The sequence below is a fragment of the Peromyscus maniculatus genome, chromosome 12 (genome assembly GCF_049852395.1).
Source record: "Peromyscus maniculatus bairdii isolate BWxNUB_F1_BW_parent chromosome 12, HU_Pman_BW_mat_3.1, whole genome shotgun sequence".
Taxonomy (NCBI): Eukaryota; Metazoa; Chordata; class Mammalia; order Rodentia; family Cricetidae; genus Peromyscus; species Peromyscus maniculatus.
The window spans coordinates 57,762,345-57,906,523 of NC_134863.1; the positions used below are offsets into that span (position 1 = coordinate 57,762,345).

At 36.5% G+C, this 144,179-nt stretch overlaps 1 protein-coding gene and 1 long non-coding RNA gene across 8 annotated transcripts; one reads left to right on the plus strand and one right to left on the minus strand.

Moving 5' to 3' along the window:
• Positions 1-47,420: 47,420 nt before the first annotated feature.
• On the minus strand, positions 47,421-69,126 carry LOC121821753 (uncharacterized). 3 transcript variants are annotated; one of them, XR_013043810.1, is made up of 4 exons: positions 68,930-69,126; positions 68,058-68,121; positions 66,910-67,174; positions 47,421-47,702 (listed from the first exon to the last, which is right to left on the minus strand). It is a non-coding gene; the product is annotated as an uncharacterized LOC121821753 (long non-coding RNA). The 3 variants fall into 3 exon arrangements; XR_006062604.2 differs by lacking the exon at positions 47,421-47,702 and having other exon boundaries at positions 66,717-67,174; XR_013043811.1 differs by lacking the exons at positions 47,421-47,702; positions 68,058-68,121 and having other exon boundaries at positions 66,717-67,174.
• Positions 57,064-106,405, plus strand: LOC143268146 (uncharacterized). 5 transcript variants are annotated; one of them, XR_013043807.1, is made up of 4 exons: positions 57,064-57,444; positions 59,840-60,050; positions 71,193-71,301; positions 82,017-83,092. XR_013043807.1 is itself a non-coding variant. In XM_076549095.1 (4 exons), the coding sequence occupies exons 1-4, from the start codon at positions 57,402-57,404 to the stop codon at positions 105,949-105,951; spliced, it is 342 nt and encodes a 113-aa protein (XP_076405210.1). In that variant the 5' UTR covers positions 57,064-57,401; the 3' UTR covers positions 105,952-106,405. The 5 variants fall into 5 exon arrangements, 2 of the variants coding, with proteins under 2 accessions (XP_076405210.1, XP_076405209.1); XM_076549095.1 differs by lacking the exon at positions 82,017-83,092 and adding an exon at positions 105,939-106,405 and having other exon boundaries at positions 59,874-60,050; XM_076549094.1 differs by having other exon boundaries at positions 59,874-60,050.
• Positions 106,406-144,179: the final 37,774 nt, after the last annotated feature.

Here is a 144,179-nt window from a genome sequence, read left to right on the forward strand (position 1 = left end):
CCACCACCACCACCACCACCACCATACTCTTGCTATGGCTCTAATAGCTCTGACCCCCGGGCAACTTTATTTATTAACATACAATAAAAATCATATTTCAGTACAATTAGAATACCACCACAATATATAACTATGTACATTCATACATGCATGCATATATACACATATACACACTTAGATACATAGTAAACATTGTGTCTTTGGTTTTGTGTAGACTAATATTTTTTGATTACTTTTGTTTCTACAACTAGTAATTTTTAATTAATTAATTATTATTTTTTTAATTCAGAGCTGAGGACCGAACCCAGGGCCTTGCACTTGCTAAGCTAAACCCCCAACCCCTAATTAATTTATTTTACACTCCCTTCCTTCTCTTTACATTTCCCCTCCCTCTTCTCCTCCCAGCTTTTCTCTTCCCCTACCCCCACCTTCTGTTCCACCACCCAATCCATTCCACCTCAGTTTCTGTTCAGGAAGAACAGGTCTCCCAAAAGTATCAACAAAACATGGCATATCAAGTTGCAGTAAGACTAAGCACCTCCCCATGTATTAAGGCTGGGCAAGGCAACTAACTCAGCATAAGGAGTATGGTCCCAAAATCCAGTGAAAGAGTCAGAAACAGTCCATGGCAGTCTCATAAAAAGACCAAGCTTCTCAACTGCAACATATATGTATCGTGCCTTGGTCAGTGCCATGCAGGCTCCCTGGTTGTGGATTCAGTTTCTGTGAACCCCTGAGCTCAAGCTAGTCCATTCTCCGGTTTTTCTCGTGGTGTCCATGACCTATCTGGCTCCTACAATCCTTTCTCTTTTTCTGCAGGATTCTCTTAGCTGGCTGACTGTTTAGCTGTGGGTCTGCATCTGTTTCTATCAGTTGCTGGGTGAAGCCTCTCTGATGACAATTGGGCTAGGCACCAATATTGCTCTATTGTGTAAATGTACCATATTTTCTTTATCCATTCCTCAGTTGAGGGACATCTAGGTTGCTTCTAGGTTGTGGATATTACAAATAAAGCTGCTATAAACATATTTGAGCAAGTGACCTTGTAGTATGATTGAGCATCCTTTGGTTATATGCCCAAGTGTAAAGCTGGGTCTTGTGGTAGATTCCCAGTTTTCTGAGAAACTGCCAAATTGATTTCCAAAGTGGTTGCACAAGTTTGCACTCCTACCAGCAATGGAGGAGTTTCTCACTTGCTCTATATCCTCTGCACATACTCTGTCACTTCTGTTTTTGATCTTAGCCATCATGACAGGTGTAAGATGGAGTCTCAGAGTCATTTTGATTTGAATTTTTTTGATGGATAAGGATGTTGAATGTTTCTTTATGTCTTCCTTGATGATTTGGGATTTCTCTGTTGAGAATTCTGTCTAAACATAGAATTCTGTGCTCCTTTTTTCAAATTGGATTATGTGGTATTTTGATGTCTAGTTTCTTGAGTTGTTTATATATTTTGAAAATTACATATATCAAATTTTGACAGCTTTACATCAAAGTGCTTAATTTTTAACTATGTATGATATATATATATATATATGCATATATGTGTGCATAAACATGGATATATAGACATTAAACTATATGTGTATGTAGAGTTTTCCTGCCTTGCCCACAGTCAGGACAAATCTTTGTCACCCGCCAGTCCCACAGCCGCTCAGACCCAACCAAGTAAACACAGAGACTTATATTGCTTACAAACTGTATGGCCCTGGAAGGCTTCTTGCTGACTGTTCTTATAGCTTAAATTAATCCATTTCCACAAATCTGTACCCTGCCACATGGCTCGTGGCTTACTGGCATCTTTTCATGCTGCTTGTCAGGGTGGCGGCTGGCAGTCACTCCTTCTGCCTTCCTGTTCTTTCTTTTCTCCTCTATGTTAGTCCCGCCTATACTTCCTGCCTAGCCACGGGCCAATCAGTGTTTTATTTATTGACCAATCAGAGCAATTTGACATACAGACCATCCCACAGCACAGCCAAGTGCAGACCATCTCAGACACCTGCACTCAGGCCCATGGTCCTAATCATCCTCTATGTGGACCTGCTGGGTAAAGCCATGAAGAACCCGAGAACAGGCTCCCACAGGACATACAGAACGTCCCATAGCATATATGTATATATTCTTATATGTATATATAACTATGTACATACATACATGCATATATAAATATATATGCTTTTAGAGACTTACTATGTATTGTCCCTCAGTTTTTGTGTAGATTAATTTTTTTAGATTATTTTTGTTTTTACCACTGATGATTTAATCTTGTTTTCTGTATAGTCACATTATGTAAAATTAAGACTCTCTAGCCTCTTCATCCTTCGCCTATTTTCTTCTTCACACTACTGGAAAATAAGGAATGATACATCACTGCTTTCAGATGTGAGGATGTAGCTCATTCTCTAAGGTATTTGCCTACCATACAAGAAGCGTGTGTTCAATCCCTAGCATCACATAGATGGATCATGATTGTATAGGACTGTATTCTCTTCCTTTAGGAGGCGGAGGCAGGAGATGGAGTCAAAGATTACATAATGAATTCATGGCAAATCTGGCATATATCAGATTTTGCCTGAAGTAATATGTTTCTGCTCTTATTTTGTGTTGAAAACTTTTATGTTCAATTCATGGAATACACACACACACACACACACACACACACACACACACACACACACACATATATATATATAATATTCTTTTCTTATACATTACTCTACTTTATTACCTTGAACTGAAATTTAGATACAGGAGAGAGGAAAAAGAATACAACAAAATGGGACCTGGGTTGTCTAGTGTACAAATTTATTTTTGTCAACAATTCTATGCAATCATGTTCAGAAAATAAAATGACTAAGCCTTTTTATTCAGCCTGTCAATCACAAGCCATGGTGCTTGGTACAGACGAGATAAAGAGATAGAAGACTAAATAAATTGCCTCAGTTTAAAAAAAATAAGTTTTCAATAATTTATTGAGTTGACTCAAAAAGTGACCTATATCAGTGTTTTAACAAAGAAAGATTTAAAAGGCAGGTAAAGCAGGATGGACTGAGGGAAAAAAACAAACAAACAAACAAAAGATATATCCCACTGGCGACAAGACTAAAAGTTAGATGTATTTGCAAGCAGTTCACACCATCTACTTAACTTTGAAAGTAATGTAAATAGAGAGAGCTGGTTATTTAATGATGAATTTAATAAGAAGTGCATTGTTTTCCAGCATCTTAGGGATTTAATTACTTAGGAGAGTGTGTTATAATTTAGAGAACTATTAACTCTCATTAAAATCTATTTTTAGTAGAATTATCATACACTTGGAAATGATAGATTACCATCTTGGGTAGTGTTATTTTAAGAAAGAGTTATGTACAATTGAAGCATCAGGAAGACTAACTTTCTGAGATTCAGGAGAAATGAGTCAATAACCTCATAGCTACCACATATTGATCATTCATTTGATTTAGGGAGAAAGAAGACAAATATGTAAGTGAAAGAGAGAAAAATGAGGAGTATGCTGGCCAATTTCTGACTTATCTGCAAAGTGAGCTGATACTGCTCATTCACTCAATTTATGAGAAATGATAGAACTGATTATACAATTAATGCTTCCTTTTAGTCTCTGTGCACCCCATTAATAGTCTCTTCTTTCTTCTACTTCAAATCCAGGTATTTGCCAGAATGTACTTTTTTGAGTTTTTAGGATGTTGTCATCTATCTTTGCCTAAATTGAAATGACATGTCTAAGAAAAAAGTTCTATTTTTAGCCTTAATATTTGCAAATTACTTGAGAGGTAACATGAGGGAAGAAATTAAGCATTCACCCACATATGTCACTGTAGATTTATAATTTTTACTTAGCATTGTATAATCGAAGCCTATCACTATATTTTGCTACATGGTCTTAAAAATAGCAAATTGATTGCTTTAAATGGATTTTTCTTTATCTTGGAGCTTTGGTGCAATGAATTATTTTAAGTAGTGTGAAGTTTTACTGGGATTGTAAATCATAATTTTATGTTATATATTAAGTATGTTTTAAGTTAAGTATATTTTAAAACTTTTTTTGACATTTCAAGACTGATGCACATCATTCTTAGGTTTCTGGTATCAATAAAGAAACATGCACACTGGTCTTGAAACAGTTTAGATATTAAACTTACTTTTAAATTCAGTTTAAATTAGTTTGACCTATCTATATTATAATCTCTTGAAATTCTTAAGTTTTAATGTGAATGTGTCATGAGTTTTGCTTCATGCAAACTTTTGTAGTAGTGAAAAGTTTTTAACTAAGAGTGAATATGCAGCTCTAACTTCTTTTTTTTTTTTTTTTTTTTTTTTTTTGGTTTTTTGAGACAGGGTTTCTCTGTGTAGCTTTGCGCCTTTCCTGGAGCTCACTTGGTAGCCCAGGCTGGCCTCGAACTCACAGAGATCCGCCTGGCTCTGCCTCCCGAGTGCTGGGATTAAAGGCGTGCGCCACCAACGCCCGGCCGCAGCTCTAACTTCTAAGTTCATTGACATAAGCATACAATTGCATACATTACATATTTATTCATGTATGTGATGATATTCTAGACAAGTTCGTCCCTGAGTTCTCAACATATACTGGTTTAGAGCTGCTGACAAGAGTAAAATCTCCCTTTCTCTGTGTGGATGAGACCTGATCGTTAGTGCTTCTAACACGCTCTGCTGGGATACAAACACTAATATTCCCCAAACCATGCTTTCACTCAAAAGGACTGAGAAGGAAGGGAAGGTATGTTTCATTTTTTTTTTTTTACATCATATGTCAAGGAAAACATTTCATCTGATAACACAATACATGGATGTCTTTTGCTAAGGCTTCCCTTCTGGACTTCCTTTCATTACATACCTCTGAAGAATTGGAACTGAATACATACATAAACATATCTACCTTCACTATGCTGCTAGTTGGTTGTCTTGATTTTGATCTTGGAAAGATAGGGTTAATCTGATGTTGGGCTTTGAACCAGGGTTGCAGTTGACTAGCACAGTGACAATTCCTGTCAGCAGTGGTCACAGGAGGCTTCAACTTAAACTAACTATATTTAAGCTAGTGTACGCATTGAAGAGTCGCAGTAATGACTTCAACCAAATTAGAAATAACATTTAGCATTGACTATCTCAACAGGCCTAAACTTGACAGGGAGTATGAGCAATTTGCCTTGACAACAGAAGCACAGTAACTTTATATTATTATAATAGTCATTCTAATATTACACAAACAAAATAATTTAAATATATGTGCTGAATATGGATTCATAATTTGTAGCAATTTTTCCTTCCATGCCTTATCATTTGATTTCCTAAGACTTTAATAAATGTACGGTGGATTTCTAGGTATAGATGGCAATAATATTCCTTCTGTGGTACAAAAATGGAGATTATGTTTCTAACACATTTCATTCACTTACAGTAATAGTTTTTCATTTGTGTGGCAGTCAAATTCATCAAGATATATTTGTTCTGTTTCAGCAGAAGTTTTCAACGTGTGCAGCACATGAAAAACTAGTCAGTTTGTACTCAGGAATCTTGTAACTCTCTTCAAGTAGGACTGGATTAAAGATATGTATGTACATTTAAGTACCGATAAGTAGAATTTGTGTTGTATAATAAATATTTTGTAAGTGAAATATACCCTCTTGATGTTATAATGAGAAATTATTCAGTGATTTGAGAACAAATGAGCTGTAATAACTAACCCTTTTAGAGATTGTATGACTGTAGCAAAGGATTGCAGAGCATAGATATCCAGATGAATAGAAGATGAAAACATGTTCCCTAGTTTATAGAGTCTATTTTTCCATGAGAAATAATAGCTTAATATGAAATGGGAACTTTATCAGGTATAAATATTGATGACACCCATTTTGATACTTCTCTTACACAAAGTCTTAACCCACAACATAAAGAGCTTGCACATATATTCGGTTCTTCTCCATATAAATTTCCAACCATGACTCTTCCATTCTTCTTGTTTATGAGGTATTCTTCACTGTAAGATGAGGTATCTTCATCATGACATGTGAACAGTAGAATTTCTGGCTTGATATCACTGCATATATGACACACAATGACTTGTTTTAATTCCTTGTAATAAAATTTTAGAAAAACCTAGCCTCTCCTTAGAGAGTTCAATAAAACAAAATATCAAAGAATTGGATGGATTTCAGTATGGTATTAAAATCATCTATGTGGTAATTCCAGGCTAGTCCCTAGGCATTAATGACTTAGATGGGGCTGAAGGAATAAAGTTTTATGATTAATTTCACATATACAATATATATAATATATTACATATAATGCATATGTATCATTGTATTATATATATATGCATAATACAAATTAGCATTTTATTAAAAGTCATTGGGCAGCCGGGCGGTGGTGGTGCATGCCTTTAATCCCAGCACTCGGGAGGCAGAGCCAGGTGGATCTCTGTGAGTTCGAGGCCAGCCTGGGCTACCAAGTGAGCTCCAGGAAAGGCGCAAAGCTACACAGAGAAACCCTGTCTCGAAAAAAACAAACAAACAAAAGACAAACAAACAAACAAACAAAAAGTCATTGGGCTACCTTATTACCTATATTAATGTTTTTTAATATAATCAATACGAAGTACTACATGGCTGTCTTTGAAGTCCAAATTATCATTGTGGGATTTCTTTAGCACAAAAACTTAAATACAGAGACAGGATGAAGGGTGAAGCACAATGATTTATTGTGCATTTATTTTCATAGTGATATCATTTCAGAATGATCAAACAAAAATTCATCCTGCTTTGATTCTTCTAGCTTTCAGTATCTTTTGTTTTTATAACCTTTATTGATTCTTTGTGGATTCTACATCATACATTCTGATCCCACTTATCTCCCTGTCCCCTGCATTCACCCTCTGTTGCTGCAACCCCAGGCCCCCAAATAAAACCAAAAGCAAATTTGAAAGAAAAACCAAAAAGCAAACAAAACAATGAAACCTGTGGTGAGGTGTGCGGCCATCTTTCCAATGTGCATGAGCCAGCTCTATCCCAAGGGGAAGTTCCCCCACCCCTCGTATCCAGCGAAAGGCAGGGACAGCCATTCCAGGGCCAGCAATGGACCAGGATGACTCAGTGCAGCATGATCCCAATGACTCCTGTGCTTACACAGGCCACACACATCACCACATATCTCAGTTGCAGCACAGACACAGACAGACATGGCCTCTGGCAGCAGCTCAGGGGCAGATGCTGTGGAATTTTGTTCTGTATGCTATGAATGTGTATTGCTCTGATTGGTTGATAAATAAAATGCTGATTGGCCAGTAGCCAGGCAGGAAGTATAGGCAGGATAAACAGACAAGGAGATTCTGGGAAGAGGAAGGCTAAGTCAGGAGTCACCAGACACAAAGGAGTCAAGATGACAAGACAGAACTGAGAAAAGTTACCAAGCCACATGGCTAAACAAAAATAAGAATTATGGGTTAATTTAAGTGTAAGAGCTAGTCAGTAATAAGCCTGAGCTAATTACTAAGCAGTTATAAATATTAAGTCTCTGTGTGATTATTTTATAAAAGGCTGTGAGACTGGGGGTGACAAATTTGTCCTGACCTCAGGCCAGGTGGGATACAGAAAATCTTCTGACTGTAGCCAGATATCACTAAGGCCCTCGTGGCACCACAGGCTACCCAGATCAGCACAGCCCCAATGGAAGCATGGCCCTCAGGCACCAACATGTTCTTAGGCTGGCCAGACTGTAGGCATTTGTATAGCCCTTGGTGGTAACAGTAGCCATGAACATCACCCAAGACCCTAACCACTGCAGAGACACAGAACCAAATATGGCCTTTGGCAGTGGTCCAGAGCCTAGAAGTCTCCATGGCCCCAGGTACCAGAACTAGCCACCCAGATCAGTATGACCCAGTCAGCAGCATGGTCCTTGCACACCAACATAGTCTCAGGTTGCTGACCAAATCCGTGTATCTTCAGAGGCCTCGGTGGTAAGAGGAGCCATGGACATCAACAAAGACCCTGACTGCTGTAGGGCTGTGAACCCAAACAGGGCCTTTTGCAGCAGCCCTGACATGGGGGACACCATGGCCTCTGGTGACAGTGCAGGCCACTCAGATTAACATGGCTCTGGCAGCATCATGACCCAGGACACCCTCATGGCCGGCCACAGGTTGCAGCCCAGATCCCTGGCATCTGTGTGGTCTTTGGTGGCAATATGGGCTACAAACATCACTACAGACTCCAGCTGTGGTAGATTCCTGGACCCGGACATGGTCCTAGGTAGAAGCCCAGGCCCAGATGTCACCATGGTCCTGATATGATTTGCTAGAAGGACATAGAGAATACTCACTCTGTCACACATTACCATAAATTAGTATTTCTGTTTACTGTTTTCTTTATTCAAAGTAAGAGTAACAGGAATAGAACAGGGCAGTACAAGACTTTCAGGTGTACTAATGTGGGACAGTTACAAATTTGTCTCTAATTTGTTGCATCTCATTTATTATTCCTTTTCCTTACAACTGGATTAAAGATTTAGTAAAAATAAAAGCATAAATAATTAAAATTAATTTGTAAATGTTCTCAATTTCTTGCATGGCATTCTAATATTTAAATGAAATAAATACTACAGTTTTATTATGTGGTAGGTATTATAATATGTTCTGTTCATTTTAGTCTCAAAAACTTGCCAGTTTTTCCCTTTCTGGAGTTTGCAATTTAGTAGATATCACGAAAGTGTATGTAATAGATATTATTTCAGTCATATGTCACTTCCTGACAGGGAAGCATTCTGAGAAACGCACCATTAGTTAATTTTATCATTGTGGGAACATTATAGACTTTACTTATGGAAATCTTGATGATACAGTAGATTACACACATAGCCTATATAGCATATACCATCACGTATGTGGTCTGTCTTTGACCAAAATGTTGACATGTGTTGCATAACACGTGAAAAGGGCAGTAGATATGAATGTGATTTCATAGCTAATCAAATAAGAATTCTCATAAATTATACTTGTCTATTTATCTGTGAGTTTGGAGGAAGGTGTACACATACAAAAGAGCACACGCTGATACTAGAAACTTGGAGACAGGAGAAACTAGAAGAGTGTGTTCTCTCCGCCACATGAGTAAATTCAAAACCTTAGGGCTCAGTGTCAAGTACATTGAGCTACGAAGTCATCTTACTGGCCCAAGGAAGATGTCTTCTTCATGATCAAGAGCTGTAGAATGCATAGGCTTTGTTAGTTGTAATTTGGGAAAGAGAAACAATATTTAAGCAGTAAATGTAAATATTTTGTGATAAGGGTCAATATGCTTGAAAGAGACAAGTAGGAAGCAAGAGGCTGGATACCGGAATGAGCAAAGGAGAAAGAAATGTCAGATCTGGAGTTGCGGCCCCAAGTCTCCCTTTAGAGGCACTACATCTCAGCTTCTTCCATCTTCCTTGAAGCCTACTGATATTAGTTCATTATTAGTTGTCCTTTCCTAGGAATCACTGCTCCAGCATGGTATCCAGGCTTTCCATTATGCTCTGCCCCTCTTTTCTGGTATAGCTACCTTCCCAAGTGCAACACAGCCAGAGCCGTGTGTCCTTGGCAATCCATATATTTCCAAGACCTTAGAATATGCCAAGTGCTACCTCTTGATCTACCAATGAGACGAAGAACGGTGCTAGACATCGTCTCCTGTTGTTTTCCAGGGTGTGGACCCCTTTTCCATCTCCCTGTTCTGCCACACTAACCAAGCCTTCGAGGCCAGGTTTGCATCAGCCTGTACTACTTCTGGGAGTTCTCCCAGCCCACAGGTCCTGCCTTGAAACACAGAGGGCAGAGCACGTGTTGATTCTCCGGCACCCCGTGAATCAAATAAATGAGTTTAAATGGCAAAATAGATTGTATTAAGGTATATTATTCTTTTTTTTTTTTTTTTTTTTTTTTTTTTTTGGTTTTTTTTCGAGACAGGGTTTCTCTGTGTAGCTTTGCGCCTTTCCTGGAACTCACTTGGTAGCCCAGGCTGGCCTCGAACTCACAGAGATCCACCTGGCTCTGCCTCCCGAGTGCTGGGATTAAAGGCGTGCGCCACCACCGCCCGGCTAAGGTATATTATTCTTATACTTAATCTGTGGAGAATTTTTATTGTTGAAGTGTAAATTTTAAATGACAATTTTATGACTATGACTTTACCCTTAATATTTTTAATGTGTTTTTATCACATTAATGTATATTTCTATGTTGAGCCATCCTTAGATTCCAAGAATAAATTTCAGTGGAAAATGCCATTATGTTTACTTGTTATATATTTTGTAGGATTGTGTGTGTGTGTGTGTGTGTGTGTGTGTGTGTGTGTGTGTGTGTGTGTGTGTTTTATACACTTAAGTATCTATACTTGGAAACATTTGTTCTCTTCTATATCTGTGTGTATGGAAGCCAGAAACATATTATGTTGGGATGTCTTGCTCAATCATTCTTCCCTTTAATTTTTATTTTTGTCCCTCCCACCCTCCCTCTGTCCTTCTGTCCCTCCCTCCCTCAGTCTCTCTGTCCCTCCATCCCTCCATCCCTCTCTCCTTCCTTCCTTCCTTCCTTCCTTCCTTCCTTCTTCCCTTCCTCTTTCTTTCTCTCTCTCTCTCTTTCTCTCCCTCCCTCCCTCCCTCCCTCCCTCCCTCCCTCCCTCCCTCCCTCCCTCCCTCTCTCTCTCTCTCTCTCTCTCTCTCTCTCTCTCTTTCTTTCTTTCTTTCTTTCTTTCTTTCTTTCTTTCTTTCTTTCTTTCTTTCTTTCTTTCTTTCTTTCTTTCTTTCTTTCTCTTTCTGCCTTTCTCTGATCCCAGTATTAAATACGCAATGCCCAGACTTCACAGCGGTACAGGAGAGTTGAACTCAGGCAGTCATGGATGTGCAGCAAACACTTTATCCTCTGATCTCTAGTCTCTTTATTTACATATATCAGGATCACTAGCCCATGCATGATCTTTTCCTCACAGTATTCTTATTAACTTTACAATGAGGATAATGCTGGTTTCCTCTACTGATAATGCTGTTCACTCTACTTCATTGTTTTCACTAAAGTTTTAACAGGATTGATATTAATTATTTAAATGTTCGGTAGAATTCATCACTAACAAAACTATCAGATTCTGGGTTTTTATCATTCATTAGTGTTTTATTACTAATTCATATTCCTTAATTACTATTCATCTTTTCAATTTCTCTATTTCTTCATTACTCAATTCTTGGCTGGTTGCGTTTTTTCTAGAAATTTAATGATTAGTCCTTCTTAGATATCCAATTTGTTGGCATGTGAATATTAAATATATCCTTCTAAATTTGTTTATATTTCTGGGCTAATAGCTGTAATGTTTCATTTTACTGCTGATTACATTTATTTATATAATCACTATTATTATTAATCTTATTAGAGTTTTTGAAATTTTGTCCTTTCAACAGCATAATTTCAGTTTCATTGTTCTCTTCTATTGCTTTCCTAATATTACTCAACTCTATCCTATTTTTATCATTTTTCTTGCTTCCTCATAACTCCAAGGGCAGCTTTTCATTATTTGCTAGTTTCTTGAAATACACATTCAAGTTGAGTGTTTTCTTATTAATCTAGTTACTTATTGTTAAGACATTCCCAGTTAAAACCACTCACTATATGTATCTTTTGTGATTTTGTAATCTTCCCATTTCTGTGTACCTCATTTGTATTTATTTCTTTTTAAATTTCTCCATTGGTCTATTGATGGCTTTTTTTCTACATAGTTGTAGTTTTTAACTTTCCTCTTCTCTTTGATTACCATTTTCATACTATTGTCCTCTGCATAAATTATTTTTATAAATTTGGAAAGATTTGTTTCGCAGCCCAGCATATGGCATACCCTTCAGCATGTTTTTTACATACTAGTGAATAATGTACACTTTAATATTGATATGGAAATGTGAGCATTTGTATTTTATGACTGTTTGCTCAAAAGTGCAGTTTTAGTGAAGTCTTTCCTGAAGTATTTCCTGTTTGTTTGAGCTATCCAGTTCTGAAAAAAAAGGCATTAAAATCCCTGAAGGTTTTGTAGTTGTCCACTTGTTTCTTCCTGTGTGTTAATATTCACTGTATGTATCTGCGACTTCTAATACTGTTTGCACGTAAGTTTCTGGTGTCATATATTTAAAACTGTTACCTCTTCTCCGTGAATTGGACCTTTTAAAATTATATGATGACCTTTCTGTTTTATCACCAATTTCCATTTTTAATCCTTATCTTAGTTAGAGTTTCTATGGCTGTGAAGAGATATCATGGCCATAGAAACTCTCTTAAAAAAAAAAACAAAAAACGTTTTACTGAATCTTTGGGGGTTTCACATCATGCACCCCAATTCTGTTCCTTTCTGGATCCCTCCATATCTCCCCTCATCCCTGTTGCATCCCCCTACTAAAGAAAGCAAAACCAAGTAAGCAAAGAAAAGCAAGAACAAAAACAACAACAAAAAAACCCAATAAACTATAACAGAACAAAAATATCAGAAACAGAAAAATCCCTGCTTCTCCTTCCTGACTCTCCATCACCTCTTCATCCATCCTGATTGCATTGTAGGCTTCGCTGAGTTTTATAGTCTACCCCTTTGTCCCACAAGATTGACTGGCAACTGTTCATTGCAATGAGTCGTTGGTCTGCTTCAAGACCTCTGGTTTTTGGTAAACCATCCTCACTGGATCCTCACCAGATGTCTTCTGGGGTATCCTGTGTCTTGGAGGTCTGGCAGATATCATTCTGCTGAAGCAGTCCCTTCACTAGTTCCAACAGGACCAAGATGGAGTAGATGCTAGGGTGGGTCAACCCAAGACCCAGTTGTGATCCTGGGTGTTAGCCAGGTAGGTCAGATTGAGCCATTGAGGCTACCAGCCTGGAGTGTGGTTGTGGAGTCAGCTCCTCTACCTGCATGCCCTTAGGGTAAATTCATCCTTGCCTTCTCTCCCAAGTAGAGGGTTCAGGTCTCTTTCTGTAGTGGCCCCCAAGAGGCTAGGCCAGCTTTCTCAGGTTAGTGAAGGGCTGTATAGCCTCAGTATAGCCCTCTGATTTCATCTTCCCGGATTCCTAAGGCCTCCTGAGGTGACACTGCCTCCAGACACCAACACAGACTTCAACTGCCACTCGAACCCAATGCCACCATTAGTGGCAATTCAGGACCCTGGCCTCAGGTCAAACCTCTATCCATGGTAGGACCATGGACCTCAACATTGTCTTAAGTATGGGGATGTCACCATTGCCCTCAGTGGCAGCATGGCCCAGCGGCACTAACTTAGTCCACCTTTGATGGTAACAGGAGCAGAGACCCTAGCTACAGTGGGGCCATAGACCCTGACAAGGCCCTCAGCTGTAGCTGAGGCCTAGATGTCACCGGACCATAGCAAATCTTATAAAGGAACATATTATATTGGAGTGGTTTGCAGTTTTAGAGGTTTTAATCCATTATCATCATGATGGGATGTGGTGGCATGCAGGCAGACATGGTGCTGGAGAAGAAGCTGAGAGATCTACATCTTGATCCACAGGCAACAGGAAGTGAGCTGTGTACCACACTAAGCAAGCAAAAGAGTCTTAAAGCCCACCCCCACAGTGACAAATTTCTCCCAACAAGACCACACCTACTCCAATAAAGCCACACTTCCTAATAGTTCCACTTCCTTTGGGAGTTATTTTCTTTCAAGCCTCCACAACCTTGTTTTATCAAGATCAATTTAATAACTTTTGCTCTAGTTTGGTTTACATTTTGAAGACCTCTCCTCCTCCTCCTCCTCCTCCTCCTCCTCCTCCTCCTCCTCCTCCTCCTCCTCCTTCTCCTTCTCCCTCACCTTCTCCTTTTCCTCTTCCTTCTTCTTTTCCCTCTCCCTCGACTTCTCCTTCTTCTCCTCCTTCAATTGCAGTTTATGTTTGACTCAAAAGCTAAAGCCACCCTCTTGTAGAGAGCAATTACTTCTTCCCTACTCAACTCTAGCATTTATTTTCATTAATGAACTTAATCCTTTAACAGTTTTAATACATTTTAAATTAGGAAAGAACTAAAAACTGCCCCCCTTTTCTTTCTTTCAAATCCCCTAGGTACTCTTCCTCAGAACCATTATATGGCCCTCACTCTTGTTTTATTATTATTATTGTTAAATGCATATATGTGCATGTATATATGAGCACAAAATATATAAATCCTGAATCCAGAAGATTGTATTTATGTATTTGTTTTTAGTGTTTATGTGGTTACATGTACACCACAGATCCTGTATGTATGTGTCAGTGAACATCATGGAAAAGTGGCAGAAAGTGTGTAAGAGAGAGAACACCATGACATCTGCTGTGAAATGGTTTCTTCTTAAATTGGCTGCATAGGCAGAACATTGTCAAAATTTACAGGTAAGCTAACATGGAAGATGGAAACATTTTGGGGTCCCACTACCAGAAAAAAAAGCTAAAAGCAACTATTGACTTCTGGGAGAAGAAGAATTAGCCTCTCCCAGGGATGAGAATGCTATTGACTACCCAATAAGCAGTTTTCAATCATGAAGACATGCAATGAATTCTTTTAAAGCCATGATAACCCTAAACAATTTTCAAAACTGTAGAAACCTACAGCTGTTGAAACTTCTAAAATCTATCTACACAGACACAGACACACACACACACACACACACACACACACACACACGAGTTACAATGGAGTTACCCTATAACAATAATGCCTCCACTAGACATAGTATCTAACAAATAAAAAAAGCACTATCTCATAAACAAATGCAGTACTTCTTTTGGAGTTGTAATCAAAGAACTCAAACATCATAGACCATTGGCAATGCTCTTGTCTACTATGTAGAACTCAATCCATGATCCTATTGTTAACACCACATACTTGAGCCATAGAATATTGAGAAATCAAGCTAGTGTTGGCATGCTTACCTTTAGTGACTGTCTTTTATTGACCTATGGAAATTTTAATGAATAAAACTAGAGGAGGAAACCATAATCAAGTTTACTCATATATGAATACCGACTGGCCATACATGGTCCCATTATTAGACCAAGAAATATTGGTCAAAGAGATTATAGACCTTAGGAGAAAACATACTACTATTATTCTGGTAAGTAGATATAGCATTAAGTAATTCCTAATGACATAGCATTATAGCCATAGATTAACACATCTCTTGACCTTAATCAGGGAAAAGTTATATTTGCTGTAAATGACTAACACAGAGACCTACAACTGACCAAGAAACAGAGAAGACACTTCAGAATGTACAACTTAAATGGAGCACATGTGGCTCATATTCCTCTTCAAAGGCCCAAGCATCATGGTGGAACAGAAGATGGAATATGAGTAGGAGCCAGAGGCTGAGGTTGACAACAAGAAAATAGTGTCTTCTGGTCACAGCAGGGCAACTGCACATATGAACTCCTAGTGGTTGAAAAATATGCTCCCAAATCCAAGCAAGATCCAATCTCTGCATGGAGAGGAGAATTAGGCTCAAAATTCCACCAATAGCCAAGGAGCTATTGTTAAATGAAAGCTGCTGGGAAAGAAAGCATTGGTTCTCTGTGAGTGTAGCCTTGATAAATCAACCACATTCTAAAAAAAAGACCACACAACCGACTAGAGCTTTTGCGTAGCACAAATTGGCCATGATGAGGGGGAAAAAAAGGACACGATATGTGTTGGAAAGGATAGGGTGTTGAATCTGAGAAGAGTTGGGGGAAAAACAATGAATATGATCCAAACAAGTAGGAAATTCTCAAAGAACTAATAAAAATAAGATCAATTTCCTAATGGCATTTACTTCAATAACTCTTAATTATTATTTTAATAATTGTCTACCTTGCTGTGTCATTTATTTTTCTCTTGCCATCTTCTCTTAAAATTAAATAATATCCCCAAGACACATAAATTCTAAAGTTCCGCCAAAACTGATACCTTCATTGACTGTGGTATTGATAAAAATCCCTGCATAAATTTTGAGTTTGCCATTGAGGATTGACAGAATCAGATTTATTATTTAATATCAGCAAGCAAGAAAGGTGATTTTGTAGTCAAGAGCATTACCTGCCTTTGGAGAAGAAACAGGTTTCGTTACTAGTACCACCATAGTGGCTTATGATCATCTGTATCTCCAGTTCTAGGAGATCCAATGCTCTCTTTTGACTTTAATTGGCACCATTTAGAGGCAATAGGAATGCATGTGGTACACATACATAATGCTTACAGGAAAATATTTCTACACATAAAATTAAATATAGTATAGATACATAACATGCATATAAGTTCATTTCTCAGTCTCCTGTATACATATGAGATGTTACAACTTATTTCTACATAGAGAAATTCTGATGGAAATTACTGACGTCACATTCATGTAATGAAGATATTCTCCAACACCATATCTGACATGTTCTTCCTTCTCATACTGCTAAAAATAAAGGGGTATACTATCAGGAACCATGTGAAACGTGAATCCAAATGGATGACTGTGATGAGATTTTCTTCTGATTCATAGTAAATGAATTGGATCAGCAACAAGTACTGCAAGCGAAATGAAATTGTCAGTGTCTATTTTCTGGCCTCAGATTACAGAATACTATTTTGGAACCATGCTAATTTGCATCTTTTCACTGTCATATATAACATATAAATCAACAGTGCAACAATGGCAGTTAAGGACTAGATATGATACACAGCTTAACTTAGTTTGCAAATGTTTTGATCATAGATAGAGATCAAGGGGTGACAAGTTATAAAATCAGTCAAATGTCATTTTGTATCTTAGATTCTGAGTATACAATGTAACTCTCACCTCATTTTTACCTGAAGGGAACTTAGGGGGGAATAATCAAGAAAACTTATTTATGTGTGTTTTTGCATGCATGTATTTGTTTGTGTGTGTGTGTGTGTGTGTGTGTGTGTGTGTGTGTGTGTGTGTGTATGTGTGTGTGTGTTTATATTGGTAGCTATATCTTAGCTCCTTCTTTCCATCCCTGACTTATAATTGTAAATTTGGGGATACAGTTTATGTTTTTGCCAAATGTTATTCAGAATCTCTATTGTTTCATATTTTAATGTCCTCATCCTATAAACTACATATTTTATAAGACAATGAGTAAACCTGAAAGGAAAATGATTTCATTCTAATTTTCTAGCAACCATAAATAAAATCATCCTTGTGTTGAATTGGTTAATTACCCTGCTTCCATAACTAAAATGTCAAAGTCCTACTGTTTCTTATATTAACCCACCTTCTTTGGAATTTCTTGATTCTATTAAAATTGAATATGTAAAGTGACTTATTTAGGACACCTCATATTTTAAATATGTTTTTTGCTATAGTTCAATTATGCTACTGGTTACCTATCCATTCACTTATTTGTTTGTAAAGGAAAATTTGCTTTTAGATTTTATGAAGTAAAGAAAAATTAATCGGTATCTGTATGAACACATTGCAAATTAAAATTTCATTAATTAATTAATTAAATTAATATTTAATTTATTTTAATAATCATTTAAAAACATATTCAGAATGCACCTTAGAGAAATAACCCATCTACTTGGCTGGGGAGGTGGCTCGGTTAGTAGTGCATTTGCCCTGCAAGAATCAGCAACTGTTAAAGATGCCTGGATTGCAAGGGACATATGATGAAATGACACATGCTTATGATATTAGTGATAACAAGATATACCTCAATGGGACACAAACTAAAGATCCCTAGAAGTTCTTGAGCCAGACAGCCTAGCCTGTATGGTGAAGCTTTAGGTGAATTGAAATACTTGTTTAAAACAAAGGTGGAAGACAACTGAGAATTTGACACACTGTCCTCTGACCCCCACACACGTACTGTACCCAGTTATGCCCACTACCACAGAAACACACACACACACACACAAACCCCATATATTAATGGCTTAATTAAAACCACACTATGCCAGGTGGTGGTGTCACATGCCTTTAATCCCAGCCCTTGGGAAGCAGAGCCAGGTGAATCTCTGTGAGTTTAAGGCCAGCCTGCTTTAAGAGAAAGATCTAAGACAGGCACCAAGAGTACACAGAGAATCCCTGTCTTGAAAAACAAAAACAAAAACGCAACAACAACAACAAAACCCACTAAAACAAGCCAGTTTCACAGATTTTTAAAAATGAGTCAGGTTTTATTGACTGTGTGGCAGAGGGAATAAGAGTAATTCTTGGAAGTGAGGTAAAAGAAAAGAATAACCAATGTCTAATGGTTTTCCAGTTTATTATTATACATTCCTGGTTATTATATTTTTTAAATGTTTTGGATTTATTTTTATTCATTTACTACATTATTCTATAAATAGACAATTGTCTCAAGCCAACAGCAAAAACAATCAAATACAATGCATTTCAAAATGTTTTTTTTTTTTTATAACATATACTTGCGAATGAAGATTTAGTTTTTTTCAGTTTCCTCTGACCTTGTCTTGGTGTTGAGAGGCTGTCAGATTCCAACTTTTTGCCCTCATCTTGGAAACTGTTATACATACAGTAACTCAATTATAGCATTAAATAAACATTAAGTATAAAAATCCCTTTAGTAATGTTCCTTTTACATATGTGGGTGCCCTTGTATTTAGGGCATAAATGTTCAGAATTGAAAACTAGGTGGATCTTTCCTGTGATGAGTATGTAATATCCTTTTCTATCTCTTTCGGTTGATTTTAGTTTGAAGTCTATTTTGTTAGATATTAGGATAGCTACCCCAGTTTGCTTCTTAAGTCCGTTTGAATGGAAAGTCTTTTCCCAGCCTTTTACTCTGAGGTAGTGTCTGTTTTTGAAGTTGAGGTGCGTTTCTTGTATGCAGCAGAAGGATGGGTCCTGATTTCGTATCCATTCTGATAGCCTGTGTCTTTTTATAGGTGCATTAAGTCCATTGATATTAAGAGATATTAATGACCAATGATTGTTAATTCCTGTTATCTTTTGGTGATAGTGTATGTGTTTTCTCTTCTTTGGGATTTACTGCTGTGGGGTTATCTATTGCCTGTGTTTTCATGGGTGTATCTGACTTCCTTAGGTTGGAATTTTCCTTCTAGTGCTTTCTGTAGGGCTGGATTTGTGGATAGGTATTGTTTAAATCTAGTTTTGTCTTGGAATGTCTTGTTTACTCCATCTATGATGACTGAAACTTTTGCTGGGTATATTAGTCGAGGCTAGCATCCATGGGCTCTTAGTGTCTGTACCCTACCTGTCATCACAGAGCTTTTCTCCAATGACTGATGAAAGCAGATGGAGAGCTCCACAGCCAAACACCAGGCAGAGCTCCAGGAGTCCAGTTAAAGAGAGAGAAGAGGGATTCTGTGAGCACATGCATCAGGATCATGATGGAAAACCTGCAGAGATGACCAACCAAACTAGTGGGAACTCATGAAAGTTGGATCAATAGCTGTGGAGCCTGCATGTGACTGGACTAGGCCCTCTGCATGACAAGACAATTGTGTAGCTTGATCTGTTTAGAGGACCCCTGGCAGGAGAATCAGAATCCATCCCTGGTGCATGAGGGGGTTTTTTGGAGCCCACTACCTATGATGGGACACCTTGTGCAGCCTTGAGGCAGGGAGAAGGGCTTAGACTTGCTTCTACTGGATGTGTCTCCCCATAGGAGGCCTTGCCTTCTTGTGGATGGAAGTTGGGAGGTGGGTTGGGAGGGGAAGATTGGGGGATTTGGAGAAGGGAAGAGGGGGATTGATTGGTGTGTGAAATGAATGAAAAAAATTTCTTAATAAAAAAAGAATAAAAAGTCCAAATACATTTTTGAGAACTGTAAATGACATATTAACGAAATATATATCATATGCTATTATATATGGAGAGATATGTTTTATTCTTCAGGAAAGAATAACCAGATAAACCAAGACAAAATTACTAATAAAACCACAGAATTATTTGTATGAAATGAATTCATTAAGAAATCTAATGAAACAGTTCACTTCATATCTAGTTTCTTCATTATCTTCTTCCTCTATTAGCCTTAATAGACTATTCTCCTATTACAGATTCAGTGTTAATAAAGACTGAATGGTCATGAGTTTTGATGAGTCCTTCCTAGCAGGGAGAAGTACATTTTCCTCAGTAGGACTTAACAGTCTGCCATTGAACACAATGGGAGCTCCATGAATAGTTTATGGTAATTCAGGAGGCCACATGTCCAAATCCACAGTCATTGATACCTTTTGGCACAGATATCAAAGAGTGGCAATATTGGCAGCTTTTGGTACCAAATGGATGCTGGTTATTGCTAGTTTTAATTAAAGGTTGGAGTATCTTGGCACAGAGCACATAGAGCAGACTAATGAACTCTTGAGGAAGGATTTAGAAAATTCTATTCTCTAGTGCTATCTTTACCTTTTCATTAAGTAGTAAATGAATATAGTAATATATTCATATATTATGAAATATAATAAAATGTTAAAATGAAATCTGACGATAAAATGTTCATGCTGAAATATGTTTCTGTATATTAACTCCACAAAATTTTCTTTGTCCTATAGCCCAGTGACCTTTGTTATTTGTAAATGTATTAATGCCATGGAGTTGTGGTAAGAATAAGCACACAAATCTTTCAGAAATACAGTACTATGCAAATGGATGACATTATGCTGTTGGTTATTACAGTTAGTATCATTTTCCATGTTTGCTTAAGGTGAAGTAAAACTATTTTCACTGCAAGCATTAAAGTTAGTTTTGTATTGATAGTTCTCTGTCTCTGAGACATTTGTTTAAGGACTGTGTCCTTTGTGGTTTTCAGAGGCAACAGAGAGAAATTGCAGGCATCCATTCCCCACTGTCATGACACATGAGGCTAGTGATTCAGGATTAATTGAGAAACAACCTAGGCTTTAGAATTTCCATCTATCATTGTGTTGTTCAAAAACTGGCACCACTTACCAGTACCACATACAAATGAAAATGGTTAGGAATAACCCCAGTGGAGATTTAAAACAAAAAAAAGTAGAACATATATCAAGGTGGTGCTTTAATCAGTATTGTATTTGGACAAGGAAAATTACCAATACTTTGATTTAAACTGGCAAGGAAAATTCAACTTGTGAATCATCTTTATTCTGATACAATGTACTACCACCTACCAGGAACACAGTGCTCCTTAATCAATCCTTTAGAGAAACAATTTAAGACTCCTTGGGAAGGGTTTTTCTCTCCATGGAATGTCTATGGGTACCATACACTCATGTTTACATAGTCCTCTTGAAGAGTGAAGTTCAACTACACACAAGGAAAGAAGAGGAGTCACAGGAATCCAGGAGGTTGAAGGTATTGCAACACACCTTACTTACTGGCATACAGTCTGCTAGGCAGGGAGACACCAACAATTGGCACCGTAATTCACATTGGTATCTATAGGTGCCACAGAAAGCCCATGGGCCTTGCAAATGTAGTCACATATCTGCCCAACAGACAGGCTGGTGAAGGTGAAGCTAAGACACATTCCTTCTGGAGTCTGAAGCGTAAGCCACAGAGAAACACTGCTTATTGATTTGGTCCTATGACTTGCTTTTATAGCTTCCTTATTTAATCCAGGCCCACTTGCCTATGGATGTTCTGCCTGCAGTGGGCTAAGCCTTCCTACATGGATTAGTACTCACTAATGTAGCCTTATATACACCCTCATAGGTCAGTCTGATGGAGGCAATTCCACAGTTGAGTTTCCCCCTTTCCAGATGTGTCAAGTTGAAAATCAAGTTAGCCATTATACAGTGATATGTGGTATACACCATGAGGTCATGCCAAGACCAAGTGGAGTCAGTCACTTAGCTCAGAAGATAAATGCTGTTGTTTTAGAGTGTATCCCATGCCCGAATTAGTGGTTTTAGTGTTTAGTATCTGGAAATGTCATTTCTTTCTGTTTTGATGATGGAAGGAACAGTCTTAGATTATGCCAGGAAACAGCATTTGATACAGGAATCTATGCAAGCCGACATTTCACATTACTTGCCTTTACAGTGATTTACTCCAAATACATTATTGTTCAGTAACCAAGAACAGGAGAAATTAATGCTGAGTCTGGAACTAAGAGTGTGTTTTGTACATTCTGGAGAGGAAGGCTCTGCAGAGAAGGAAATCTTAAAACAGGTTTTCTCTGTAGGAGAGACAGCCACTGCAAGGTACTGTATATCCCAGACACGTACATGCCGAGCAAAGGTGGTGTGAAAATCAGCAGTTATGTGAGGGGCCTAAATGTTGCTTCCACAGCCCAAACTGCTAGATTCTCCCTTCATCCCTGATTTGAACCAGTAGGTAGGTCTTCCCTGAGCATCATTTTTCTCTTTTAAAATTTCATTGTGCTTTCAGTAAATTCAGTGGGGATGGGAACTGACAGGAAGCAAAAAGACATAGTGAGGAAAGAAGCTGTGTGCTGGTTTAATTGTATGCCTCAAAAGTCATATTCCAATATTAGCACAGTTCAGCCACAGTCCATCCTGAGTTGCAGATGAAATCTATAAGGATAAACAGTTTAAACTAAGTTTTATGTGCTGCTTGTAGAAAGCAGACAGATCACTGCATCCATCAAATCCCTGTGTACATCAATAAAGGCTGGTGTGGTTTTAAAGGAGCCAAAACTGCTCCTGCTCTGCTGCCATTAGTATTCTCAGCTGCTTCACAGTCCAAGGCCAGCAGCAGGAGATCACTTAGGCGTCCATCACCCATAGTGGTTCTTACAGAATATAATCCCTGACTCGCTTTAACACAAAGAAATGTCTTTCATTCTCAAGTACAGAAACTGAAAAAGAGAGCACAATGAAGTTATTGACAGCGTGGCTGATAAACTTGATAATTTTGGAAGAGGGCTCAGGCTGCTGTTGTTCAATTAGAATCCTTTAAAGTTATGATATTTTGACTGCTGTCTCTTTTTGAGTTCAGGCATTTTGTAACTGAACAGAACGTCCAATAATGGCAAAAGGCAGAAAAAGATTTCAAAATGTATGTATACAAATGGACTAGAGTCCTGTATTTAGGAGGGACAGTTTTACTACCTTAAGTGGATTTAAGAAATTTGAGACCTTATTCAATACAACATGTAAACAATAACTTTACCTATGTGACAACAGATGTGTTTCCTATTATATTTTGCAGAGAATCAAATACAATTAAATTATAATTAGACAGTAGTTTAAATAAATTGCAAAAGGTTCAAATTGCAGCATTTAGAATCACTGGCTTAATTCCTCAATGATTTTAAACATCAACCCTTGGACAGATCTCCTCATTCATTCACGTCATTATGTGAATTGATTACATAATTTTCTATGACAAATATATCATGATGATAAAGTGGCATCTCGTGTAAAAATTCAAAATATAAAGAATGTTTATCTTAACCACATTTATTTTCAGAAAAAAATATTAATGCTGATTAACTGAATTTCAAACCTGAAAATGTTGCTCTTTAAAATTATTCTAAGTCTAAAATTTGTTTTTAAAGCTAGTCATAGTTATCATGCTTGTAAAATTTAGCATGTCAAGGCTGAGGAAATGATTCATTTACTAGAGTGCCTGCCTCTCTTAGTCAGGGTTTGTTATTGCTGCTATGTGACCCCATGACCACAGTCTCTTTTATATATTCTATTTATTAAAAATTTTAATTGAAGTGGGCTCGCTTACAGTTTCACAGGTTCAGTCCATTATGATCATGAAAGGGAGCATGGCAGAGTGCAAACAGATGTGGTGTTGGAGCTGAGATAGCTACATCTTTTAGGAAACGGGAAGTCAACTGTGGGGGCGGCCAGCTTCCACATTTATTTACCCCAGGGACTCTTGAGGAATGAAGATAAGAGATTTAGATAGAAATCTAGAGGAGAGAAACAGAAACACAGGATAGCCTCAGGAGGGCCTGGGTCAAAACCCACCAGCCCCTTCTGTCTCTTCTGAGGGGCTTTTAAAGGAAGGCCAAGGGGTGGAACAAAAGACACCCCCCCCCAAGCACAGCCAAGTGCAAACCATCCCAAACATTTGGTAACCATGCTCATGTTCAAGCATCCCTTAATGCAGCTCTGCTGTGTAAAGCAAGCTCAGATCTCACTAGGAAATCTCTGTGGACTCCCATAGGTCCCACCTCTTAATTTTTCAAAGAGCCCCTCAGGTCCCATCAGATAGACTGAGGTCTATCGTAGGTCGTTCTCCATGATTATTTCTTCCATTATCCATCATAGAGATATGCTTTCCATCAAGCATACTCTGTCTTAGGCTGGAAGCTGTCAAGAATAAAGTTGCCAATCTTTGACTCTCAGCCTCCAGCAGGAGGGAGTACTGAGCTTAAATCAGCTATGATCCAGGTCCCTATTGAGCTTACACCCATCCACAGCAATCTCCATAGGTGCCACACCTCCCAGTACAGGAGTAGAGAATAATAGAGATGGCATATCTTTTTTAGAATGGGTCTTAAGATGCCTATAACAGCCTTAGCTGTGCCAAGCCCTTTTTTAAATCAATAAACTCTTGATGCAAACTGCATCAGATAAGTTACATCAAATTTAAAGATTCCCTTGGCTTTTTATCAAACTCTGATTCATTAACATCAATGCAATTCTAGTATAAACATTACATATTTCCAGCTACCATGACTATATGTATATACACTCCTTTTTTTTTTCTTTTGGTTTTTCAAGACAGGGATTCTCTCTAGTTTTGGTGCCTGTACTGCTGGATCTCACTCTGTAGACCAGGCTGGCCTCAAACTCATAGAGATCCTCCTGACTCTGCCTCCCAAGTGCTGTAATTAAGGCACACTCCACCACTGCCCAGCTGTTTTTATACTTTATACAACCCTACATCACTATACATATTTAAACTTACATTATATAGGACTACTTTATAAAATTTAACATCTAGAAGATATCTCTGAACTATCATCACTATACATATTTACATTTTATAAACTTACATTAAAAATTTAGACTTACATTCAAAATTTCACAAACTCACATACAACATATACATATTTAGAAAGAATCTCTTAACAGAACTAACTTACACTAGCAAGAATCTAGAAGATATTTCTTAACATTTAAAAGAGATTTCTTAATTTATATCTAGAAGAGATTTCTTAACTGAACTACTACATTATCTTCCAACCAGATGAAGAGCAATTTTCTTTGTACTTCATTTAGAAAGTAGAAATGGTGCTGCTGCTAAACAGTACTTTACGTGTTCCAGATCTTTTATAAAAACTCTATTAAGAGCTATCTCAGTATACAGCAAGCCCAAAAAGGAAGAAAAGAGGACGAGGAGCAAAACCTCCTAAGGAACATTCTGTTTTTGAGTTGCTCAGCTGGCAATTCCACAGTAGTCAATTTCCCATCAGGAGAAGATAATTGTTTAAGGTGGAGTGGGGTTTCAGACCTGCAGCTTTCAGCAGGGTCCCCTGTGTACCAAAAACATTGCTGAAACTTCATCCCAACTTTCTCAGTGGTCAGGAGGCCTCCTTATCCCCCTACTATCCCCAGACTGCAAGATGGAACCTCCGTATCACGAACATTGGTTCAGCTGCTTTTTCACTCTTGTTCTTCTGGAGGAGCTTCATCTGGACCAATATTCCTCTTTTCTAAACCCAGGCAACCCGCAAGTTTTTGAGGATATAAATTTCCCTCTTCTTAATTTTTTTAAAGCTGTATTTGCCATGAGTTCTTTTAATAATGCTGATGTTTCTGATAGATTTTTATTAGACTGATATTTCTGTCAGGGTCATTTGTTCACCAAAACTGCTGCTGTTCAAAAGAGTCAAGAGCATAGATGTTTCATGAAATACATTCTTCATTAGCTTACTCTGAAGAAGAACATTTTTTATGATTTAGTATTTTTACTTCATTCATTAACTTCTCAACCCCTGATGTTACTTTTATTAGTAGCTGTGATATACTCTGACCATGAGTTATTTAGCTCTGTCTGTAGCTGTAGCTACCTTTAGTACTAGGTACATTTTTCCTATTCTCACAAACATCACATACATCCACTAAGCAAACGTTCTATTTTAGCATTGATTTCTTATAGGGGACTTTCAAATGAAGCGACTCTATGTGGTATGACAGACAGCTAGATGTTCTGAAGTTTGGTCCCCATCTACAAAGCAACTTTCCAGTGTACGGACCACTTCCCCTTGGTTTCTTAAAAGTTTTCAAAGTGACTTGTTAACAAACGGTACCTGCACTTTATCTCCTTAGAGGCAAGTTGTTCATCTGTTCATAGTTCTCAGGAAGTAAGATTAAGCTTTCTAGCATTGCTTTGAAAAGAAACTTCACTTTCAGCTGAAAAACAGGTTTTGTTTTGTTTTTTTTTGGGGGGGGCAGTATCACCATTTTGATATGGAAAACTACATTTCCTGTAGTGCATTTCTCTATATTGGCCAGTTGTTACAAATGATCTTATGGATTAGTTTCCTGTAATTCCTTTCAGGGGCCAGGAACAAACTTCAGTTCCCTTTACAGGGTTTGTTTTTACACTTTTGCTTTTTGCAACTGGAGATGTAAGTCAAGGTTTTTTCCTTTTTTTTTTTTTTTTTTTTACCATGGGAGATTGAGAGATTTCTGTTCTCCATGAGTTGGCATTGATAGGTGGTTTTGTTTTTTGTTTTTCCTTCACCTGACACTTTTCCCAGAGCAGGGTCAAGCCTGCCTGCTCTTGCATTCAAAATTCCTCACACTTGCTCTTCTGCTACTGGGTCAGTGAAAGAAAGTGAAACTAAAGTTCTTTCAGAGATTTTTCTCCCAGATCGTTCTTGGTTTTGTCATGGTTTATCTCCTCCCCCAGATACAATGCCCCTGAAGGCTGTAGCCAAGCCTAGAGAGCCAAGGCTCCTTGCTTCCTCTGAAGCAGCAGCCCCTCCCATCATGGAGGAATCTGCCTAGCTGGGCTCTCTCTGCAGCTCTCCACCTGCACTTTGCTGAGCTCTATGGCTAGGTTCTACCTGCAGGGGAATTTATGGCTGCTGTTTTTCTAATATTAGCTTGAAAGAGACAGGGCTATCAGAGAGGATTTGTTTAGTTCCAAGAGGTCTTTTTGTTTTTTTCTTAGAAGGAACCACAGGTGATTTTCCCATACATATCCTGGTGAATCTAATTTTGCTCTTACAGAAAGAGAAAATCTCTGCGAAGCAAAGATCTCAAAAGCTTTTTAGGTTTTTAGAGAGAGATTAAGTTTTTCTCAAGAAAGTGTTCAGTTTTGGGAAAAGAAAGACCTGAGTTTCCCCCATATTTCTGTTCTCTAATTTTTGGCTTCAATAGCCAAGAGGAAACTAATTCTGATGGTATGGTGTTCCCATACAGTGGCAGCATCTGCCAAGTGAACAGTTTTATTTCACCTATGTTCACCTCAGGGAAAATTCTTTTCCTTGACACTTGGGACTTAAACTGTTCACAAGCCAAAAAGCTTTTTCTACCCATTTTTCTCCTTTTTAAGAGATTTTTTCCAGTTTGCATTCCTAGCCCCATAGTTAGAAAAGTAAGGACATGGTTCCTCCATCTTGTTGCTTATCTTATTCTAAGTTTTCTTTTCACTGTATTCCAACATCCTACTGTAATTTTTTTTCTATACTATATTACTACACTCTACCTTCCTTAATTTTCATAGATAGCTGCCTTAATTTCAGTAATCGGACATGCCCTAACTTCCCACAGGGCCTTCTAACCCCCCTTTTGCCAAGTGCCTGGTTCCTATTTCTGGCCCCATTTGTGGGGTGCCTGCCTCCACTTTTTCCTCCCAGGGTACTCTTAATCATGAAGAAATGAGGACTATGTAGATAGAAATAAAAGGGAGAGAGAAAGTTAGGAACATAGGATAGCTTAAGGAGGGCCTGGGTCAAAACCCAACCATCTGTTCTGTCTCTTTTAAAGGGCTTTGAAAGGAATGTCAAGGGGTGGAACAAAAGACCTCCCCACAGCACCTTCAAGTGCAGACCATCTCAAACACTTAGTAACTATGCACATGGTCAAGCCATCCCCTAGTGCAGCTCTGCTGTGTAAAGCAAGCTCAGATCTCCCTAGGAAATCTCTGTGGGTTCCCACAGTCTACTGACTGTCATACTAAGAGAAGCTTGAGAAAAAGAAACCTCAAAGCATGTCCGTACAGTGACATACTTCCTCCAACAAGGCCACACATCCTAATAATGCTAATCCCTCTGGGGGCTATTTTCTTTCAAACCACCACACTGCCCTATAGGCAGGAGTACCTGGCCTGGGATCCCTGGCCCCCACTTGAAACCAGCTGTATGAGTTTATCCTACAGCTTACAGGAGACATACAGAACCCAGGTAGTCACTCGATAGGTGAGTCAATGACCACTATAACTATCTTAAAATCAGGTAGAGATTGATGGAGAACCACACCTGAAGTCAACCTCCAGCCTCCATGCAAACAGAAACATATATGTGCACGCACACCCACACATATACCTACATATGTAGACCACACACAAAGAAATAAAAAACGAAAAATAAATAAGGGATTTTTTTTAACCTTTTCATATATCTTCTGCCTTTTCGGATAGGAAACAATAAGACTTATGCACGTTAAAGAAGTATCATTTGATGTTCTAGTACACGTAGTCATAGTATAGTATTTAACTTGGGGTAAATACAATGATCACTTTAAGAATCCATGGTTTCCAGCAGCCTCTAGGCCAAGAAATCACCGGTGGTCTCCACCCAGACTGTGCCTGCTTTGGGAGACCAGGTCACTTGACTGTAGCCCTGCCTGTCTATCCTGGCCCCACATTCCAATAACTGTTGCTGGGTTGTCGTCTGCTAGGCCCGGGCCATTTGGCTGAAGCATTTGTAGAACCCCCTGGTCGAGACTTTCTTTCGAGTCTGTGTTTAGCCATTTATATCTACTTTACCTTTCAGGTCCAAATGAGAATCTTGGACCATGGGATACCGGGGTGGGGGGTGGCAGTGGGGTGGAAAGGTGAAGAACCCTTTTGTTGTGGAAAGGCCTGGTTTTATGGCTCACTGTGGAGCCCAGGATGTACTTACCAGAACCACTGATCAGCCCGCAATCAAGTTGTTCTCAATCCTCTGTCACCCACTATTGCCCGTGTGCCTCGCCTGTCCACTGTTCCCGCTGCCTGGGATGGCCACCCTGTTCTGAGACTTGGCCATTCTTCTCCTGACCCCAATGCTCTTGGGCCACTCGCATTTGCTTGGCTCTGGGACATAATAGACGGGATTCCTGCCGAAATCCCCTGACCCTCATGTCAGCATGTCAGCTCAGATGCAGTGACAGCCACCCACATCCCCTCAAGTGCCCTCTGCCCTAGCCCGTCCTGGTACTGACTTTGCAGCTGAATCGCAAGGTGCCTTTCCAGGACCCCTCCTCACTGGACCCGAGTGTCACAGCAGCTCAGGCTGGGACTCTGGTTTCCAGAGGGTCTGGGCTGTTGGGGCTGATTTAATTTAACTAGGTTTAGTTCGGTGTTGCTCTGGGAGAAAGAGGGAGACAGACTGAAGTACGAGGCTGGGTTGATGGGAAAGTTCAATTTTGGTCTTCAAATTTATGGGGTTTTCTTTGCTATTGTGACACTTGTTATGACCTCTATGCTAAAAATGCCAAAAAATGACGTATGTGTTGCTTTTTTCTTGCCCTAGTACCCCACAGCACCTCTGGCTTCGCGAGGTGTGTTGGTCTCGGCCAGTGCGGTGTCCTGGAGGGAACAAATCTGAGTTCGTACTGAGTCCCATCATGTGTCCTACTATCATTAGTTCTGGGATAAGGCTTCCGCAGTGGCAATGCTTCCCCAAAACTAACCTGCTTTGTCCAGGTCACCCCAGACACCACCCTTCTCTTCCACTGGATGCCCGAGTCTTGCCTGGTCTCTCTCTCTCTGGAGAGTACCTCTCCGTGTCTGCACTTTCTGTTTTGGAGTTCCTGGAGTGGTGTGATGCCAAGAGAGTTGAGGATGCAGTAGCTCTGAGCTGTGCTGGCCTCATCTTCCAGGTAGCCCCCTGGTTAGAGCCCTGGCGGGGGGGGGGCGCAGAAGTGTGAGCAGAAAGGACCTTCTGGGGAGAGATCCTTGAGCCCCAGCCACAATCCCTTCCTTTAGGCTAAAATGTCTGCCTGAGGTTTCCTAAAGGAAAACACCTTTAGAAAAGAGGAAATGTGGAGGCCCTGGGTGGGAACTGCTCTGGCCACCTGTGGGCTCCTGAAGTCTGGTCTTCAACGAGAGGGTAGCATGAAGGGCACAAAGGAGGATGATGTGATTCAGTTGAAGGTGCCTGGTTTAGTACTGTCAATTTCAATTGTCATATATGTATTTCCCCCTTGAAGCAAACACTTTAAATAATTGACATAATTGCATAATTGTTTATTGCAAACAGAAAAAGAATCCATGGTTTCTTTATGGGGAAAACATTTTATAAATCTCTAGCCCTTATAAAGGTTTGTACATGACTGACTGGAGAGAGGACTTCATGGTTAACAGGTCTTACTGGTCTTGTCTAGGTTCCCAGCACCTATATCAGAGGGCCCACAATCACCCCTAACTCCAGTTCCAGGACGTTTGACACCATCTTCTGGTCTTTGCGGGATGCTGAACACACCACCAGATATGAAACCACACACATGTACATATAAATAAATTTTAAAGTAAATCATTAAAAAGGATACATCGTGTGTAATTTTTATCTAACTTACTTTGCTACACAGGGGAACATACAATGCCTTCCTTCTGTTTAACTATAATGTAGTTTAATATAATGACCTGCTTTGTTTTGGGAATGTCCCAGTCTCTAAAAGCCAGGTTTATAGACTTAGCATCCAGGAGATATTACTGTCATGAAATATTTGTCTTTTAAATTCATTGTATAATATTTACATACACTTGTACAGTATTGCTTCTCTTTAGTTATTAAAATGAGTGACAATAATAGTCACTATAAATTAATTATAATCAATATAATGTGTCTGGCTGATATTTCTTAAATAAATTGTTCTGAAGCAGTGACATTGTTAGTTATTAAGATTGTTAAAGAAACTGATTCATAATGTGTTAGGTCTCATACATTTTCACCATGCTAAGATAAATTTCCGTCTTCAGATGAACAGGAAGTAGACATAAAATCACACCATAAGATGATCTTTGCATAAACATCTGAAGTCTTTGCCTAACTCCTCACATAATAGTGTGTGTGGACAGTTAACTTTGTCTTGCTCCAGTTTTCCAGTAGGTGGGGAAATAAAATGCAATGTTTTTCAAACTAGCAAACTGTCACATAAAGTTTCCTCTGTGCTATCTTTACCATTTTAAATATGAATTTTGCTCCCTATGTGACTTTGGCCAGTGATTTTAGGACTTGGTAATAGAAGTAGGAAGACTGAAATGTTCAAAGATAGCCAAGGTTACATGATGAGATGAAGGCCACCTTTGGCTGTGCAGTATGACTTTGTCTCTAGAACATAATCATATTAAGAATTTTAAATTAATTTGTAATCCTATATTATATGTCTTCCTATAAACTAGACAGTTACTCTTCCATCTGTCACAGGAAACTCACTGAATTATATGAATCCATATCATTTCAAGAGGTGTCATCAAGTCCACATAAGATAAAAAAGATCACCTTAGCAGATACAGTGCAACATAAAACAAATGTGTTTCTTGTGCATTGCCTTAAAATGTTTTTAGTTTAAAGTATTGTCATTACAAAACAGTAAAAATAGAGTTAATGCCTCATTAAAAAGATGGCTTCAGCATGCGAGGTACACATGCTTTGTCAAGCTACCTACCTTATGAGGAACATCAAGAACTTCTGAGCATTTTCTCATGTCATTGAAGTTGGTTGGAGAAAAAAAACAAACAAACAACAACAACAACAAAACAGTACTTTACTTGAAAATTCCCCAAATTGCTCTTCTGATCCTAGCTAAATAATTTCATATTCCATAAAATTAAGTACTGCAAATACATATGGTAAAATTAAATGTAATGAGTTTCTTTTGATAAGTTATCAATGTATTATAAAATCATGGTCTTATGATTCCTGAGTTACATCTCCCAGAAGAAAATGACACTAGAATATCTTTCAAACACATATAAACTATTCTCTTTAAACACTTTATTTATGTTTTACGTGTGTGTGTGTGTGTGTGTGTGTGTGTGTGTGTGTGTGTATTTGACTGTACCACATGGGTGTCAGCCCTGCCAAAAGGCCCTTGGATCCCCTGAAACTGGAGTTACAGGCAGATATTAGTTTCCTGATGTAGGTGCTAGGAACCAAAACCCAGGTCCTCTGCAAAAGCAGCAAGTGCTCTTACTCAGTGAGCCATATCTCCATCGCATAGAATCATTGTCATTGTCCCTAGAATTCTTGTCCAGGCACTTAATTCCCAAAGGGAACAAACTCTCATTTACCAAATATTCATGTTTTCTCCTTGATGTAAAAACTTAGGGATTATATGTGAACTCAAGTGTAGTGGATATCAATCAGGTTACTAAGGCCTGGTGAAATTGGTCAGCAAGTAAAATCATTTACTTCAAAGCCTGAAACCCAGTTTTATTGTCTGGGTCCCACCTGGTTGAAAGACAGAACTGACTCCTACAACTTCCACAGGTGTAGTGTTATATTCATTTATGTACAAGTGTGTGTGTACAAATGCATGTGAGGACACAGACACCATAAATGAATGTAAAGATCCATTGAAAAATATTAAAAAGATATAACAGAGTGGAACAAGTGGAGGGTAGATATGGTTTAAATTGTAATATAAAATACCAGTGTAATAGACTAAGTGAAGTAATCTATGAGTCGGAACAAAGTGAATGGGTATCATGGAATGGCAGGGAAGGGGGGTTTATTTCAGGGAAGCATATGATAGGAATTATTTTTTAAAAGAGATAAGAAAAATAATGGGCACTGTGTTACTAAGAAAAATAAATTCCTAGTCATTTCTACAGTCTTCACATACTTAGTTCCATAAAAATTATTCAACCCTGGACATGGACTTACCTAAAACTAATTGTAAATAGGATGTCTTTTCCTCCCACTGATTTTATTTAAATGCTTATACTAGTCCTTGTCAAAGCACCTAGGTCCTAAAGTGATAGCTACTATATAAATTTTTAAACAGGAAATAAATATTAATCCCTGTGATGCATTTTATAGAACCATCAACTTCGTATTTCAAAACATGTGGCAAACACTTCTGACAAAGCCCCTCTAATTAATATCTGTGCCAGGGATGATCAGAGTAAACGTTTATTGAGGGCCTTCAGTGTGAAACATTTCATAGACATTGATTTGATCTAATAAAGCAGCTGAGGCAATAAACATATGAAAATATGTAACTTACCCAGGGGGAGCTTATCTGGCACTCAGTCTGTTTTATATTGTCATGGATCATGTCCAAGGACCTCAGAGTTCAAAAGGGAGAAACTGATGTGAATAACTAAAAGTGGATTGTAAAGAAGAACTGAATCTACATGAATATTCAGGAAGGGACATTAAAATGTTAAAAGATACATGGAAACAAACTTGAAGTAAACACTAAATATTTGTCAAAATCTTCCTAGAGGGCATTCAAGATCCCAAAAGAATAGATGTGTTTCTGTTCACTTCCTTTCTAAATCTTGCCAAATTTTTTTACTCCCAGTGAAGCATGTATCCTAGCCTTCATCTCCAGATCACTCTTAATACACACATCTGACAAGTTAAATACCAGAATTTTTCTTTTTCTCCTCTGGAAATTGAACTGAAACTCTACCCTATTCCCATCATTGAGGATTTGGCACAGAAGAGAATATATGACTACCATTCTCTGCTCAAAAGGCACTCCAAGAATTGCAAATCAAATGAAGAGTGGCATTGATTACTATTCCATTCTGAACTGGTATAGAGCTTTTGGACAGGAATTACTATTTTTCAAACATTTAGCCATACTTTACATTTTATTTTGGACCTTCGCCCAGCTCTTCAAATCTTGAATATAAAAGTCTGGCAGGAATGTCATATAAGTAATCCTCAACTCTCCACAGAGTCGTATGTCAAAATTTCTGATGAAAGTCAGTTTTTCATAAAGAAAACATCATTTCCTCGTGGAAATTATCCTGTGCATATTGCCTCATTTCTGAGGATAGTATATGAAAATTCCTTAACTTACAATGTGTCTAAAATAAAGTTGCCTTTTAAAAACTTACTCAAAATTTCAATTTGCATGACAGTTCTCAATTCTATTCTGCTTAAAACATGGACTTATGAAAAGTATTTTCCTTTCCTCCCCCATTAATTTGTTGCATACACCCAAGAATAAGAGAACCCTTGACAATTGTGAAATATGAAGTATATTACTCACCAAAAATTTAAGGAGAAATTATGGGGCCTATACAAAAAGTTCAATGTTAAGTTGCAACAGTTATTTTTAAATCATGCTTAAAAGCTATGCATTTTTTTTTACCTGAAGACAGAGTCCCCATATTCAGTTTGAGGTCTGTTGTATGCCTAGAATACTGTGAAGATGACCTGTTTACTCATATGCTTTTTTCCTTAGAAATGCATAGGCTTTCATTTCTTACATCATTTAGGTATGCTGGATTTTAGTCTGATGTAAAATAAGTATTTACTGATCCCCTATTAGAGTAATCATTGGAAAAATATGAAAAAATTAAAAAAAAATTCAGGAATACCACAATATAATTCCTATCTTAAAAGAAAACAGTGATGTATCATTAATAACTAGACATGTCAAAGAAAATATCTTCCAATAAGAACCATGAATTTTATAGAGCAAAAATGATTGCAATTCTCTGAAAGGATCCTAGTCTCCTGGAGAAAGTGAGATCTGAACATTAGGTTACAGCAAAGGAAGATTTGGATGCAAAAAGGATAGTGTAGTTGATATCATATAAACAGGTAATTTTGACCAAAGCTAAGAATAGCAGGAGACAGATAACTGGAGTTACCATGGTGTAAGAGGGACATGAAGCTGGGCAGAAACAAATGCTGAATGTATCAGCACTCAGTATACACAGAGAAAATAGTGGGGAGTGACGATATAATCTCAGGCCCTGGCCTTGTCATGTATTTCTTCCATCAAACTCTACCTCTTAAAGATTCCAGAAGCTTCCCAATAGCAGTGTTAGCTTGGGGCCAAGCTTTTAAACAAACCACCATATGGAGAACATTTTATGTTCAAACACAAACAATATCACAATCAGAATATGAGTTTGATATTCTCTACCAGTCATTTGCATTTCTCAAATTTATTTTATAATTATTTACAAGTTTATGTATGCATCTAAGTTTTCAACAGCTTTATTATTATTTATGATTTGTATTTGTCAACCACAGCGAAGATAAGGACAGAGTCAACACATTTTTAAGCATCCATGATCTTATAATATTCCCCAACCCCCTTGCTAATCTGTTGTGATGACTGACATTTAAGAAAAGAAATACATTCTTCCAAATTTTATGTAAATGGAAACATACCGTAAATGTCTTTTGAAAATGACACTTCACACATAGCATAATTCTCTGGAGACTGATTCAACTCATTACACATATGATGGCATTTTTTTTTCCTGAGTAGTATTCAATAATATGGAGGATCTATGCGGGTCAGCTATTCTTAAGAATGTCTCAGCTGAGTCCTCATTTTCACTATGGTGATTAAAGTTCTACAGCCATGTGGTGGTATTAATATGCTGCTCCAGGATAAAGGATGCTGAAGCCAGGGGAATCACAGGCTACAGGCCAGGCCAGGGGGATATTGTATAAAAAAATGAAAAGACAGAAGGAAAGAAAAAGAAAGAAAGGAAGGAAGGAAGGAAGGAAGGAAGGAAGAGAAAGGAGGGAGGGTAGATGGAAGGGAGGAAGGAAGGAAAGAAAGAAGAAAGGAAGAAAGTGTTCAAAGTAACTGAACATTTTAGTACAGACTAAATGCACATTTTTTCCCCTGAGGGAATATTGCTCAAGGGTATACTTGCTGGGTCTTACTGAAAATTTCATAATTATTTTATAGGAAATAATACACTGTTTATTAGAGCTGCTTTGTTATTTTACAGCCTAATTAGTCATATATGAATGACCTGTTGATCCCTGATGGCATTTGATGTTAATATTGATTTTTTTTACATTTTTCTTATTGTGTGTGTGTGTGTGTGTGTGTGTGTGTGTGTGTGTGTGTGTTAATCTGTACATGCCCACACACTTGCGATACCAAGTATGACAAGAGTATAGGTGTCAAGGTGACATGTGAGAGTCTGTCCCCTACTGCCACCATGTAGTTTCTGGGGGTCAAACTCAAGGTGGCAGACTTGGCAGCAAGCACCTTTACCTATTGATATATCTCAACTTCTCTGTTGTCAATATTTTTAAGTAGAAGTACCTACCCATTTTTACAACTTTAGGAAGTCTATTTTGATAAATCCTTTTCCTTAAGCAAATCAGTGACAGAGGAAAAAAATTAAAAGAAACCCAGCTAGAGAATATCCTTATTGCCTGTGGGATCTGTCTGAGTTCTCAGTCCTGTGAGATACCTATTTACCTTGTAGTCACTGATTCCAGTCCCCTTAATTCTGAGTAATTAGTTTTCCTCTTTTTATTTGTAATTGCATGGTATTTCGGCCTTGTATTTTCTACTCTGGCAGCCAAGCCAAGTGTTTAACACATAATATCATTTAATAAACCATTTAGGTACGTTAAAATCAACTGATAAAATAGACTAATATACTTTTTTAATCAGATTTTTATTGTCTGAGAACCAAAATCACTGATGTAAATGGCTTCAACTTAATAACCTCTCTGGCGACTCCACTAACTTGAATATATTAATTTTTGTAACAGTGCTAACCTTGACTCCCACCTTCCCCCTGTACTTTCATTCTTGCCTACAAAGACACACGCGTACAGGTTTTCATGTTGTATTCGCATACATTCCCTATGAACAAAATGGTTTCAAAGTTACATCTAATATCTTCCAGGGAAGCAATAAGTTTGTAGTCAAAATCTTCTTAGTGAATAGAAATGTCAAGAAATTTCTGTTAAAACTAATAAGCATATTGCTAAACAGAACATATATACAAAAATACATATATCAAATTATATACATAAACAACAATTTTTAAAGTTCCTTCATATTTTTCTTTTCTCAATGAATTCTTATGCATTAGAATTCAACAATGCAAGAGATAAGTTAGAATTAAGCCAATACAAAAGAAAAGCACTCATGTAGTTATTGACACAAAATAGTAAATTTGTCTGAAGCATAATTTATTTTTTTCCATTTTGCATACCAACCGCAGTTCCTCCACTACTCGCCCTCTACCTTCCCCCCACTGTAGCCCCACCCGGATTCACTCCTCATGATAGACCCCAGACTCAGGGCACTATCCTCTCTGGTGGGCCCCCCAGAAAGCCGGGCTCCAGACCAGTTGATGCAATCACATGAGGCTTTATTTTAATCGTTTGCACAAACGGACCCCCCTACACAATTCAGTGAGAGGAGCCCCGAACAATAATTGCAGGCATCTTTTGAAGGCAAAAACCATAATATTAGCATAGCATTCGGGGCAATATATAATTGGCTAGTTTAAAAATCAGTACCGGGGAGGGGCATATAGCTATGGGGACTTTCCATGGGGGCTGCCTTTCTTCCTAGAATAGCCACAGGATATTCTGCTAGACCCAAATAATGTCACAAGATCATTCTGCTGATGCCATAAAAAATATCACAGGAATATTTCTGCTGAGGCTAACGGTTTGGGGGGGTCTGAGACTGGTGCTTGTTCCTCATTTCTAATGTTCTGCGGAGGCTGAGGGGTTGGGGGTCTGGGACTGAGACTCGTTCCTCTTTTCTAGTGTTTAACTCTTTCACTCAGAGAAGGTAAGGCCTCCCATGGGGAGTCAACAAAATCTGGCATATCAAGTTGAGGCAAGACCAAGCCCCTTCCCCCTGTCAAGGTTGAGCAAGGTATCCTTTAGGGAATGAACTCCAAAACGTCAGTTCATGCACCAGGGATAAGTCCTGATCCCACTTCCAGGGGCCCCACATACTGCCTAAGCCACATAACTGTCACCCCCATTCAGAGAGACTACTTTGGTCCCATGCAGGTTCCCCAGCTGTCAATCCAGAGTCAGTGTGCTCCAACTAGCTCTGGTCAGTTTTCTCTGTGGGTTTCCCCATCATGATCTTGATCCCTTTGCTCATAGAATTTCTCCTCTCTCTCTTCAACTGGACTCCAGGAGCTCCAACCAGTACTTAGCTGTGGATGTCTGTATCTGCTTCCATCAGCTACTGGATGAAGGTTCTATGGTGACTACCAGGGTAGTCATTATCCTGAGTGAGGTAACTCAGACACCAATAGACAACCATGGTATGTACTCACTTGTAAGTGGATATTAGATGCAAAGCAATTTATAACCAGGCTACATGTAGTCCATGACCCCAGAGAAGCTAGGTAATAAGGGGTACCCTAAGAGAGACTGGCATGGATCCCTCTAGGAAAGGGAAATAGATAAGATCTCCTGAGTAAATTGGGAGCATGAGGGTGGGGAGGAGGAGGAAATAAGGGGAGGTGGCAAGAGAACATGAGGGAAGAAATGGTCCAGTTGGGGGAGTGCTGTGGAACGGTCTGTATGTCAAATTGCTCTGATTGGTCAATAAATAAAACACTGGTTGGCCAGTGGCCAGGCAGGAAGTAGGCGGGACAAGGAGAGAGGAGAATTCTGGGAAGTGGAAGGCTGACACGGAGAGACACTGCAGCCGCCGCCATGACCAGCAGCATGTGAAGATGCCAGTAAGCCACCAGCCACGTGGCAAGGTATAGATTTATGGAAATGGATTAATTTAAGCTATAAGAACAGTTAGCAAGAAGCCTGCCACGGCCATACAGTTTGTAAGCAATATAAGTCTCTGTGTTTACTTGGTTGGGCCTGAGCGGCTGTGGGACTGGCAGGTGACAAAGATTTGTCCTGACTGTGAGCAAGGCAGGAAAACTCCAGCTACAAATGGCGCCCAACGAGAGGGCAAGAGTTTCCACCTAAAACCTAAAAAAAGATTCTAAAACAGAGCTAAAAACAGCTTCCTAATTGTCTCTCTCAAATGAGCAGCAGCTGCCGGTTTGAGTTACTGGCGGGTTCCTGACGTGTGTGCTTGACCTGCAGTATGGCGGGAATGAGGCCTCTGCAAGTGGCACATTAAGCTGCGTGGTGGATTTAGCCTTTGCTAGTACAAAACAAAAAGAGGTTTCTGGGCTACACGCTGCTTGGATAAAAGCACAGACCCACGATGGCTCCCAGAGCTGGCGGAAAACGTACCACCGCCATGTTGGGAAGCTGAAGTGGGAGGAGCCAGCAACCACAGCGCCGTTTCAGGCTTAAAAGGCTGCAGTTTAAAGCAATAGGCTCAAGGTAATATAAAACATAAGCCACATAAGATGGCTACCACACAGAGAATCTGGATTATGTTCTCTTTGATATTTGTAACTGAAGAGAAACATTTGATTGCAAAAGCTGTTGAGTTATGCCAAAATGTATATTTTAAAGGTACCTTAACTTCAAAATTTGGATGTAAGGATATGTTGCTTTGGAAAGGAGGCTCTGCTTTTGTTTCTACAGAAAGCCAGAGGCTATGGATTTGTTCCAGATTAAGATACATCAGGTTTGACCAGCCAAGACCCCCTGAAAGGTCTCTGATGACACAATGGCCCAGATGATTCAACATCCAGAATTGTTTCAAGGCAACTGGCTCAGACGATACAGCCTCACGGACTACTCCATGATCCTAAAATTTTCTTTGTGTCCCCATAAGATACAGCGCCCCCCTCCAGCAGGAAGTAGTAAGAGAAGCTACGCCCAAATTCCCAAATATACCAAGGTGACTTTGGAGATGTGTAAAAGTTAAAACCTTCCTTTTAAAAAAAAGAAAGGGGAAGTGCTGTGGAACGGTCTGTATGTCAAATTGCTCTGATTGGTCAATAAATAAAACACTGGTTGGCCAGTGGCCAGGCAGGAAGTAGGCGGGACAAGGAGAGAGGAGAATTCTGGGAAGTGGAAGGCTGACACGGAGAGACACTGCAGCCGCCACCATGACCAGCAGCATGTGAAGATGCCAGTAAGCCACCAGCCACGTGGCAAGGTATAGATTTATGGAAATGGATTAATTTAAGCTATAAGAACAGTTAGCAAGAAGCCTGCCACGGCCATACAGTTTGTAAGCAATATAAGTCTCTGTGTTTACTTGGTTGGGCCTGAGCGGCTGTGGGACTGGCAGGTGACAAAGATTTGTCCTGACTGTGAGCAAGGCAGGAAAACTCCAGCTACAGGGGAGGGACAGAGAGGAAGAGTAGAAAAGGAGATATCTTGAAACAGGGAGCCATTATGGGGTTACAAAGAAAACTGTTGCTAGGGAAATTCCCGGGAACCCATAAGGATGAACCCAACTAAGACTCTAAAGCAATAGTGGAGAGGATCCCTGAACTGGCCTTTCCCTGCAGTCTGAAGCAAAATTTAATATACCAGTTCAAATCGAATATTCAATATTTAATATTTTATAATATTCAGCTTGACTAGTTTCAAGTACATTTTATATTAATATGATTAATGGTAGATCTATGAGTTCCAAAGGATCATTTTGATACCAGAGGACTTAGGAAGGGTATCACTGAGAAGATGGTTGACCAATACTTGTGGTTAATGGATCTCCAGAAAGGCCAGGTCTGGATCAACATTTTATAATGTGGGCATTGGAACCAGTGTTTCTGATACCATTTATTCACAGGGTCCAAGAAATTAATTATAAATCAGGGAACAAGTATTCTTCCTTTAATAGGATGTGGATAAATGATATTAGCATGTACTACCAGATTTTATGAACTCCTAAAACAAATAGCATCAGCCAGATATCAAAATATTTCTTCTTGGAAAAGTGGAAATATTTTCACCTCTTGAAATTTTATTTGTTTTTATATCTGAGCTTACAATTTAATTACAACACTTCCCGTCCCTTCCTCCCCCCCAACTCTCTTTTATACCCTTTCCCAAACTCCTTCAACAGGGCCTCTTTCTTTACTATGTATTATTATTTGCATATATGCAAGTATGTGTATATATATTTCTAAAAATAACCCTTGCAGTTCATGTAAGACAACCTCCCCATGGGAAGGAAAATGATCCTGTTCTCGGGTTTCTTAAGTTGCCTATAGTTCTTTATGTGTGGTTCAGGACTCATGAGCTTTTTCTTTTTCTTTTTTTTCTCCTGCCCAGTTTGTCATGTACTGTGGTATCATCCTTGTTCAGCTCATGTTTGGGCAGTCATGTTGGTCTGACTTTATGTGTGCAGCTTCTAATATTATCCAGTCTGAATGGAAAAAAAAAAACTATGAAACCCTCCTGCACCTAAGGCTCAGGTACCATTGTGGAGGAAGGAATGGAAATATTTTAAGGGCTAGAGGATCAGAGAGTTTGCTGTGAGATTGTGTCTCCTAGTAATGTTAGGAGGTGCACTCAAAATCTCACCAACATAGTCTCACCTTTAAAGCCTTACTCCTAGTATTGTACTCACACCAGAGAGGCTGTATGTTTCCTTCCATTTCCTCCCTCCAATCACACCCATGCAACCTCTTGTTCTCTCTCAAATCCATGGCCTCTTTTCCTTTCATTGTTATTACACCTAATATTCTGAAGTACATAAATATAATGTTCTCAGTCTGTATAATGTTACCTACATATATAGGACCTCAGGGCTGACTACTTGGTAATGGACAACCAATCAGGATGCTGTTCCCTTTTGGGAAGACCATTTCTCTCACTCTTCCATTCCCTATTTGCCTGTAGTTCTTTGTCTAGGGTTGAGATCCAGTGAGCTTTCCCCTTTCCAGGTTAGTGTCTCCATTGCATGTTTTAACATGGATATACATGCAGAGTGGATGTTCAGATATGTTATTTTATTCATTCATTCTAATAATCCTTCCATAGGAATAGTTTTTAAATGCTTGTAGTACAAAGGGCACACAATTTTAGTGACCTCATTCATTATGCCATACCTTGAGATGGGAATTTCTTTCTTTTTCTATTTATATTATTGAGCAGAATAATAGTCCATTAAAATATTCATTTTCCTCAAAGGTAGAAATCTTCAAGTGTTAGTGCTTATATTCCAAGAATATATAAGAAAAATCATAAGGAACAAAAAATGTCAGCCACCAATGTATTAATGATTTTAAATTTATATTGATATGATAGTTACAATGCAGAAAACAGGAAACGGGGCCTTCAGTTTGGCAGCTCTTCATGCTTATGGACTTCATGTTTAGAGAATGGAATGCAGACCCAGGTTCCTCATTTGTCTCTGTAAAGTCATGGAATGCAAGTCTAGACATTCAAGCCTTTGAGCGATTCCTAAGACAATGTGTGTCCCTCCTGGCTGGCAGTTAACTGCAGCTGGTAGATAGATTGCTAAAGCACCAAGTAATTATCCAAAGCTTGATCAAGAGGCAAAATCTACTTCAAGTTTTGGGTTCTGGCTTCAGTGAGATCTGAGGACGGTAATAGGTTTCATTCTCAGGTTTTAGGGCACTGTGAGCACAAGGACTATATAAGGCTAAATTCTTAGTGCCAATTGAAGATAAATCACATAAATATATACACAAGTATATGTATGGCTATAACATGTACACATGCAAGGAATTTCGAACCTGATAGGAAAGTGATTGTCGTGGGAGAAATTAAGAAAAATATGCCAATTTTACATTAGGTTTTAGAAATATATAGTTTTTATTTTATTTATTTTGATGAAATAAAATCTGTAGTCAAGACTATTTGCTATACACTATTCCACTATGGAGGAAATAGTAATTTTTAAAACTCTCCTCTATTCAGTATTGTTGCTTCTATGACTATACTTAAGGAAGAAAATGGCATAATGATGCTGGGCATCAATTTATAGCACTATAATTGAGATTGGGCTAAAATCACAGCAATTTTTGAATCAGTACTTTAAAAAATCAGTAGGCTTTCCTTTTGGAAGCAATCTATATATTCTATTCCTCAAGTATTTCTTTTCTTGGCCTTATACAACAAGGCATAGCAATTATTTCTCAAGGTTTTATTCTTATTCAATGATTCACTGGAGAGAAATACTCTATTTTGATGGGCTTCATCAACTTTTTCCCTTTATCTCTTTCCCTCTCTCTTTTTTAATGTGACTTCAACGGAACAAGGAATGAGCCTATTTTAAACTTGATAGGCTGGCTAGTACTTTCTCCTCATACAAAGAGGCATTCTTGACAAGATGTATACAATTTATGCCTACATTTGCAGTCAATCTATAAGATTAAGTTTAGGTAGAAAATGAAAAGGGGATTGTTATTTATTCTAAGAATTAGAGGTTTCATTGATGTACAACAATCAATGTCTTCACTGGCATGCCAGGGTTAAAATTATTTAAAGGCTTGAAACCTGGTTATTTAAAAGCAGTTTTGTTGCCCATTTAATTCACTGTGACAGTTGAAAGAAACTGGCTTTGAAAAAACAGTTATCTGACTGTAATTTGTGTATGTTTATTCTCTTCAGTAAATTATACTGTTGAGTGATTAAATCAAAGAAGTGAGATATTTCTATCTTTTCAAAATTGTTATCCATAGTGATTTCTCTAGGATATTCCAGGAGATAATGTTTTGTTGGACAGTTTTCTGGAATGGATGACTAAATAGAAAAAAAAAATAACAGTAGAAATTCTAAGAAAAGATAACAGAATTCAATGAATATAGATGTAAAATCATTAAATTAAGAAATTTTAGCTAAAGTTGTTTATTAAATTTTTGTGCTGAGAATATATTTTAATGCCATATATGTTTTTTAAAATATTATTGATGTTTCATATAATTTACACTCTTTGCATAAGGATGAACTGTTATGGGTATGTCATTAAATATTCTGTGTGGTCAAATAAACTCATTGTAAATGAAATTTCATGAAAAAGGGTTAGGATTATTTTTTCTAATAATTAATGATTTTTCAGATTAATGATAATTTCATTGCACAGGTCAAGTAATTTTAGGTGAGATATACTGAGAAAACATGGACCCAGTCATTCAAAAACATTAGATAGTGTTTTCTTAATGAACAGAAGAGTATTATGATCTGTTTAATGAAATCACCTGTTCTGATCATGAAAACAATGACTAAAAGAAGAAAATGAAAGGTAGATGCACACACAGAGGAAATGAAAATCCCTGGATCCCACCATTTCCCAAGTTATGTCATTGGAAGACAAATCCTCCTGGTGGTCATATATCATAAAGAATTTGTAACATGGATAACAGGCTCTTAAGCTATAGAAAAAGAACTATTTACATTTTCCTTTTAGAATACATTTTACTGCATCGCTAGCTTTTCTTTTTTAATAATCTCTTAGCTTCACTCTTTTGTATGACATGCAAGCGTGGGTCAATACGGAGGGCAGCAGTGAGTACCACTGAAGAAGTGTAGTCTAAAGAAGACTTTCATGAAATCAATATCATACTTGAGCTTTGGCTCTTTTACTACTAGAACTGATCCTAGGTGCTCAGAGCTCATAGCAATTCAAACACACATTTTTAAATTTTAATTAACAGTGAAATTGTGTTTGCTCCATGATGGTCATCCTATGGTTTAGTGCATGGAACTCATCTTTAAAATAAATAAATAAATGCGGATCTTTACATTTCCCAAATGGAAGTAAGTATTGAATACAACCTAAAAAGTTTTCACATATAAAACTTTACTAATAGATTTCATTATTGTACTTGAAACTTAAAAATTTCTGGAATAATGTAGAAAAATATTTATCACAATGAATCTCAGTGAAACTTCAGTTATTTTTTTTTTTTTTTTTTTGTGGTTTTTTCGAGACAAGGTTTCTTTGTGTAGCTTTGCGCCTTTCCTGGAACTCACTTGGTAGCCCAGGCTGGCCTCGAACTCACAGAGATCCACCTGCCTCTGCCTCCCGAGTGCTGGGATTAAAGGCGTGCACCACCACGCCCGGCCGAAACTTCAGTTATTAGTAGGGAATCTCATATCTCATCACTTCTCATTAATAATAATAAGGCATTTAAGTTCTACTTATCCTGTTAATAAACTTTGTAATTCACTTCACAATTATATTTTACATACATATTATAGAGATTACAGATGAATTATCTATTTATCCATCAGAAAAAAATTTATTTAATCACAGCTCTTATTTGGAACTATTTAATATTTTATACAATTTCTTGTTCATCATCAATCTTATGCATATTTATAAAAGTTATAATGAGATATGTGCAATTTTAAGACATTGTTAAATTAAGTGAACATTGTTAAAATTGTTTCCCAAGTAACTGACCACATAAGATCCATTTAAAAACTTTTGAGCACTAGTGATTATTTGACACAAAACTGATCCATCAGTTCTCTTGAATGTTGACAGGTACAAATATTTTCACTAATTCTGAGTACATTATTCATTGGAAATATTCCTGAATCAAGCAAGTGTCAGAAGATTCAAGGTCTGATATTTAGTATTGCAAACAAATGACTTCCATATTCTCTGTTGAAATGCTAATGCTGTCTTTTATGAGTTAAAACATGCTATACTGGACCAATGAGTATGAGGGAGTTTTCTGGAGTATCTTCTGCCTGTATACACCAAGCTCCCATCTTCTCCCATTCATTCATCCAAGAATCTATATTTTTTTTTTTTTTTCGAGACAGGGTTTCTCTGTGTAGCTTTGCGCCTTTCCTGGAGCTCACTTGGTAGCCCAGGCTGGCCTCGAACTCACAGAGATCCGCCTGCCTCTGCCTCCCGAGTGCTGGGATTAAAGGCGTGCGCCACCAACGCCCGGCAAGAATCTATATTTTTAAAAGAGTCTGTTTTTTTTTCTCTACTTTTCTTAGTAAGTCATTCTGCTTAGTCATCTGGTAGACATTTTGATGGTCCATTCTGCTAATGTTTAAACATTTATTGAAACTTAGAACAAAACCATAAATACCTTTTGTCTCTTTTATAACACTGGGGAGGAGCCATAAATAATTGCCACACAGAAAAATGGTTTAGCTGGGTTCAATGTAAACATGAGTGTAGATGAATTTCTAAATAGTCTTATTAAATAAAAACATGGAGTCAAATATAGAGGTGAAAGCCTTAGAGAGATCAAGGAAATAGGAAAAGTCACCAGCCAACTTTATCTCATCACCTCTGCAGCTTCCAAATGTGAGTTACTTCCTGTCTACCCACGTCTATATCCCTTGCTGTTCTGCCATATGATTTGCTCTCTGTCCGGCTACATCACTTCCTCTTTCTACACAGCTCTGTCACTTTCTGTTTGTTTGGACAGACCTCCAGCCCTCCATAGTTAACTACTGTTGGAATTAAGGCATGTGCCACCACACCTGTCTCTGTTTCCAGTGTGGCCTTGAACAAACAGAGATCCTGCCTGCTAAGTGATAGGATTAAGGGCATGTGCTACCACTGCCTGACTTCTTTGTTTACTTAAAATGGCTGGCCTTTTCCCTCTGATCTCTAGGCAAGCTTTATTTATTAAAACGCAAATAAAGTATCACATTTCAGCACAAATAAAATATCACCACACATGAATTTGAGGTTTATTGGGGGAGAAGCTGAAGTTGCCACTACTCTCTTTCCAGTCACCTCACTTGTGGATTCATATATAAACTGAATGACTACAAAACACACAAAGAGATACTCACATACATATGCTTTTGGTGCACTGTTCTCAGTACCTAAGACACAGAATCAACATAGATCTCATTAAATTGATGAATGGATAAAAATAAAAGACAGACAATGGAATATCATCATTCAGCTGTGAAGAAGTAGTGTGCTGTTATCTGTAGCAAAACAGAGAGTTAGATCAGATGTCAAGCAAAATATAATGTTACAAAACATTATTATATTGTTAGAACTATTATTACATTCTTATTATGTGTGTACATTAATATTAATGTTCTCTTACTAGAGGATATTTTGAAAAAGTCAATTGGGTGTTTAATAGTAAGAACTAGAAGGTGAGAAGATTGGAGGATAAAGGGGGACAGTGTGAGTATGGAGAACACATAGCTAAACAGTTAAATAGAAGTGCTAAGCTTGTATGTTTCATGGCACAGTGAGGTGAATGAAGTTTATAACAACCTATTACAGGTATTATAAGTAATAACAAAAGGAGCTCAAATGCTCAAAGCACAAAACAATTATCAGGAGAGAGCTGCATTAATTAACCTGATTTAATCAATACACTCTGAGTATATGTATTAAAATGTATTAAAACATCACACTTTACTGCATACACATAGTTATTGTATATTAAGAAAAGATTTAAAAGGTTTAAGATGAAACTATTAGCTACAATGGTTTGTTCATTCCTAACCATGCAAGTGTACTGAATAATGATACTACATCCTTCAAATTTGTAGGATGAAGATTGTAACTTTTAAAGATGGCTCAGCCTGTAATGTGCTTGGCAGAACAAGCAGAAAGACAAGAGTAAGGAGTCCCAACATGCAAGTAGAAAGCAGGTACTTGCAGCAGCCCACCTGTAATCATACTGCACAAAAGACAGAACTGGAGTTGGAACTTCCAGAGAAGCTGGAAGACAGACTTGCTGAAATGTTGAGACTTAGGCTCAACATAGACCCTGTGTGGTAATTCCCCTGCAGGCAGGAAAAAGATGACCTATGAAGAGACAAGAATGAAACTCAGCTCAGCCCAATTTTATTGTAATGGGGACTGTATCAGGATTTCTAGCGTCTAGCCCAGATCATATAGCCATATTTAAGCACAGCACAATTATAGAAAAAAGTATTCAGATAACAATTAACCCAGTCTGAACTATGAAACAATTTAAGACATGCTTACGTTGAGATTCCTTGCAAACTACATCTGGCTTCTTTCACAAGAATCGGTACTATTGACTCAGTGATAGTGCACAAGATTTAGAGTTTTAGGGAGTTTGACTGAGACAAACATAATACCTGAGGGTGTCAGGATTGGTCTGACCCCATGATAACTTAGAAGTCACTTAAGCTACTGAAAAGCACAAGTGACATCACTCATAAGAGTGGGTTTTATGGCCTAAAAACAATGTTCAAAATTTAGGGGAAAAGGTCTTGTAAAAGTGAAAATATAAATTTGGGGAGATATGGTAGAACCTGTCTCATCAGACAGCCAATGATCACCAGGTTGTAAAACTACATCATTCCTAGCATTCCAGGAAGACCAGCTATGCACCTCATTCCACTGAAGAGGTAAGCTGTGTGTTTAACTTTCCTGACTTCTTCACTGCTTATCTGTGTGCATAAGGCCTTTTGCCTTCTACAACCCTGCATTACAACATATGGTGGAAGAAACTTAGAAATACATGGCTTGTTCAACTTGGAACTAAACGTTTGTATGCACACATGTGAATATATACCTGCAACATACAAAATACACATATGGGAACATACATTCACACAGTATGCATATATGTACATGAATATATATATACACATATATATATACAAATATTAACTTATATAATTAACTTGTACACATATATGTATATATACTTTCATAGAAGTTAATGTATCATATATAATATACACATATACACACACACACATATATATACATATATATAAACAAATAAATTGCTACACAAGGATGGTAGTGAGGTAGTGAGGAGGAGCAATTTACTCACTGGGCACACACACGTTCATTATATATAATCATTAATACTGGTCTTTAACTCTTAGAAATAGCTCATTTCAGGAAATCAATAACCAACTGACGTCTCAGAACTTTACAACCTATTGATTCTCTATATCCTTATTTTGAGAATGAATGAAGTAACTGAAAAACTCAATTGATTTGGTAGCTTTTCCATAGTTAAATTATTAGTTAATGATAGGTGTGCTGAGAATCACAGATGAGACCAATCTGGGCACTGGAAAGACCAGACTACGGGTCTATGGGAGTTCCTTCAAAGGTGTTGGGTGCAGCAAAACCAAGTGAATTCTATTATCACCTTCATGAATCTTACCGAAATCAGAACGGCTAATGTCCTGAAAAGTTTGACAAAGTGGAATAAATCACATTACTCAATCCCATTCCTCCATCCACCAGGAAAGAAAGCTTTCTTTCACTTAATGGCAAATGAGTGAAGTAGTAAAATAAGAAAGCTCTACATTCATAAAAATGGATGAAGTTTGGAAAAGATTATTTTGCACTTTTCTGAGTGTAAATTTCAATGGTGTGAAAAATAATAGCATCAATATTAATAATTAACTATAATAATTTCAAGAAAATACCATGTGCCAAATAGTTACTCTTCAAAGTGATGATGATTACATTGAGGCTAATGTTACTATCTTCTGATCTACTGCATGTAGTTTTAAGTTAAAAGAGAAATTGAGTAGTTAAGCCATCGAATATGTCTTCTCACACAGCTTAGAAATGGAAAAGTGAAAATAAAGCATTTTATCGAAATGGGAACAAATGAACTCATTAAAACTTAAAACTACTTTTCTATTTTATAATATTAAAGCAATCATTTATGCAACCTTTTGGGTATAATTAATACAGTATAAAACTCTATAGTGAGTTTACTTGGGGAACCTCTGAGTTTATAGCAAGAGGATCATATGAACATCTTCTCCATACATGCTAAGTACAAAGATCACTACAACTGTTGTGATTTTCAGGAAATTCTTTATATAATGATGATAAAGGTCTACAGTTTATACATATATTTCTAATAATTAATTTAAAATTATTTTACTACAGAGTATATTTTTCATAATTTGCATTGAATGAAATATTTAGATATCTACCCATAGAATCATTAATCTGAGATCTTTATCAAATGAGCTTATTTATTCTTAGTACTAACTTACATATCACAAAATATTCTCTACAGGTCACACACAATAGTGTAGTGCTGTAGACATTTAACAATTTAGTTGTATATGTCAGATAATATTTAATAAGCAATTAACATCAACTTTATTTCTTAAAAGGTGGATTTTAGCCCCATTTCTGATTTTATTTTTTATTTATTTTCAAAGAATCTTAACAGTGTTTGAATCTCATAACAAATAATAGATTTAAATGTTATAAGTAATAAACTTTAGCAATTTAAGAGAAAAAATATTCACACATAATAAGTTTCAATTTATAGCAATCAGAAATAAATATCATATAATAACTTTAAAAAACCAGACTTTTCTTTTTTCACTATATTTTATCCATACTCTGAGAGTATTGATTTTTACACATTGGAATATGTCCTATTTCTCTGTATCAACTTTAGTATCTACATAAATCAGTATTGTGTTCTACTCAATGCTTGAACCATGATGACATATGAGAAAGTTCATGTCTCTTGCCTTCATGTAAACTCTTAAAGTGTTTTCAATTTACCCATCAAATATTTTCCTAACACAATTTTTCTTTAATTTCTCATGCCTGCCAAATTAGGCATCTTGAAATTATATTCAACTTAATTTTGTTTCTCCCATGTGAAGCAACCATTTGTCCATTATGAGAGGATATTACAGAGGTAGAAAGAAAGTTTTATCAGTTCTCAACTTTTTCTAACTTGAAAGATATCAGAAAAAATTGTAGGCTGGCTTAGTTGACTAACCAGGCAATTCTTTCTTATTTTAGCCGTAGGGGGTGACTTTTTTATTATATAATGGCATGTGTCATCCTACTTCTACCGTTACTCAGAAATCTGCTCTTAGAAGATGATCAAGCTCAATGTAGTAATAGTACTGCATTATCATATTTCTGCTGTAAAAAATGTGCAATTTCTACAAAGGAACCTGTGGGGGCATACATGGGCTGCAGAGAGGGTGCCGAGAGGAAGTTAGACAAATAGAGCTTTAAGTTGTTTACTAAGAGTAGATACAAATGGTGCCAGAGGAAGTTAGTTTAAGCTGTTTTTATACAGAGAGTAGATACAAGGATGGTGCTGAGAGGAAGTTAGCTTGGGTTGCTTGTATGGAGATTAGAGACAAATGGTACCAAAGGAAGTTAGCTCAAGTTGTTTATGCTGAGATAAGATACTAAGATCAGGAGATGATGTCAGTGCACAAACAACTGGTAAATAAGAAAATGAGTATAGGGTGACCTTTAAAGTGATTGGTTGGTTCCTTCACCCTCCTAGGGTTCTGAGGATTTTGCTTAGAGGCCAACTGCCTAACGATAAAGGAATTCTTGCTTGACTTGACTTCCTGCTGTGTCTGATTGTCTCCAGGTAAGAGGGAGGCCAGCAGAGCACTTCCCTTTCCTTGGTTCCAGGCCACCTCTTCAGAGGTCTTACCCAACCAGGAACTTAGGTAGAATTAAATGAGACTTGCACTCTAAAACACTCAAAAGTAACTTTTGGTATCCCGACACTTAAAAAGTCCAGGATACATTTTTATAAGTAAAAGGGGGCTTTATGTCCACTGGATATGTTTCTACAACCCATATCTCTTGGGTTCAAGGAGACAGCCATGTGCTTAATGTGGATGCAGAACCTGAAGTGTGGTAAAGATCTTCATCCCCAAATAACTCAATATCTCCTGTCACATATTCATAGACAGAGATTTCAAAGATGTTAAAAGAGACTTTTTAGAATCAGTGCCCTCAGGGAAGACTGAAACTAAGGCTACTTATCAACTATACTTTTTTTTTATATATATATTTCCAAGTCTAGATGAACCTTAAAAATGGTGATTATTTTTTATCATAATCTCCCTTGCTTAGAAATGTAGAGGTAATAGCACCTTGTTAGCTTACCAGAGGAACAAAGACAAAATTTAACTAGAGGTCAAATTTTCATGAAGGAGAAAAAAAACCTTGCACAGTCTACACTAAGACTACATGTAGAACAGTAATGGTATAATAACTATGGTGCCTTAAAAGATGGTGAAAATCCTGACATCACGATATATTTCACTGTACTCAAGTTTAATAACTTAGTTTGAGTTTTTGTTACTAGTAAATAGAAAACCTGATTGTCTATATGCTTATACAGAAATCATGAGCAACTGGGAGAATGTCTTTTTGTATGCTGCGAAAAAATAATAAATAAAGCTGTTTGGCCAGAGGTGAGGCAGAATAGAGTTAGGTGGGGCATTCTAACTAGAGAGGAGGAAGTTGAAAGACAGACCAGAGAGGACACTGCCTGCTGCCACCAGGAGAAGCAAGATGTAAAGATACTACTAGTAAGCTACGAGCCATGTGGCAAAGTACAGATTTATAGAACTGGTTTGATTTAAGATGTAAGATCTAGCTAGTGAGAAGCCTGAGCCAATAGGCCATACAGTTTGGAATTAATATAAGCTTCTGAGTGATTATTTTATAAGTGGCTTCGGGGTCCGTGGGGCTGGGTAGGACTGGAGAAAACATCAGCCACAAGCAACATTTAGAAAAGATAACTTTTCTTCTGATTTCAGCCCCATTGCCATTTCTCCTGTCCATCACATTATTTCTGAGTTTTTGGTGACTCTTCACTGTACTATACAACCAGCCCCTAACTAGCCCCTGGAGAACATTCTGCCTAATACTCCTAATAATATTTTTATGCTATGGAGAACACTGTGAGGTGTTCTCTTCTGGGAAATGGTTTTTTTTTTTTGTTTTTTTTTTTGTTGGTTTTTTTTTGTCATCAATGTCTTTCAAAGGGTTATATGCTATGGGCAAAGTCACAATCCTATTAGGAGGTGGTAGAAGCTTTAAGAGGTGGGGCATAGTTTGAAGAAGTTAGGACATTAAGGACATGTCTCTTGCATGATATCTGAAACCTACTCTACTTCTTCATCTCTCTCCCTCTTCATTTTCTGGCCACTATGATAAAGCCCATTGATTCAACCAAGAAATTCCTCCTGTCATGTTATTCTGCATCCAAACCAAACCAAAACAATGGAATTTAAGGACTGTAAGTTAAAAAATCATGAGATCTAGTAAATATTTCCTTTCTGGAAAGGATTTATCTTAGTGACAGAATACTGAATAGAGGAAAAGTTTGAAAAAATAAACCTTTAAATTCATAGTCTAGGAAAACACATTGTTAAATTTATGAAGTTGTCCCTAGAGCTTAGTAATAGGTTTTCATTCTACTATAAAATATTTGTCTTGCATAGCTTCATGATAATAAATAGTTCTCAAATTCAGTTTAAGTGCCATTCACCAAGAGGAAACAATTCCTGTACTTGGAAACTTAGCCAACTACTCAGGGATAGTGAATTCACAGATATTAGAGAAGCATCTACAATCACAAATTGACTATTGGCTTCTTCCTTTCCAATTTGTATCCCCTTGATTTCCTTTAGTTTTTTAATTGCTCTAGCTTGCTGTGGGATGTTCTGTATGTTAAATGTGGTGCTCTGATTGGTTAATAAAACACTGATTGGCCAGTAGCCAGGCAGGAAGTATAGGTGGGACAAGGAGAGAGGAGAATTCTGGGAAGTGGAAGGCTGAGTCAGGAGATGCTGCCAGCAGCCACCATGAGTACCAACACGTAAGATACTGGTAAGCCACGAGCCATGTGACAAGGTATAGATTTATAGGAATGGGTTATTTTAAGATAGAAGAACTAGATAACAAGGAGCCTGCCATGGCCATACAGTCTGTAAGCAATATAAGTCTTTATGGGCTTATTCGTTTGGGTCTGAGCAGCTGCAGGACTGGCAGGTGAGAGAGATTTGTCCTGACTGTGGGCCAGGCAGGACTGGAGAAAACTTCAGCTACACTAGTTAGAACTTCAAGTACTTAACTGAATAGGTATGGAGAGAGCAGACACCCTTGTCTTGTTCCTGATTTTAGTGGAGTCGTTTCTCTCCATTTAATTTGATGTTGGCATTTGGATTGCTGTATGTTGTTTTATATTAAGTTTAGGTTTGTCCCTTGTATCCATGATGTCTCCAAGAATTTTATCATGAAGGGCTTTTGGCTCTTGTCAAAGGCTTTTCAGCATCCAATGAGATGATCTTTATTTATTTATGTCCCTTTTGTCTACATGTTGAACCATCCTTGCCACTCTGGGATGAAGTCTACTTGATCATGGTGGATGATATCTTTGATGTGTTCTTGAATACAGTTTGCCAGTATTTTATTGAGTATTTTTGCATCAATATTCATGAGTGAAGAATTTAAAGTATCATTATTCACTGATGATATGATAGTATTTATAAGCAGACTCCAAAAATTCTACCAGGGATCTCCTACAGCTGACAAACACTTTTAGTCAACTGGCTATATACAAGATTAACTAAAAAGAAGTCAGTATTCCCTCTTCTCCTTTACAAATGATAAACAGGCTGAGAAAGAAATCAGAGGATCAATACCCTTTACAGTAGCCTTAAATAATATAAAATATCTTGGTGTAACTCTAAACAATCAAGTGAAAGACCTGTATGATAAGAATTTCTAGTCTTTGAAAAAAAATGGAGAAGATATAAGAAAAAAAATGGATAGATCACCCATGCTCATAGAGACTGGTAGGATTAACACAGTGAAAATAGCCATTTTATCAAAAGCAATCTACAGATTCAATGCAATCCCCATTAAAGACCCAACACCTTGCCCAGCCTTAAGATATGGAGAAGTGCTTAGTCTTACTGCAACTTAATATGCCATGTTTTGTTGATATCCATGGGACTCCTTCCCTTTCCTGAACAGAAACAAGGAGGAGTAGATGGGGGAGTGGGAACAGAGGAGGTTTTGGGGGGAAGGGACTAGGAAAGAAAGAAGGGTAACCGTGGCTGGGATGTAAAATAAACAAACAAATAAAATATATTTTGGGCATATTGTATTACTTTTTTTTTAAATTTATGAGCAATATATGTAATTTTTAAAAATATTTTAGGCATATTATTTCCTTGTTTTGCTTTTGTATTTGAATTTGATTGCCAGTGCTCTACAATCAGGACCACAAACTATATACGACCATGAAAAGACATTTATACACACAAAGATCTTGAAAAAGAAACACACTTAAATTTGATCTTAAACTTGTAGAATTATTTTTTTCTAATATTTATGGCCTCTGATAAATTAGCCTATATTATTTTTTCTGAGTTTTTGAATACCAAGGATAATGCATCTACACACAGAATGCCCCATATGTTTTTTAAGTAAAAGGACTCACAAAATATAAGGGAACATATATGCACAAGCATTCAAATAAATACTAAGGGTATTATAACATATAGTAAAGCAAGATATATTCCAGACCTGAAAGACTTCCCATTGCATGTCTGAAATTTTGTTGTGAAAAAAACAGGATATTATTGGTCTATACTGAATCACCACCATTCCCACAATAAACATTAATTTTTAGAGCATTTCCTTAAAATGTCCTCATGATCTTTTGATGATGAAAAGATGTCAAATTCTCTTTTAGTTACTTCAGTATAAAACTAGCAATAACCCACTGACTCTGTCTGCAATAAGGAGACTTCAACATTGAAAGACAACTGTCTTGTAACATTTTTCTTTGAATTGAAACATCCAGTCCTAAAATGAATCTTCTGAAGACTTACAAATTTCTCAATGTTGGTTCATTAAAACTCACAAAGTAAACAACCCACAAGTCCAAGGAAAACCATAAAATTTATCAGATTCACAAGGCTTGTTTCTGTCCAAGGTTATATTATCAGTAAGAACTGCTGAGGAGAAGAGACTCTTGAACCTATTTGGTTGACTGTATGCCATGCAGAGTGCTCTAGGTTTCAACGTCCACAAATCATAATCCATACTGTGTTTGGGTTTTTGTTTTGTTTTTATGTGTCTGCCTTTGGATCATCAATGTACTCTTGTTAACAGCTCCTCTCCCTTTCTCCTATGAGTAATTATCATAAAATCATCGCATCATCCAGTTGCACGTAAATAGCATTTTTACTTTATTCTCAGTTTCCTACCTGATGAGTGGAGCCTATTGTGTCTTCTCAGGTATACTGTCACATAAAAACCACATAGGAAAAAAAATCATTTTCTTAATACCATGATCCTGCCCAAGATCAGCATCATTGTTGTAGGTACATCTAGAAATATGCATAGACCTGTATTTTTTTTTAAATAAGTGTACCTCTATTCTATGCACACACAGTCATAAATATGCATACACACATTTCTCTTGATTTATAATGAGTTAACATTCCTAAAAATGTACCTTAAATTGAAATTACTGTGAGTGGCAAATGAATTTATTTCCCCAAACTGAATGTAATAGTTTAGCCTAATCTATGTCAAATAAGCCTAGATCACCCACATTAATCTACATTTGGGAAAATATAATTTATTGTATAATCTATTTTATAATAAATTATCACTATCTCATGTAATTGAATACTACACAAAAATGAAAAAAAAATCATAATGGTTGTATATATATATGAATATATTGAATTGTTTTATAAAACTAAAATACTATTTTTAAATCGAATAAAATTAAATGTAATATGTTTTAGTATAAATAAGTGTGTGTATTTAAGCACCTGGCACTAACATATGCCAATTGCCCAAATATTAACTCAACTAATTTGTTCTTGATTTTACTATTTATTTGTTAGTTTGGTCTAGGTTCATCTGTACTTCTCTTATTGATGAGAGTTTTGTTCATGCGTTGAAGTAAACTATTGAGCTGACTAGGTACTAGCTGCTTTAGATGGCCTAGTTCAACTGACTCTGCTTCTTCTGCATTGGTTCTGAAATGATGGTGAAGAATGCCAAAGTTGTTTTGTGGTGTGTTGATAGAGTTCCAAAAGGAAGAATGGAATAAGACTTTCTGAGGCCTCATCTCAGAATCATTATAATGTGTGCCATATTTTAAAGCCACAACAATTATCATATGATGTGGTCTTTTCAGCAGATGTGATGGGTTAGGACATATCCTACAAATAAAAGAAAAAAGAAAGGAAGAGAGCTGGACAGTGAAAAATGATCAGAATTACATGGTTGGAATATCTCAGACAACCTGGAACTGAATCATGTAGTTGGGCTAACCTGTCAGAGTATGTTTGATTGGGTCATAATGGATGGATTCTTTATTCTACCTTGTTCATTCATTGTAAGTAGGGTGAACTGGAATGTGCCCTTGAGTTATATTACTCTCTAGAATGGAGACAGGCTCTGAGACAGTGGCTAGCGGTGGAATGTCTAAAGATTTTGACATTATAGGTGAATACCAACTCTCACCTTGAAGGGGAGTCTGAAAAAAAAATTAGTACCTATTACAGCAAATCAGAAAACCAAGTCAGATTCAGAGAGACACAAATCGTTTGAGTCTTATTGTTAAAGGCAAGTGACATCAACCATGTCCTGATGTTTAAACTTTCACAATGCTTAAAGCTATCGCGACACAACTTAGATTTAATACAAATATATCTAGCCTAATGAATTTCTATGTACCAAATAAGGACAAAACAACTACCAACCAGATTTTGTGGTAAGTATTGAGACAGTGCACTGACCTACTTGTTTCAAAATGAAATTATATGATCCCTCTGTTCTTTGGCATAGCTCTTGCCAGCTGTACATTCAAAATCATAAATAAAATTCTTAGACTGCTATGGGGTTTTACAAGAAAATTAATGACCTTATCTTTTTTCCAAACTAGACAGGCCAAGCAAGCTGATGTATTTTACTACTTGAAATATGACTTGGTTGTCACTCATTGATTATTAACATTTGATATAGCCTATGTTACTTAAAAGAGAAATTTAGACAAGAGAAAATTGAGATAACATCCAGAATGTTCATTTCAACTTTCTTAGGTTTCTTTGGCATAATATTTATCTCTTGTACTTTCTTCAACTGTAGATCTGAGGCTTGTTTTTCTTGGCTGGGCATAACTTTCAGCCTCTGTTATTGCGCATGTTATGTTACTATCTTTTCTACATATTTTTAGTGTGGGGATTAGTTAATCTGGGAAATGGTTTCTGTTAAATCCCTAGTTACAGACTTTATTTATCTGATTTTTAAAGACATCTTGATTTCACTGGAGTATCTTTCCTGAGTCTGCATGTTGTTATCAGCTTGCTTCTCATTTTGCAGAGGTGAATGATCAGACAGCAGATGCTCTAGACATCAGTCTACTTGCCTTATGTTCTTTAAGGCAGCAGAAGTAGCTGTGGATGACTCAAAGCAAGCCTGACATTGTGTGGAGAAAAGAAAATCTCTTGAGCAATCTGTTTTTTACATTGAGTAATTCTTGATAAGTGGTGGCTTATGTGGAATGACCCTGACGGTGCAGTCTTTGGGGAGATGGTCTGTATCTCAAAAATGATTGGTCTCAGCTGTCAGTGTGATAGTCAGTCACTTATAACACACACACACACACACACACACACACACACACACACCAAATTCAAACTCTGAATCTAAGCACTGTGTCACCAACATCAGGAAATATGTTCCACACATGACAAATGCTGATTAAAAAGACATAGACATATTTGGACACATTTGTTGCTGCACTACCAATATCCAATGTGGCAATCATTGTCTACAGTTTCAGTGTGTGCATTAGCATTGTTGTTGGCATATCAGAAAAATATGTCTGCCTGAGTTGAAAAGAGAAACAAAAGTTTTAAGAAAATGATTGACTAGTGAAGTATATAATCTTAGTTATTAATTTTAGTATATAAATAGTGACGTCAATCAATTACTAATTGCTTGTGTAAGATAAATAAGTTGCAAAAAAGAAACTTTGAGTTATTATCTTAAATAATAACTGATAGTCCATGACATAAATCGTCACTCACCACTGTTATCAATGAATAGGTATTTAATATCTTCAGGTTGGTTCAAATGTTTTCATTCACAAAATTGTAATAGATTTTGGTATCATCCTTTGGGTGAATTTTTAAATCAGTTCTTTTGGGAGGAGAATCTACAAGCTGTGCTTAAATGAGATAGCAGAAATTTTTTTCCTTCTTTGTTCCAGGAAAAATGAAAGTTTGGTAATAATATTACAGTATTACAACATGCTACATGGCAAAGTTTCAACAAAATATTTCCTCAGAGACTAAGTCAAATTGGACTCAATTGATCAGGGCATGAAAACAATATGAAAACTGGGTAGCACTGCCTCATGAGTTCTAATGCCAAGGAACACAAAGCCCCTTGATTGCTATACTGAGTCATTGTCTCAAAGAGGCCCCTCTGCCCTGCTATGGTAAAGGTTTGAGAATTAACCAGTCTCATTAATAAATTATTGAAATCTGTCTTCTACATTTGTACTGCTCAAAACTTATTCATATGTACCATTGACTCAATTTCTATGTTGGCTATGGAAAATACAGAAACAATAAAAAAAAAATGAGACCGTAACACCTGGAGGAATTCTTTACTGGATTTAGAGATAGTAGGTAGGTTTATCTTGCATTGATTAGTACTGCATTGTAAGATAAAAAATATTATCTCATAATTAAATAAGGAGTCTTTGATGCTTGTGAGGTATTTAATATATTTGATTTAATAAAAATATTTAAATTTTTTTTGTTACATGCCTTAAATATTTCTGAATATACTATTAAAAGTTGGAGAAAAATTTTTGTGTAAGTGCTAGGTAACAAGATATCAAATTACCAAACTATTTTTGTCCTTCCTAAACTTAATTATCCACTTTTCCCCATTGTGTCAGTGTCTTACCTAGACATGGATGTTTCCTTGGGAGACCTTGCAAATTTAAATCCCACATCTATTAATACAACCAGATATTCACTAAGAATTCTGATTCATTACATCTTAAGGCAAAGAAGTCAAATGAGGCATGCAGAAAAGACCATTGATTACATGTGTAAATTCTAATGTGTGAACCTTGCCTTGCATTCCTACAGTTAAGCTGGCTTTTAAATTATGGCCTTTTCTCAGCTGCTTCAAAAGGATACAGCAAAGTGAAGACAAGAAACTCAGCACACATGGCAGCGACTTGTGACAGTCAAGACAGCTTCCACATGAGACTGGAGCCACACTTGACTACTCATTCGCTGACACAGAACCATGCCATGTTCTCTACCCAGCTCCAGAATAAAGCAACAGATTTAAAAGGTTGGAACAAGGAAAGTCACAGGCGGTGCCACCTACTGTAAATCCTCTCTGTTCTACTTAGCTCTGCAACAGCTGTTGGTCTTTTCACAGTCTGTTAAAAGCAAAACAAGGAATAGAATGTAGGCTATTGACGTTGTACAACAATGCCATTTGTTTTCTCAGAGCATGACAGCCAATCAACTTGAGAAGGAGTTTCCTTTCAGTCTTTGGAGGAAAAAAAGTCATGCAATCTTGACTGCCTACCTTGCAAGCAGTGAGGGTGATCAATTGATGAGTTCTGTGCAGATTTTAAATTGCATAACTACCATTTGTCTTAATCACAGTAATCTGAGCGTTTATATTATATATTTTAAAGGAATTTTAAGAATTAATGAGCATCTGTTTCACCCTGCCGAGGCATATGGAGGAGGTAGGTGAAAAGGAAAGAGAACAAACTGTTTGGAGACTAGTAATGTTGCCTCAAATGCCCCCGTTCAGTCAGGACAGAGTTTCCTGCTTTTTTTCCCCCAACCATAATGGTAATAATAGTAATAACAAAGACTTTCTGTTTATGGAATTTTAGTATGCAAAAAAGAAGTGAATTTCATACCTTTAAATATGACTGAGCCACCAAGGGAAGAAGCGTAGATAAAAGACTGCCCCACATAGTGGATCAAAAGGAGTTCCAATTAGGATAATTAAAGGGAGGTGACACATGTGGGCTTAATTCAGGGTGTATTGAAGATCTAAGATGATTAAACTTGGTGGGTAAATCATGCAATAGGATATTTTATGCCTCAGTATTAATCATGCAGGTAAGATGTTGTGCTTCCATTTGGTCTATTTTGAAACAGGATCCTAATTAAGGCATAATGAGAGTGGAAAGCACTCAAAAATAGCCTCTAAGGAGCAATATTTATAAAAACAAGGCTAGTATCAATCTGTTCTGCCTGATGAGTCAGAGAATGTTAATATCGTGAAAACTTATTCAGGATTAGATAAGAAACTACATAAGGCAGAGTCTATATTGGTAAGAATTGAGCCAAGAGATGGAAGGAATTGAAAAATACAGTTGTAAATTAAAGAATATTTAAAAAGGGCCAGTCAGGCTGAGATTAGTGTTACATGTTTTTAATTCTAGTATTTGGGAGACTGAGACTTGAGCATCTCTGTGACTTAAGTCTCAGTCTGGTCTACACAGCAAATTCTAGGTCAGCCATGGATACACAGTGAAAACTGTCTCAAAAGAGGAGGAGTCAGGTAAAAAGTAAAGTTCATGCTATGCAGAGGATGATGACAAGCCATCTAGGTTCTAGACTCAGTTGCAGGACTTCAAATATTAACACCGCAGACAATTTCAATGAAAGAAATAATTCCTATCCATGATTCATAATTTGGATAGTCGTGTTTATTGTCTAGAAACAAACTAATCTAAACAAATATAAATACACACAAATTATTGTAGAAGGAGTATTGATATAGTTTCAGATGACCAGGATGGAGTTAAGGTTAGTTTCATTCATTACCGGAAGTTAAGAGCAGCCCAACATGGGGTTGTGACCCAAGCTCTGGTCCTCTGTAAGAGCAACATGAGTTGTTAACAACCGAACTGTGACTTGATGCCCAGCACTGGGTTTCTGAGCAGGTTTCACCCTGCAGTGGTTTCTGCCAGTGAACTCAGGTGCTCTGCATGAACAGTATGTTCTTTGATACCTATGAGCCATCATTAAAGCCCCAAACAGAGTAGGACTTGAATGTAAGTTGAAGGTTTCACTCACTTGCAAATATTATCTTCACTGAAGTTTAATATTCTGCTTTCAGTTTAAATGGTAATGACTTTACCCTGGATCATATGGAATTTTTAAAAATTTATTTACTTATTAATTTTGCAAAACTCTAATTTCTTTATGAGGTCCTTAATATCCAAAGATTAAATAAAATTACTAACCTATCTTGAATGTCTCTTACCTAGAAATAGAAATTTCCATTTTGCTAAGAATTTTCAGTTTCTGTAGTGGAAAGTGGTATTTGGCATTACATCTGAATTTACTTGTCACTTGATGTTTTCAGAAGTCTCTGTGTGCTTGAATTTTGATGATCAGTAATGTGTCTGTGTACAGACTTCGGGTCTAAACTTCTTTAACATCATGCTCCTTATGCCATGTTTGCCTCACAGTTTTGGGAAGTGTTCTGTAATTTGACTTAACTAATCTCTCTTTCTGTCTCTCTCTCTCTCTCTCTCTCTCTCTCTCTCTCTCTCTCTCTCTCTCTCTCTCTTTCTCTCTCTCTCTCTTCTTAACACACCAAATGTTTGGTGGATTCATGATCACTTAGAAGTCTCATGTCACTTTTTGTTTTTCCCTTACATTTCTGTTTTACCTTCTTCCTTTATCTACATTATTTCAAATGTCCTGACCTCTTGCTTGTTACTTTCTCATTCATCCTCATGTGATTTAATCTCCTTAAGAGCTCTCCAGTGTGTGTGTGTGTGTGTGTGTGTGTGTGTGTGTGTGTGTGTGTGTGTGTTATGTGTTTTGGTTTTTCTTTGCTTTTGTTTTTATTGTTTAGCTAGATTTGATTTCATAATTGCTTTGTTGTATATCAACTGATATTCGGGCCTTTTCTTTTTTCATTTACCGATTTATTTATGTATTTTTTTTATCTTTGCCCTCTTGTCACTCGGTAAGTTGTTTAATGATGATTTTGAGTTTTCAGCCAGAGTCTAGGTGTCACGGCTAAGTGATTTATTGGTGCTATATTTATTTATTTGTTTGTGGCTTGTGTTCCTTGTTGCCTTATTCTTTATAACCCCAACTTGTGCACTGTGCATGAATGAACATTGGAAGAGGAAGTGTATCTTAGACACCTGGAAATCTTCTTACTCCTCCAGCAAACTGAAGCTTCTTAGCTGCTTCCTTGTTTCAATTGGACAGGCAAGCCTGGTGTTAGTTGCTGTACACAAATGGCCCGGATGCTAGAATCAGGCATGTTTGGGCTTGGTTTCATGATCTACAGTTCTACATGTGAGCATGGGAGGTCCTGCTTCTTATGCCTGTAGGATAGTGGTTCAATGCTTGATTTCTCAGTGGAGTTTGCCTGAGGCCCATATTAACAAATGAACCTTGAGCCATGGGATATATGTACATAGAATTCATGCAGGAACCAAGAGTTAAGCTACTTGGTGTCAGAATCCATAGACTGGCTTTCTTCTGAGGGTCACAGGTAACCACAGGCTGAGTGTGCTCTCTCTTGCCTACCTATAAAAGGCCTCATACTACTCTGCAGGCTGCAATCTAGCTCATTAAGAAATTTTTGTTCATATCTACTAATTATAATGATATTTCTATGGTCAAAAGAAGGCAGGAACCTCCTGTTTTGACATGATGCCTCCATCAATCCTCAAATACAATATTTAAATGCCAGCCGATTCACTGCTTCTTTAGATGTTTATATAATTAGTCGGTCATTTTATATTTTATAATTCTTATAAATCTCCAGGGTTTAATTAGTCATGGCAGCAATTCCACCACATCTGATTACAGCCTCCGTGACGAGATCTCATATTATTTCAGAGTCACTATACACCACTATCCACAACACAATATGCTATCTCATTTTAAAATTTGTTATTCTGTTCATAAAGTTATGAATCACATACTACAGATTGTAATTAGCTTTTACCAACAACTCGCTAAGCATGTAGAGATTGTTACTGTTACACATTGCATGGTGCTTCTCTTTCTTGCTGTCATGTACTTATTATTATAAGGCTTTTACTTAACATTATCTTCTTTTGTGCTTTTAAAGTATATCTAATTAGGATTACTTTTCTACATGCCACAAAAACATTTTAACCATTCTATTAATATGGAAGTTAGAGAGGCATGTCGTCATAAACTGCCAGCCTTTTGGACTATAAGAACAGCCATCCCGCGTTTGCAGTAAATGTACTACCTGTCCACCTCATACAGGACTGTGTCCATACCTCTAACTCTGCTTTAGAATATTTTCTTCCAAGGATCTTCCCAAGACTTGGTGGCAGTAACTGTAGTCTTTTGTTAATTTCCCTAAAATGGTTCCTGAAAAGAACTTCTGAGACTATTCACAGGTTCGCACTGCTACCTAAATGGTCTGGTTTATTAATTTTTCCCCAAACTTCACTTTGATATAGCCAAACAAAATAAATTAACCTTGTTGAGAAGGATTAAGCCTTTTTAACATACACATTACCAAATCTCTAAAACCAAATTATCTCTGGAGGCTCAATAAACAATGCACAGATTTATAGAATGTTTTAAAACAAATTTCTATTGGATATAAGGCAAAACAAAATTTCTGAATTTAAATTAAAGAATTCCTTTTCTAAGTATAAAAATGCCCTGCTTATCAGTGAGTTTTGCATTAATCATACCACCTGCTATATTTCCAGGGGAGATTCCATTCAGCAGTTTAAAATACAGTTCTGTACATAAAGAATAAATGTAACAGGAACAAAAAAAATGTCAGAAAGTAAACAACAGCAGGTTCCATTTGAAATATAATACTTGAAAATTTAGATACAGAACTTTTGGTGACATTAATGAGGATGGTGAGACTAAGTCCCCTTCTGTTTTATGGAATATATGTTTATATGTAAGCACACTGGGGAGATGAAAATATCTGATCTCAGTTGACTCCACGATGCTGTGATATTAGCGGAAAAGTGATGAGATACGTATTCTTCCTACTGATTTTTTATATCGCTGTTTCTAACATTACCATGTAATAGAAAATTGATTTCTGCAGAAGCCAGGTGTGCATGTGCATGTGTTTGCTCACATGATATGATCAATGTAAAGAGCTCTAGATTGCCTATAGATATTGCAATGCATATATTTTGCCAGTAAATTACACGTCTCAGCATGCACTGATGAGACAGAAAGTTATTCTTCATAGGAATGCTTGCACTAAACAGATCTATGCTCCACTACTAAAATGGAAAACTATTCCTTTAGCTAAATAAAAACACCACTGCAGCAGCAACACATTTAATTTTAAATTACTGCTCATAACTTCTTCGTGTATGTTTGAGGTGGAGGTATGCATATGTGTAGGAGTGTGCATAGAGGCCAGAGGTCAATGCTAGAAGTTTTCCTGAATTTTTCCATCTTACTTTTTTCAGACAGGGCCCCTCAGTGACCCCAGAACTCCTCCTGATTTTAGTGACCTGGCAAGAGGGTATCAGGCCTCCATTGTTTCTGCCTCCCCAATGCTGGTATCACTACCCCACTGGTTTTTGTTTGTTTTATTTTATACTCTGCAGTTGTCAGAACCAGTTTGGAGTACATGTAGAAATGAACACTAGCATTTTACAAATCTTGAAGAGGAACATGTTTCATATGAATGTCGACTCTGGTGGTTGTAAAGTATGAAAGCAAAGCATTTTAAGTTAACTTATGAAGAGTAGACAGTGATCCTTGCTTCTGTGTGTTTAACATTTGCATTTTCTTCACCTCTTAGGGAAAACTTTAGTTTTACCACTAGGGGGCACTAGATATGTTGGCTCCATGGATAACTTGTCTTTGATTATCAATGGCTTTGCTTTATACAAGTGAAGGAAATAGATAATCAAGGTATTTTATTATAGGGACACAGACAGAATTAGAATTTATGAAGAAATAACCAGAGCTATTCCAAAGACGTTAATAGACAAAAAGATTGTTGGCACATTCAGTCTCCATTCCAGTTCTGAAGCATCTGAAATGACATGTGCTTTCCTGGAAGACTGAGTATATCTCTGGTTATGAAACCTAAAGTTCCTATGTAGGATGTTCTATTTTCATAAAGGTGATAGCATTACAGCAATAAATATCTTTGATTTGATGATGAAATGATTGCAACTATTGCCTAATTTGACTTGATAACATGGAAAATATTAATCGATAGATGATAACGTTTACTTTTGGCAAATTTGTTATTTAAAGTGATTGGTATATTAAGATTTTCCCAAACATTGGTCAGATTATCATTAAAGAGGTGACAAAATTTAATTCATATTTTCATTTTACTGCTAATTAGTTCATATATTCATTTCCTTAATGCTTTTGGTTTCTGTAATTTTTTTAATCAAAATCTGTATAGCATTTAAGGCTTACATTATTATGTAACAAAATGTCTCCTTACCAGGTAAGTTTTTAAAGCTTGCAGGAGTATTAGATGTCACTGACTTTGATGAAATGTGCCATAGAAACTCCATGGTAATCAGAAACATGAATTAACATTCTTGATATTTTTAAATATCTTAACATGAATTAATAGTGGAATATATGTTATATGCTATATATTTGTGGACACACACCACCACTTACCAGTAATCAAATAAAATGAATACAAAATTTACAGCACATTATCATAGACCCCAATAAACAGAGCTTCTGTCACAATAATAAAGAGATTTCTTACCAAAAAGGATAACCAAATTTCTCACTGAACAGAACTGCAGATAAAAGCGCAGGAGGAAATTTCATAAACTTCTAAACACATTGAGATATATCTGATTATTTTTACTTAGTGTTATACACGAAGGTTACAGTAAGATTTCATTTTGACATATAATCTTATGTGACAGAACACAAAACACACACATCTACTCACCCTAGATAAGGAACCCATGACAGACAAAAGTATAGATACTACTGAACTCCAACCTGATGAAACAAGGAGTTTTATTGGTGGATCTCATAGCAATATGAGTAAGGGGTTACTTAAGGAACGAAAGTGACTCAGAGATGGTTGCATTGTTAACCCTCACACCATTGTGGATGGCAGATCATAAAACCCTGAAAGCTGAAGCACACTACAGAGCCCACTGGCAGCTCAACAGGCTAGAGAATGTTCTTACCAGGTGGCTCTGTTGTTTTCCACCTCTTCCAGTCAGCTTGGCTGGCTTCTGCTTCTTCTCGACTGTGTAGATTGTTTCCTGTTTTATTGCAGTTTAGCTCATTTGAGAACGACTCTCGGCAGTCTGGACTGTTTATATATCATTTAGTATGGGATGGATCTTGTGAATTTGGTCAGTTTCAGGAACTTGCTGAGGCTATTGCAAGTTGTTTATTTTTCTGTCCTAATGAGCTTCCCCTCTGAATGGGATGTTTCAATCTCAGTATCTAAAGTATGATAAAAATCATTCTATTAGTCATGATGTCTAAAGTTATTAACTTTCATTCATTGCAGCAAAGAAATTTGTCAGAGCTGTGCCAAACATAGAGAAAATTTCACGTATTTTAGCTTGAATGCAGATATGTCAATTCTGAAGAAAATTTTCCTTCATATTATATTCCATGCATAACAAAATAATGTCTACATTTATGTGGTCAAAGTATTTCTCAAAAGATCAGGTATAAAGATCTAAAAGAAATCATATAGAAACTAGAAAATTGGTTTTTTACATATTATATAAATTTAATGTTATAAATACAATTAGATTATGAAATTCCTTAATATTTAACTTTTATAAATCTCCAACACAAATTATTATATATAAACATTATGTTCTTTGTAGTATGAAAAAGGGGACAGATATGTAAGATTGTATATTCAATAAACAAGATAAGTATGATGTTTAAATGCTATTGAAAGACAAGAAATTATATGAATTTTAAATTCTGAATTCAGAAGACATTTATTCCAAGTTCATTTTTTTTATTTTAAAAGTCAGGAAATATTTTGAATAAAGAAAAACAGAAACGAAATGTGTTCCTTCCTTAGTGTGATAACTACCTATGGCAAATTCATTATGTAACAAACTCCATCATTAGCATCTAGCATATAGAGATGAATCTCAAACTGTCATTTTTCCTTCCAAGACACAGTGTAGACCTAGTAATGTGAAAAACAGCTTCTTACCATCTTACTAGACTGTGACAGTACTAATAGATATAAAAATACTATGGCGATTAAAATAACTTTTGCAGACCGACTTTTGTATGTAGGATTTATTTTAATATGCTAGAATATAATTATGACTAAAAGAGGCTACTTGGTCCGTACCTTAGGAATTATTCCACAGTTCATAAAAATTTGAACGCGTAGCATAAGTTCCTATGGAATGACACTGAAATATTATTAGAGAGTCTGATAAGTCTTGTATGGTAATAGGAGAGAAACAATGCAATGAGAGAGAAGCAGTAAATTCTTTGATAAACCAGAGAAGAACGGGTCTTGTAAGGAATATAAATATTTATAAATATTATATAAATATAAATATTCTGAGTGTCTACTGATGTATCGGTGCACTGACATAACAAAAATAACAAAAAATACCAACACACACACAAACCCCACATGTAAACGTACACACACATGCACACATACACAGATCACACTTTGCTTTATAAAGGATACTTTTGAATCAAGCCCTTTGAGAAACTGGAATTTGATACTATTATGTCCTGAGAAAATACCTTTCAATGAAAGGCTTTCAACTCTTTATGCCATTTTTCATTTTTTTTTTGTAAATCATTTTTTTTATTGAAAGAGAGGCCTCTCCATTCATTTACACATATGTTGTCTACAGCTGTTTTGATATGATGGTGTCAGCTTTTTTTTTTTAAATTAAGAGATTTTCTATTCATTTTACATATCAACCACAGATTCCCCTGTCCTCCCTCCTCCCATCCCTCAGCCTTCCTACCCAACCCACCCCCCATTCCCACCTCCTCCAAGGCAAGGTCTTCCCTGAGGAGTCAGCAGAGCCTGGTATATTCAGATGAAGCAGGTCCAAGTCCCCCCTCCCTGTACCAAGGCTGAAGTTTCTCAGCATAGGCCCTAGGTTCCAAAGAGCCAGCTCATGCACTAAGGACAGTCCCCAGTCTCATTGCCTGGGAACCCCCTAACTAGTTCAAGCTAATCAACTGTCTCACTTATCCAGAGGGCCTGGTCCAGTTCCATGGGGGCTTCTCAGCTATTGGTTCACAGTTCATGTGTTTCCACTAGTTGGCTAGTTGACTCTGTACTTTTTCCAACCATGGTCTCGATATCTCTTGTTCATAGAATCCCTCTTCTCTCTAGTTGATTGGACTCTTGGAGCTCTGCCTGGGGCTGGGCCATGGATCTCTGTTTCTGCTTCCAACAGTCACTGGATGAGGGTTCTATCATAACAGTTAGGGTGGTCGGCCATCCGATCACCAGAGTAGGTCAGCTCAGGCACTCTCTTGACCATTGCCAGTAGACTATAATGGAGGTATCTTTGTGGATTCCTGAGGACCTCTCTAGCACTCTGCTTCTTCCTATTCTGGTGGTGTGTTAATTTATCCCATGGTATCTCTTTCCTTGTTCTCCCACTCTGTTTCTGATCCAGCTAGGACCTCCTGCTCCCCTAAGCTATCTTTACCCTGACCCTTGCCCTCCATTACCCCCCTCACGTCCATGTTGCTCATGTAGATCTCATCCATTTCTCCATTGCTGGGTGATCCCTGTGTCTTTCCTAGTGTCCTCTTTACTAGCTAGCCTCCCTGGAGCTATGAGTTGCAGTCTGATTATCCTTTGCTTTACATCTACTATCTACTTCTGAGTAAGTACATACCATGTTTGTCTTACTGAGTCTGGGTTACCTCACTCAGGATGATATTTTCTAGTTCCATCCATTTGCCTGCAAACTTCATGCTGTCATTGTTTTTCTCTGCTGAGTAGTACTCCACTGTGTATATGTACCACATTTTCTCTATCCATTCTTCAGTTGAAGGGCATCTAGGTTGTTTCCAGGTTATGGCTATTACAAATAATGTTGCTATGAACATACTTGAACATGTGTCCTTGTGGTATGATTGAGTATTCCTTGGTTATATGCCCAAGAGTGGTATAGCTGGGTCTTGAGGGATATTGATTGCCAATTTTCTGAGAAAGCTCCATATGCCATTTTTCATTTTAATTAATCATTTACCAGCTATATAACCTGGGAACAGAATTTTTGACTGTGTAATATATCCTGAAGGTGGGATCAGGTACACCAAAATTCTCAGAAAGGGTAAGATGCAGCAACTAGATGAGAAGAATGTATAACCAGAGAGAAATGCTGTAGTTTCATTCTTGTCGCTTGACAAAATAACTGACAAATGCAACTTAGGAGGCAAAGGATTTCATGGCTCACAATTCCAGATTACAATCCATTGAGGGGGAAATAAAGGATAACACACATACACTTGAAACAACTCATCATATTAAGTCCATAGTAAAAGGTATCTAGTGCAACATACGAATGTACACATGCCCTTGCTCAAACGTCTTTCTTCTTTTCATTCAATTCAGAGCCCGGTCCCTGAAATTGTGCTATACACATTCAGGATGGGTCTCACGCCTCACTTAATTCAATTAAGAAAATTCCTCACACCCATTTCCATAGATTGTGATCTAGAGTCACTAATAGTCCTTTCCCAGGTGACACTACATTGTGTTGAGTTGATAGCCAGAACTAACCATTACAATGCTGTTGTCAGTGCCTGGGAAGAATTTTTAGAGACTGTAAGTTTCATGTTACATGGAAGTTGTAAACCAAGGAATGTGTTGAACTGTTTGTTTTCATGAGAAACAAGTCTCTTTTTAAGGGTAAGTTGTTATGAATTGTTATTGTTTTTGAGAGCACATAACACTTATTTGGGAAGCTCTATAGAAAATCAATACTGTCACATGACTTATGCATCCTTAGCACTAGAATGAAGTAAAGACAACCTTAGGGAGAGAGGCTAGCAATATTTGTAGTTGCTCTTTTTTTAAAGGGTATGTTTTATGCAACGTGATGCATATTATAATATTGGTAGTGCCTCAAGCAGCTTTCCATGCATATTTCCTAATTCCACTATCAACACCAAACAGTTTATATACTTAAGATATTTTCACCTGTTTTTCCTTCTTTACAAGTCTGATTTTCAATGGTAAATAATATTAGAACTATTTTTATGGTTCATAAAATTTCAATAAACAACATTTTACATTTTAAAAATCCAACTCTGTTAACTATGTTCATTCCTTTTTGATTCAGGATATTGACTTTTTCTTGCTAAGGACACCCGAATTTTCTTTGGAATCCATACCTAGTCTTTTGGTCTGTGTTCTTAGAGATATTGGCAACACTGAGCTGATTAGCATAAGTGCATCAATAATCTACTCTCATGTCCTATATTGTCACAGTGTATTGCTGTCCAGTGTTTTGTGAGAATCAGACAAAAGTGATCCATGCGTATTATACAAATCATGGAGCAGAAGAGAGAAAAGCAGTCACTGAACTCTGGGACATCAGGTGAGCTTGTCAAGCAGTAATCTTTGGGAATGACTCCCAGGTGCTTTAGCAGAAAGCATTAGTGGATTTCTCCAGTGATTCCTCATTGCCCAGCCTGTAACACTTAAGAAGCTGCAATGTTTTATTGACTGGTATCAATGTTTTAGGAGATGGGAAGACACATTACTTGTTTATTGTCTCGGGGGTTCCTAGATTAGGAAAATAATCGTTGCTTTCCAAATTTTGCATGAATTAATTTAGCTAGTGGAAACGAATTTGTAGAGCATATCTGTAATTTATTCTGGGAAATCTAATCCCTAGTTTTCATAACTTTCAGTTTCTGAAGATCATAGATTGAAAGAGGTGGGCATGGAGTCTAGCTGCAGTATCTACACAGAATTAGCACAAATAATCAAACAAATATATTTGAGTAACACTTTCTTTTCAAGATTTTATTCTAGACATAGAAATTTGAAATAGTCTTGCCAGGAGTACAGCATAAACATTTGTATGAATAAAGAGATGAGAAGATTGAAAGATACACAGGGGCTACAACGAAACACGATCCAGATATGTGATGACAGGGTCACTAGGAAGAGCCTCACCATCTTCTACGTGGCTCATCTTCAGTCTAGAATGATTCCCACAAAATATGTCCAATTCTGTATTTGCAAATTCTTACAATTTTTGAATGGTTGTTCCTTCTTGTTTCATGGCCAAATATTTTGAAATGTGTTAATCTGCATCTTTCTATAAGATCTTATTGACAGCTGTGCAAATAAGAAAAGTTCTCCATTCAACCCAATATAGAATCTCAAGTCCATATTTATTTTCAGATAGTCACTTCATCAGCTTTCTCCAGCAGTCCATCCATCTCAAACCATTGGCCAGTTAGTTACCTAGAAGCAAAAAGCCAGAAAAAAAAAATCTTGCATAGAAACTGATGCATACTTTGCTCCTCTTTTATACCAAGCATATTTTCATAGAAAGAGCTGACTAGATGGAGGAAGCTCCTGGAAGGAGGTTATAAGTTATACCTCTTTTGCTGTTAGATGGGATGTACCTGTTTTGTGTGTGATGTATGATGTGGTGTGTGTGTGTGTGTGTGTGTGTGTGTGTGTGTGTGTGTGTGTTTGTGTGTGTGTGTTTGTGTGTGCATGTGTGTGTGTGTGTGTGTGTGTGTGTGTGTGTTTGTGTGTATATCTGTGTGATGTTAACTCAAGCATGCCATGGTGCACAAGTGAAGATCACAGAACTCACCGGATCAGTCAGTTCTTCCTTTCATATATACAGATTCCGGAGATTGAGTTTAGATAACCAGGATTACTTAAGTGTGTTCACTTGTTGAGTAATCTTGCCAGTTGCTTTTTGAACATCAAAAGCAAAACCAGCAACTTCTATTTTTTGAGAGTTATGTATATTATGTGATAAAAACATAGAAACAAATTGGAAAAATGAAAATTAATGTAATTATGACACTTAAATCTTAGTATCACCATGAGACAATATGATAAAAGTTTTGTTGTGCAATAATAATTCTTGTGTTTGACAACGGCATATTTAGAAAACAAACATGACTTGAAGCTATTGATAGTACACTGCTCTATGGAGATTTACAAATGGGATGTCATTCTCTTAACCTATCCTCACACATTCGCTCACCTACTAGCCCAATAAACCTAGGCCAGCCTTCCTTCCCATCTCTTAATGCCTAAAATACCATTCTTTAGAGGAGAGGACAGATAGCCATGTTACTAGTGTCAGACACATTTACAGTTACCCTTTTTGGTATCCTGTCCTACAACATAGACACTTGCATGTACAGGTGAGCAATTGGCTTTCAGCATATTGTTTTACAGAAATCGGGGAAAAGTTCTTTGGATTTTGGTTTTGCAGAGAGACATAAGGAACTCAGTCTATTGTACCTCATGTGTTTGGTCATGGGTAAATAGAAAAGTACATAATTTGCTGGCTATACACAGCATAACAACATTTGAGACTCTTTTCAGTGTCCAGCTCACATGGACAGCTTTGCTTTTTGTGCTCATGATTTACTCTCATGATAGACACTTTGAAGCTTTCTGCAAAGTATCCTCACAAAGGAATACCAGAAAGCAAGGTATATACCTTATATTGAGTGGCACTTACCTCTCCATATGGCTGGATAAATTGGAGAAGGAAAAATGATATTTAGGAAGATATTAGGAAGTGCTAGGAAAATTTAGTGAACTAAGCAAATCTTTACCACAGATAATTAAACAAATCTCATTTTTATTCTTGCTTATGGTCATGGGAAAGACACAATAGAGTGTGTCAGGAAAATGAATATCTTTATTTTGGTATACACATTAGTGTCATATTATTTCAGATTGAAAAAGCCATATTTTAGTAGCCAAATGTTAGAGTTTTAATTGCTAGCTCAGTATTTAAATTGAGACTATAGTTTCTTACAAAAGCAGGATAATGTGCAGCATTGAGGTAACAGCATATTTGGAAAAATAAAAGCAAACCATGAATGTGGGCACATTTTCACTTAGGGAATAATTACGTTTCACTATTAAAAATATCATAAAATTATATTATAGATTTAATTTCCTACTATGGTGGCCATCTTGCATTTTTGTATTACTGAGAATTCTATAGACAAAATGATCATGGTTAATTCATGCTACTTATAGCATGGAGTAGCTCTCCTTCTTAAAGAATTGGATATGTTAATATTCAAGATATGTTTATATATTTCATTTCCCTTCATTTATTTCCTTTCAGCACATGTCATATATTAAAGTTCATGTTGGTCATGTTTTCAGTGTGTTTGCATTTATTGGTTCAGTCTTGTTCTTTTCCATGGAGGATAATCTTGTTTTATTTTTTTTTAATTCAACTGATGAAAATTTTGCAGGGAAGCTGAACCCTCTCTTTGCATATACATCTGCTTTTTATGTTCTCTAACTACATGGTACACTCGGAACATCATTTTAAATTTTGGTAAAAATGCCCTAAAGTGCAGTCACTTTCTACAATAGCAGAGGTAGATCTATGGCTACGATTTATCAGTGAGACAATTGCTAACAAAAGAAAAAGTCAAAGAAACACTTATTTTCTTTCTTTTAGATAAAGAATTGTATGTATTAAAAACAATCAAGTTGAAAGAAATGAAGACTGCTAAAACACAGAGAAAAGTATATACATAAATTTTAAATTTGCATGCTATAGTTAAGTCAACAATATTATCATTTTTCTAAATATAGACTTACAAAGTACAAAGACATAGATGAGCTTCAGAAAGCAATCTGTGAAATTAACTAACAATCAGCCCTGCTAGCCTCTGCCATGAGAAAGCTCGCTTGCCACACACAAAATTGCAGTGGCTAAAAAGGTTAAATAAAATTAGCAAAATGCTTTGGCAGGAATTCTTAATGACACCATGTCCCAAGGCATGAACTTGACTCATGCACTGTTCTCTGTCTACTCTTTGCTTTTGTATCACATTCACGTTCTTTTGTAATCACTCAACTGCACAGACATACATGGACCTATTCTGAAATGTTTCAAATGAACTGTATAGAAAGCACATATTTTACTAAAATGAAAGCTTGGAAAATACTAATCATTTGATAGTACTTTCAATGAAAATACTATTAAACTACCGTGGGAAGCATAAAAACCAATATCTCTTGAGGCTAATCTTGTGGTTTGAATGGATTTCTAAAGAAAGTGTAAGTTAGAAATTTAATATTCAAGTGTAGAGTGTTAAGAGATGGACCCTCTAGGAGGTGATTAGGCTGTGAAGGCTGTGTCCTCATGAGGGGGCTAATGGTGTTAAGCACAAGATTGTTTCCTTATAAAAGAAATTTAGTCTTTTTGTTGTTTCTCTTCCCTTTTTTTGCCTTCTCTTCCTTTTCTTTTATTTCATTTCTTTCAGTTAAGCCACAATGCACAAAGAAGGACTGTAGTTGTTTTTGCTTTTGTCTTGTTTTTACTCTTTGTTTTTTGGGGGGCCTGTCATCCAGCTCCCAAATAAATACATGGAGACTTATTCTTACTTATAAATGCCCAGGCTTAGCTTATCTTGTTTAAAGCCAGCTTTGCTAGCTTACATTATCCTGTCTACCTTTTGCCTCTGGACTCGTACCATTCTTTATTCTATATCTCTTTCTTTCTTTTGTTCTTTCTTTCTTACTCTATGGCTGGCTGTGTTGTTGGGTGGCTGGCCTCTGGTGTGCTCATCTCCTATTCTTACTCCTCCTTATCCTCCCTCACCTCTTTATTCTCTCTACATGTCAGCCCTGCCTACCCTCTCTCTTCTGCCTAGCTAGTGTTCAGTCAGCTCTTCATTAGACCATCAGGTGTTTTAGACAGGCAAAGTAATACAACTTTACAGAGTTAAACAAATGCAACACAAAAAAAATGCAACATATCTTTGTATCATTAAACCATATTCCACAGCATAAACACATGTAACACATCTTCAACTAACATTCCACAACAACCTGTCAAAATGATCAGTCCCGGTATAGTACTCTAATTTCAAAGTTGTGAATCACATCATTTCTGATCACTATAAATAAGTCTGTATTATTTTTGTATAAGACCACAACATAGAAAAAGACGTATGTGTTTATTTTTTCCCCTGGGAGATAAATAGAGTTTTAAATGCATTAATTATTTTAATCCGAAAAATTAAACTTGGAAACATCAAAGGTTATGTAAACTCCTCACACCAAAAATGTATGTAATATATTTTAGAGCATACATTTTTGCATTTATCAACACAGTACATCAGGGAATATAAGGCAGACTAGATGAGTAAAATCCAATAGACATGCTTTTTAAAGAGGTCAGGAGAGGTCGCAGGAAAGAAATGTAGTGTTTAATATGTTGGGTTACCAACAGAAAAGACCTTCTACTAACTTTAGTACCAAGGGAAAGAGGAAGGAGAAAAATCAAGAATCCAGAGTACAGAGGTCACCCAAAACCTAATCCTTCCTAATGTAGCTCAGATAATTCATGGAGAACATAAGACTGATCCTAATTCTGCTTCTCACTGGGAATGTTTTACCCTGTGCTTTTTGTTGTTGTTGTTTTCTGTTTTGTTTTGTTTTCCCCAGGCAGGAAGGACAATAGATGAGTCTCTGTTACATATCAGGTTCTGAGGTGGAGTTCCAGTCCAACACTATTCTAGGGTTTCATTTGGATGCATAATATTGTCTTAATTTAAAACTTTAGTTGATAGTAAGTAAAAATTCTGCTTCCTTACATTAAGAATTAATAAACTGTAATTCTGTTTAGTAAATTTCATATTAAGCAAAATATAAGTAAATTGTAATTTTGTTTAGTAAGTTTCATATTAGGCAAAACATAGCAATTAGAAGTCATGACTGTTGAAAATAGTTTTCACAAAGGTAATACTCAAGTGCCAAACGTTACAACCACAAAGAGGATTTGTCTTCAATAATTAGTGAAATGAAAAATAAAACTTTAAACATATGATCCTCATGTTTAAAAGACTGATCACACCAAGTGTTTGAAGTCTGTAAAACTTAAGAAAATCTTTGGCCATTACTGAGGAAATCAATTACTTAGTACTATGTACTAGGTATCTACACATGCATTCTATATAGCAAGAAGATAAACTACTATGTATATACCCTAAATTGCCATAAATATTGGTGAAAATAAATCTACTCAATGATCCTTCAGACCCTGTTTATGTCACTCAAGTAGAGTCTAGAAAAATATGCATTGTTGTTACAACCATTGAATTAATAGTAACTTGTGGAAGGGTAAAGTACTTTAAAAAATGAGAATTGATAAATATTTTTCATAACCCAATGAGTAGAGATTTTTAAAAATGAATGTTAGTGAAGGATATCTGAGTCAATAAAGAACACAATCTTTAATTTTATTCTCATGAAATTCTAGAACAGAAAAGTAAAGCTGTGTTAAATTTAAGCTTAAGAGAAAATCATGAAGACTGTTTTGTTGCTTTGATATTGCTATGTATTGTGATAGATAACCTAATACATGGACATGGAGAATAATTATTAAAATTTTAATATTTAAATCCATGTCCAGTGTTTATTTTGTAAGCATATTGTGCTGTCAAAAGTTTATTTGTTCTGGTAAAAAAAAAAAGCACATATTAGCTGCACTGTACTTGATCAGTGAAAATTTATAGCCAAATATATGGAATACATGTTTAAAAAGTATAAATATCCTCATTTCTACTATATGCCAGTAAATCCTCATTTCTACTATATACCAAAAAATACACATTCATGTTGGTAAGGTTCAGGGAGCTACTAACTTCTACATACATCTTAGTTATGTTGGCTATGCTAAAACCTAACATGAATGTGCATGCATCTATACAAATAGAAAGAGAGCTATAAGCAGTTGAGCTTTATAATAATTTCAAGATTTCTTGTAAACAAAAAGAAGTTGCTGTTTTGAGTCAGCAAGGAAAGTATTTATATTACACAGCAAGCCATGTAGGATTCATTCAGAAATTAAAAGGAAGTAAGGGAGAAAGATAATAGTAGTTCATGGATTTTGTTGTGCTTAATATCACCAGTATACATTTTTCATCCTCAGTGAAATGTTCAACTTTGTTTTAATTTGGAAATGAGCTTTAATTTCATACTGCAAGTCATAGATAAATTTAACTTTAAATAGGAAATAGGAGCTCATTGGAATGATCCTGATTGTTTCCATATTAATTGATAATTCCTATTCAAAACAAGTGATTAATATGGTCTAAAAACCATGGAAAAATAATGTTTTTTAAAAGTTTTGCTCCACTTAGACACAAGAGCATGTATATGCCAACAATGATCACAAAATCATCTTCTATACTGGAAGATATTACAATCATGATATGCATTTAAAGAAGTTAAGTACTTATTCTGAATGATCTTATTTATCTATTCCTTTACATTTGTGTCTATGTTAATCTTCTTGAGAGATAGGTACTATAATACTTGAATTTTGCCTATAATTTCCTCTCACTTTTTAAGACTTGGATAAGAATCAATTTAGTTTATTAGTATGAGCTTTCATTCCTCTAGAAGTTTTTGAAGGTCCCAGATGCTACAGACTGTCTAAATGTTGATTTCTTCTTATATGAACATGCTTAATATTCTCTTTCTGGTCTAGTGATTCTCATAATTTCCATGCTGGACATTTTCTTTTATCAAGGGATCATTGGGCAATATCAGTGTCTTTAAAGCATGGAGTTTGGATTTCCCAGTGATGCTCATGCACAACTCTCTGAGACCTTACTCCCTCCTTATAGTGGCTTCCAGGCTTGCGTGTTTATATCAACACTTACATCTGCTAGTGATCCCTTAGAAAAGGCACTTCTTTTGTATTCCTTTCTAGAAATTTCTAACAAAATTAGTGTTTTGTTCAGCAAGGGATTTTATAAATCACAGAAGAACCATTGACTTAGAAACAACTTCTAACATCAAGACAATAAACTCATTCAAGCAAATAAATAGAGTCACAGATAAATAACTTGAAAATAAACACGAAAAATTACATAAGATTTTCCTACTTACTTTGTGCTTATTAAATTGGTACATATATTGCAGTGTAGAAGATTACATTACAGGTCAAAGAGAAAAGTCTTAGGGTTTTCGAATGCCAGATCTCAAAGCTCTAATCCTCTCAGGGAGAAAAGAAAATTATTTTGTTTCTAAAGTTAAGGTTTATTTTTTTATGTTTGGCACATAAAAAGGACAGTATTTCATCCCCAAATGTATAGTATATTTCAAGTAAATACCTTGTACACTTATCATCCACCTTCTAGAAATATCCAGGGAGTAGGAAGAGTTCTGAGTTCATCTCTAATCCAATTCTCCTTCACTGTTTTCTCTATTTTAACATCATGAACTATATTTTTCAAGAACACAGTTCTGGTCTTTGAAATGTACACTCCTATAATTCCATTTGAAACCTACTACTACTTTCTCTTTACAACTCATGTGATTTGAAATGAAGTAACAACTAAATCAAACAGGTAATACTTCAGATTTTACATGGAAAATGCCCTATAAGAACATTCATCTACAACATTAAGAATGCTTTCTTTCTTCCTCCAGTAATGTGCATAGCATATTCTAACTCTATGAAAGCTGGCTATTAGGGGTGAAGCCTCAAGATAGGCAACAGGTTGATCTCTCCATGTTCTAGGACTCGATTATATGGTATCTTTGGCAATAGGGTCTTAATGTCAATTTTGGTGGTTATCAAAGGACACCAACAATAACATCTTTGGAGGTCTAGGGGAACTCACTGGCAAACATCTCTCAATAGGCATTCTATTCATGACCCTTGGCTTTTTATTTGAGCATCCATGGTTTTTTGTATATGCATTTTCACCTAATATAGTTGCAGTATAGTGATTTGAATAGGAATGGGCACCATGGGCTCATGTATTTAAATGCTTGGTCACTAGGCAGTGGCACTACTTGAAAAAGACAGGGATTAGAAGCATTGAACTTGTTGAAGGAAGTGTGTCACTGTGGGTGAGCATAGAGGTTTCAAAAGCCCACACTAGGTTCAGTGTCCCACTCTTCCTGCTACCTGAAAATCCTACAGTAAAACTCTCAGCTGTCTGCCTGTGTGCCACCACCATGCTCCCACCATGCTGATAATGAACTAAGCCTCTGAAAGTATAAGCAAGCCTCAATTAAATGCTTTCTTTTTATAATTGTTGCCTTAGTCATGGTGTCTCTTCACAGCAGTAGAACACTGACTAAGAAAGAAAGTGGTACCAGAAGTGCAGTATTGCTATGAGGGGACTAACCATTCTGCTAGTTGGTAGAATATGGATTTTGGTGCTTTTGATTAAGAAAACAGTTGAACACGTTAGTGGGGCTGAATGAGTCATACATCCAGGGGCATGGAAGACAGTGGTGCTAAGAGCAATGTAGATAAAGATGGCCTCCCTCAAGAAGTTTTAGAATAGAGGAATATTAGTAAGTGGCCTAGAGACAGTTCTTGTGATATTTTGGTGAAGAATATGACTTTTATTTTGCCCTTGTTCTAAAAAATCTGCCTGAGTCTAAATAGAAGGGTTTTTGGAATCATGGCATTTGCAGAGGAGATTTCAAGACAGCCTTATATTGACTATAATATGGTTATTAGGAGACACTTGTATGCAGCTCTATGCTGTAAAGGAGTAAACAGAACAAGGAAAAATTGAAAAAATTTACAGTTTGAGAAGAAAGAGGGCACCGGGAATTGCAATTGAGCCAAGTCCTGTGTTCAAGGAGATAAAAAGATTGAAGAAAAGCCTGATGACAAATGGGATAAAAGGAATAGGGAACCTGGGACAAGACCCAACATGGCTAAACTTCTAACCTATAGAAAATAATTAAAGGAATCTTTAAGCAGTGAAGGAACCCATAGACAACGGAAAGATGGTGCGAATGTATTTTAAAAATAGGATCAAGTTCAAGGCAGAGCAAGCACCAAAACTATTCAGTTTAAGCCATATGGTTATGGCTTTAAATTAAAAGATATAAGAAAGGGGTTTGGGAATCTCTGTCCATAATTAAGGAAAGCCACTGAGGCAAGATTAGTGGCAGGGATATCTCTACATCAAGACACAGAGAGGCTGTTTTATGAAACTGTGTCTGTGAAGCCTGGATTTCATTGTTGACCCCAAGATTTTGGAGATGTTTGAGCAATGGGATATCTGCCCAGGAAAGCTGGAGACTGGATGTGGGATGAGCACACAAGAGGCCCAAGAGGTAAGTGTGTATAGTCAACAAAGCTAAAAGGATTGGGATATCTGATGATCCTTTTGATACTATACATAAAAATGTAGAATTTGGAGTGTATCCTGCTGGGTTTTGGTCTTGTTTTGATCCAGTATTGCCTCATTATGCTCCAATTCCACCCTTTTGGAATGGTAATGTACACTCTGTGCTACTCTATGTTAGAGGGATGAGATCTGGTTCTTAATTTTGATTTTTCAGGGGGTTGCAGCAAAGAGGTTACCATGAGTCTCAGAAGAGACTTTGGACTTTTAAACACTGTTGAGATTATTATAGACTATGACGGTTTTTGAAGATAGATGGATTGCACTTTTGCATTTTGATATGCAGCCTATGGGGGCAGAGATTTAAATGTGGTGGTTGAAGAGGAAGGATCCTTACAGTCTCATCTATTTGAATGCTTGGTCATTAGGGAGTGGTGCTCCTTGAGAGGGATTAGGAGGTGTGGGAGTGGTGCTCCTTGAGAGGGATTAGGAGGTGCTGCATTATAGGAGGAACTGTCAAGACGGTGGGTAGGCTTTGAGGTTTCCAAAGCCCACACTAGGTTCAATGTCTTGTTCTGCTGCATGCAGATCTAGATGTAGAACTCTCAGTTATCATGTCTCCCTCTGTGGTGCCATGCTCCAGCCATGCCAAACCTCTGAAATTATAAGAAAGCCCCAATTAAATGTTGTCTTGTATAAGAGTGTCTCAGGTCATGGTGTCTTTTACAGCAATAGATCACTGACTATGATAATAAGGTTACTTTATTTCAATTCTTTTTATATATTTATAATGTGATGGTTTGAATGGGAATGGCCCTTATAGGCTCAGTTAATGGAATATTTATTCCCCAGGAGACAATGTTTTTTATTGAAGTGGTGCAGGTTTACTGGATGAAGTACTGGGTTTTGTAGCATTCCCAGACTCACCCCAATTCTAGTTTTCTCTTTTTATTCATGTTTTCAGATGTAAGATTGGATGTATCAGTTTCTGTTCCTGCCAGCATGCCTGCAACTTACTGCCATACCTCTCTACCATGTGAAATTTTATTCCTCTCAAGCTGGAAGCCACAAAATTCCTTCTCCCATAAGCTGCTTTTGGAAATGTTGTTTTACTGCAGCAGCAGCAAAATATATCACACATGTATGGATGTATTTTATAAAGATTCTACAATAGTATATTTTCAAATGAGTATTTTTTAAGAGCCCTTCTGTGTTTGAGATCTCTGAAAGCTATGGTAACAACCAGCTTGGAATACCTGACCACTAGTACGTATGTGGCATGACCATCATGATAGTAGCCAGTCACTTTCTGATTTGTCTGAGGCTCCTTCCTCAAGATGGGACCAATATCTAGCAAAAATATCAGGGCCAAGAACCTGTAGCTGTACAGGACCCAGGCCCTAAGGAAAAGGCTGCTTTTACTATGCTGCTAAATGGGCAAAGCATTTTGGTGATATTTTATTTGCACTGAAATGTGATTTTATTCATACGTTAATAAATAAAGTTGCCTGGGGGTCAGAGCTAATAGCAAGCCATAGCAGAAGTCTGGCAGTCGTAGCACAGCCCTTAATCCCAATCACATGACAGACAGATCTCTGTGTGTTCAAGGATACCACCAGCATGGAGACACACGCCTTCAATCCCAATACCAACCATAGAAGACCTGGAGGTCTGTAGAGAAGGGCAGTGATGAGAAGGTCATGTGGTTGGGTTTATAACCAATGAGAAGGCAGAACAGAAAGTCTATATAAAGACAGATATACAGCAAGTAGCGCACTTGCTGAGGAGGACAGCAGCGGCAGTGAAAGGTAAGGTTTTTAGCTCTTAGCTATTGCTCTGACCTCTTGGGCTTTTAACTCTGTAATCTGCTCTGTGTTTCTTATTTAATAAGACTGTTCATCTACAAAGTATTAAACTGACTCCACTGGATTTATTCTTATATTCATTGATTAGTGCATCTCTCAACCTTCTCTTTATTCTAACTGAAATTATTTTGATTACATTTACTATCCCACTAAATAATTGACATTTTTCATGATGGGGGGGGTGGGGAGGAATTTAAAAAGCCATTTGAGGAATGGAATGAGGAAATTTTATAGTAACCAAAGTCTTGAGAACAGTTATATTATGGCTTGTGAAACAGATAGACTGAGCATGTGATGGCAGGCGTGCATTATAGTAATATGCGTTGTAATTAACTTCATATTTTATAATATGACAAACAGAACAACTATACACTTACACATAGTAAAGATAAAATTACTTGTTTCCAGCAACTTGTCTACATTACTGTGCTGCAGACATCCTTCTTTAATCCTCTTTGAGATACTCTCAAAACAAAAGTGAGAGCTATGCAGTGAGATGTTAATAAAGTCACTTTTGTGTGATTAGCAAGTTTTGTTGGGAGCTGCCATGTGAAAAGTTCAGCTGGAAGAACAGGCAGAAGTGACAGGCTTTGAATTTTTGGGTTTTTCACAGGCAAGAAAAGTACTGTGCTATAAGACACACAACAGTCAAAATAGAAAAAAAAAATCTCCAAAACACAGTTGTATATAAACTGATGCTTTCCCCCTCCAAGTACTACCTGTAAATATTATTGGAGAAGGAGTGAAATTTGTAAAATCAGCCATAGAAGGTGAAACCTCAAGAGTAGACATTTTTTTCTAAGAAGAAAAATTAAGACAGAATTAAAATATTTTGACTGATGTATCTTTTCTTGATATTGTTTATTTTAATCACTGATTAGAAATGTGAATGTTTCTTGTTTCTTTTCATTCTTTTTTTTTGGTGGGGGGCGGAGAGCATTTCAAGACAGGGTTTCTCTGTGAAGTGGTCTGGCTGCCCTGGAACTCACTCTGTAGATCTGGCTGGCCTTGAAATCACAGCGATCCTCCTGCCTCTGCCACCTGAGTGCTGGGATTAAAAGCTGTCCATCACCACCTCCCAGCTGTGAATGTTTCTGAAGGTAAAAATAAAATAAAAATGCTTATGAAGTTTTGTTGATGGGACAAGGAAAACAGAATGGCACGAAGCTACTTGCTCAGAGAAAGATGAAGTGATTAATTTGATTGTGATAAAATTTAATGCTTATACTTGCATTAATCCAAACTTCAGGAAATAAAGCATTTAGAATGATTTTCAGATCTTTAGCAGAAAATATGCATGCACTTTAGAGATTGTGTCAAGTAATAAAAAAATAACCAAGTCAACAGATAGAGTGATCTGAAGTTAGTGATAATATAAAACTCACCTCCTGTAGAAAGAATAGATATAGAAAATATGATAATATTGCAAAATTGTTATAAAATGACTTTTGTAGTTCCTATAAAGTAGAACTTAGAAATGACATTAAGGTTAAGACAATACAAAATGTTTATTATTATGTATTTTCGTGTATATGTAGATACACATGTATAATATTAGTGTGTGTGTGTGTGTGTGTGTGTGTGTGTGTGTGTGTGTGTGTGTATTTAGAATGATAAATTGCACTAGTCAGTTCTTTACTACCATATAGGTCATCATATTTTGCAGAAAGCCCCTTTACCTACTGAGACATCTATCTTGCTCCCAAACATTTATTTGCATAAATTGCTTATATTCTTACATATGACATCTGCTTTTATAATCCAGCTCTACAAAGTGTTTGTGACACCACGATGATTTATCTTCCATGGCTATTGCTTTATCAGATTTAGGACATTCCTCATCTATGTGTTGATACCTTTAAAGATTATGGTAGTTTGAATTATAAATGTCCCTTATTGTCTCAGGCATTTAAATCTTTGGTTCCAAGTTGGTTGTGCTATTTGGGGATTTTTAACTGGTACAGTATCTTGGGGGGGGGGGAGTATGTCATTGGGGGTACTTTTTGCCTCTTTCCTGGTTGCCCTCTCTGCTTTGTGCCTATGATAAAAGTTGTGAGCTCTCAGAATCCTGCTCCAGCCACCAGGCCTGCTGCTTGCTGCCTTGCTTCACTGCCAAGATGTACTCTCACCCTATAAAAGCATAAGTTAAAATAAACTCTTTATCCTATAAGTTGCCAAACTTTTGGTATTTTGTCACAGCAGCGGAAAAGTACCTAATAAAAATAAATATAGACACACACACACACACACACACACACACACACACACACACACATCCAATAAACTGGGCTTTTTTTTTTTGTTATTGTTTTTTGAGACAGGGTTTCTCTCTGTAATATCCCTGGCTGTCCTGTCATCTGCTTTGTAGACCAGGCTGGCCTCAAATTCACAGAGATCTGCCTGCCTCTGCTTCCCAAGTGTTGGGAATTAAAGGTCTGTGTCACCACGGCCCCACCATAAATTGGACTTTTATGAAGAATCTGCCTATGTTGTTGTTATTGGGAGAAATTAGAGTTTGGGACTTTGAATTAGAAAGGGTTGGGTATTGTAATCAGAACATAAAGAGACTTTCTAAGGGAGTGGAAGAAAGCAGTACTGAGAACAATGGTGATTGTGGTTATGTGGCTCAGAAACTTTCAAGGTGGAATGATCTGGGCTAGCAGCAATTTCAATAGTACTCTGTTAAAGAATTTTTCTACATTTCATCCTTGTTTAAGAATTTGCCCAATGCTAAATTAAAACTGGTTTATTAAGAAATAAAACTAATAAGAAAATAATCAAGCATTTGAAAAACATTATATATTTTTAAGTAAGCCATGAAAAATAATTATAAGGAAAGTGCCCAAGAAAGATGGAGATGGACATTAAAATGACACTAAGATGGGGCTAGAAAGGTGGCTAGTGGTTAAGGACACTTTTTTTTGTTCCAGAGGACCCAGGTTGGGTTCCCAGCACCCAAATGTTGACCCCAAACCATTTGTAACTCCAATTCTAGAGAATCTGATGATCTCTTCTGACCCCTGGGAGCATCAGAAATTTAAAAATATAAATGTATATTTATTTATATATAAGTATATTAAAACATAATAGACAAGGAAATAAAATATATAACAGGACCACATTTCTATATTTGTAATGTTGAGTATCTTTATAAAACATTTACTTGATACCATTTTATAGACATTTTAAATAAAAATAATAGCACACAACTTGTAGAGTTTACCTTAGCTTAATGTGTTTTTACTTGACTCATCATATCTTTTACTATTTCTATATTTTATGGAAATTTTTCAGACAAAAATTTGAGATTAGGAATATTATTAAGGAAAGTAGTTGAACTTTACTATTTATGTATCATATAGGGTATGTTTATGAAAATTTTACATATTTAACAAAACCAGAACTGCCATCCAAATCTTTATAATGGATAATATTTAACTTTGAAAAAATATTTGGGAAGAAATCATTCAGAAGAGGTTAATATACAACATACTTGAAGTATTGGCACAAATACTAAGGATGATTGCTGTAGGTTAGAATGATTGCATAAGTTGTGTTTTAGTTGAAATACTTGGTTTGCTGTTATACCATTGATGACATTTCCATTTATATAAATTGCTTATATTATTACATATATTCATTACTTATATGATTCAGCTTTACAATATATGTCTTTAACATAGTTGTAATATAACTTCTGTAGATTATATTCTCTGAATCACTAGTGCTTTGTAAAAATCATGTGATCACCAATGAAAGCCAGTGAAGTCAGATTAATATTTACTTTATTTTGGAAGGTGATTACAAAGTTTAGATCTTTAAAAGGCTGAATTCATGAGGCTTATTACTTTTTAAAGTGTAAGTATAGGACAACAGTACTATAACCTTTGGTATTCAGTTATTGAGCATAAATATGTGAAATATTAATGTGTTATATTTTATCTGAATGAAAGGTCATTCTTAATCCTTGATGGTTAATGAAACCCACTATTTTATTTAAATTATATTAAACTCAAATATAATTAATGAAAAATTTAAAATTAAATAACCTTATTGAAGAGAATATGAAGTGCTTTTCTAGGAACAATTAGCTTTTGTTAATAAACTTAATACCAGTGAAGAAAGCTAATTCAAGATATGAAATAACTTTTCAGCTTTAAGTGTGAGGGTTATGGGCTCACAAAGCCATTTAAAAAAACAGCATGTCTTTTATTTAGGTTGAATGCTTTGAAAATGAGCTTCCTATGTTTTATAAACAGGATTTTATTCATTTTTGCCTCTCTACTATAGTTAGGTCCATATGTCCTTTCCCTGTTCCTTTTCCTTCCTGGGGTTTAAGTTATGTCTTGATGATTTGAAGTGGAGGATACATGGTCTAGCAATTTGAAACAGAATGCGTCTCAAAGGATCACTTAATCCTGAGATAGCGGAACTGTTTGGGAAGGATTAGGAAGTGTAGCCTTGTTGGAGCTGGTGTGACCTTGTTCTAGTAGGTGTGTCTTGGGGGTTGAGCTTTGATGTTCCTAAAGCCTGTTCTAGGCTCTGAATTTCTCCGTCTCTACCTGCTAACCTGCTGATCAGGATGGGAAGCTCTCAGCTGCTAGGGTCCAAACTTGGCTTGAGTTCCGGTCCTGAGATGGGGAAGGGGAGTCAGCGCAAGGAAAAATTCTGACCACCAGGTGTATTGCACTCAAGTGTGTAGCTGGAGTTTTCTCCAGTCCTGCTCGGGGGCCCCCACAGTTCCTCAGCCCACTTATAAAATAACCATTCAGAAGCTCATATTAGTTAAACTTGCTCAGCTGTTAGCTTAGGCTAACTATTGACTAGCTCTTACATCTTAAATTAACCCATTTATATTAATCTATAAGTTGCCACGTGGCTTGTGGCTTACAGGTACCTTTACATCTCCCTTCTTCTGTGTCTGGCTGGCAACTTCTGACTCAGCCTTCTTGTTCCCAGCATTCTCCTCTCTCTTTTTTCCCATCTATACTATACTTCCTTCCTGGCTACTGGCCAATCAGCATTTTATTTATACAGAAAGACATTCCCAGCACAAGTGACCCAAAATAGCTTGAGCTGTCTTTGTTTATACTTAAGAGAGCTTTCTCTGTGATGCTTATGTGAACAGCTTTATTATTGGCTCCTATTTTTTTTCACGTTTGAGACATGTGTCATATTTTAAGAAATACATTGTAATCATTATAAAAAGCCACCACTGTTCTCCTTTATGCTTTCCCAAATGCATTTCCCACCCCCCCACCCCCACATAGCTTTATTTTAGACATAGCATTCAGCATTTTTGTAGGCTTAACTAAATATCGAACCAGACACATCCTGATCTCACAGCACTTATGTCAGCTGGCAGCTACTTGTGGTTACAAAGTTAAAGAGTAATAAGTCCTGAGTTCAATTCCCAGCAACCACATGGTGGCTCACAACCCCCTGTAATGAGATCTGGTGCCCTCTTCTGGCCCGCAGAACACTGTACACACAATAAATAAATAATAAAAGAGTAATAGACATGGGGACGATGCTGTAAGGATGACAATATTCAAACCCAAACAATTCTTTAATTCCTGAAAGACATGCTTTTAGGCAGTTCCTTTTTCTCCAAGAAGATCCCTTGTCTTAATCTCTCTGTGAAAGGCAGACTTGGACTAGGCCTCTTTTCCCATCTCACTATACCATACTTTTCTCACCAATATAAGCTCCTGTATATGGTAAAGATGGATCTCTCCATCTCATACTTTATGTTGTAATTTTTTTCCATTGGATAATGCTAGATCTCATCATTTTTTTCTATATGCTTAGTGCTCAGGGAACTTGCTCTCAACAGTTGGCACTATACATATTCCTGAGACTTTTTCCCTGTTCTATGTATTCATGTCTTACTCCCCTCTCCAGAGCTGTGAGACATGGTTAATGTTTCAAGTGATGTTTTCTCATACATACCTAACTGTCTCTGTTGAGTCAGAAAAGTTCCCAAGATTAAGGAGTTGTAGTTAATAATTCCAGATAAGATATTTGAGAAGCATTAGCCTCTGCTTATTCAAAGGAGAAAACATTGGAGAAAGGGCAGAATTTCCAGGAAAAATTACAGCTGTTTCGTGTGTGATTAACAAAGTAAAACTAAAAACCACCCAAAGAAGCAACAATATAACAAGAGAGCAAAGATTCCCCCAAGCTGCATGAATTCAGCCAAGTCCTGTGCGCTCCATAGTCTACTGGTCCTTGCCAAGTGAGAATCGATTTCCATGGGTGTCTTGCCCCAAGGAAACCCACCGGACAGGTAGTCATATTTTGATCCAAGACTAGGCTGCACAGCTCCCAACACTCCGCTACTTCTCTAGTGCCATGCCTGCCTGCTTCCTGCCATGACAATAACAGTCTAACCCTCCAAAATTGTAAGGAAGCCCCCATATAAATGCTTCTTTGGTAAGAGTTGCCTTGGTTATGATGCCTCTTGACAGCAATAAAACAGTAACTAAGACACAGGTTATATTCAATTAGATAATTTTTATATTTACTTAATAGATACTCTATATTGCTTGCTTTGTGTTACAAATACCAAATTAAATATCTACTAAATAATTGCTAATGCTTTCTACTAATATAAAATGAATGAGGCATATTTTATTTTTTTCTATTCATCCTTAAATGCATGCCTCTGTTTAATAGATCTTCAAATTATCTTGTTACAAACTCCCAAGCGATAATTAATTTATCTTTATCAAATCTTAGTTAATCATACGCAAGGTCAATCAATACCGATTACAGATTTTAAATTTTTCAGTACAAAATTTTGAATCTCTCTTGTTCACATGTTTAAGATGCCTCTAAATATTGATGCTATATGACTTTCCTTGAGGACAAGGAAAAAAAAAAAAACATCTATTTACAAATAAGTTGGTAACATAAGTTACTAACAAACCACAGAAACAATTCTCCCACATTCCACCTTGGGGAAACAGTCCATTTCCTGAGACTGCTTACAGGAACACCAGTGCCAGGAAAGGAGCTGCATCCTTAAAGAGCCTCCCCTAATCTGGTCTGTAATTAAGGAAAGCTGACTCTCCAGCTATGTGAGTAACTTGTAGGCAGCCCCAGCAGATAGTCCCTTATTCCCAGGAAATGTTCACAGCTTCTATAACCCTGGGAGCACTAGGAGGCCAGAACTGTGAAACTTGTAACAGAGTGAGCCTTCCTGACCCTTCCTTTTCCCTTCAAGGAGAAGGTCTTGATTCAGAAGAAACACATAGAATTTTCAGAAATCAAAGGCATACATGCATGCATGCCTTGATAGAAAATGTTCTAGGAAATGTATCGTTAGGACCCATGTTAGCTGCTCTTCTCTTGCTATGAAGAGACACCACGACTGTAGTAGTTTGAGTCATAGATTTGGATTCTTGATCATTAGGCCCAGCACGTTTTGAAAGGATTAAGAAGTGTGGCCTTGTTGGAAGAAGTGTGTCACTGGAAGTGAGTTTTGAGGATTTCAAAGGCCAAACCATCCCCAGTGCCTCTCTCCTCCTGCTAACTGTGTATTTGGACAAAGAACACTCAGCTATCTTTCCAGCACCATGCTTGCTTGCATACTACCATGCTCCCTGCCGTTATGATAAACACCTTAACTTCTGAAACTGTAAACAATCCCCCATTCAAGTCTCCCTTTTCTAAGAATTGCCTTGGTCACAGTGCCTCCTTACAGCAATTGAAGACTGCCCAAGACAATGATCAAGGCAATTCCTGTGAAAGAAAGTATTTAATTGGGGCTTGCTTACAGTTTCAGAGGCTTAGTTCATTATCATCATGGTAGGGAGCATGACTTCAAGCATGGCACTGGAGCAGCAGCTGAGAGCTACATCCTGTTCTGTAGGCTAAGAGAGAGACGTTGGGCTTGGCTTTTGAATCCTCATATCCAACCTACAATGAAATGCTTCCAATAGTGAGGCCACACCTCTTAAACTTCAATATTGCTACTCACTGGTGCTTAAGCATTCAAACATATGAGCCTATGGCAGTGGTTTTCAACCGGTGGGTCATGACCCCTTTGGCAAATCTCTACCTTCAAAAATATTTATGTTACAATTCCTAACAGTAGCAAAAGTACAGTTATGAAGTAGCAATGAAATAATGTGGTGGTATTGTGTTCACCAAAATATTGTGTACCTTAATAAACTTACCTGGGGTCAGAGAACAGACAAGCCACTAGTTAGTCAGTGATAGCACACGCCTTTAATCCTAGCATTCCAGAGATAGAAATCCCTCTGGATCTCTGAGTTCAAGGCCACATTGGAAATAGCCAAGCATGGTGACACGCCTTTAATCCCAGAAAGCCAGCCTTTAATCCCAGGGAGTGGTGGTAGAAAGTAGAAAGATATATAAGGCATGAGGACCAGAAACTAGAGGCATTTGGCTGGTTAAGCATTGGGCTGGTTTAGCTTTCAGGCTTTTGAGCAGTAATTCAGCTGAGACCCATTCCAGATGAGGACTCAGAGGCCTCCAGTCTGAGGAGACAAGACCAGCTGAGGAACTGGTGAGGTGAGATATCTATGGCTTGTTCTGTCTCTCTGATCTACCAGCATGGACCCCAATAACTCAGCTCGGGATTGATTTTATTAATAAGAACTTTTAAGATTCCTGCTACAAAATAATATTGCTGTGAACTCTATTCAAGGGTAGCAGCATGAGAACCACTTGCCTATGGGGACCATTCTTATTCAAACCACCAATGGTAATTTGTCACGATCAAAACATGCTTACACAAATTTAGGTGACATTTGTCTATCATTTAACTTAGCCTGTTGATGAAATAAAAAGACACAATATGTATAATGTACATGTGGATACTAGTATTCCAACATGATATATTGCTTTACTATAATTTTTATAGTGTAAAATGAACACAAATATTCATAAAATATTATATACAAAGTATTTAAATCAGCAATATACTTACTAACATTATCAATTATCATGCATGCTACATAATTACATGTACTATGTATCAGATGCCCCCAAAAGAATAGGTTTATTTATTGCAATGTCCACACTAACATGGATAAATCACTAAAGTGATACTTCATTGAGGATGATGTCACTTGGCCACAGGGATGTGTCAGTTCTGTGAAGTGACACAACCATAGTATGCCCCAGTGACTCAGTGGGTCATAACTCTGATACCCATGGTTTCTACATTGTTTGACTCCACCAGTAAGCAGTTAAGAACATAGAATCATTTCCTGATCTTCTGCTTTATACTAAGGCCCTTGTATATATAATTTATCAATGTAGTCTAATTTGTTTTCCTCAAAGCATAATTGCCACCTTTAATTTACACAAAAGTATGAATTTAATGCACAGTGAAAGCATAATGTGACCAATAAAAATAACTCTACGCCCTTATTGACTCTTTATTTTTCATTGATTTGTTTATAGCATCTTCAGTTGGCTATGTATGCTATAATAGTTAATAGACGTAATCTCAACATGTTTAAATTTTGCTGGTGTGAAATTGATATGTATGGAATAGACCACTTAACCCTTCTAAGTCTTTGTTTATCTCTAAAACTAAATAAGAATAACATATTCTAACAGGGTTGCTTTGTGTGTGCTTCAGCTGAGAAAGAATGTAGATACATTTGAGAATTATAAGTAATGGCATTATTTTGTCACTATTTCAATGTTTTATTTTAACTGAAGGGAATACACTTTTGTTTACACAGGTAAGTTCCCTTTTATCATTTTCTTAAATTGTGATAGGTTTCAGAAATTGAGAAATGTCAGCATAGAAATATGAGATGAGGAACTCATCAAGCTTTTCTTTTTCTATCATCAACAATTATGTTCTATGAAACTAAACTTATACCTCAGTCTTTAACTGTTAATTAGCTTCTCTTATTCCAATGTTTTAGAAGACAAACTGAATAAAAAATAGATAGAAATATATAATTTTTATAAAAATCCAAAGCCACTCACTAGGCATTATGGTGATTTTATTAAAATAAGACATTATTCATCTAAATATTATGCATTCATGCTCTGATGGAAATATGACATTTAGAGTTTAAAATTGACTTTTGTTATACTAACCTTTGGAGTTTATTTTTATTTTGTGACATGAGGTCACAAAATCAGATACTCTCTACTTATATATTTATGTGATACCTAATTATAAATAAAGAATTGGAAATTGTATTTATTGTCTTTAGAGAATAAATAGCTAAAAGAACAGGAGTGTATTCAAATATTTCATTTAACTAGACACCATATACAACCAGTAATCTACTACTTATTAATCAGATGACATTACATTTTTTAAAATATTGTTTATAATGCAAAAAAAACTTTAAAAAAACATCCTCCAGGTTTAGTGGTAAGAGTTAAAAGCCACAATTATATTCATTTTCCCATAACTTATTAAATAATTCACAACATTCCTAGTGCTGGGATTAAAAGGTGTGTGGCTCCCAAGTATTGGGATTAAAGGTGTGTGCCACCACTGCCTGGCTCTGTTTCTCTCAGAAACTGAGTCAATTTCATGCTGCCTAGGGTGGCTTTGAACTCAGAGATCCAGATGGATCTCTATATTCTGAGGACTAGTATTAAAGGTGAGTGCCACCACTGCCTGGCTTCTATGTTTAATCTCGTGGCTTGTTCTGTTCTCTCATCTTTAGGTAAATTTATTAGGGTACACAGTATATCACCACAAAAACCTGAAGATACCAAGGTCAGAAGGATGATGCGGTGCAATGGGATACTTTCCTTCAGTGCTTTTAAGCAAGCTCCTTGTCTTTAGTCTTTCCCTAACTCATTGCTATTCTTAAAAGAACCAAAGGCTCTAGACTTATTGTCTACTCTACCATAATGGCAGCCTCAATTTCTGTATACCTTATAAAAATTTGAAGACTGTAAAAATGTCTCCAAGCACAGTAAACCTTGATCAAACATCTCCAGGTCTTTAGAATCTGTATACTACTCCTTCCTTTGTTATTACCATGGTTATGGGATAAAAAGCATTTGTGTCTTGCCTAGTTCATTAACTGGAGTCCCGACATGTACACAATGCAGCATGTTTGAAGGCTTTTGGATGGAGACAGTTGAGATGAAATTAGGTGATAAGAGGTCTCACCATGGAACTAATGTGCTGAGATAGAGAAGAGAGTTAATCAGCCTCACTTTTGTTTACATGAACACAGAACCCAAAGAGGCTGACTGCAGTTTAATAAATCCACTAGATTTGCATCTTGGACTTTGGAGCCTCCAGAAAAATGAAAACCCAGGTTCTGCTTTTTAAGGCAATGTGTCTATGGTCCCTCTTTACAGTTGTCTAGTCAGCAAACATTGACTATTCTAGGATATTTACACATCAAAGTGTAGTTATTCATTTATACTAGTTTACATTTATTTATTTTTGTATGTATGTCCTCACACGTTATTATAAGCATGTGGTGTTCAGAGTACTACCTTCTGGAGTCAGTTTCCTCCTTCATTACTTAGGATCTTAGATTTGACACATGTTACCTACTTGGAAAAAATGCTTTGACCTGCCAAGACATCTTACTAGCCTACATTAGAGAACCAGTAAATGCTTAAACATAGACTTTTTTCCTTCCATAAATAGTCTTTAAAAATGTTTACAAAATTCAGACTTTCTGAAAAACCTGTTGCTATCTCCTTTATTATCATGCTTTTGTTTTGGAAGCTGGGCAAGTTTTTCATATGTGTTAGTCTTGTATGTGTTTGGAGGGTGGAATGTGTGTATGTGGGTGGGTGGGTTTGCTAGAGTGCAACATCAGCCTTTGTATCATCAGCAGCAGCAGCATCACCATCTCCATATCTACTATCTACTAGTATGAATCCACTACTTTTTTTTAACTTAAGTATTTTAAGCTAAGATAATAGTGCAATAATTTTTTATTTGCAGGGAAAGGTTACTTCTATTTTTCATTTTATACCACTTGAAGGCAACAGATAAATATCAGTTGAAAATCCTGCATAAATCTGGTTCCCTCTTTGTGTGGATGTGCATTTCCTGACTTATTTTACTACCTTGATATATTTCAATACAAACAATTAAAATAACAATTTTGAGAATGCTTTGACATAAATTTGTTTGTTTGAGACCTCCCTGTCCTCATACAACACATGTAGACTGCTTTGATAAAGAAGTATAGTGAGACCTATGGAAAATATAGATCATTTTAGGAAGAGATTGCTTTGTGTAAATAATGTACAAGGACTCTTCTCTCTGACTGGTGTATGTGATGGTGGAGTTGTAACACTGGCATTATGCCTTTTAGCATTCTCTGTTTCTTACAGAGGAAAGATAATTAACTTTTACATTGTTGATTCCACACTGGAATACAGCCAACTCATTGTTGGTTTTTCTTTCTTTGTGTGTGTTCACAAATATGTATTTGTATTCTTCTTTATCCATTTGGGGATTCTGAATATTAATTGTTTAAAATTAGCTTTCTTTGTTTATAGATGCAAACTAAGGTTATATGATTGACATAACATTCTGGAATATCTGAAATAAGTCAGAATTATTACTCTGCATTTCTTTTGTTTGATAAAAAGCTATCTGTTTAAGAGTGCTATCAAAGTTCCCAGGAATCCACAGGCTGACCCCACCTTAGACCCACTATTACTGTCAATAGTTAAGAGGGTGCCTGAACTGGCCTACTCCAGTGATCAGATGGGTGAACACCCTAACTGTCATCATAGAGCCTTCATCCAGTGACTGATGGAAGTAGATGCAGAGATCCATGGCTGGGGGCCAGGCAAAGCTCTAGTAGTCCAATCGATGAGAGACAGGAGGAGTTCTGTGAGTAAGGGACATTGAGATCACAATGGGAAAACATACAGAGAAGGCCAGCCAAACTAGTGGAAACACATGAAGTGTGGACCAAGAGATGTGGAGCCCCCATGGCCCTGTACTAGGCCCTCTGGATAGGTGAGAAAGTTGTTTAGCTTGATTGTTTAGGGAGCCCCCAGGCAGTGGCATAGGGATCCATTCCTGGTGCATGATACAGCTTTTTGGAGCCCAGTGCCTGTGGAGGGACACCTTGCACAGCCTTGATGAAGGGAGGAGGGGCTTGGAAGCTTCCTCAACTGAATGTACCAGGCTCTGCTGATTCCCCATGGGAGAGTTTGGCTTGGAAGAGGTGGGAATGGGAGGTGAGTTGGTGGGGAGGAGGCAGGGGGCTGGGAGGAGGGAGAAGAGGGGGATCTGTGGTTGGTATGGAAAATGAATAGAAAATTTCTTAATAATAAAAATTTCTTAATAAAAAAAGCTATCTGTTTAAAAGAAATGAAAATTTCTTCCACAATGACCCCTGAACTTTTGGGTGGCATGACGAAGTGTATCTTCCATGCAGGGAAAGACAAAAGGGAGAAGTAGACACCAACCCAGCCACAAGACCTCAACCTACAATCTGTTCTGCCTGCAGGGTGTGCTGGGGCAATGGAAACACAGAACTTGTGGGAGTAGCCAACCAAAGTTTGGCTTGAAGCCCACAGAATGAAAGGGAGCCAGTACCAACACATTGCCTAGCTAGCCAAGAATAGGAGTATGGATAGCCCAGAGAAGGCATAGGGTAGAACTAAATAGGGCTGGTCTTTAAAAAAAAATCAAAAAAATTATTCTTAGTGATGTTCTGCTATACTCACCGACCTGTTCCCTGTGCGGTCGTCATCACAGAGGATACCTCCAGCAATGGATGGAAACAGAAGGAAGCAGAGACCCACAGCAGACATTATGAAGAGTCCAAAATGGAGGTGTCCATGAGGGAGAGCAAAGAGTACCAGAGTCAGAGGGGAAGGAGGACACCAGGAGAGCATGATCCTCTGAATAAACATAAACAGGGATCACGGAGACTGAAGTGGTATGCATGGGGCCTGCATGGGTCTACACCAAGTCCTCTACATAGTTGTTATGGCTGGTAGCTTGGTGTTTTTGTGGGACTTCTAACAGTGCAGTCAGGTGTATCTCTGACTCCTTGCTCGCTCTTGCAACTCGTTTCCTTCTATTGGGTTGCTTTGTCCAGACTCGATATGGGTGCTTTTGCCTTGTCTTATAATGGTTGGCTGTGGTCTTTTGGAGGTCTGTTCTTTTCTGATGAGGAAATGGAGGGTGAATGGATCTTGGGGTGAGGGAAGTTGGGGGGAACTTGGAGGAGTGGAGGGAGGGGAATTTTGATCTATAGGTATTGTATGGGAGAAGAATCCATTTTCAATAAAAATTAAAAAATGTATGAATTATATGCTTTCATAAAAAGTATAAATATGCTGAATTTTTGACTCATTTGCTTAAATATAAATGCATTTTCTAATTAAGTTCATAATATTTACTGAAAAACATTACCAGATAATTAGGAAATTATAATTAAAGTTATTAGCCATAATTTTTGCATACAATAAGTATGCTATTTTCTCACACAAAAATAGTATTTTTGTAAGTGTAAGTCTTTGGGTCTGGAGAGATGGCTCAATGGTTAAGATCACTTGATGCTCTTGCAGAGAACTTGGATATTATTCCGAGTGCCCAAATACTTGGTGGCTCACATCCTCCATAACTATAGTTCCAGGGGATCTGAAAGTCTTCTGACCATTATGGATACCACAAACACACGCATGGTACACAGATACACATGGAAGCAAAACACTCACTCTCATCAAATAAAAATAATAAAAGTAAAATAATAAGAAAGTCAAGACAGAAAGAGAAGGTAATGGAAGAGTTGTACTTTCATATTTAGAAGTCATAATGTGGGCAAGCTCAACAATAAAGTCTATATGCTACTATAGCTGGAAGTTTTCCTGTGTCAAGCAGCCACTTGATCCCAAGTAAACACACAGAGGCTTATATTAATTAAAAATGTTTGGCCTATGATTCAGGCTTGTCATTACCTAGCTCTTACAACTTACTTCAACCCATTTCTATTAATCCATGTTTTGCTACATGGCTTTGTGGCGATACCTGTGTTCCATTACATCTTGCTCTCCAGGCAGCATTCAGCATCTCCTCTGACTCTGCCTTCTTATCCTTGTCTCTCTGCTTGGATTCACCACCTGGCTTTATTCTGCCTTACCATAGGCCATAGCAGCTTTTTTATTAACCAATGGTAGCAACATATATTCACAGCTTACAGAATGACCATCCCACAGCATGCTACTGCCTGATCTAGTGAAGAGAGGGTGGATCTGTATAGCTCTCCTTAAAACCATAGTTATTTCTCAACTTACATCTTGGTTCTTATATCTCATTTCTTTTTTGGCTTAAAGCTGATCTATAGCTTGTAAAATAAGATTTCTTCAATGTAATACAGAAGTATTCCTTCTCAAAGGAAGTCGCTGTTTTAACATAAACTTGTATGAATGAAATGATTCATTTTATTTATGTTTCAGTATATGAATGGGAACAATTATCTATGAGTTAATTTTATTCATAAATAATATTTCAATTAGGAACATTACTGCAATTTTTAGAGTGTTGATATTTAAACAAATATTCTAAAAATTAATCAATGTACATATAATTACTTATAGGGTAGTAAAGAAAAAACTGAGTGGCAAAAGGTAGGTGGGCTAATTTAAGAAAGCTGGCAAGAAACAAGCCAAGCTAAAGGCTGGTCATTTATAATTAAGAATAAGTCTCCATGTGTGTTTGGGGTCTGGGTGGCAACTTGCCCCCCTCAAAGCCAAAAGAGTAGAGATCAAAACAGTCAACAACAAATACCAAAGGGGATAAAACAAAAAGTGAGTAAATACCTCTGGAAATATATTATTATTATTATTATTATTATTATTATTATTATTGATAATTTTGGTTTTGTTTTCATTCTTTGTACTTGCCATCAGAGTATTTCTATCTGATTTTTAGGACAGTCAATTCACAGGACTCTAACTTCAAAGTTTCATTGTCAAACCTGTAGAAGATAATTCAACCTTTCCATTCTCTGTAAACTGCTGTTATTAGAATAGAAATAATGCCAGATTATTTTCCTTGCTGCAACATTGTATTCTTATCCCTTGACAAAAAGTTTTGTAGTGTTTAGTAAAATAGTTTCACATTTTTGAGAAACTGCTTAGATTCAGAGGATGGTTTCATTTTTAAAATGCTCAGGGAATCTCAGCACACAAAATCTCCAAACCACTGAAAGGCCAACCTTGCCTGGAGGCTACAGACCCATTAGCACTTGTTCAGGGTCCTGTTCTCTTCCCAGGAGATCAGTCATTGCAAATAAGAAATCGGTGACCATTAATTCTCTGCCTTTGTAAGGGAAGTTGCTTCTGAACTTTATTCTTAAACCAATTCACTGGAGAATAAGATTCTTAAGTGAACTGACCTCTGGTCTTGTAGCTGGAATTTGTATAGAACTGTGTACTAGTTCAGGTTTCAAAGACATTGGATCTATTCTTTCTGGAATTCCCTTTGACTCCAACAGATAAATGAGGTTAAGATTTCCTAAGGAGGTTGTTTTTTAAAGGATATTTTTTTCATCAGGATTGTTCTTTTTTTTTTATAGGGAATTGCTTCTTCTCTTCTTGTGTATTATATAATAATCAAACTACAAATAGGAGATATGTATTAGTTACTTTTCTCATTGCTGCCACAGGATATCTCAGAGAAACTATTTAAGGAAGAAAAGATATTTCGGTTCACAGATCCAGTAGAGGCAGCCCAAAATGGTTGGAAGTGAGTGATGACTGGTTGTGGGTTGTTGTTTGTTTTTGCTCTCTTTTTTTGTGGGGCTTGCCCCCAGCTTCAATATAAATCACTCAGGGAGCTTTATTTTTAATTATGAATTCCTGTCCATATCCATGGAATTTTGTTTCAATAGTGATTCTAAACCCAGTTAAAACTATAATCAAGGGTAATCATCAGTAGTGGGTTAAAATAGTTCTAATGAGTTATCTGATAAAGTAATTGAAAATTAACTAGCACTTAAATCTATATCTGTGTGATATTAAATAATTCACATTTTGTTTTAGTTTATTTTAAATTTGATTAGCTTTTATGATCCTAAATCTTTTACTAGTTTACATCTCTTATAATTACAGTGTATTGTCTATTATAAACACATGCTAACTTTTTATTGAGACTTGGAATTTTTCACACGACTTAGGCATATTTAGAAAATTTATTAACTATTTTTATTCAGCATGAGAATTATTGTAACTAAATAATGCCACAGCTTCTGCCTCAACCTCTTGGAACACTCATTCTCGAACTTGTCCCAAAGTGTACAAAGCATAGTACCAGCTGGACTACTTTAAAACTTGTCCTGAGAAGCTCATGTCACATGGAAAAATCCTGGAAGGAGGAGCTAATATGGAAGGACAGAAAAATAATATACACCAAGACAAAGGAATCATTACCTTAAATTCTCCTCTAAGTGACACCTTTCTCCTTAGTCACAGCAGCTGATATTTGCATCAAAGGTTGAATGGCCCAGTAGAAATCAACTGCTGAGATTCAGTTGTATACTTTATGTCACTCTAGATTGTGTAAAACCATGGTTTTATTATTTATTTATTTATTTATTTATTTATTTATTTATTTATTTATTGTTGCTGTTGCTGTTTTTCAGAGTGTGCTTGCTTAAGACACTTGGGACAGCTATTGACTCTATCTTCAAAATAAAGGATAATCTACTGGAGTGGACAGCACTGCCTCTCTGGTACCACATACTCATCATACACTGACACATAACATATTCCTACAAGTACAAAGGTGTTTGGCACAGGGATATATGAATGGAACAACAGAAGACATAATTGCCAGCACAGCTGTTTGACAAAGATCCAGTAGAGCTGAGCCACATGATGGCTGCCATGCCACCTTAGGTTTTTATTTCCAACTTGGGACACTTCTCATATTTGTACAATTTGGGGATGTTGGATTGATGGGGAATTTCTTATCAATCATTTATGCCTTCTAGGAATTCTGCTTCTATGCTTCCCCAGGACAGTCCTGAACATACTACCCCTCCTGCTTTTAGGGGCGATATCCTTATCTACTTGAGGGTTTTCCTTACACCTTGAAGGCTGGGACATACATAAAGAAGCCAGAGGTCTCTTCATGGAGTAATGAGATATTCTTGAGAAATCTGTCCCTGTATTTATATAGGAAAAGGATATTCAAAACAAAGTAAACTTTGAAAGGTCAACAAGATTTGGTAGGCTAGAGGAGTTGGCCACAGTTCAGGTTATAAGCCCTTCCCACTATACACCCAGGCAATTATGTGGTGTATACTTCTGCCCTACACAGAGACATTTTGATGAGCAAAGTATGGAGTGGAAAGATGATGAAAGAATGAGATGTCAAGACCTCCCTGTCTTAGAAAAGTTAGCACATACAGAGCCACTGTGGTGCCATATGGCCAAGGCACAACAGAATGCCACTATTAGACATATGGACAAATTCTGTAAAGATATAGAATATAGACATTGTATTGTGCCAGAATCTGAATGGTAACTGCAGCAGCTTTGGTCAGGCTTATCAAGGGATGTGAACTATCAGACAAATTATTGTGAAATTGCAATGCCTTGAAAATTTATTGTTATTTGATGATTTTGCCATTGTGGAGAGAGACATGATAAATATTTACCTTTCAGACATAGAAAGTATGGGCCACCATCTCTTATTTTTGAGCCACAATATTAGAGGTACAATAAATGACTGATTTAAACCAATTAAATGGAAGAGGAGTTTGCTTTTAATGCAAATAACTGGATGAAAATTTGGTAGCTTGAATAAGCTAGTTTCCATAAAAAATAACAAAAAAGTTTACATTGTTTTGAATTATATGTGAGTCAAAATGAAGCATATAATATTTCAGTGATTCTTTTCAGAAAAAAAATCAGAAAAGAAAACTAAATTACTAAAAATTGAATAAAATGGAAACATTGCATTTAATGAAAGTCACTTCTACAAAAAAAATGGTATCCAGGGTAATAGGAGAAATAGAAGTAGATAATTCTTCTTAGAATTCATTTTAATTTGAAGTTTTGGAAGGCTTCAAAGTAACATTTAGAAAGTTTAAATTTTCTTATTTTAGCCACCAATGCTAAAATAGCAAGGAGAAGTAGCTAAAGAAAGAAGTGTTCAGGTTGTAAGTAGAATTTGTAGGAAATATGAGTGCAGGCTTGCTGGTTTCAGAAATAAAACCACTTTTCATCTTCAACACCTCTTAGTAAAGATTCTCAAGGGAAGGAGAGCTTTCAAGTAAGAATCAAATCCAGTGTGGTAAGAGGAATGTAAGGCTTTAGAGTAAGTTTCATAATAGAATGCTTCTAAGATCCTGTGATGAGAACTGGGGAAATTTTAAGGACAGACCTATTAGGGCGTCCAAAAACCTTCAAGGGTATTGTTAGAATCCCCCCACCAGTGGAGAGCATCTCTGAGGACCTTAAGAACATCCTTTATTAACCCTTTCAAATGGACAAAATTACATGGAGTAATCTTAAGGAAAATTTCCCAGTGTTGGATCGAAGATTATATAAGGTCTGTCTTGTAAAGAAAGACATATAGATATCACTTGTATATAATAAGGTGTATTAAAATTTAACAAACTGAAAAATTACCTGCTTGAAAACTGATTCTATAGATGAGGCTGAAAAGATCAGACATAACACAAAATTCAAAGAGCATTTTCAGCCTCTCACCTTCTTCAGGCAGGGACAGGGATGAATGGTTTATTTCATTATGGCCACAGTTCATTTCTTCTGGGAAAGGAAGGGCAGAACCAAGTTCTCAGAGGGTGGAACACACAGAGGGAAAATTATTGCCAGAATCCTAATCAGGAGACTGGTTACATGGGCCAGGTTTGAGTATATCTAAAAGATAAAATGTCATGGGGAGAAAGATGATACTGAGAACAGAAGCATCCAGTGAGGTAGCAGTCTCAAACGGGGATAATCTAGCCCCAGCCATGCCACCTGATGCCACACGAATTAGAAACTGTGTCCAGCTGCTCCCTGCCTGGATGTCTGGAACATGCAACGGGAAGCAAACAAATGGCTGTTTAGTCCCCTGCAGTGTGCAGCTTGTTCGTGCATTAAGATAGATAAACATGTAATTGGTCTTCACCTTTATTACATTTGATAATATTATCACCATTACCAATTTATGTAGGCTTCCTGCCTTGAAGCAGTGCTGGGCAGGGCCAATAATAAGTCAGAACTCCAATTCCTACCGACCTCTGCTCTTCATAGCACATTCAAAGTGAATTGTGTTCTAAACATAGTAGCAAATAAGTGGCTTGCTGCTGAATTTGAAATTTAAGAACAAATTCTTTGCCTCTTTATTGATTGCTACATCTCACCATCCTAAAAAGGGACCCTGAGTTGGCAAGATACAAATGAAATAATCACACATTCCAGGAATTCTTTGTTGTTATGTTCCAGGCACTACTTCCAGTTTTTCACATGTGGAGTATACAAGTCTCGACGATAACAACAATTAGGTTAAGAGTATAGAGACTAAATTACTGTAGTAAATTTTTCCATAGCCACATTCTTGTATGCTCTTCATCATTCTATATTGAAACTTTGAGACTGAGTTATATATTTTAAGTACCACAGCTGGAGATAAAAATCTAAGGTCTGGGACGATATCTATATTATATAATATCACATCTATAATTAATTTAGTTACATGTTAATTATTAGAAAATTCTAATTGTTACAAACATATATTTCTAGCTGTTTAATATCTTTGTGAATAGTAGAATGGTACTTAACAATGAGTTTTCTGTTATATTATGTAGATTTTACTTCATGGCCCTTCATTACTTTTTGCTATTGAAGAATAAAATGTTAGAATGTCAGAGCATATTTTCAGTCATTATAAACTTGTGAAATCACAGAAAATTGTACCTTTTAATAAAATTTCACGTGCAGTACATTAATGATCACACTTGCCTTAACACCCTTGTGCAAGACGTGCCTTTTGTATGACAAATGATGGCCTTTTTCATCAGGGAAAAAATGTTTTATTTACTTCAAATGTCTACTAACCCCCCCCTTTTTTTTTCTCCTTAAGTATATGCACTTTATAAAAACTAAATGAAGTTGGAAACACACACACACACACACACACACACACACACACACACACACACACACGCACATTCAACAAAAGCCTTGTAATCTTATAAGCATCTTTCCCTTCCATGAGGTACCAGTGTCAAACACTAGCTGCAGCATTTTAAGTGACCATCTTCGATTTAAAGGTCTATTAGCTCCTCCTACTGCTCCCTTCCTTCTTCTCTCATAGTTCTCCTGCAAGATATTTGTTGTCTTCCCTTCCCTAGCAAAACAAAACTGTTGCCCAGGTGGCGATTATTCTGATGTCTTAGCCTTAATTCATTCTCAAATTAGAGCTCTATGTTCACACTTCGTTTTGTTTTCTAATTCTTGTTCATTTGCCCTAAATTTTAATTTGGAGTTCATTTATTTCCTCAATCATTTTTGTTCCTTTCCAAAAATATTTTGCCATTGATTCAGAATCCTACGTGCCAATTTCTCCAATGGCACTATATAGAAAATGTCAAAATGGATTTGTCTGATTCATTTCTCCCACTTATATTCAATTAATTTCATTGAGTTGAATTAAAGAGGAGAAAAAATTCATTTGTTTGGACATAAAAATACTGAAAATAGGTCTCAATAAATAATACATATAATTAATAATTTTCTTTTATAAATGTTTTGTGCAAGTAAACAATAGAACTCAAAGAAGTTTGAAATTACCTGTACCTTAAGTATTGCTTAAATTAATCAACCTGCTGTTTTTCAGTTTTTGCTCTATCTTTTATATCTATTTTGCAAAACTCTTGCCTACACTTTTTTATTTTTTCATGTCTATATTTACATATATGCTGTTACAATTCTTATAATTATTTGAAGGTTGAATTCAATGGTACAAATACTATACATACATTCATAACATACTTACCATTTTAATTGTGTGTGTTATATTTTGAACATTATTTGAAGGACACGTATAATTGAAATCATTTATTAAAAAACATTTTCTACCAGCCATTCTTTATTCTTGTAAAATGATTCTCCTATAGGTCTCATTCCTAAAGGCTAGAGTTATATGCAATTATTTTTTTCACAAGCCTGTGCTGCATTATCTGTTAGTTATTATAATTAAAGTGTTGCATTATTTTGAGTATAGAAAACTATTATCTCAATTCCTGAGTTTCGAAAACACAGGAATTGATTATGTTGCAAATCTGTGCATGCTACAGAGCCTATGGAAGAAGTCATGTTCATAATGGGAAGGAAGTTATAAAATTAATGGTGTAGTGGTTCAGAATAAACCTTTGTATTACAGTCTTTGTGCCTTATCCAAGGTGGCATCAACTCATTATAGCTGGGCAAACTCAATTTATGTACAGGTTGTATCGTATGCCAACTAAGAACCATTTGGTCTGGAAATCATGTGGGAAAAATCAATGCTTTTGAAATAATGGAAAAGTCTCTTGAAAAAAAAAAAAAGACCTGTATCATAGTTACATTGCTTCCAGGTGTTGCACTAAGAGGTGCTATTTATAGTGAAATATAATTGGGCTGATTCCAGTGGCTAAATTTTCATTTCATTATTATCCTAGACACTATGGCCTATCTCCTATTTCAAGTGCTGCCTGGATTTTCATGGTAATATCTTCATAATGATCAAGAGCAATGTCTCAGATAATGGGGTTATCAATATAACTGTAGGTGCTGCCAAAATCTCTTGGCTTGAAATCAACTTAGTGTAATCCTGTCTACTTTCAATTTATATATGTTATGTGTAAAAAGGAAGTGAACAATACCATTAAGGTATAGAAATACAAGGTATGTGCTATGTGATTATCAAAGTAAAACTAAAGCATTTATTTTTAAGAAGTGAATGAATTTGTTCTATTTATATATAGTTACCTACAGTAATTATGTGAAAAATAATTTATCTTAACATAATCAGACAATGTTACTAATAATTTTGATCTGATATTTGCTAGCCAGATATGCTGAAGAGAAGAATAAAAAGCAATGCTGTTGGGGATAATTTGGCATGAAGACAACCACATGGTGGGGATAAGCGCTTTAAGGAGGACTAAGGAAGCTCAATGTGCCACAAAACACATACTTAAGATCTGGTCAGTACTGAAACAAACAAACAAACAAACAATAGAGAAGAAACAGGAAAAGTTATGCCTCGTGAGTGATTCAAGACTCAGAAATGTGGATAGTACCAGCAAAATGTCACGGGGCCTCCAGAGAAGGCACTATGATTTGGAACTTCTCATAAGAAAAGCTACACTATCTTTTTAAAGGGGTAATTATGCCTTGCAACTCTTCAGCATGCCTTCAGGTAAGCCTGCATTCCTGAGAAATGGACCCTTAGCCAGGTCATTTACCAATCTAAGAGAAATGCTAGGCCTCTAATTCAGGCTCAATATTTTACTTTCTTTCTTTTTTTTTTTTTTTTTTTTTTTTTTTACATTTGACGTTATTTCTACTTCCATGTTTTTTTTATTTATTATTATTATTATTATTTTACAACACCATTCAGTTCAACATAATAGCCACAGAATCCCCTGTTCTCCCCCTCTCGCCCACCCCTCCCCCCAGCCCACCCCCCCATTCCCACCTCCTCCAGATCAAGGTCACCCCCGAGGACCGGGGTTGACCTGGTAGACTCAGTCCAGGCAGGTCCATTCCCCCCTCCCAGACCGAGCCAAGTGTCCCTGCATAAGTCCCAGGATTCAAACAGCCAACTCATGCAACGAGCCCAGGACCTGGCACCAATGCACAGCTGCCTCCCAAACAGATCAAGCCAAATGACTGTCTCACCCGTTCAGGTGGCCTGATCCAGTTGGGGGCCCCTCAGCCTTTATACTTTCTTGACCAAAAGGAAGTCGCATTCTTTAATGGGTCTTCACTGTTACTCTAACAATGACATTTTAAAATCATTTTACAAAATACTAGCCAGAGAGAAATATTTTCTTACTCTATAAGCAAAGGGAGTTACAGTATTAGCAGATTATGATGTAATAGTTGATTTAACAAAATGAGAAGCATACATGGAAATTACTTGGGCTTTGAAAAACAAGAGTGATTGTGAACTGTGTCAAAAAAATTTTTACCAAGGAAGCATATGGGATCATTCATATTTTCATATCTGTTGTTTTAGGAATCAATCAAGATTGACATCTATTAGATTTAAATAAGTGGGTATAGAACCTTATCAGACAATGTGTCAGGTTACTGTTCATTTTGGGAAAAAAAAAAGCAGTATTTGGGATATATTGATAATTACTTAGTTCTCTTAATATTATCCAAGACCATTAGGTTTAATCAAGTTAGTTGTTAGAAAGGAACAAAGGCTTCCCCTTGGTTTTCCTGCTGATGTGCTAAATCCTTGTAATCTTTTCTCATGCCAGAACTCAGCTGGATTTCTTATGTGAAGCAATATTACTTTATGCAGGAAAAGGCTTTAAAGAAAATAGAATAATGTTATTCATATATAATTTTTGGACACATTATTTTTTCCCATAAGGGAATGATTGACTATATCAGCCTCCTTCACTTTGCATTCTAAGCTTCATTATGGAACAATGATTCACTCTCTAAGGAACACAGGACATGATTGACCTATCTTCCCCCTATTAGTAGCTTGGCATTGGGCTGCTTTTCCAGCTCATTTCAACATGCAAACTGCACAAATCGCTGATGACCACAAGAACTATATTGATATGATGTTGAGAGATCTTTTATCCTGCTACATTCACAAACTTTATCAATTTATATAATCCTGTGGCTAGTTTAGGGTAATTAAAATAGTAATAATAGGCCGGGCGGTGGTGGTGCACGCCTTTAAAATAGTAATAATAAACCTGCTATTTTTTAATTCTTTGGTTTAAATAAATGAGAACTTATTGTTGTTTACAGGAAACGAAGTTATAAAGTTGTCTTTGGAATCTCATAACAATGTAACTGGTAACATAGTGGGTAAACTTAGCTCTCTGTTTTATTTGTTTTATAATTTCAATCTTCCCATGGATTCATCCATTACTATCATTATCACAACAGTCATAATTTTAGTATAGAATGTTCATATGCAGCTTGGTGGTGATGGTGCATGCCTTTAATCCCAGCACGTGGTATTAAAGTTTGAGCCCAGCCTGGGCTACAGAGTGAGTTCCAGGAAACGTGCCAAAGCTACACAGAGAAACCCTGTCTTGAAAAAAAAGTTCATATGTGAACTTCAGTACTAGAATTAATGAAGTCAATAAATCCAAGTGGACAGTGCCAATCAATTTCTTGCTGCTAGCTATATCTTATTTTAGAGTCTTAAGTCTTATTTGAAACGTGCAATACACATGTGTCATTCTTGCATCATCTACAGGGACATTGTACTTTCCTCATATGTAGGAAAACAGTGTTAAATTGTCTTGGATTAGTATAGCTTCAAATTTAGCTCCAGTTTAGCCAATTCACCCTTAAACACTAACAGTTTGGTTCCATGTCTTGGGTGAGTAAAGTTTAGATCGTGTTGCTTTAAATACTTAGGGGTTCAACGACCATTGTTTTAATTAATATTTTAAAGATTCATGTGGATAGTGGTTCATTTATTTCTATCCATGAATAAAATGTAAAGATCTTAAAAAGTCTTGAATTTAGAAATTGTTTATAAATAAGTCTTAGTCAATTTTCTAGTGCTGGGAAGAAACACCACGATGACAGCAACCCTTACAAGGAAAATATTTCCCTGGACCTTGCTTTCAGGTTCAGAGGTTTAGTCCATTATCACTATGGCAGGAAGCATGGTGGCACCCAGGCAGATAAGGTGATGGAGAGGTAGCTGAGAGCTCTACATCTGGCTCCTCAGGCGCCAGGAACAGAGAGAGTCACTGGGCCTGCTTTGAGCCTTTGAAACTCTGAAGTCTACCATAGGGACAACTTTCTACAACCAGGCCACACCTACTCCACCAAGGCCACAACTCCTAATCCTTCAAGGAGCACTATATGTTTGTTATATACAGTATATAAGTATATAATAATTTCTGTAATGGTAGTTGTTGTATAGATTTTCTGATAAAGAAATGAGCATGAATAGATAGAGGAAATAAAAGTTTCAGAGTACCATATGTCAAGATCCTCTGGAAAAATCTCATTCTTTGAATATTTTTGTTGGCTGATGTTACATGAGGTTAATAGTCTAGCATTAAACTTTATTTATTACTGAAAGAGGAGATAAACTACAGCTTAGATTTGTATGTGTTATTCTATCTTTCTTAGACTTACTTAAGGTTTTATGAGTAGGAAATTCCCTAATAACCATTGCAGCATGTTCTAGACAATAAATTAAGTGGCAAATTAAGGAACAAGTTTCACTGTGTTCTCTAATGCACTTTTGTTACACTAGGCTTGGTTTTACACTTCATATGCATTTTAAAATTTGACTTTTTTTCCATTTTTAATAAATATAATGGGCTATTTCATCAAGTAAAAAGTCTAACACGTTTTACTCTTTAATTTTAATTATTTTCTACATATAGAACATATTTCAAGTTCGGAAGATGAGGCCAACCGTAAGAATTGCATTGAGTTTAATGTTTAGATATAGCATTTAACACTTTTGCTGGGAATTTCAATAGAGAGGCTGAGCATTTGATAGACATAGGAACTCTCTTTCTCTTTGTATCAGAGAGAACTGAAAAGAAGTTTGGAATCTGGTGGCATTTTTTTTTTTAATTCACTGAAAAGAAATTAATATTGTGAGTATTTGGAAGTTTTGTTCACATATGGCCAGTAATAACTTGAGAAGTTCCATGACTTTGGGGAATCTTGTTTATGATGTTTAGAAGAATTATAGAATATGATGTGACTAGCCATTACTTACAATTGCTCCCTATAGGAAGTCAGGCATTGGAACTGACTGCTGATGCTTGACAGAAAATTATAATGACCAATAATATTAACTGTTTATTAAGAGTGCCAAAGGGAGTCTAAAAACCAAGAAATTATATAAGGAATTTTATGTAAGTGTGGGACAACTGCTGTGTTTTAGCTTTCTTTTTTACTCTCTTTCCCTCTCTCCTCACTCTTTCTGCGATTCTAAGATGTCTGAGTATGGTTGTCTCATTTCAAACCCAGATAGTGTTTTGCTGATCAGTTGTCTTTTTCTTGAATAAATGACTGACAGAACTTTAGGCATTACTAGTGATGAGACTCCATATATCTGACTATTTCTGTAACATCTGAAGCTCAGAAACATTCATCATGTAAAAATGAGGATCCATATTGCCAAGTTTATACTAATTATGCTAATTGCTGATTTTCCATTAACAGACTACTATCAGTTTGTTCTTACTTGCTTACATTGTCCTGTGTTTCAGAGATGATATTAACTTTTAGATATCTCAAATTGGAATAATATTTTATTAACTATGATTATGGTAGAATTAAATTTATAATTAATATTACATGGAAAGTACAGATAGTGATTTAATTTGTTTTTATATAAAAACTAAATAATGAATAATATCAATTTTCTTAAATATCTGTAGTTGTAATTACCATAAAAAGTCTTTGGGCATATATTTGAGTGGCAAAACATCAAATACCATATAATATAAAATAGAGTTTTAGCCACCTTATTTTAGTTTTTACTTAAAAATGAAAATCTAAACTTTGTAGCTTAATTTTGGATATGTTTCCAAAAGCTTTAAAGTTAGAGACTCAGAAATTTACTATTTACTAATTATTAAATTTCTATCTACTAATTACTAAAAAATCCAAAGTGTGTTAATGTAGTCATTACCTATTCAGGATTTAAAGTCTAGTGTGTGAAGACTTTCCCTTCCTAGAATCCTTCGCCATTTCAAGTAGAGCCCTTATTTGATTCTTTATTTCCCGGGACTTCATTATCTATGCTAAGCCTGACATTTTCCAGACTGAAGATACTAAATTTGTCTTTTTCAACCATCTGTGTTAATTCTGTTGCTAAAACCATCAGTTATCACTTTGTCCTAATTAAATCTAACTGTACGTATCACCCAGTGCCTTAATAATGCCTTCTCTGCAATCTTTCTTCCTTGACAAAGCCAACTTGCAGGAGTGCTGAGAGCAACTCCAGCTTAATGTCTCCAAGACAGATTAGCACTTGCTCTGCAAAGGAACACCCTTGAAAAGGGCCGCTCAGCTACTGTTTTGGGACTTTCCATTTTTATCCACTGTAAATAGTTTGGATGAAGAACTTTCATTTCCTGTATTTCTAATTAGTGTCATACAGTGGTAATGACCTTCAGCTCTACCAATTGTGCCATTTGTTACCAGTGTCCACATCCTTCATGCACTTTCCTTTCATATTGCAGTGTGTTGCTTCCTATCTGAATTACACATTTAAAAATTCGAGGTGTGGGGGGCTTATTTACTTATTATATGTAATTACTTGTATTAGCCCACATTCATGGCATGTCTGACTCATTCACTCATTGTACTTTCTTCATTCTATCTAATATTTCTAGGCAATTAGCTTTCTGTACATAACAAGCTATGTTCTTTGTGCTCTACTACCTCTGATTTCTAATAGCGTTTTGTTGCTGACTGCTCTGCTATGCAAGAATCATCCCTGAATCACTGCACACCCAACTAACCAACATCAGTGACTTTATTTCCAGCAAAACTGTTCTTTGTATTTAAGCATTCCTGAAAACTGTAACATTTTTGATTATATGCTATGAATTTCATTTTTGCCTGGACAGAGAAAATTTGAATCTATGTGTAATGAGAGGCTGTATCTCAAAAAGGCCCCAAATTATTGCCCATAAGTTTAGCTTTAATTAAGGAATTGTTTTAATCAAAATTTGCCTTATTGTGTTATTATATAGAGAATATAGCTACTTCCCACATAACACCTCACCAATTCTCTCCATCTCTTTGCTTTTATTAACACCTTGTGTTAGAGTGACACACTGTTTCTAATACTGTTCATAAAATTCTATGCATGTGTTATTACAAATCAAAATCCTTAGATATACTTTGTGTTGTGTAATTTATGTATTTTGATAAATGTATGAAAATATTAATCACTGTAGTATCTTACAAATAAACTTGTTCGTTTCAAAAATCCAATTTTGGTCTAGTTCAGTGAATCTGTCTGTTCTCTCCATCAAGGCCTTCTCTCCAATTCAGAAGATTTAGCCTGAGTCTCATGTCAAGTGGCCCAGCCTATTCTGGCCACACCTCCGATGGCACAGCAACTAATGGCTGAATGTCTACCATGATGTACCCTACCTGTTACCATCCACACCCCCCTTGTGGGAATGTATCCAACTATTCCACAAAGTTTGATCTTCAGCATCCTTCTACACGGTCTAGAATTGTGAGTGTCCCTGAACCTTCCCATTCACACATCCTCACTAACCAGCCAAATCTAGCCTTGGTCCCATGCTCGGTGACTATCCTAACCTGCCTTCCCTTGCCTGTGACACACCTGACTTTAGGCTTCTGACAGACATTACTTACCTAATCCCCAAACAAAAGGTCGCTTTGATGCCAGATACAACCTTTACAACCAAGAGATCTACTCCCATACTCAAGGCTTGGCACAGGAAGCACAGCTTGTATATCAGCCCAGTCATTTCTGTCAATCAGAATTCATTATAACTATAAACCATTTCCAGCCTCTAGGACCAAGCTCCCAGCACATCCTCACCTCTCCCCCAACCTGCTCTGTCAATGTAAAACTTAGAACTAACAAAAGAAGTGCACAGGTACAGATCTCATCACAAATATACAAAAGACAAAGCCAGCATCTTCTCTCCAAAACTTACCAGTCTTATAAAAAATTAGCTAATGAGAATTACCTAGAATAGCCCCAGGAAACAGAAATAAAATATATAAAAACACCAATAAAGAATTAAAAGCTAAATGGGACTGGGACCTGTCCCTAGTGCATGAGCCAGCTTTTTGGAACCTAGTACCTATGATGAGACACTTTGTACAGCCTTGGTGCAGGGAGGAGGGACTTGGACCTGCCTCAACTGAATGTACCAGGCTCTGCTGACTCCCCATTGGAGACCTTGCCTTGGAGGAGGTGGGAATTGGGGTGGGTTGGGGGAGAAGGCTTGGAGGGTAGGAGGAGAGAAGACAAGGGAATCTGAGGTTGATACGTAAAATGAATAGAAAAATCTCATAATTTAAAAAATGAATCATCATGAATTAAAAACTTTTAAAAAAGAGAAAAAGATACAGCTCAATGAAATTAGGTCAACAGATTTAAAGAGAATAAATACCCAAGTGGTATTTGAGAAAACACAAACAAAGCTGATGGAAATGATGAAAACAACCCAGGAATATATAAGTCAAGCAAATAAGGAGATCAAAACACTGAAGAGGACTCAAACTGAAGATGGGTTAGAAAACCGATTAACTCAATCAGAAAACTCAAAGAAAAGACTTAGAAATAGAACAAACCAAGCAGAAGATAGCCTATCAAGACTCTGACAATGTCCTGTTTCTAGACCCAACAAGCAAGCAGTATGAACAACTTAAAAATCTTAAACAATCTTCAAAATATTGATATATGAGGCAGAAGAATGCTAAATAAATGGCATTGATCAGATCTTCAACAGGGCCATTGAATAAAATTTCCCAAAGTAAAAAATGACACACACACACAGATACAAGAAGCTCACAGTATAATGAATAAACAATATCAGAGAAGAAAATCCCTGTAACCTATCACAGTCAAAACACTAAGTATACAAAAGAAAGAAGGCATATTGAATGCTGTGAGAAAATAAAATGCAATTCTCAAAAAACAAAAAGAAAAGCTACATCAGAATAAAAGCTGATTTCTCTATTCCATTGGTCCACATGCTCATTTTTATGCCAATACTAAGCTATTTTACTTCGGAAAAAAAGTATGGTGACTTCTCAGAAAATTGGGAATCAATGTACCTCCAGACCTACTGATACCACTCTTGAGTATATACCAAAGGCATGCTCAATCATACCATAAGAACACTTGCTCAACTATGTTCATAGCAGCATTGTTTGTAATAGCCAGAGCCTAGAAACAACTTAGATGCTCCTCAACTGAAGAATGGATAAAGAAAATGGCACATATGTACAATAGCATACTACTCAGCTGTAAAACAAAACAAAACAAAAAACAATGACATCATGAAATTTGCAGGAAAATTGATGGAACTAGAAAATATCTGTCCTGAGTAAATGAGGTAACCCAGACTCATAAAGACAAACATGGTGTGTACTCATTCATTAGTGGATGCTAGATGTAAATGAAAGGATAATCTGACTACAATCCACAGCTCCAGAGAAGCTAGCTAACAAGGAGGTCTCTAAGAGGAATGCATGGATTGCCCTGAGAAGTGAAAATAGATGAGGTCTCCTTAGTAAACTTGGGGTGAGGAGGGGCAATATAGGGGAGGGGAGAGGAGAGGGGATGAGAACATGAGGGAATGGGATTGGATGGTCAAGCTGGGTGGGGGGATAGAGTGGGAGAGCAATGAAAGAGAGATCTTGCCAGAGGGAGACATTATGGGATTAGGGAGAAACCTGGTGCTAGGCAAATTCCGAGGAATCCACACATATGACCCCTGCTTAAACTACTAGCAGCAGTAGAGAGGATGCTTGAATTGGCATATCTCAGTAATCAGGTTGGTGAATACCCTAACTGTCATCATAGAGGCTTCATCCAATAACTGATGGAAGCAGATGCAGAGATCCACAGCCAAGCACCAAACCAAGCTTCACGAGTCCCATCAAAGAGAGGGAAGAGGTCAAGATCATGATGGGGAAATCTACACAGACAATTAAACCAAGCTCATGGAAACTCACATATTTTAGACTAACAGTGGTGGAGACTGAATGAGACCTGACTTGGCCTGTTGCTTACAGGTGACATTTGTGTAGCTTGATCTGTTTGAGGGGCCCCTGGCAGTGGGATCAGGATCTATCTCTGGTGCATGAGCTGGCTTTTTGGATCCCATAACCTATGGTGGGATGCCTTGCTCAGCCTTGCTGCAGGGAGGAGTAGCTTGGTCCTGCCTCAGTTGAATTTACCAGGCTGACTCCCCATGGGAGCTCGTACCCTTTTGGAGCCAGGAAGTGGTGACCAGCACCTTTAATCCCAGCACTTGGGATGCAGAGGCAGGCAGATCTCTGTGAGTTTGAGGCCAGCCTGGTCTCCAAAGTGAGTTCCAGGAGATATGCAAAGCTACACAGAGAAACCCTGTCTCAAAAAACCAAACAACCAAACAAACAAAACCAACCAATCAAACAAACAAACAAAAAACAAATTACAGTAATTAAGAGTACATGAAAAAAACATCAAAACCTCTCGGATACATAGAAAGCAGTTCCAAAAGGAAAATTAATAGCTCTAAGTACCAACATTTAAACAAACAAACAAAAACAACAACAAAACCAGAAGAGCACAAATAAATGACTTAATTAGAAAAAAATGGGAGAAAAAAGAACCAAGTCCAAACCCAGTTTATGATAAGAACTAACAAAAAACAGAGCAGAAATCAATGAAATAGAAACAAACAAACAAACAAAAAAGATACAAAGAATTAGTGGATCTAAGAGGTGTTCTTTGTGAAGATAAACAAGATGGGAAGAACTTTTGCCCAACTAACCAAAAGAACAAAAATGGGGATACTAATGAACAGAATCAGAAATGAATACAGAAGCACTATCACATACACCAAAAACCCAGAATTTTATAGAGAATATTTTAAAAACCTGTACTCAGCTAAGCTCAAAACACTAAAATAAATGAATGAATATTTATATTCAGCCAAACCATCAAAATTGAACCAAGAAGAAATAAGCAACCCAGAAATATCCATAACAAATTAGAGGATTAAAGTAGCAATAAAAATCTTTGTATTTAAAAGAAGCTCAGGAACACACACACACACACACACACACACACACACACACACACACACACACACACAAAACCAGATCTAAATGTTCTTAAACTTTAGAACATTGGAAGCAGATGGAGCACTTCCAAAATCCTTCTGTGAAATCAATATCACTCTAACGCCAAAAACAGGTAAATATACAACAACAAAAAGAGATCCACAAGCTAATATCACCAAGGAAAAGATTCAAAAATTCTCAATAAATTCTTGCAAAGAGAATACAGATATACATGACAAAGATTAGCCACCTAGAAATCTGTTGGGACCAGCCAAACTATTGAACAGTACCTGAATAAGGGAGTGAGGTTAAGAAAGACAAAGACAAGAGATAGAAGATAGAATTTCTCCCTGTGAATACTGCAGCAGCCCACAATTTATTTCTCATAGTCTTCTTATACCCAAACCAAGGGGAGGAAAAGACTTCCTTACCAAGTTTCAAGGAACAAACAAGGATAAACACCTCTTTAGTTCTCAAAACATCTAGTAACCACACCTTTGGAAAATCACCCTATTATTCAGCCTTAAGGAGCAAAACCAAGCTTGAACTCTCTGACCTTAAGTCAAGAAAGAATCAATCCATAGCTGGAATCACTGGGAGCTCCCACAATTCACCTCCTTTTTTTCCCCCTAAATTTCCCCTGGACCCTCAGATGGCTGTGCCTGTCTTAGGTTGTCTCTTTTTTTTAACCATCCAGTCTTACCCATCTATGGCACATAAATTCCACCATTCATTCCCTGTCTTAGGTTGAAAGGTGGTAAAAAGAACTTACCTGTCTTTGACTAAGACTCTGGAAAATTTCAAGGGATGGTGAGGCGCTTAATTCCATGCATATCTGAACGAACTTTCCACAGAGTTCATAAGTAACTTGATAATGATAAGCAAACAAATAAAGCCTAGCAATATACATGCTCCTATGGCTGCAATACCTCCTAATAAGGGAGTAAGGGAAGACCAAGATGGAATGGCTAAATGTAGTATATGTGCATAGACAAAGGAATGATATTAAACCCATGTCTATCACCTTCCACAAAAACTGAATCTGAAGGGATTAAAGACCTAAATATGAAACCTGAAATATTGAAATTTCGATAGAGAAAACAAAAGTAATACCTTACATGATAAACATGTAAGAAAGAACTTTCATAATACAACTCAGTTTGCTCCAGAATTCAGGCCAACAATTGACAAGTGGCACTACTTAAAACTAAAATGCTCATGCACAACTAAAGAAACAAGAACTGGTTTAAGCGGAAGTCCATTCAATAGGAAAGAATCTTTGCCAGCTATACATCTAAGAAGGGATAAATCAGAATATACAGTGAACTCTAAACATAGAATCAAATAAAATAAAATAAAAAGGGGGAAGGAAGTAGGACCTGAACAGAAAGTTCTCAAGAGAAGAAAAAAAAAATGGTTATGATCTATCTCAAATATATTCACCAACCCTAGTATTTAGGGAAATGTAAATAAAAACAACTTTGTGATTTCACCTTAGCACATTCAAAAGGGAAATAGTAAATAAAACAACTAACAGAAATGCTGGAGTTTAGGGGAAAAGGAAATTTTCATTTATTGTTAGATTTGTACACTGGTATAGTGACTATATAAATCAGTGTGGAGAATTCTCAAAGGCCACAAATGTTTTTCTTATGACACAGCTATTTCACTTTTTGCCTTATTTTCAAAGTATTTGAAATCTTTTCATATCCTTGCTCAACCATATTCATTGCTGCTCTATGTACAATATTTAGGGAATGGAAACAACCAAATTTTCTCTCAGCTGCTGAATGCTTAACAAAAATTTGGTACATAAGCACCATGGAATAATGTTCAGCTGTAAGAAAAATGAAATCCTGAATTTTTCAGGTGAATGGATCATTTTAAATGAGGTAACTCAGATAGAGAAAGAACAACAGAAATCACATATTCATTCTTATCAGACATTCCTAGTTTCAAGTCTTCTCATCTGAGTATACATCCTGGGATAATTACAGAAACCACAAATGTCAAAAAGGACACTGCCAAGGGAGTGGCAAGGGAAGCAGTGGAGACAGGAACAGCAATTTACATGTTATCCAAATAGGTTAAAAAAGGGAGTGCTAATTAGGGAGAATTGGGGGAGATGAATATGGAAAAAAGAAGCAAGAGGGCAAAATGCCAATAAGGATTTTTGAAATAGAATTATACTGTTACCTATTTACTTTTTTTAAAAAATGTGAGTCTTGATTACACACACACACACACACACACACACACACACACACACACACGGGGAGAGAGAGAGAGAGAGAGAGAGAGAGAGAGAGAGAGAGAGAGAGAGAATTTTCTGATCTGGACTGAAATTTGCCCTACAAAAGCCAAAGAACACCTTAAAAAATTACCAAGAAAACAAAATACATTGGGAATGAGAAGCCTTACTTTGAATTGTTGGTCACAGTTGTCCAAAGGACTCCCTAAAATAGAGACTACTGTTATTGACCTTGGTTGTCCCCACATGCTGGAATGTAAACAATTGTTCCAGAAGATGTGATGGGCATCACAAATCGGGCTCAGAGGAATGGTGGTAGGTGTGATTGGGGACAGGAGGGATCACATGGGTGGTTGGAAAGGAGAAAATACTGGGAGAAATGCCCAGAATTGGGGGCAATTTCAGGGTTATATGGAAACCTAGTGTAATGGAAACTTCACGGAATCTATGAGAATAACTCTATAAAGACTAGTGGTAATGGGGAACACATAGCCTAAATTGGCCATCTTCTGTAACCAAGCAAGGCCTCAAGTGGAGGGACTGGGACACCAACCTAGCCACCAAGTCCTTTGACCTACTGTTAGCCTGCCTTCAGAGTTTTTTGGAGTGGAGCCTAGCAAAATCATTATCAAAGATATCAGAGAGACTTACTTCATCCAACAGCTGATGGAAGTAGATGGAGTTCCACAGCCAAACACTTGGCAAAGCTAGGCGAGTCTTGTGGAGTAGGGAGAGGAAGGATCTGAGGAAACCAGAGGGGACAGGGACACCACAAGAACAAGGCCAAGAGAATCAACTGACTGGGACTCATGGGGGTTCACAGAGATCAGAGAGCCTGTATGGGTCTGACCTAGGTCCTCTGTGTATATGTTATGACTAAATAGCTTGCTCTTCTTGTGGGAGCCTGGACTGACTATTTTGCCTGCTTGTGCTATCCTTTTCTTCCATCTGGGTCACCTCAACCAGTCTTGATGTGATGGTATATGCCTGGTATTTTTGTAACTTGTTATTCCATGTTTGGTTGATGTTCCTGAGAGTCTTGCTCTTTTCTGAGGGTAGACAGAGGAGGAGGAGTAGGTGGGGGCAGGGAGGTACATGTGTGCAGTAAGTGGAATCTGCAGTTGGGATGTAATATATGTGAGAAGAATAAAAAAAGAAAAAGAAAGAAAGACGTTGCTCAAAAATTTAAAATTACAGTAAAATGCATTCAACTTTTATTCATGTTTTTGAAAATAAATATTTGGATATTTGATTTAGATAGCTGTTTATATTTATGAATGACTAGAGCTAAGGTATCAGGTTCATATGATAAGACTATGCTTAACTTCATTAAAATCTGTTAAATACAATCATCATTTCTCATTTGGTTCAAAAAGATATGAGTAACAACCCTATAAACCCTTCACAGAAATATCTTTGGTCTGATACTTTTGTATTACTTTGTATATTTAAAACATATTTAAGAGTAATGGAGTAGTATTGTGGGCATGTGGCTGAATTCTGAGTCTGCTATTAAAAATAATACCTTGTATAAATTTTGTTCTTACTTATTAAATATATATATATATATATATATATATATATAAATTATATATAAATTTAATAAGTAATTTATACACACACACACATATATGTGTATATATATATATATATATATATATATATATATAAATTCACTCATTTCACAGAGGGTGTCAACACATGGATGTATAGAATTTCATAATATTGTATTCTATAGGAGACACATGTCTCCATATTCAGCATTATTGCTTGTACTTGGTACTTCTATGCTTTTTAATGTTCATCCTGACTATTTGATCACTCTTATTTTATCACAGTGGTAAGATTTTATTTATTAATTTTTGGGTGGTTTATCTACCATTAACATTACTGTATTATTTTCTCTTTACTTTTATTTTCCTATTTGCTTATGGCTTTATTTGCCTTTAAATTTCTTTATAAGTCAAGAATTATTAATCAAATTTAGATCTTAATTTAATTTATTTGACAGTATATGACTTCAATCACACTCCTAACATCCCACTTTTCTTATATCTCTCTCATTCCTCCTAACAATTTTACCCACTTTCTTGCCTTTTTGTTTTGTTTTTGTGGCCTGCCACATGGGCATGCAATGAACAAGGAGGTGTCCATTGGAGCATGGAGGACAAACCAGTGTCTAAAATACTGAACACAGTTACTGCCTTTCACCCAGGAGTCCTCAACAACCAGGGGAATTAATTACCCTATGAAGTCCTTCAATCTTTTTCTAGCCCAGAACCAACAAAGTATACCTGCTGAGTTCATTATTGCAAAGGCCAGCCATGTCATGCTCTCAAGACAATGTTTTATAATGCTCCTTCCCATCAGCCATCTCTTATATCTTTTTTCTTCATTATTTCCTTTCTTTCTTTTGTTCTTTTTGTTTTCTCTCTCTTTCTCTCTCTCTCTCTTTCTTTCTTTCCTTCGAGTTCTCTGTCTACATGGACATCTGCATGCCAGAAGAAGGTGTCAGACTCCATTATAGATGGTTATGAACCACCATGTGGTTGCTGGGAATTGAACTCAGGACCTCTGAAAGAGAAACCAGTGCTCTTAACCACTGGGTCATCTCACCAGTCCTCTCTTACATTCTTTCTATTTTATCTTTTTAGTGGATGTTGGAAAAATATTTTGCTACTGAAAAGGGAATGTTTGAAGCTTCTAATATTATATTGATATTCAAATATTTCTAATACAAACTTCAGATGTGTTTTCTTTTATTGTCTTAGCCTAAGCATAATATTTGGTGCATATTACAAAATTTATTTTATGTTATTATGTATTAATTCATTTCATTTCTGCTTGAATTCATTTTGCTTAGTCCCAGTTTCCCTCATATGAATATAGTCCTATTTTTTATTTGAATATAACTTGTGTCATATATGTTTTGTATCATTTTACAGTGTATAACTGCAAATGTACCTTGAAAGTACTATGGTGCTAGAAGTTATGTGTACATATTGCCCAGCTGTAAACTCTGAGAGCACACCAGACAAAGCATGCTTATTAGTACCAAATCTCAGCATGGAGGGGCACTTTGACGCAATGTCCCAACCCTACATGACAAAGGATACTTCCTGAGTGAAGGAGAGTTCCTTTTCTTTAAAAGAGTGTCTCCTGGTAAATGAACCACATTCCAGTGGATGTAACCACACCCAAAAGTATGTGGGCAGTACACTCCCTGGATCTGATGAGTTAAAAAGTAGAAAAAAAAGAAAGTCGTGTGAGTAGGAAATAGGACATAGACATGAAATGAGCAGGGGAGGGAGGATTAATGCAATCAAAATCATTGAATGAAATTCTCAATAAAAAATAAACTAAAAAATATAAAATGATTAATTAAAAAATAAACTTACAGAAATTATGCAATGACAGATAATGACTAAATTCTGAAAATCATTGCAATTACAAAAATCCCCCCAAAATACTATATGAATTAAAAAGCAAAATGCAAACAGTGAAGGTGTGAGACCAAAATGAGCCATCTTAGAAATAAGACCAAAATGCTTTCACCCAAAAACTAAGACCTAAGATTTCTCCTTTTAGGAATAGGCCATTAATTACTGAAACCAGTCAGTTCAGATTCCAGAAACCAGGAAGTGTAAAAATACAGAGTCACAAGATAGTCACAAGGTAATGCCTGCCAGACTATGGAATGTCCTCTCCCTGGTTTCCAGGGTAACTGACCACAGAAATGCTCCTACCTGAGGGCAGCCAATGAGAAATGGTGGCAGGCAACCACTCCCTTAGAAGTAATTTCTAGAAGTCCCTAGAAGCGAGCCAATCAGAATTGTACCCGTACTAGCACCCCTAAATGATGTAACCTTGTGATTTTTCCCTTTAAAAGCTGAGCTTGCAGATAGGTGGGCACTTCCTCAAGCCTCTACTGCGTTGGATATATTAGACAAAGTCCCTGTCTAGGCTTGTATTGCTTTTGGATATCCAGAATTAAACCTTGCTTTTGCATTCCGGCATACTCATCTTTGGTGGTCTCTCTGGGGGTCATGATCTGGGCACAACAAAGGGATCCTCAGAGCAAGTTTTGCCCAGCTCCAATAAATACACTGTCATCACAGCTTCTGCATCTAGGACTCAGGGAACACTGTGGAAAGGGGGCAGAAAGATTGTAGGAACCAGAATGCCAACAAGTTTGCTGTAAAACAGTCTCTTCTAGAAATGCCGCCATAAGCAAGAGCAGAACAATGACAACATCAATGTCAATGTTAATGTGTATGAGGGAAATTTCACAGGGTCCCACTCCAGACGGAGAACTACAGGTGATTAATGACTGCTAGGAAAAGGAAAACTAGCCTCTCCCATTAGGCCCCTTTTTAGTTGTTCAGTGTAGAGTGGTCAGTTTTGAAGCCATATACAATATGCAACAACTAAGACAGACTCATCAGGCTACATTTTCACACTTTGTGCATATTCACATGCACACACATACACATGTATCAGTCATAATCAGAGAAAAAGAGGCTATCAACCTGAGAGTGGGAGGTCATGGGAGGGGTTGGAGGGAGGAAAGTAGGAGAAAACGTGATCCAATCTATTAAAAACACATTTTAAGTCATTATAAAGAAAAATAATATTAAATGCTGAGAGGACAGAACCAAGAGGATGAATGTTGTTATTTTTTCATGAAGTGAGTATGTTAAAGTACCATACAAGAATCAAAGAGAAACAGGAAGCTATTATACTTTAAGGCACCTAAAGTGAATAATATCTTGTAGCAACTATTGCTGTAAAATAAAATTGTATAGGACTGATAATAGAAAAATCAAATATCTACAAAATGGGCCTGCCAAGGGAATGGCAGTATAAAAATTTCAGTGACTGTAAACTAGACTCTGAGGAAAGAAACATGAAAAGGAGCATATGAACTGTGGTGATTTGAATAGGTATGGCCCACATAGACTCATCGATTTGAACACTTGACTCATAGGGAATGGCACTACTAAGAGGCATGCATGACTTTGTTGGAGCAGGTTTGTCACTGTGGGGGAGGGCTTGGAGGTTTTATGTACTCAAGCTATGCCCAGTGACACAGACACCTTCTGCTACCTGCAGGTCAAGATATGTAACTCTCAGCTCCTTTTCCAGCACTGTGTCTGCCTGTACCCTACCATGTCCCACCATGATGATAATAGATTAAAACTTTGAAACTGTAAGCTAGCCCCAATTAAATATTTCCTTTGCAAGAGTTGTCATGGTTGTGGTGTCTCTTCACAGAATAGAAAGCTTTACTCAGACACAAATTGGACCAAGCTATCAGAGCCCTCAATATCTGTATGTCTATCAGTCACAACAGAACAACTTCATGAATTACAGAGTTTAAGAAGTAGTCAACAATTATGTTACTGGTAAATTACTCCTAAAATTGGGATTCCTACTAATTAACTCTGGCAAACCTTAGAGGAAAAATACAGAAAAAATTTTACCTTTTTAACAGTAAAGTCTAAAAACATGTATAGAAGTTTAAAAAAATAGCAAACAATAACAAAAAAGATGAAATTCACAATGTTAAATATTACATTAGAATTAGAAGAGGAATAGTAGAGCAAAGGAACATGAATACTGAATCAGATAAATTTTAATGCATGTGAAAAGAAGTATAAATGGCAAAGATGAAGGAAGATCCCAGAATATGACATTAAAACATTTATGAGGTATTGAACAAGTATAATAAAGGATTAAATAGAGAGTTTAGACTTGAAAAAAATGTAGCTGAAAAAAGCATGCCATTCTATTAATATTTTATTAGAAAGTGGATATAGATGAACTAACTTGACAACAAAGCTAGAGATATTATTCACAGTAACGCATAAAAATATTTGTAAAAAATAGACTATATTGGTACCATGGGAAGAAAATAGACTGTATCAGTATCATGGGAAGAAATATGCAGAAATTCTATATTAGTTCATTACACTTCTAGAAGAAAGGTGGAGAAGGTATAAAAAAATTAAGACTTAATAGATTCTCTTATGTATGATGTAATTCTCAGGCCAAAGAAATCATTCAATGCTGTGAATATCACTCTATATAAATAAAACACTGATGACCAGTGACCAGACAGGAAGTATAGGTGGGACAAGCAGAGAGGAGAATTAGGGAAACAGGAAGAAGGGGGAAAGACCCTGCAGCTACCGCTAGGACAAGCAACATGTAAAGACACCGGTAAGCCACCAGCCACGTGGCAAGGTATAGATTTATAGAAATGGGTTAATTTAAGATATAAGAACAGTTAGCAAGAAGCCTGCCATGGCCATACAGTTTATAAGTAATATAAGCATCTGAGTGATTATTTTATATGTGGACTGCGGGGCTTGGTGGAACCTGGAGAGAAGCCCTCCAGCAACAATTCAATCTCTCACTAACTCGAGCTTGACTTTTCCATAGTCTCTGGCACATGGATGCCATGTCTTCTGCAGTTCAGTCTTATTGCCAAATTCTAAATAGTAATGAACATCATTGACAATAGTGTGTAATAATTAGGGATCTATGGCAACTTTATGACCATCAGCTTTAAAGGAGAAAAGCCAGTTGATACACAGCTTACTATTCATTGGCTTATGGTGTCTAGTAGGAACAATGTTATCCTTTCCTAGGATAATTCTTTTTAAATATTTTTATATGTTTGTATGTATATGTTTCAGGAAGATTCTATGGTATTAGGTTCTCATATGAATTTTTCAAGTTTTTTTTAGTGTTGTTTTTGAAGTTTCTTTAGTATTTCCTCTACTTACTTGCCTTCCCATCCCTAACCATTCCTATTCAATTATTCTATTTACCTTGCTATATTTCCTCCTTTGTGCTTCTTGTTAAATATTTGATTCTATGTATTATAAATATAAACCTCAATTTATTATTAACTTTGAATTTTCAGCAGTATTTTGGATAATTTAAGATAGTTTATACACAAACTATATATATATATATATATATTATCAAGATTGGTATATACATTCATGAAAGTATTATTACAGATACAGAAAATACATTGGACTGTATTTTTTCTAAGTTCTTATATTATTTACTTCTCAATGCATACATTTAATATGAATAATAATATATTTTAGAATACATGTGTAGTTGGTAGCCAATACATGTGGTAAATTTACTATTGAAAAGCAGCAAGTTAATACAACCACATCTCACCAATTTAGACTCCGTCTGTCTGAGTAGCTGATAAAAGCCCACAGTCCATTGTCTTGATAAATTTCTACAGTGGTACAGTGCCATAATTATATTCCTTATATTGTACATTGTATATCTAGACTTAATTATCAGGTATGTCTATAAATTATTAACCTTTGACCTACACTCTCCATTACTTTGATGAGAACACTAGGGAACCAGTCTTTCTCCTATGTATATGTTAATTTTATATGTTAGCATTGTTCATACCAGTGAATGCATGGCTTCTTTTGCCTAATTGTCCCACTGAAACCCATTAGGAAATTGGTTCAGTTGAATTCTTGAATTTATTGCTACATACTCTGTGTTTCCCTTTTGAGAATTCTGCTTAGATCTGTTCTCCATTTTTAATTGGGTTATGTGTTTCTATGATGTCCATTTTTTTTTCTTTTGGTGTTCTTTATATATTTTGGGTATTAGCCCTCTGCCGGATATGTAATTTATAAAAAATATTTTCCATTCTGTAGGCTCTCACTTTGTGTAATGATTGTGTTGTTTGAAGTGCAGAAGCTTTTCATTTCATGAGGTCCCATTTATTAATTATTGTTTTTAGTCCCTGTGTTAAAGGTGTTCTGTTCAGAAAGTTGTTTCCTGTACCAACAAGTTTAAGACAATTCTGCACTTTCTTTTCTATCAGGTTCAATGTATCTGGTTTTATATGAAGGTCTTTGACTCTATTCTGAGTTGACATCTCTGCAGGGTGAGATATATGTATATATATATATGAATATATATATATATATATATATATGAATATATATATATATATATTCATATATATATTTGAATTCTTCTACATGCAGAAATCCAGTTAGACAGGAACCATTTGTTGTAGATGTGTCTTTTTTCCAGCGTTTATTAGTGACTTCTTTATCAAAATTTGTATGCCATAGGTCAGTGGGCTTATTTATGGGTTTTCAATTATATTCCGTTGATCAACATTTATCTTTGGGGGAATACTACTATGGTCCTTTTTATTAAGGTAGCTCTGCAGTGCAATTTGAGATCAGGATGCAGGATGTAACCTCCTGTAGCTCATTTATTATTCACAAATCTTTTAGTTGTCCTGTTTTTTTTTTTTTTTTGTTTGTTTGTTTTTTGTTTTGTTTTGGCTATTTTTTTGTTTTTTTTTTCTTTTGTTTCCAAATGAAACTTAAAATTGTCTTTTCAAGATCTGTGAATAATTGTATTGTAATTTTGAAAAGGGAATTCACTGAGTCTTTAAATTGAATTTAGTTGCCTGGCCATTTTTACTGTATTAATCCTAGTGACCCTTGATCATGGGAGATCTTTCCATCTTCTGAAAGCTTCTTCAATTACTTTCTTCAATGTCTTAAATATTTTATGATGAAAATCATTCACTTGCTTGGTTAGAGTGAATAAAATAGATATTTATATTATTTGAGGCTATTGTGAAGGGTGTTGTTTCCATGAATTCTTTCTTAATTCATTTGTAATTTGTATACAGGAGCACTAATGATTACTGTATGTTAATTTTATATCCTGCTACTTTGTTCCAAGTGTTCATCAGCTGTAGGTGTTTCCAGTAGAATTTTTAGGGTCACTGATGAATTCTATCATATAATCTTCATAAAGATACTTTAATCCATTTCCTCCCCATGTTGCTTTTTGTCATGGTATTTTATCACACCAACAGTATAGTTTTTAATTGTATTATGTATTTAAATTTACAAATATTTTTTACCTTTTTTTCTTTTGGTTTTTCGAGACAGGGCTTCTCTGTGTAGCTTTGCGCCTTTCCTGGGACTCACTTGGTAGCCCAGGCTGGCCTTGAACTCTCAGAGATCTGCCTGGCTCTGCCTTCCGAGTGCTGGGATTAAAGGCGTGTGCCACCACCACCCGGCATAAATTTACAAATGATTTTTAAACTTTCATTTTTTAGTAATTAGAATTCTTCACTTATAGTTGAGTAACTCTTTAACACTTTTTTTTTTTAAAAAGCTTATCTAACTGCAATGAACTCCTTCAGGCTTTGACTAGGAAAGTATTTTACTCTATTTTTGTGGTACAATATTCTAGATGTATTTTTCTAGATATTTTCCCTAACTGTTGGGGTATCTAGCCTTGTCTTCTGGCCCACACAGTTTCTTCTGTAAAAGCTATTGATTTTCTTTCTTACAGCGTCTTGAATGGAATGATTCACTGGCCAGCCTCATAGTTCCTTCTTACATTTAAGAATTTAATTGTAATATGCTTTACTGAATATCATTGAATATTGATGATAATATTAGCCTTTATAGGTCTGGTTTTACACCTTACAATCTGGTTACTTTAATTTTTTTTTTTTTATATTCTTTCTCAGCTTTTCCTGTTTGGAGAGTTTCCCTAATACATGAACCAATTTGATAAACTATACCTTGAGACCAAATAAGTACTATAGGCTTTCTTTGACTGTTATAACTTTTTTCCCTTTTCACTAAATGACTGGGCAGGGTTATGGGGTTTTATGTGTTAAAGTCTATGTACAAATTACTTCTCTGTCTGATTGGAACTGTTATGTGTATTACAATGTTCATTTCTTGTATTCTTAACTACAAAGCCTCTGTTTTAAAAAAGCAATCCACTACTGAATTTATACAGTATTTATCCAGTGTTTATTAGGTACTTGTATTTTCTTTAATCTCATTGAATCATTTACACCTGTTCTTTTGTAGGTAACTAAAGTTTACAAATTAGTTTTCTTTCATCCCTTTTCTGGAGATTTTTAGGTTTATATGACATGGTGGTGAATCAGTGAAGAGCTATTTATCCCTGGTGGCATCATGTTTTCCTTATTTCCCATGTGTCTGTGGAATTACTTGCTTTGCTGCCTGTGTATTTGGAAGACAACTCGGTCACCTCTTTACAGATTGTGCTTTGTAGGTTCAAGAAGCTAGTTGAGTATGGGCTAGTGGCTTGTGCTCCAGACATGCAGCATTTTACTTCTGTGCATCTTTGTCATCTGAGCTCAATGTTGATGATCGCTATGGCCTAGAAATTTCTATTAAAGGGGTTTAGAGTTAGGTTCATGGCATTAGGTCTGTTGCAATCATTATGGTTGAGACCTGTGGAGATTTTCCTATTTCTTTTTCCAGCAGATGAAATCAACATAGAAGAATCTCTGTTGGCAGAGTCTTTTGTGACTCACAGCCAGACACTGGTTGTACCAGTTTCCAGTCAGAACAACTGCAAGGCCAGAGCCTTAGGCATGTGGGATCATATACCATCTGTGACACCTTGGTCACAGAATGTGATTGGGTTTTCTAAGACACAGATGTACACAGATTTCCCACAGAAATTGAGGCCTGTAGCTCTGCAATACTCTCTAATGGCTTTTATATAGAAGCATGGCATGTAGCTTTGTCTTGGATTTGGGGGTAAAAACATAGCAGTGTTACTGTACAGTGACAGAGTAATACTCACAAGCTTGAGTTCTGAGGAGTGTAGTCTACCTGTGATTCAGCCTATTTTAGTAGAAGAATATTAGTGATACTGGCCCAAGGGAAGTGCCTTCCAGTAGATGAACTCAGTGTAGAGTGAATAAGAAGCAGTAGCAGTGAATGAGCAAGGATAATAGAGTCCAATAGTGATTCAGGCTAAAGAATTTGCTTATTTCTGTAGTAATTTAGCCACAGAAAGAAGAATGACACAGTAGCATCTGTGGTCATAGGATTTGTAACAATACACAGTGCTGACTACAAACCCTGGGATGATAGGATACTGTACTTGCTGAGTGGGCTTTTTGCCATATAAAATAACTGACGAAAAAACCCTGGGCTTGGCTAAGAATTCTGTAGTTCAGTTGTTTTAAAACAGAGCACAGCCAAGCAGCAATTCTCTTCCCTTAGTATATAAGATGTTTCTCACCTAGTCTCTGAAGAATGTTGTGATACAGATGACATGTATATATGGGAAGGACAGGATACTACTTCAGCACAGGCATGTGCAGTAGGGTTTAGTCTAAACACAATTCTGTCTTCAAAAAGCGTGAGGGGCCATCACAGTGCAGACACTGCCAGGAAGAAGTGGCTTACAAGAATTACTCTGTCCTTTAGGAGTTGAATGATACTGTATAACTCCAATCAGTAATGAATTAATGCTCCTCAGAGTCCATGGATGACACTGTACCACAGTGTTGCTGAAACTCTATTTCCTGTGGTGGAGGTGTACTATGGAAAGTGATACTACCACACAGCAGGTTCCTGGAGACTGAAACCCTCCTGCAGGAATGCTCCTTAAGACAGGCCGTAAACAACTCAAAACTGCTTCAGGAAGTCCCCCAAATTGACCATCTCCACACCGGGCGCTTCCCTCCCATGGAGTAGAGAAACAGTAAAGAACGCTGCCAAGTCACTCTGAGACAAGACAAGCTACAATGAAGACAAGGGAAGGACAATCTCCAACTTGTTGACCTGCCTGCAAGTTGTACAATGAGCTCTAGTTTCAAGTTTTGTGAGCTGTCACTACTTTTAGGGTGGGCTTTATTGATACAACTCTATTGGAGTCATTTATGCTCCAGTAAGTAATTGCTCACCCACGTTCCTGTAAGCAACCCCAATAAAACTCATTGGTTCACTAAGTTGGTCTTTGGTGGTATCTGTACTTCCTCAGTCTGTTGTGGGCTATCTGTAGTGAATAGACACGTATATTGCAACTACATCACTATTTGTAATGAGTAGACACATACATTGCAACTCCTAAGGAAAAAGTGTGTCACACAGCAGATATCTAAACAGATTATGACACTAATCATTAAATAAAGAAGAATACTGAAATACAGGAACAATTATTATCCACCTGTCTATATCTTCTTGGTCTTATGATCAACGTTCAATAGGAGCTCTTTTCAATGCTTATCTTTTCTCCCATGAGTGTAAATCACTCATGCCATTGACCTGATTGTAAGAATAGAAAGTATGATTTAGGCAATACATTTCATATCATTTAGCTGTATTATCTTAGTTTATATGATTCACAGTGTTTCTGTTGATCTGTTGAATATGTGTGTCCTTTTTATTGGGTTGCATTTTTTTTATTGAAGACAGATAGAAATTAACACTTACTTCGTGTGTGCTGTACAATCTTAATGGTATTATTCTTTCTACTACTCTACAATTATTACTATTCTTCTACCCCACCCACCCTACTCTATATCTGTGACTAGAAAAGTCAACTAGTAGTAAGGAGTTTCACCTCACTTCTATCTGGATTTTTCCATGTCTTAATACCAAAGCACATACACACCCTCTTATTAGTGCCTTTAAATCTAGCTATTTTGCTAAATGGCCAAGTTGTAAAATAGCCTGCATTTGTGTGCATGCACTGGATGATCAGAGGTAAATGCTGTATGTTTTTCTTTTATTTATTCTTCACCTTTATTTTATACAGTTTATAAATGTGTATCCTAAAGCCTGTTTGTTTCTCAACAATAGAATTTTGAGCAAAGAAGGATAACTTGTATAGTCTACTTTTATTTGCAGTTTTGAGTTACTTAAAATAATGAAGAAATTGGGTCACTTTGAACACACAGTTATATGATTTCTGCATAGGAATGGTTTCCACTGGAGAAAGTCTTCAACTGATTGAGGAGTTGGAGTACTGTAGTCTTGAAAAGCAACCCTTATTCAGAATGCACAAGGATCTGAGTAAGCACATTATGCTTTCCAGTACAGACAGAGAAAATTAATTTGGAACTAACTGATCTCTACAAGATTTGTTAGTTTGCTCACTTGATGATTTCTCAAAAAATTAAGAGATATAGGTGGATTTAATGAGACTTAATAATATCTTGAAGTAAATCACAGCAAGATTTACTTACATGCATGCTTCTCAGCCACAACATTATAAAACAGAAATTGTATTGCTTGCAGGTAACTTTTAACAACCAGATGCTCATATGTTTGCTAGCTTGCTGTTTAATGTTTTTGCTAAAGTTCAAAAGGATGCCTTTTAGCAAATTTGGCCTTCTATAATGTAATGAATAGAAGTCTGGTCTCTGAGTCCATTGGATATGTGAGACTTAAAGCATGTTGCTGTACTAGGCAGGGTTCTCTAGAGAAACATAAGTGATAAAATGTATACTTTGTTATAAAAGAGAGAGAGTTACTATTTGGCCTTATGCAATAGGGGCCGGATGGTCCAACAATAGCCATCTGCATGATAGAGAGACAGCATACTTAACATCTGCTCAGTCCACAAAGATGGAAGGCTCAGCAGCCTTAGTCAGGAGTTGAAGACTTGGAACTCCCTGGAGAGTTGTTAATATTGAGTCTAGTTGAAAAGCCAAAGAAACTGGAATCCAGTGTCAGCATAGGTTGGCAGTAATAGTGACAGATGCATTCTTTCGGTAAGTAGCACAGACAGGCAGGTGCACACTGTTTTTCCCTGAGAGAACTGGATATCTGGGCCATTCATTGAGAGGCACTGCTCATTTTGATGGTGAGTCTTTTACCATCACTTAGTCCTGTGTGGAAACAGCCACACAGATACATTCTGATACCTTTCTCCTTTTACCAAGTTGACTGTCTAGACCAGTCATCACAATTTCCTATTTTAAAAGTGTAAGAATCAGCTAGAGGGAGCCAGTTGGAACAGTGGAGAGAATTGAAGGAGGAGTATGTATTAGAACATGTATAATGAATGCCAAATACACATGTAAAAATGTCATGATTAGCCTATATATATATTGTGTGATGAGTTTTAAAAGTAATAAAAATAAGATTGAAATATGTATCGATAAAAAGGTATAATAACCATTTATAGACCAGTGAAAAGCTCCACCCCAGTTCTGTAGCATGTCACATTGCACTGCTAGAATGACTTTTAAGAGTATCTCAAATTAATCTGGATTCTTGACTCATGTTATATCTGGCTTTGGAAGTTAATGCATCTGTATTCATCTACGCCTCTAGTTAGATCTCTTAATTGTGATTGCCTCCTCTATAAGATCAAAGGTCTAAAGACTTTCTACCAAGCAGAAGTACTCACATAGTCTATAATACCCAATGTGTGCTCAAGCTTGGCCATACTGCTTGTTTGTTTGCTGGATGGTGGCTCCTCATACTTGTTCAAGTGCCCAAAAGCAAATTTTAAGTGTAATGAAGACTAAATTTAGACAAATCCGAAATAGCAAGTCCTTTTTATTTTCTGAACACAGACAAAGCCAGGCAACTCTCATGGGTTTTTGTGTGCTGAAAGTGAATTATAACCTTAAACTTCCCTTCTATTCTCTCAGTGTTGGCATTGAGGAAGTCCTTCAGATAGAGATCTATCTTTATGGATCTCTAGCTTTAAGTCATCATTATGGAAAGATGCTATGTACTTTTAGATAAGGGAGCATGTACTTATATCTTTCAAATATGATATGTCTCATTTATGCCCTTTAAAACTTTGCATATATTCAAAGTGGAATAAAACACTTTGGATATACAATGTGTAAAACATATTCAGTTTCCATTCATGTATTAATTACAGTGTGATTTATTTATTTAACTTTTGTATATTTCTGACAAACAGTAAAAATGTCAATCCTATGTTTCTCTGTAACCTTCAATATTAAAAGAACCTCTCCTAGAAATAAAGGAGAGATGTTGTTCAAATCACCCTTGGACATCTATTTATGCTTATTCTAAATTTAGCTAAAAGAAAGTTTCACTTAGCATTTGATGTATTATGTTATTTTTATTTTAAAATTAAAATATAATAATACAATTATATCAGTTTACCCCTTCCTTTTCCTCACTCCAGTCCCTATCCTTATGTATATTTTAAAATATTACATTTGGTAAAATTCACCTATGAATTCAGTGGCATGAACCCTGTCAAGTTGTAAATGACTATTGCAAACTAGTTAAAACAAAGAAGAGGGATAAGGAAAAAAAATAAGCGAAGGACAGCAAATGAAAACAGAACTATTAAATGCTTTGTCTTCAGGCCAGTGGAGTGATGGCTTTAGAACCCCATTTTATACATTTCTCTATCTATGTAAGGGGGTTGAGGAGGTTGCAAGACTATTTTCACATTTATTTTAATAGTGGATAATTCTTCAAAGCCCCTTTTTTTGTTAAAATGGACAAATTGCTCTAATTTCTTCTTGTCAGGGATTAAAATTCATTTGCTCTTTCCTAAATAATTCACAAGATGAACCCATAAGCAAATGCTGGTAAGTTAATGAAATCACCATTGTTAGTCTTAGTTTATTGAGGTGAAAAATAATAGAAATATAATCATGTCCCCTTCTTTTTGTATGGATTTAATTTAGTTAAATCATTGAATATACACTTGACATTGTAGTGCTGTCTTGGCCAATCTTCATTAAGCTGATTAATTTGTTGTTTAATTCAATCAAGTTTTTAGGTCAACCATTGTATGCTCTTAATAACAATTTTGACTCTTCTTTCTAAAATTTAAACATTTTAATGTCATTTTATTAGCCTTTAACAGAATGCTAAATAGAAATAATAAGCACTGTTAGAAATCTGTTTTCAACTAGAATAAATATAATTCACTTTCATTTATGTCTAAAAAGTAAAGCCAATACATACAATGAATAAGTTGCTAACTTAAATTCCAGAGAAACAAGTGACATCAAGCATGACTAAAACTGTAACCTCAAAGCATATTCCGGGTGGTATTTCTTTCTTTCCCTGTCTCTCGACTCTGCTTTTATTTGTGTGCTGCCCTCATTCTTTCATGCAGTGAATGAATTATTTCATTAAGCCTGGAAAGAGAGATGCCAGCCACATCAATTTATAGCACCCATTCAGCTTCAAATCTCAAATCTGGGGATAAGACTGTGCTGAAAACCATGTGAAAATACTTGAGAGACTATGTTATTGGCCCCACTTAGCCTAAGTATCATTTTTGAACCTCTCATTGTGTCCAGCTTTGATATTGATGGGCCTGTACTGGTCAAATATGGGTCAATATCAATCATGAAGATGTGGAAATAGTCTCTTACCAATTATACAGACAGACTGAGCTGGTTCTCAAAGAAGAGTTATGCATGCTGTGCTAAATGCCAGTGAGAATTGAACCCTGAATCACAATGGACAACAGAGTGTTACATAATTACATCATTGTCAAATATGGTTAATGATGGTCTTGATGGCCTGATCATTACACTGTCTCAGGGGCCCTTAACTACTCTAAACTTTGAAACTTTTTTTTTCCACAAATGGAAAAATCTCTCAAGAGCCCCCTAGGGAGAAACCAAAGAGTATGTTAGGAAAGAAAGAACACCGAGGAAAAGATAAACTTACCATGATACACAAACATTGCACCTTTTGTGCCTCTATTCCATTGGCAAGATTCATTCACATGGACCCAAAAAGGTGTACTATATCATCAAAATTCAGTTTAGATGTGTACCTAGAAATGAAACTTTGTTTGCTGATGATGTCACTATTCTCTTTCATTGGATGTAGAAATGAAATACATCCATTGCATTACCAGTTTATTCTTCATAATACTTGGGAACTTTTTGATGATTCACTGCTATACATTATAGTGTTTTAAGTGTTCATTATGAATTGGAACACTTCTTACATAAACAATTTATTATTTAACAATCTCCAGTACTTTGACACAGCACCATTGATAGTTTCTGACAAATCTATTGTTTGAAATATAACCAGATATCTCTTTGGCCTCTCTTGGGATTAGCTATAGGTCCAGGCACCTGACTATTAAGTGTAGATTAGAGGGTCTCAGATGCTTTCCTACTTGGTACAAGCTGGTCTTACAGTTTGTTGTTTGAGAAGCCTTCAGTGTCTTTAACGGTTGTCCCCTATTTTATGCATGCCAGATTCACTGAAGTTATTCTCAGAGCGTTGTTACAGAATGAACACAGAAGGTACCATGGTTTTTAAGACACATGTTATAAAGATAATTTTGTAAAAGTTTGAAATATTAAGTTCTTTGATAATTTCATACATACATACAGTGCATTTTGTTTATACTTCCACATCCTGTCTTATCTCCATCTTATCCCTATTCCACTTCCCAAACTAAACACTTTTCCATATCCATGACTTTGGTTTGGCTTTGTAACTCATTCACTTTAACTAGGGACTTACGTGCGACTGTTGGGTCTGAAATATCCATTGGAGCAAAACTATCCACTAGAACCTTGTAATGTCAGTCAATACTCCAATAAAGGCAAAGTTTCTCTCCCTTTCTGAAAACCTTGGAGAACTGGGTCCCCTGAGAGCTTGATGGAGTCATGCTTCCCAATTGATAGGCTCATTGATATGGGCATTTAAAGGCCATATAGAAAACTACCATCTTATAACTGTATTTAAAAAAAATCTAATTTACATATTAAAAAGTATAAGTTGAAAACCTGCATGGCTTGTAAAAGCTGCTTCTAGTAGGTCATTCATAAAAACCCCCATTCTATGTGTGGTATATTTCTTATTAATTGGTTGAAGAGGCACCAGAGGCTCCCAGAGCAATAAGGGCCTCTTGCCAATTCTCTCAGTCATCCGCCATATCTATTGATAGGACTCTATTTCAGGAGACACCATAGGTTTCATTGCATGAAATACAGAAATCAAGCTGTAACTGAGCTGGGCTTTTTTTCCCCCGACAGCTCGTGTTTGGACTCACAGACCCTAAATTGGAGCTTACTTCTGTAATCTAGCTAAATCTATACAGTATCAAAATGTCTTTTAAATATTTATATTCATTTTCATGGACAAATGCTAATGTACTCTTGGCTGTAATGAAAACAACCTCTTTTTCCAAAGAAAGGTAGATAGTTGAGAGATTCGTGACTGCAAGCATGCTTAGAATAATTGATAGTTCAGTGTTCTTGCTAAATAAGGCATTTCAATTCTCCCCCCCCCACACACACACACAAAGCTCAAGGCACGTTGCAGAAGAGGAATTGGGAAGGATGTTAGAGCCAGAAGACAGGGAGAAATTCTATGAAATTCCATCTTTTGGCTAGAAACAGCAATTGGAATCATGACCTCACACATACAGAACCCTTCTAAAACTTTGACTATATTCTGTTCAGAAGCCAGCATGATTCAACTGGATGGAAAAGGTGAATCTGTCACAATGGAAGTAGTACTTATTTAACATTAAGAAGGATGGAGATATGTAGGCTGAGAGTTATCAGTCCAAAATTTTCAATCTGAGGATACTTATATGGAGGTAGCCTCTAAACATGTAACATTTCTATGTTCTTCACATAAATTATAATTCCCATATAGTCATATAAAAAAAGAAGATAGATACTGATGCTGAATTTCTCTTGTGTTATATACTCACAGAAATGTTGAAAGTTTCTAAGTATTTTAAATTTTACACTAATCTGTTTACGTGGAATTATAATACTTGCCTTTTACATTTATTAACATTAAATTAGGTACAATGTTTGTTGTTAAATAAGTCATGAATGTTTGTAGTTAATTCTTTAGAGTAATTTTATCTTTTTCATCTCACATACTTGGAGAGAAAAATTTTTTAAAACAATGATAAATAACACTTTATTTTAGCAATAATTCATAATTCATGACTATTGCTCCCATTCTTACAGTTTTGTTGCTTACTGTCACTTGAAATATTTTACCTTAAGGGATAATATTTTATAAACTCTAATATGAACTCATATTTTTTGTTTTTTCATATGTATTTCAATTCAGCCATTGTGATAATTTATCTCTACTTGACAGCGGGTTGCAGTTTCCTATTATTTAATGTGATTTGAATCTGTGTCCTGATAGCAGTAAAATCATCTCATCATTAAATAGGCAAAGATGTTATCCTTGGGAGTCACCTGATTAGCATGCAAGAACAATGCATCTGCAAAACATGTGTTAAATGTATAATGTTCTCAGCAGAGTATTAGAAATATTTTTGCTAATGTACATGCTTCTAAGAAACAATCAGATTGTGAGAAACTCCATAGTAACTAGAGAATTTAGACTAGTATTCAGGTCTAGAGACATGGCTCAATGGATAAGAATGTTTGTTGCTCTTCTAGAGGACTTAAGATCAATTTCCAGCACTTGGATTAGGCATCTCCCAACTGCCACTAACCCCAGATCCAAGCAACCTATTCTGACTTCTGAAGACACTGCACTAGTTTCTATATACCCACATATACCGATGTACACTATAAATGTGAATGGTTATGTATGAGCATATATAATAAAAAGTGAATCTAAGTAAAGAATAACCTACAAGACTGTGATTATTGCCTATAAATCTATGAATTGTTATCTCATTTAAAACTTATACAATATTTAGTAGGTTATATAAATGATCAGGAGAAAAAGAGTACAAATTTATATTTAATAACTATTAGCTTAAATAGAAAATTACATTTGCATTCTTCATTGATTCAATTGTTAATTAGACAATACTAATATTCATGTGGAAAAAATCTAGAGTGCTCAATAATGTACATGAAGTACAGTTGAATTTCATTATTATTTTAATTTTGACAATTACTTAAATGTATATCTTATCATTTCACTATATTTACTCTCATTACCCTGTCTTGTATTTACTTATACATTGTCATTGATACTCTCCTCTTCCTCATTATAATGTTTTTTCCCCCTAAGTCACACAATGAATTTAGTTACAATTTCTTACTTAAAAATATGTGAAGGGTTATTTACTGGATCATGGGTAACTCCACAACTAGCTTTGTTACTGGACAAAATGTCTTTTATTTTACCCAGAAACCTTTTACCACTTATACATCCTCAGGGTTGCATGAGAAAATGAAGTCCTTCACAATCTGTGAGAGAGTGTTGATAGTTCAATCTTGTTTTGTTACACCCCATATTCCTATCTCTTCCAGGGCAAAGACTCCCCTGGGGATTGAGTTCAACCTGGTGGATTCAGTCCAGGCAGGTCCAGTCTCCTCTTCCCAGCCTGAGCAAAGTGTCCCTGCATAGGCCCCAGGTTCCAAACAGCCAGCTCATGCACTAAGGACAGGTTCTGGTCCCACTGCCTGGGTGCCTCCCAAACAATTCAAGCTAATCAACTGTCTCACTTCTCGAGAGGACCTGATCCAGTTGGGGGCTCCTCAGCTTCTGGTTCATAGTTCATGTGTTTCCATTCGTTTGGCTCTTTGTCCCCGTGCTCTTTTCATTCTTGGTCTCAACAATTCTCACTCATACAATGCCTCCTTTTTCTTGCCAACTGGACTCCTGGAACTCCACCTGGGGCCTGGCCATGGATCTTTGCATCTGCTTCCCTCAGTTATCAGATGAGATTTCTAGCATGACTATTAGGGTGTTTGGCCATCCTATCACCAGAGTAGGTTAGTTCAGGCTGTCTCTCAACCATTGCCAGCAGTCTATTGTGGGGGTATCTTTGTGGATTTCTGTGAACCTCTCTAGTACTTTGCTTCTTCCTATTCCCATGTGGTCATCATTTATCATGGTCTTTTATTCCTTGATCTCCCTCTCTGTTCTTGGTCCAGCTGGGATCTCCCACTCCCCTAAGCTCTCTTTCCCTTGAACCTTGACCTTCATTACCCCCACTCACATCCAGGTTGTTCATGTAGATCTCATCCATTTCTCTGTCATTGGGCGATCCCTGTGTCTTTTTTTGGGTCCTGTTTTCTAGGTAGCCTCCTGGAGTTGTGAGTAGCAGTCTAGTCATCTTTGTTTTACATCTAGTATCCTCCTGTGAGTGAGCTCATACCATGTTCCCTCTTTTTGTCTAAATAAAAATAAAAGTTTTGAACTCTAACAGAGTAAAATTATACACACTAAGATCAATTATCAGGTATCCATTACATTCACAACATCCATCCCATTTGTACTTGCCAATTTTAGAGAAAGTATTCTATTATATATTCTATCCTGGTGAATCCAAAGTTTTGTACTTCAGTCATTTTCTATCATAACTTATATTACCAACCTAAAAACATCTTTTTTATATCTTCAAACATTTTCTTAGATAAACAACTTTATCTCTTATGTCTCTCAACCTTTATAAACTTTACATCTCTTTCATGAGGTTCTTTTCTGAATTTGATAACAAGGAAATTTTAAAAGTGTAACTTTCTAGACTTCAACCCTAGTAGATACAAGAGAAGGAAAAAATATTCCCTGAGTAAACAGGAAGTGCAGAGTAAGCAACTTTTAAAACTATAGAAAGGACAGAGAAAGCTGACTCATGGAGAGCCACCCAAGATGCCTCTGTAACATTGGAGCATCTCTCTTTGACCTATGGGCTTAGAATATCTGACAGACTTTTCTGTGAAGCAAGAATTTTGAATGATTAGCCTGCATTGTCTTGGGAAAATTCAACTGTGTTCTGATTGTCCATTCTGGACAGCATGTTGTCAGCAGTCAAGGAAAGGGAAGTTTCTATCCAAGTTGCTAGCTTTGTCACATTTAAAGCACAATCCTTATGGAGTTTCTTTGATGCCCATATCTTTTTCTCTGAAGTAGACTGGTGCTGTCAGAACCAGATGTATTTCACTGTCATGAAAACCCTTATGTTATTAAAACATCTTAAATGTTGTATTCTGTAGATCTCTGAAATATTTGAAAACCACCTTTCTAAAATATACCTCTGTGTAACTTTGAAAACATACCTAATATGACTACATGTTTCATTGCAATCAGTGAGTAACTCCTGAACATGCATTTCTTATTTACCCAAAACAGTTTGTAATTGTAGCTTTCAAGGACTAGAACTTTGTATTACAGTTTTAAATGAGCTGCATAGGTACAATACCTTGTAGTATGTTGTCACAAAACAACCCTAAATTTGTGTCAATATACAAAAATCCATACCAGTGTAAAATATTTGAGACTAGTAGTTGCTCTTTAGCTTAAAAGTGGATTCAATAATCTACCATTTTATGCTGTCAATCGTATACCCTTCCTTTTTTTCCCTCAATAGATAGGAGAGAAAGAAAAATAGAGAAAAGAAAAAGAAAAAAATTCCATAATCTAGCCTCCTTTGTTTAGCTTCCTTCCTGAACATGACCAATAACAATTTGCAACTAACCCCTCTAAAAAATGATAAACTTCCATAGCACACCACATGCCCAAAAAAAAAAAAAAAAAAAAAAAAAAAAAAAAAAAAAAAAAACAAAAACAAAAACAAAAACACCCACCCTACCTCTTGGGAATGTGGGCATTGTGTTGAAGATGACATCTTTAGGGGACCCTGAGTAATTGGGAGAATGATCAAGTCCTGGGAGAGCTATCTATATCATTTGTTGTCCAGTCTCTGTGTGATGGGAAATTGCAGGGCTTAACAGAAATTCTAGCTATAGTAGTCAGTGAGGCTGGACCATCTCAGCTAGCCATTTTGAAGTTTTCCTGGATACAGATTTTTGTGGAAATTGTAACAGAGGCTTCTGAGAGTCTGATTCACCTAAGCTACTTGTCTTGTCTTCATTGGTGTCTGTTCTTTTTGTTCTGAAAGCATACAAACTTTTAAAGGTAATATACTTATATGCATTAACACAAATATGAAATGTGTGGTGTGCAAAAATCAGCTAAAGATGATTTTCCATTTTATGTTTGAGTATATAAAAGGCAATTGTCAACTTCATAATTTCATTTGGATTGCATAACCAAACTGTAATATAAATCTCCATCCATGCCCTATGAAATGATGACATGTCATAATGAGTCATGAGGACTCTGTAGCTAAGATTTATCATGAATCATTTAGTCTCAGAGCTGTTCATATGTAGATGGATCAGCATATACATCATCTATCTTGTGGTTTTTCTTGGTGTCTTCCTTCATGTCTATAGCCAAGATTTTCAGCCAAGATTTTCCCAGTCAAACATGATTTTTATTAATTTAGAAAGAATCCATAGCTTTTCATTTTCTCTGGAAACAAAGGTATAACCTTTCAACATAACACATTTTCTTACTTCTATTCTGAAATTAAGACGTTCTTAAAATATATAAGCTTGTTTAATTCAGCAGTTTTTTTCACAATCCAGTGTCTCTTAGTAGCTATTTATTTCATCAGCATTTAAAAAATGTAAAGTTAATAAAACACTATATAGGATCCAGATGCCCTATGTTATGGTATTTCTCACTCTTACATGGCTTGTTATTTTTATCTTACTTGATTCTTTTTAAAAGATTTTACTATTTTCAAACTACTTATTTATTTATTATTTTTAGTACTGTCTTTACCTATTTTTTTTCTTTCTTCAGCACCTAACCATACTTTCAAGCATATTGTACCTGTTCAGTGGTTTTCTCATTCTGAACCTGGCTTTCTACATACCTGGTTCTGAGAAACGGTTGCAAAGACCTTATTGTGTGCATCTGTAGGCTCCTTTGCAGCTCTCTTTAGCATATGATGCTTTTGGCTGGTTCTGTCACCCTTTAGGACCATGAGAGCTGAGACTCATGTCAGTGAGCATCAGCCAGAGCCACATTTACCAGACCCCTCTCTGGGAATTTAATGGGCTGAATTTAGGCAGGCATGTCTACCTAGTCTCCTGCAGAGTAGTGTGCCAGCTGCTCACAGGCCCTACGCTTGGATACCTGAACCCAATGCTGAACAACAAATGTAATGGGTCTTCCGTTTGTACCACAAGCTCCTGTATAACAACATTGGAACTTATTATTAAGTACAAAAGCTTGGCCTGACCTTAGGCTTGTTACCAACTAGATTTCATTTTTTTTTAAACTTAAATTAACCCATTTATATTAATCTATGTTCTGCCACTTGGCTTGTTATCTCTCCTCATAAGGTATGTCTGAGTTCCACCTGCATCTCTCTGCTGAATCTCCATTTCATATTCTATCCACCCAGTTCCACTCTCTCCTCTGAAGTCCCACCTACCCTCTCCTGACTAGCTATTGGCCATTTTGCTCTGTATTAAACCAAATAGGAGGTGCCATAGGCAGGTGACATAAAACAGAGGCATTATCACACAGAGTGTTGAAATACCCTACAATACCTGTGCACACTTGTCATCCTCTTGTTTCCCCCTCCCTGCTTGGTCATGATTCCCTGCCCTCTGTCTTTTAGTCTTCCCTCAAGGGAACATAGATGAAGGAGCTCCAGATGTGGAACCCTTTCCTCTGATTTCCTTACCTTCAAACAAACAGAAAATTTCTTCCTTTCCTTCCCAGTGCTCCCAACCTGTGGTCTTCCTTTATTGTCACAGAAAACAGATAAGATGACAAAACCCATAAGACACTTGCTATATTAAATGTGTATTTATAAAAATGACTATATGCATATAGTTTACATGGAGAACATACCAATAAAATATCCATTAGCATATGGTCTACATATTTGTAATAACAGACAACCACAATTTTAAATCTTGACCAAGTGAAATCAAGTCTGGCAAGAAATTAATTATTTTTGGAGGTGAAAAAAAATTCAAAGTAACATTTGGTTCCTTCAGTTCATCTGAAATTTCCTTTCATGCATTATAATCTATTGGCAATATGTGATATCTACATGAAGTTATGCTTCTTTAATCAGAGTAAAAACTTGTTTGGAATCTCACAATTGGACAACTGCTAACAGTTGTCTCCTATTTGTCTTCAAAATACATTTTGATTTAGTATAATTATTTTCTTCAATTTTTTTATTTGCATGGTAGGTTACATGTCTATCAAATTAGTATTTGTGCAAAATATCTCTGAACTTATTATAATACTGACACACCCCTCATAACGATTCATTTGAGTAATATATTTTGATCATTTGCAGCACAGCAGTGAGAAATAGTTTGAATTGATAGCTAATGATTTCTGAGTATGAGAATATCTTACATTGCAAAAACTGTCATCTTGAACTCTAGGCCGCAGTCCTTGTCTATAGCATTTTTCTGTGGTACTATTTGATTTTATGTTTGCTTCAGAGATCTAGAAAGTGACGACAACGTGAATGCTATCTTTGAAATTTCTTATAAGAACTTTGATATCTTAATTTGTAATTCCACCTACTAACATATTTAAGACTTCACATTAAACAGAATTCTCATAGAATGACATCTCTGAGGTATGCTAGTTTGAAAAAATTCTATTTTTAACTGTTAAAATAATAGCTGCTGTTTAAGTGATAAAATTGCTTGTTTTTGTATGAGCAACACTAAATGGAAGCAATGTGTGTGTGTGTGTGTGTGTGTGAATAATTATTCAAGTAGAAGAGGTCATGGATTTGAGAGAGAATGAAGTGACACAAGAGGAATTGGAGCAATGAGACTGAAGAGTGAAAATGATGTAAAAACAATAATCATGTATGAGGTGGTGAAAATATGTTAACAGGCAAAAGATACCATTTTCAAAATCCTCTAATAACTTTATTTTTTGTCTGAGTCCCCTGTGATATTTTCCCCATTATATTAGGTTTTGGGAACACTGTCTTCTATTTCTGTGATACTTTGTGGTCATTACTTTTGTCAATGACTACGGAAAGTGCTTTTGGATGCCACCATAGTAAATGTCATATTCTTTTTAATTTGCATTTATGGAGAAAAGAAACCCACTGTTATTGGAGGGTTTAGGAATTGGTGTGTAATCTGTAGTAGCAAACTTTAAGTAGCAAACATACTGCTTATAGCAAGGTATTTAGCTCCCAGGATGCAGAGTATTGTTTCGTATGATATACATACACACATCCCATCTCAAATTACAGAGCCAAAATACAGATTACAAAACTCTCAGAATGTTTGCAGTGCATAAGATATTGGATTTTGTTTAAACCACTACCATATTTCATGATTTGAGCAAATATTTTATATACACAATGTTTTCCTTCATCCCTTGTATATATATAATTCATGGAAATTCTATGAAAATTTACCAAAAAGTTCCAAGAA

What these genes read in the sequence shown, in the direction of transcription:
- LOC143268146 (XM_076549094.1), top strand. Translation starts at nt 57,402, where the DNA reads ATGTACCAAATAAGGACAAAACAACTACCAACCAGATTTTGTG. An exon ending in ACTACCAACCAGATTTTGTG is followed by an intron (nt 57,445 to 59,873) that starts GTAAGTATTGAG and finishes GCCTTTTCTCAG; the next exon opens with CTGCTTCAAAAGGATACAGC. An exon ending in TAAAGCAACAGATTTAAAAG is followed by an intron (nt 60,051 to 71,192) that starts GTTGGAACAAGG and finishes ATATTGTCACAG; the next exon opens with TGTATTGCTGTCCAGTGTTT.